Here is a 144,179-nt window from a genome sequence, read left to right on the forward strand (position 1 = left end):
TCTTCAATTTCCTGAAAAATGTGTACGCCTAAAGCGGTGTTAGAACTGTCGGTGGCAATGGAAAAATTTCTAGTAAGATCTGGATGTGATAAAAGTGGTGCATTAAACAAAGCTTCTTTCAGGTTCATAAATTCAGAATGTGCTTGCCTATCCCAGGACCAAATAGTGTTTTTACCCGTCAATTGACATAATCTAGGGGTGTCTAAAGCAGAGTAATGAATAAATTTACGAAAAAAGTTAATTAAACCCAAAAAGCTGCGTAGTTGTTTCTTCGTCGTAGGAACAGTAATGTCACATAAATCTTGAAGTTTTTTCCGGGTCAGGCGCAATGCCTTCTGCTGAAATCACATGTCCATGAAATTTTATAGAAGTTTTGCCAAAGTGCGATTTACTGAGATTAACTGTGAGTCCTTGTGCACGAAAAGTTTGCAACAGTTGTTCAAGAATCAGTTTGTGTTCAGACCAGGTAGCTTCTGCAATAAGAATGTCGTCTACATAAGTTGTGATTCTGTCTTTAAATGCAAAAGTGTGTATCGGATGTCGTCAAAAGTAATAACATTTTCGCGAACAAGATTCTGCGTGTCAAAAGCATTGCTTGTGTTGCTGGAAGATGCAACCTGTACTGTATCTAGTCAAATTCTATCTCACGTGCTATTATTTTCGGGAGGATGCTGTGGCATTTCCACTATTTGTACTGTTCTTTCTTCCTGACGTATTACGTTCGGGATGATATCTACTGTCTGGTTCATTCATGATAATTTGTTGTTGCAGATGATTTTGCTGCTGGTAAGGCCGACTGTTATTAATCGTACGCTGAAAATTGTACACATTACTTTTACGTCTGTCATGATAGTCATTTCTATACGGTGCATTGCGATAGGAATTGAAATGGTGTGTTTTCTGTACGTACTGATTCCCTTGTTGCTGTGCGTTACTATTTGTTGGAGCTGACGCTATACGTGTAGGCGACGAAACATTAAAGCTTGGTTGACCTTGTACATTACATTGTTGGTTAGGTATGCTAACCGGCTGGTTTTGATGCTGTTGTTGAGAAAAACCTCTATTGTTACCAAAATGTGTCTGCAATTGCTGAAAATTTTGTACATACTGATGATTAAAATTTTATCTGATATCAAAATTACGCTGGTAGTTCTGGAGTGCCTAATGAAAATTGTCACTTTCGGTAAAAGTTGTCATATCTGATATTCTTTACTCATTCCTAATTCTAGATAGATCGATAGTTGAAGACCTGTATTGATAGATATAAAGGATAGTAGAAGAGAAGGCAGCAGTGCAGAAAACTAAAGATGAAATAGGACTACTACGGCTCGAGGCCCTGTGCACGCTACGGAACATATTCATTAAAGCGTAATGAATCCCCTGGGGTCAATTACGCGCTGCAAATAAATTTTAGTTTCTGCGTTACAGGTAATGCCGGTGAAAATTCAAAAGCAGGTTGTTGTATCCAATCCAGTGCTAGTTTCTGCATTACAGGCCTAGCTGGTGAAAGTACAAAAATAAATTGTCGTATCCAGTTCAAAGCGTGTACCTGTGCTCTGTCATTTTTAAATACCTTAGATTTTTTTACGGATGAAAATTGCTTATAATCAACGTTACCGTCTCTGAATGTGTGAACTGGTTCACGATTGCATGATAATCTGTTTATCTGTGACTGTTCGGAATCTAAGTCACGTACACTCTGTAAATTACCTAAATTACATTGGCTGTGTGAGTGTGACAAATGTTCGGAATGTGGCGTATGCTGTGACGTGTTAGTGACTGAAACACTTTTCATTTCTGTCACTTTAAAACGTTCGTCAATATGGCTGATCTGTTGTTCAAATTTCTTATAGACTTCCGTATCCAGAGTGCGTGAAAGTTCTGCTGACATTAAATTAAACTCGTCGCGTATCTGTGTTGCGTCTTCTGAACATTGTTCAGTGACTGCACTAATTTCATCTCTAAGTGATTCTGTTGTGGCTGCATGTGTATTATTTAATTCTTGTGCAAATCTAATTACTTCACTACTGTTCGTAGCACAAGTCTTAGTATCCTCACGTAATTGTTCTTTAGTATCATGACGTTGCACGGTAACAGCTGTAATCTGTTCACTAAGTTGTTTGTTCTGTTCATTAAGGTTGTCGTGTTTTTCGTTCGACTGTTTGAAACTTTCATTAAATTGTTTGCACGATTCATTAAGTTGTTTAAAATTGTCGTCTTGTTCTTTCTTAAACTGTAGCAATACTGCCATAATTTGATCCAAGCCAAAATTAGCGACTCTATTCTCTGTGCCGTGTGATGGTGTATCTGTATGTGTCACGTTTTGTGTAACCATTTGGTTATTCTGTGATTCCTGAAAATGTTTGCTAACCGGATGTGCACTGTTGGTCACTACACCGGAATTAAATAAATCTGACGTATTCTGATTACACAGTTCATTTTCGTTAGAAAAATTTGTCTGTTCGTTACGTAAATTTTGCAAACCGGGTGTATCAAACTGGGCACCGTTCATTGTATCGGAACATGCCGCGTCATCAATTGTTACATTTACGGTGGACATAGTTGAATTTGTTTGCTCATCATTAGCATTAAAATCATTATTAGTGATCGGTACGCACTGATTATCTGTAATTAGAGGATTATCACTATTACACTGAGTGTCATAAATATTATCGGTCAAGCTATTCGAGTCGGCTATTTCACTCATTGCACATCGCGATGTACTGTTAACAGTTTTTCGCGGCATTTTTCACAAATCAGAATTAAGCACAAAATGAAACAAAGACAAAGCAAAAATGGAACAAAAACAATTACAACAAAGAGCAATAAATTGCCGATGATCTGTGAAAGAAAGAGTGTCAAATTAGTAAATGCGTTGCGCCAGATGCAAACTACATTTAAGTAAATAAGAGCAGATATATGACTACTTCTCAGAAATCCACAAAGAAATACGATCCTGGCCGGATGTCGCCAAGTGTAACCTCCCCGCAAAATTTATTAAATTGAAATTAAAAATAATTATTATGGATAGCGATTCTCATTTTTGTGTGACCTCAGAACAAAATTGGTTCCCATTTATAATCTCCGTGCACAAATGCATTCACATTTAATGTACCCACAAAATTCTTTTCTCATTTAATGTAAGCTCGAAACAGAAAAATTCCTAAACCTCATAATAAAAAATAAATTCAGTAACCTGGTAAAATTTGGATGACAGCGGTGCTGCGTCGTGGCCCTGTAAGATCATTCTGAATAAAAAGCAAAAATTCTTACCTCAATAAAAAAAACGGCGAATATATCTGCTCTTACCTAAAAATTTTTTCGGCACAGCTCCGTGCAATGCTGGCTTATACATTTGTGATTTGTGAAAGAAAGCAACTGATTTTTTTGAAATGAAAGCTTTTTAAAAAAAAATTACTTTATATCACCAAAATTATTATTAGGACATTTTTAAAACATTTGGATGACAGTTCAGATACATTACTAGATGCGCGACGCTGCTTCTTTACCTTATACAATAATACTCCATCTCCAGATTCCCGACCAGAGCAGACTGCAGACAAGCGCAGACAACCTCAGACTAGCGACTAGCAACAACTAACTGCTACAGTTGCATGGTTCGTACTGCAATGAACACTGCTCTCTGGTCAGCGATTCTCATATCGTAGACAGCGCATACCTCTTACAAGGAAAATAACTAGGTGCCATCATTAGAAACGAAATAAGATTGTGATGTACACTTCAGTCTCTACTGTTGAATCTATAAATTAAAGGAGGAATGACTGAAAAATTTGACCAGGTGCTAGTACTAAGGGTTCCGTAGAAACATAATTATAAACAGAGTGGTCGAAAAATCCCCATTACAGACTTCTAGGACTTGTAGAGGGAGTGAGTACATCGTATTTTGAATAGAAACCCAGGTCCGGAAACGTCATCCAACGAGACTACAGAGCGCCAAAGTTATAGGCGCGGACGTCTGGAAATGTACGTATACACGGGGTGATTCCGTGATGATGTTACACACTTTCTAGAATGATGAAGAACGATAAATGTATTAATTTGAAGTAAGGATTCCTGTACCGGAAACGAACGAGTCTAAAGTTATAAACAAAAAACGTTCTGATACCTCTGACAGTTGAATACATGTACCGGTTCTTGTGTTGCGAAAAGTGTAGGGTTGGTAACTTTCAGTGGTGATAGTGTGGACAAAAACGAGAAAAAATGTCCAATAAACGTGGGCTCTAAAGTGCGTACCTTAACAGCTATGAACACTTGCTCAGTAGAGGAGATGTGTTTCACATTACCGAAGATGAACGAATGGCCTTAGCTAATCAGGTATGCAATTTAGCGCCCACGTTTATTGGACATTTTTTTCTCGTTTTTTTCCACACTACCACCACTGAAAGTTACCAACCCTAACTAAAAATGGTTCAAATGGCTCTGAGCACTATGGGACTCAACATCTTAGGTCATAAGTCCCCTAGAACTTAGAACTACTTAAACCTAACTAACCTAAGGACATCACATACACCCATGCCCGAGGCAGGATTCGAATCTGCGACCGTAGCAGTCCCGCGGTTCCGGACTGCAGCGCCAGAACCGCACGGCCACCGCGGCCGGAACCAACCCTAACTCTTCGCAACACAAGAACCGGTACATGTATTCAACTGTAAGAGGTATCAGAACGGTTTTCGTTTATAACTTTCGACCCTTTCCTTTCCGGTACAGGGATCCTTACTTCAAATTAATACATTTATCGTTCTTCATCATCCTAGAAAGTCTGTAACATCATCACGGAATCACCCCGTGTGTACGTATATTTACAGACGCCCGCGCCTGTAACTTTGACGCTCTGTAGTCTCGTTGGATGACGTTTCCGGACCTGGGTTCCTATTCAAAATACGATGTACTTACTCGCTTCTACAAGTCCTCGAAGTCTGTAAAGGGAATTTCCAACCACCCCGTATATAGACAGATCATCCGTTCCTGGAATCGAGGATACTGACGATTTTTGCCTGTTATCGACAATGGTACTGTCAAGATATCGATCCCAAGGATTCGAAGACATTCAAGAATGTTTTATTTTCGAGTCTGAAGTAGGATAAGAAATGATAAAAAATATCTTTGTTATTGTGATATAATTACAGACTAATAATCCTCTGATTTTTTTTCCTTTACTTGTGCTGAGACACCTTTCTTCTTGTCACATTTCATGATTAAGTCATTAGGAAGTACTCTGTAGGTTTCGTTGAGTGAGTTTGCGAGTACCAAGACGTGTGACATAAATGGCCGTATCTTTTGATTGTACTGACTTAGAAGCTTCACTTTTTTACATCGCCAAGGGACCATAGACCTCAACATACGACATAAATTTCAACTTCATACATATAACCGTTCCTGGAAAAAGTGTTTTGAACAGTTGGGGCGACAGACAGACGGCCAACAAAATGATCCTACGAGGTTTCCGTTTTCACGGACTGAGATACGGGAACCTAAAAATACGCAGTTGGCAGGCTATGCCCGTTCTCTCGTGTTCTATCCGTTGTAGCCGCTTTTTCATGGATGCGGACCTCTAATAAGAACGTTCAGGAGTACGACTACAGTTTTGGTTAAAAGAATATAGGTGGTAAGATTCGCTGATGACTCTGTTGTCCTCACTGAAAGTCAGGATTGCAGAACTTCTTTAACGTAGTAAGTTGTCTAATGAACGCACGCAACGGATTGAGAGTAAACCGAAGAAAAACTTAAGTAATGAAGGGTAGCAGAAATGAGATTAAAGATCAAGTTATCATGAAATTTGGAGACCACGAAATAGAAGACGTTAAATGATTGTGCTACGTTGGAAGTAAAATTATTCATGACGGACGAAGCAAGGGGGAAATGAGAATTAGATAAGTACAGGCAAAATAATTCTACTGGTGTCAACATAGGCCTTGTTGTTGTGGTCTTCAGTCCTGAAACTGGTTTGATGCAGCACTCCATGCTACTCTATCCTGTGCAAGCTTCTTCATCTCCCAGTACCTACTGCAATCTACATCCTTCTGAATCTGCTTAGTGTATTCATCTCTTGGTCTCCCTCTACGATTTTTACCCTCCACGCTGCCCTCCAATACTAAATTGGTGATCCCTTGATGCCTCAGAACATGTCCTACCAATCGATCCCGTCTTCTGGTCAAGTTGTGCCACAAACTTCTCCCCAATCCTGTTCAATACTTCCTCATTAGTTATGTGATCTACCCATCTAATCTTCAGCATTCTTCTGTAGCACCACGTTTCGAATGCTTCTATTCTCTTCTTGTCCAAACTGTTTATCGTCCATGTTTCACTTCCATACATGGCTACACTCCATACAAATACTTTCAGAAATGACTTCCTGGCACTTAAATCTATACTCGATGTTAACAAATGTCTCTTCTTCAGAAAAGCATTCCTTGCCATTGCCAGTCTACATTTTATATCCTCTCTACTTCGATCATCATCAGTTATTTTGCTCCCTAAATAGCAAAACTCCTTTACTACTTTAAGTGTCTCATTTCCTAATCTAATTCCCTCACCATCACCCGACTTAATTCGACTACATTCCATTACCCTCGTTTTGCTTTTGTTGATGTTCATCTTATATCCTCCTTTCAAGACACTGTCCATTCCATTCAACTGCTCTTCCAAGTCCTTTGCTGTCTCTGACAGAATTACAATGTCATCGGCGAACCTCAAAGTTTTTATTTCTTCTCCATGGATTTTAATACCTACTCCGAATTTTTCTTTCGTTTCCTTTACTGCTTGCTCAATATACAGATTGAACAACATCGGGGAGAGACTACAACCCTGTCTTACTCCCTTCCCAACCACTGCTTCCCTTTCATGTCCCTCGACTCTTATAACTGCCATCTGGTTTCTGTACAAATTGTAAATAGCCTTTCGCTCCCTGTATTTTACCCCTGCCACCTTCAGAATTTGAAAGAGAGTATTCCAGTCAACATTGTCAAAAGCTTTCTGTAAGTCTACAAATGCTAGAAACGTAGGTTTGCCTTTCCTTAATCTTTCTTCTAAGATAAGTCGTAAGGTCAGTATTGCCTCACGTGTTCCAGTGTTTCTACGGAATCCAAACTGATCTCCCCCGAGGTTGGCTTCTACTAGTTTTTCCATTCGTCTGTAAAGAATTCGTGTTAGTATTTTGCAGCTGTGACTTATTAAACTGATAGTTCGGTAATTTTCACATCTGTCAACACCTGCTTTCTTTGGGATTGGAATTATTATATTCTTCTTGAAGTCTGAGGGTATTTCGCCTGTTTCATACATCTTGCTCACCAGATGGTAGAGTTTTGTCAGGACTGGCTCTCCCAAGGCCGTCAGTAGTTCCAATGGAATGTTGTCTACTCCGGGGGCGTTGTTTCGACTCAGGTCTTTCAGTGCTCTGTCAAACTCTTCACGCAGTATCGTATCTCCCATTTCATCTTCATCTACATCCTCTTCCATTTCCATAATATTGTCCTCAAGTACATCGCCCTTGTATAGACCCTCTATATACTCCTTCCACCTTTCTGCTTTCCCTTCTTTGCTTAGAACTGGGTTTCCAACTGAGCTCTTGATATTCATACAAGTCGTTCTCTTATCTCCAAAGGTCTCTTTAATTTTCCTGTAGGCAGTATGTATCTTACCCCTAATGAGATAAGCCTCTACATCCTTGTCTCTAGCCATCCCTGCTTAGCCATTTTGCACTTCCCGTCGATCTCATTTTTGAGATGTTTGTATTCCTTTTTGCCTGCTTCATTTACTGCATTTTTATATTTTCTCCTTTCATCAATTAAATTCAATATTTCTTCTGTTACCCAAGGATTTCTACTAGCCCTCGTCTTTTTACCTACTTGATCCTCTGCTGCCTTCACTACATCCGTCAAAGCTACCCATTCTTCTTCTACTGTATTTCTTTCCTCCATTCCTGTCAATTGCTCCCTTATGCTCTCCCTGAAACTCTGTACAACCTCTGGTTCTTTCAGTTTATCCAGGTCCCATCTCCTTAAATTCCCACCTTTTTGCAGTTTCTTCAGTTTTAATCTACAGGTCATAACCAATAGATTGTGGTCAGAGTCCACATATGCCCCTGGAAATGTTGCATGGGGGCTTAATTAAATAAAAGATTGAAAATGATTTTTCTTTTTAGTAGCTGTTTGTCCGATTACGTAAGTCTCGTAAACGGTTGGCCCTGACTAGAATTATTACGCTATCTGACTGCAAAGAACAATGTAAGAAAATTTTCGTAAACACAGTTAATTAATTAAGTCCCCAGCAACTATAAAACCTACAACACCAATAAGCACAAGAGTAACTGTTCTGTATGTGGGAGTGTGACTCAACGTCCACATCTGGCACGGTTCTTCTCCAACAAGACAAGAATTTTTAAATACCAATTATACTGACGTGACAAAAGAAAATTAGAAAAACTATAATTACGCAAGAAAACCAGAATTCACTCTAATACAAGAACACAAGCCAGATGCTTTGTTGACTGAACCTGTAGTGACACATTATTTCAGATACACAAATAATAAAAGAACATTGTGGTTTTTACCTTCATATATATTGACGAAATGCACTCATTACAAATAACATCTGCTATCTCTCCCATCAAATAACTGCATAAAACATGGAACAACACTCTTTACTACAACATCTCACTCCGACTTCACGACAAGCAGTGCCCACTAGCACATCTCGGTACGACTGACTACAACGAGCTCTCAACAAGCACTGACTGCTATGAGTTCTTAACACACACTGCCACGAGCTCTCGACAACCACAGACTGCTACGAACTCTTAACACACACTGTGGAGGCGGCTTAATAGTACTCTTTGGCGCAATCTCTGGCGCAGTGGCACAGTGCAGCCACCTTTCATATGCCCCTCCTCCACAGGCCAGAATTTGATGGTATTTTTGCCAGCATTGGTGGTGAAAATACCACCAAATTCGTCCACAAAAATACAGACAAAAACAAAAGATAATATTAATACCTAAATATCACATAATTAGTTAAAAATTTTGGCTTTGCACTGACCTTTTACTAACCTAATATATGAAATACAGTAAGCAATACAACTTCTTTTCATGCATGTGGCTTTACATAATAGTTTACACAATATACAAAAAATCAGTTTATACAAATGTTCACATAAAATGTTTTCAATGATTAGTTTATACAAAAAAAGGACACCAACAGGTAACATCTTTTCAGTAAAAGCAGTCCATCAGTGGCACCCAGTAAAGTTTAGCAGGTACACCCAGCAACAAGTCACATTAATTCAGTAGAAGCAGTTCATCAGTGGCACCCAGCAATGTTGAGTAGGTGCAGACAGCAACAAGTGACTTCATTTCAGTAGAAGCAATCCATCAGTTGCACCCAGCAAAGTTTAGCAGGTACACCCAGCAACAAGTGACATTATTTCAGTAGAAGCAGTTCCATCTGTGGCACCCAGTAAAGTTGCAGAGGTACACACAGCAACAAGTCACATTAGTTCAGTAGAAGCAGTTCATCAGTGGCACCCAGCAATGTTGAGTTGGTGCAGACAGCAACAAGTGACATCATTTCAGTAGAAGCAGTTCCATCTGTGGCACCCAGTAAAGTTGCACAGGTACACACAGCAACAAGTCACATTAGTTCAGTAGAAGCAGTTCATCAGAGGCACCCAGCAATGTTGAGTAGGTGCAGACAGCAACAAGTGACTTCATTTCAGTAAAAACAGCTCATCAGTTGCACCCAGCAATGTTGAGTAGGTGCAGACAGCAACAAGTGACTTCATTTCAGTAGAAGCAGTCAATCAGTTGCACCCAGCAATGTTGAGCAGGTGCAAACAGCAAAAAGTCACATCTCTCAGCAGAAGCAGTTCCATAAAACTTACTAGCACTGATCACACTGTTCATCAGAGTTTATGAGCACAAATTAAACATGTCCTAGTGGCACCAATCATGTAGAAAGGGTACAGGTAACAGTCCATAATTTTTTTTACAATCACTGATCACACAGTTCATCAGCAGAAATTAAACACGACCAAATGTCACACATCATGTTGAAAAAGTGCAGGTAACAGTTCAGAATATTTATCTTCACTAATCAGACAGTTCAGGCATGAACAATAGTTTGAATGCACATACAAATGCTTTTACAGTAACATACAAATCATAACAAACACACAAATGATATCAGATAATTGTCCTATTAACTATTACAATACACAAATACCAGTAAACCTATAATATTCATGGGTGTCAGTGCAAGCCACTACAAACAAATAAAATAATATTTAGGAGATAGGTGGGTAGGATTAGGAAAGGAAAACACACAAAACACACTCACTCATCTTTCATTCACATTAAGTGCTACTGTGTAATTGAATAGTGTTAATTGTGTAAATGCAATTCTGTCAAAATCTGATGTTCATCATGTGTATCAAGTAGTAGTGGCAGCAATGTATAACAGTCAATAATAGTTAGGTCAACGTCATAGTCATCATGTCAAGACCAATGTTTGCCAAGCCAGATCAAATGTACTGTTGTTGAACATCTGTCAGTGAGCCACGATATGCAATTACTTCCTCTCTTCAAAAAAAGTATATACTGCTTAGTGATTTAACAAAGTGTGTGTATAGACTATCTTCCTTCTATTTTAGTGTTCTAGTCTGCTATTTTCATCCTCCTTGTTCCATAAGACCAACAAAAAAAATATGCTCCTCACTTACTTTACCTCTTATACACCAAAACTCCAATAATCATCAGCTTCACACAATCTCAATAATACCTCAATAATACCTCTTCAATACGTCTTATCATCAATATCATTTACCTTACCTCTTGTCCACAAAAACTCCAATAATCATCAACTTCATATAATCTCTATACCTCAATAATACGTCGATAAAATGTGAACCTTATTGCCAATATCATCTCACTTCCAACACAACTCTTTCCTCTAGTCAGTCTCCTCGAACAAGTACAGATAAAATCCTAGTGCAAACCTCATCATCCCATACAATCCGAAGACACATTGTCAACACACAACCTCTGTGTAATCCATCTGACCCAAATTTTCTACTCATTATAAATTATAAGATACATTTTGGTTCCTTGTCCATCATTAAATAAAAGAAATGCATACCTGACCTCTAACAGACTTAGTTCGAATAACTCTCAGTAATTAAGTACGATTACGGAGTGTGAATGATCATAATATTTCACAGTGTGTACACCACTTCAAGAATCATAGCAGAAGCAAACATGTGGAGTATTTTTTGTGTCAAGTGTCACTTCCTATTTCAATTGCTCACGAAAATGCAGTGTAATACTGGCAATGGTCTAAACCTAGTTTTGGTCTGTCATGTCGTTAGCTTCCTTCCTATTAGCATAAATTTATACAGCTTCCATAAAACCTCAGCTCATGTGACTTCAATGACTTTCTTGTACTAATGTCGTTCGTCGAATTATAGCAGTTCATTTTCTTATCTTAAAATATAAGGCACTGAGCGTAAGCAAAACAAGCAATAGCGAGTAAATATACCAGTAAAGAACAGAATGTCAACAAGTGGATGCAGCACAATTCCTACAACGAGGCTCTGCCAAGCGAACAATCTATAATTAATACCATACTGTAACCTAAACTCTATGTTTGTACACAGTATATCAGCATTTCTATATACCAAATTAAAGAGCAGTTATGGCAACAAAACAGAAATGTGTAAATATGTAATCCATACAAAAAGCAGCAAACATATATCTTACGTAATAAACAGGTCATTAGCATCATATCAGCATAAGCAAATAAATGTTCATAAGTCATCTTAATAAGTAAACATGAAGGCGCAAGCAGATAAATCACAAAGTATAACCTACATACATAACCACAGTCAGCACAATTAATCAGATGACAATTATAATTTAAATAAATAAGCACAGCAGGCACATAATTAAAAAAAAATATGACATCAATGAAAAAGCAGTGCAGCCAAGCGATGCATAATATATACAAATAACAACCCTGTTCATTAATCAATAATTGTCAAAATCAGTAAATGTACGCAAGCACGCCGCTTCACAAGTAAATTCATAGAACATGAAATTAGCACAAAGTATGAATCACGTAATCGCGAGCAGCAAATTACGTCTAAAGTACGTACCTAAGTGGAAATATGTTACCTGAAAAATGAACTCAATTAACAGTTACCTTTTTTAGTTTATTAGTTTCTTCTTCGAAATTACATTCTTCCTGAAAATTTCTCGATAGCAAGTCGTCTTAACGTCGGACACGCACAGAATTTACCTGAAGGTCTTAAATACTTTATACACCGTATCCTGCAAAATACTGAATGTTAATAACACAATTCAACAAGTCCTTATAGCTTTATACTGAATTTAGTCGGAGAAATTAGACTGTGTGTTTGTTTACGGCTGTCAGTGCATTCGCACTGAGCGCTCGATCAGCTGTAGGCGCGTGACGTAGGAAGTCATTGTTTGCGGTCAACGACTGCCTTGTGCGGCGCGCAGACTTCACTGTTGCTTTGAGTATGTGCCGCCGCCAAAACACAGCGCGGTATCCTTGTACTCTCGGCATGTTTACATCTAGCTGTTGGTTTCTCAAAAGTATGTCATTCCACAAAAATTTTAACGTTTGATATATGATGTATTCCTTTAGAGCGTCGAGATTTAAGAGTTTCTACTTCAACAGTGTTATCATGAATAATTTTGCGAATTCTATATGGACCGTTATAAAGCAGAAAAAATTTGCGACACAAGCCTTTTCCTTTATGAGACAAACGGTGGGACTTAATTAATACCTTTTGACCAACTGACAAGATTTTTGAACGACCAGGACGTCTAGCTGATTTCTCTCTTCTAGCAGCCGCAGATGCAATATTTTGTAGAGCCAGGTTAACAACTTCAGAATGCCGCAGTTTCCGTGAAGGCGGAAAAGGAACGATTTCAGAAATGCGATTTGTTGGTACCTTATTTTTTAATATCAATAGAGGCGGTAAAGAAGTTGAGTCATTAGGAAGTTCATTCAGAATGTTTTGAAAAATATGAAGGTACTGATCCCAAGTTCTGTGATTCTGATGACAATAAAGACGGCACAATTTATTGATTTCCTTCATCCATCTCTCTGAAGCGTTAGATTGAGAGTGAAAAAGTGAGATGAAGATTGGTTTAATTTTACGACGCTGTAGAGTACGAAGCCACATTTTAGAACGAAACTGTGATCCATTATCTGATATAACCTTATCAACATGACCAACTTCTTTAAGAAAATGTTTGAGGAAAGCATTAGATACTGAACGAGCTGTTGCTTTGCGTAAAGGTGTAAAACACACATATTTGATGTCAGTTCCACTGCTACGAAAATGTACGCAAAACCATTAGTAGATCGAACCACTGGACCGAACAAATCGACTGCAGCCATCTCCTTTAATTTCGCTGGAATGACAGGAAACAACGGTGCTCTGTGAGAAATCGTTGGAGGCTTAGCCATTTGACATAATTTGCATTTGGCAAGAAGAGATCGAATACGTTTTTCCATATTACTGAAGTAACAATTTTCCCGTAATTTATGAAAGCATTTTCTGGGACCAAAGTGCGCATAACTGAAATGTGTGTACCAAACCAATTTATTGACCCACTCATCAGGAATACAAACTAACCAAACGGAGTTGTCGACCGATTATTTTCGTTTACAAAGAATGTCAATGCGAACTGAATAGCATCTAGTTTCTCTGGATCAGGAAGAATACCTTCAGTCGCAATAATGTGACCGAGAAATTTCACCTGAGAACGACCAAATTCAGATTTTTCCAAGTTTACTGTAATGCCAACTTTTGCAAAGATACGCAATAATGAATCCAAAATTTTGTTGTGCTCACTCCAAGAACGTTTAGCAATAAGAATGTCGTCAACATATGAAATAAATTTGTCACGAATATAAACAGGTAAAATTTCGTTTAAGCTAAGAATGAATGCTGCTGAAGGTACAGTAAGTCCAATCGGTAATTTCCAAAGTCACTTTTGGGTAAAACAGTCATATCCGGTTATTGTTCACTTACTCACTAGATAGATTGATAGTCGAAGAGTTGGTTTGACAGATGCAAAGAATAGTAAAAGAGTAGGCAGCGGTACAGAAAACTAAAAGAGAAATAGCACCACTACAGCTCGGGGCCCTATGCTCGCTACGGCACATATTCACTTAGAGTAGTGAATCCCCTGAGGACATTAATAAGTTCAAACAGTAATTTTCGAAATCTCATTTAGGTAAATAGTCAAATCCGGTTATTGTTTATCTACTGTCTAGATAGATTGATAGTCGAAGAGTTGGTTTGACAGATGCAAAGAATAGTAAAAGAGTAGGCAGCGGTACAGAAAACTAAAAGAGAAATAGCACCACTACAGCTCGGGGCCCTATGCTCGCTACGGCACATATTCACTTAGAGTAGTGAATCCCCTGAGGACTTTAATAGCTGCACATAATTTCTAGTTTGTGACCTTGTGGCACATCTGGCGGAAGTGCGTACGTAAATTGATCTAGCCATGAACATGGATGTATGTCGTTCTTAGAATTGCGGAAGATATTAAATTTCCGGACAGTCAAAAAGTGTTTATAATCAAAGTTTTCGCCTCGTGGCGACAAAGACCTACCGCGTCGGTCCCAGTCCGAATGTCGATTATTGTAAAGTTCGCGTGCCTGGCGCTCTCTTGTTGCTTCTCGTAAATGAAATAAATTACTTTCTTCATACCCCTCTGCTATCTGTGATTCTAAGTTTCTTCTACTGTCTTTTCCTACAATTTCGCCTTCTATTTGTTTGACTTGCTTTTTTAAAGCCTCAAATTCCCTTTTCACGCGTTCATTAAATTTTCCCTGATTTTCAACATGTTTATTTATGTTCTGATACTCTTCGGTTTCTGCAAATGGTAATGGAGCTGTATCATCCGAATCTCTGTCCCCATGTAAACTAAGATTTGTCAGTTTATCTGAAATTTCCTCAACTCTTTCCGATGAGTCACTTAATTGTTCTTTCACTTTATTTACGTCTTCTGTAAATGTCGCAACTCGGGTTTCGGTGTTGTCACTTTTGGTAGTTAACTGTTCACACTGTTGCGTTAAGTTATTTATTCTGTCATTCGGTACGGATTCCTCGATTCCTTCAATTATTTCTTCCTTATCTTTTGCACGTTGTAAATTTAACTCTGAAAATTTCTGTACTATCACGCGATCTTTTCCTTCCCGTTCTCTGTCCTGTTCCTCTTGTCTGATTTCAGTTGAAATTAAGCTATTATTGTGAGCCTTCAAAATCGGTTGTACTTCTTCTCTAATTTCTTTATTTGATTCGTCATTCGTGTATTTGAAAAATGTCCCTGTTCGTGAGCCTAACTGAGTTTCCAGTGTTCCCCTATCAGTTTCTAATTCAGATCGTAACTGTGATCCCACTGCTTTCATCTCGGTTTTAATTGTTCCTATTTCTGTTTCAATTGTTCCTATTTTTGAGCATAACCGTGTTGTCATTGCTTTCATCTCAGTTCTAATTGTTCCTATTTCTGTTTTAATTGTTCCCATCTCAGTTTTAATTGTTCCTATCTCTGTTTTAAATTCAGATCGAAACTGCTCCATTGTTCCCATTTGTGTTTTTAACTCAGATCCCAAATTTAATATTGCACTCATCAACTGCTCCGTACTAACTTGTTCCAAATTCTTTTCGCCCCTAACATTTCCTACAAAACCAGTTTCCTTCGTCATAGCTGTAAAGCTATCTGTGTTCGATACTATTCCAGAATCTTCTATCGTTAATCTCGGATTCTGTGAATTTTCTGATTGAGAAAAATTTTGAAATGGTTCCGGACTATTTTCCCGACTTATTACATTGTTTTCCACTTCATTATTCATCACACTGTTTTCCTCTGTTGGCGAGTTCGCCATGTTAACAATTTCGTCATTCTCACTATTCATCATTTTTGCCTTTTTCATTGATCGCGTAATCATTTACAAAATATACAAAAGATTCGTCACTGTACGAAAATTACACACAATAACTCTTTATCTCCAACAGTACTATTCACACGAGATGTTTCCTTCAAACACGATTAACGAACAATTGAAATAATTGCACTGGATTTTCAAACGCGTATACAAGACAACAACAAAAAATAAATTTGAAAAATACCATTAGAAGAATGCCAATTACCAAACCTACACATGCAAAATAGACTACAATCACTAAACTCAAAATTACTACAACAATACTACAGTCTACTACTTTTCACAATCAGAAGAATCCAAGGGACGATCCTGGCAGGATCGCCACGTGCATGGGGGCTTAATTAAATAAAAGATTGAAAATGATTTTTCTTTTTAGTAGCTGTTTGTCCGATTACGTAAGTCTCGTAAACGGTTGGCCCTGACTAGAATTATTACGCTATCTGACTGCAAAGAACAATGTAAGAAAATTTTCGTAAACACAGTTAATTAATTAAGTCCCCAGCAACTATAAAACCTACAACACCAATAAGCACAAGAGTAACTGTTCTGTATGTGGGAGTGTGACTCAACGTCCACATCTGGCACGGTTCTTCTCCAACAAGACAAGAATTTTTAAATACCAATTATACTGACGTGACAAAAGAAAATTAGAAAAACTATAATTACGCAAGAAAACCAGAATTCACTCTAATACAAGAACACAAGCCAGATGCTTTGTTGACTGAACCTGTAGTGACACATTATTTCAGATACACAAATAATAAAAGAACATTGTGGTTTTTACCTTCATATATATTGACGAAATGCACTCATTACAAATAACATCTGCTATCTCTCCAATCAAATAACTGCATAAAACATGGAACAACACTCTTTACTACAACATCTCACTCCGACTTCACGACAAGCAGTGCCCACTAGCACATCTCGGTACGACTGACTACAACGAGCTCTCAACAAGCACTGACTGCTATGAGTTCTTAACACACACTGCCACGAGCTCTCGACAACCACAGACTGCTACGAACTCTTAACACACACTGTGGAGGCGGCTTAATAGTACTCTTTGGCGCAATCTCTGGCGCAGTGGCACAGTGCAGCCACCTTTCAATGTCTTACAATTTAAAACCTGGTTCCTAAATCTCTGTCTTACCATTATATAATCTATCTGATACCTTTTAGTATCTCCAGGGTTCTTCCATGTATACAACCTTCTTTCATGATTCTTAAACCAAGTGTTAGCTATGATTATGTTGTGCTCTGTGCAAAATTCTACCAGGCGGCTTCCTCTTTCATTTCTTAGCCCCAATCCATATTCACCGACTATGTTTCCTTCTCTCCCTTTTCCTACACTCGAATTCCAGTCACCCATGACTATTAAATTTTCGTCTCCCTTCACAATCTGAATAATTTCTTTTATTTCATCATACATTTCTTCAATTTCTTCGTCATCTGCAGAGCTAGTTGGCATATCAACTTGTACTACTGTAGTAGGTGTGGGCTTCGTATCTATCTTGGCCACAATAATGCGTTCACTATGCTGTTTGTAGTAGCTTACCCGCATTCCTATTTTTCTGTTCATTATTAAACCTACTCCTGCGTTACCCCTATTTGATTTTGTGTTTATAACCCTGTAGTCACCTGATCAGAAGTCTTGTTCCTCCTGCCACCGAACTTCACTAATTCCCACTATATCTAACTTCAACCTATCCATTTCCCTTTTTAAATTTTCTAACCTACCTGCCCGATTAAGGGATCTGACATTCCACGCTCCGATCCGTAGAACGCCAGTTTTCTTTCTCCTGATAACGACATCCTCCTGAGTAGTCCCCGCCCGGAGATCCGAATGGGGGACTATTTTACCTCCGGAATATTTTACCCAAGAGGACGCCATCATCATTTAATCATACAGTAAAGCTGCATGCCCTCGGGAAAAATTATGGCTGTAGTTTCCCCTTGCTCTCAGCCGTTCGCAGTACCAGCACAGCAAGGCCGTTTTGGTTACTGTTACAAGGCCAGATCAGTCAATCATCCAGACTGTTGCCCCTGCAACTACTGAAAAGGCTGCTGCCCCTCTTCAGGAACCACACGTTTGTCTGGCCTCTCAACAGATACCCCTCCGTTGTGGTTGCACCTACGGTACGGCTATCTATATCGCTGAGGCACGCAAGCCTCCCCACCAACGGCAAGGAGAAGATGAAATATGGAGCATAGCGTATTAGGGAAGTGAATCAGGCACTCTGGAAAAACCGAAAAGGTTCAAAAATGGCTCTGAGCACTATGGGACTCAACTGCTGAGGTCATTAGTCCCCTAGAACTTAGAACTAATTAAACCTAACTAACCTAAGGACATCACAAACATCCATGCCCGAGGCAGGATTCGAACCTGCGACCGTAGCGGTCTTGCGGTTCCAGGCTGTAGCGCCTTTAACCGCACGGCCACTTCGGCCGGCAAACCGAAAAGGATGAGACTCGAAGAATTTAGATTTATGCTGGACAAGCATGTAAAAAACAGAGTGGACTAGTAAGGTAAGAAAGTAGGAGAATCCCAACAGAATAGTCGGCGAAAGATACCTATGCAAAACATTGACAAGAAAGGGGTGGGGGCAGGATGATGGACTTGTGTCACAACAGGGAATAATTTTCATGGAACTTGAAGGAGCTGTAGACAGCAAGACCTCTGGAAGAAGGCAGATTGGAATGCATCCAACAGATAATTGAGGACGTAGGTTGCAAGTGGTACTCTGAGATGAAGAAGTTGGAACAGGAGAGGAATTTGTGGCAGGACGCATCAAATATAATGTCTCTAAAAAGTTACAGTTAATGGGAAAATGTTTTAATGACAATTGATTAATACTTTTAGTTGTTATTTAACTTTTTAAGTTTGTCGTGGATGAAGTTCATTACTAGAAATTGCGGCTGATGTAATTTCTTTGGGTTCGAGCCCATATACCTAACGTGTCGTTTACTAATTTGCCACAGGGTTATTTCATTGAGTCTTGTAATGAATTATTGCAGTTAACAATACTTTCCGTCTTAGCTAGCATGAGAGCTTGATTTTAAAATCAGGGGGTAACACACATATGTGGCTAGTCCTAACAACTACGTCGTATACAGACATTATAACACAAAATTCCCTGTGAAATCTCTCACCGAAATTAAATAGCAAACAGTGATTGTTTGGATTAACCTCAGTTCTCATTTAGTTGGTCTCATACTATTTAACTGAGGGAATAGTAGTAATGGCTCTTCGTTACGCATAGCCCAGCAAGCAACACAAAAAATTATTTAAAATCCACCTACTTGGAAAAAAACCATAAAATTTTGGCTGCGCCAGATGCGCCTAGTCCCGTGAAGGTAAGTATTAGCATTAGTTGCGGTGATATGAGCGTTGCTAGAAAGAAAAAGGTTAATTCAATTTTGCCGCTTAATGGCGGCGATCTGCTCGATCAGGCGCTGCTAGATTGTTTTGCCGTCGGCCTGCTATAAACGCTGAAATAATGCTGCTGAAGTTATGTATTGACACAAGGTACACAAAACTGCGGAATAAAGGCATGGAATAATGAGTTTTTAACAATTGGGTACTTTAACAGTTAACTGATTGCACATACGGTTACAGACACGCTAACGCTGTTTTCACATTTACGAGAACAAAAGAACTAGCAAGACGACGAACAAGAGAAGCGGAAAGTCATTGTTTAACAAGACAACGGGAGCATACATCCTCCTCTTTATATAGAAAAATCTTAGACAATAATCCTCACTAATACAATTACGGTAGTATATCTATTGGATACATATCGTCTGTGATTCAGTACAAAGATTTACAAAATTAAGTATTTTTTTGGTTAACAGGTTTGTCCTTACTTCTACATGACGTGTTCTGCTAATTGCATGCAATCTCACATAAATTTCGTCGAACTGCATTTTATGATTGGTTGGTTGGTTGTTTTGGGGAAGGAGACCAGACAGCGTAGTCATCGGTCTCATCGGATTATGGAAGGAAGTCGGCCGTGCCCTTTCAGAGGAACCATCCCGGCATTTGCCTGGAATGATTTAGGGAAATCACGGAAAACCTAAATCAGGATGACCGGACGCGGGAGTGAACCGTCGTCCTCCCGAATGCGAGTCCAGTGTCTAACCACTGCGCCACCTCGCTCGGTCTGCATTTTATGACAACAGATGGGGATGCCATTATAGTTAAACACAAGAGCAACAAGTCCCCAGTAAGACCTCATGTATCTGGCAATGTATTGCAGAAACTTGTCCTTCTCTTTCAAAAATTTTAATTATTGTATTTCCAGATAATTTCTAAAGTTTCGTGAATTAAAATTAATTCCAGTAGTCAGATAATTCCCTACCACTGTTCTCTAGCAAATTTAATTCCCTACCACTGTTCTCTGGCAAATTCGGGGCAAAGAAACAAATAAAATAAAAAGTTTTATGGAAAATATGTAGTTCTTCCTTACTACTCTTCTGAGGCCTGTTACCTGTGTTCTATACCGAATCGCGTCAGAAGATTGTAACGACAGAATCATCAGAACGGAAAATGTTACTAATGGCGCTACTACACTATCAGATTTTCTTTGGCAAAGAAATTTGATCACATATTCTCCATATTTCTTTGACAAAGATCTTTGATGTGGCTCAAATGGTTAAAATGGCTCTGAGCACTATGGGACTTAACATCTGAGGTCATCAGTCCCCTAGAACTTAGAACTACTTAAACCTAACTAACCTAAAGACATCACACACATCCATGCCCGAGGCAGGATTCGAACCTGCGACCGTAGCAGTCGCGCGGTTCCGGACTGAAGCGCCTAGAACCGCTCGGCCACCACGTCCAGCTCTTTGACGTGGCCCAAAACGGATTTTACACTATGATCAAATATTACGTCATAGTTTCCACACTGCGCATCTACATCTACATCTACATCTACATCGATACTCCGCAAGCCACCCAACGGTGTGTGGCGGAGGGCACTTTACGTGCCACTGTCATTACCTCCCTTTCCTGTTCCAGTCGCGTATGGTTCGCGGGAAGAACGACTGTCTGAAAGCCTCCGTGCGCGCTCTAATCTCTCTAATTTTACATTCGTGATCTCCTCGGGAAGTATAAGTAGGGGGAAGCAATATATTCGATATCTCATCCAGAAACGCACCCTCTCGAAACCTGGACAGCAAGCTACACCGCGATGCAGAGCGCCTCTCTTGCAGAGTCTGCCACTTGAGTTTATTAAACATCTCCGTAACGCTATCACGGTTACCAAATAACCCAGTGACGAAACGCGCCGCTCTTCTTTGGATCTTCTCTATCTCCTCCGTCAACCCGACCTGGTACGGATCCCACACTGATGAGCAATACTCAAGTATAGGTCGAACGAGTGTTTTGTAAGCCACCTCCTTCGTCGATGGACTACATTTTCTAAGCACTCTCCCAATGAATCTCAACCTGGTACCCGCCTTACCAACAATTAGTTTTATATGATCATTCCACTTCAAATCGCTCCGTACGCATACTCCCAGATATTTTACAGAAGTAACTGCTACCAGTGTTTGTTCCGCTATCATATAATCATACAATAAGGGATCCTTCTTTCTATGTATTCGCAATACATTACATTTGTCTATGTTAAGGGTCAGTTGCCACTCCCTGCACCAAGTGCCTATCCGCTGCAGATCTTCCTGTATTTCGCTACAATTTTCTAATGCAGCAACTTCTCTGTATACTACAGCATCATCCGCGAAAAGCCGCATGGAACTTCCGACACTATCTACTAAGTCATTTATATATATTGTGAAAAGCAATGGTCCCATAACACTCCCCTGTGGCACGCCAGAGGTTACTTTAACGTCTGTAGACGTCTCTCCATTGATAACAACATGCTGTGTTCTGTTTGCTAAAAACTCTTCAATCCAGCCACACAGCTGGTCTGATATTCCGTAGGCTCTTACTTTGTTTATCAGGCGACAGTGCGGAACTGTATCGAACGCCTTCCGGAAGTCAAGAAAAATAGCATCTACCTGGGAGCCTGTATCTAATATTTTCTGGGTCTCATGAACAAATAAGGCGAGTTGGGTCTCACACGATCGCTGTATCCGGAATCCATGTTGATTCCTACATAGTAGATTCTGGGTTTCCAGAAATGACATGATACGCGAGCAAAAAACATGTTCTAAAATTCTACAAGAGATCGACGTAAGAGATATAGGTCTATAGTTTTGCACATCTGCTCGACGACCCTTCTTGAAGACTGGGACTATCTGTGCTCTTTTCCAATCATTTGGAACCCTCCGTTCCTCTAGAGACTTGCGGTACACGGCTGTTAGAAGGGGGGCAAGTTCTTTCGCGTACTCTGTGTAGAATCGAATTGGTATCCCGTCAGGTCCAGTGGACTTTCCTCTATTGAGTGATTCCAGTTGCTTTTCTATTCCTTGGACACTTATTTCGATGTCAGCCATTTTTTCGTTTGTGCGAGGATTTAGAGAAGGAACTGCAGTGCGGTCTTCCTCTGTGAAACAGCTTTGGAAAAAGGTGTTTAGTATTTCAGCTTTACGCGTGTCATCCTCTGTTTCAATGCCATCATCATCCCGTAGTGTCTGGATATGCTGTTTCGAGCCACTTACTGATTTAACGTAAGACCAGAACTTCCTAGGATTTTCTGTCAAGTCGGTACATAGAATTTTACTTTCGAATTCAATGAACGCTTCACGCATAGCCCTCCTTACGCTAACTTTGACATCGTTTAGCTTCTGTTTGTCTGAGAGGTTTTGGCTGCGTTTAAACTTGGAGTGGAGCTCTCTTTGCTTTCGCAGTAGTTTCCTAACTTTGTTGTTGTACCACGGTGGGTTTTTCCCGTCCCTCACAGTTTTACTCGGCACGTACCTGTCTAAAACGCATTTTACGATTGCCTTGAACTTTTTCCATAAACACTCAACATTGTCAGTGTCTGAACAGAAATTTTCGTTTTGATCTGTTAGGTAGTCTGAAATCTGCCTTCTATTACTCTTGCTAAACAGATAAACCTTCCTCCCTTTTTTTATATTCCTATTAACTTCCATATTCAGGGATGCTGCAACGGCCTTATGATCACTGATTCCCTGTTCTGTACATACAGAGTCGAAAAGTTCGGGTCTGTTTGTTATCAGTAGGTCCAATATGTTATCTCCACGAGTCGGTTCTCTGTTTAATTGCTCGAGGTAATTTTCGGATAGTGCACTCAGTATAATGTCACTCGATGCATGCGCCAACATCACGTGTGTTCACAGAATTTGTCGCTATGGTTATATTTATAAACACTACGTTAAACGGCAAACAGTTGGAGCGATGCTAACGCTACAAACGGTTACATTTCTCCATTCAGTTAACAGAAGACGAACGCTTTCCTTCATCAAATCGAAGGCGAGACGCTAGATTTCATCAAAGAAAATTTGACGATAGGCTAACTTCGATAAAGTTGCTTATTACACTACCAAATTTTATTTGACAAAGGAACTTTTTCAAAGAAAGCTTGACAGTATAATCTCGGCCTAGAAACCAGCTGAAAATGAAGTGTGTACAGAGATCAAAACCCTTAAGCACCATTGGTATACTTTGTTGCCTATCAAAAAGGTTTGTACAACTTTTTACGACACAAGTAAGCCGATGGTATGTCACATAAATCAGTTATTAGGTCCTGATTGAAGCTGTTGCGGAACGTCATAGAAAAAGAACTTCGTTTGACATGGTAGTAATTTCAGCGCAAAATCTATTTGAGCTTTTACCCAGTGCAAGGTCATTCTGCCGGCTACACAGATTTCCAGAGATAAAACGGATGAGTGACTTTGACGCATGACGTAATACGCTTATCGTTACGTGCTTAGATCGCCGGGACCGGCACGAATGTTCGCAGTCTCCGCAGACCCGTGTAGCTAGTTGCACAGCAGCGCCAGTAAGTCAGTCCACATAGCAATGGGCATCGAGAAATACAAGGGACGCGTAGCCCTGGTTACTGGCGCCAGCGCAGGCATCGGTGCTGCCATAGTTCAGGCGCTGCTGAAGCATGGACTCACCGTCGTGGGAATGGCCAGGAGGGTCGAAAAAGTTAAGGTAAGGGCTCTCCGGCACTGTCAAATATTCGAGTTAACACTGATGTTATCAGGAAAGCGATTAGATCGCAATGTAGCTCAAGGCGCCATGCTGAGGTCACCGCTAATTCATAACATGTAACGGGCATTCGGGAAGAGAGGACGAATCTGAATTTTGCGTCATTTGGTCGTATGACGGTTAGTAACCGTGGTTTTTTTACGTTTTTGTTATCTGTGATCCTACCCATTAGTATCCTGATAGCTTTTGCGTTATGAGCATTGTTGTTAGATGTTTATTTTCATCATGGAGCAAGTGACAACTGAGCAAAGCATCCAAATGATAAAAGGTTGTTTCACAAAACAATGAAAGTCCCACAGCAAACGTTCGCGAATTGCTTGTGACACTCGGATGTAAGGCTGATCCAACCGTATCATCAGTTCTGAAATTGAACAAGAAGTTTGAGACCACGGGTTCTGTTTCAAATGTTGAGAAAAGAAGACGATCGCGTTCTCTTCGAAAACAAGAAAATATTGATGTCGTGCCTGAAAATGTGACCGTAAGCCCCAGAAAATCGGTTCGCCGACGAGCTCAACAATTGGATTTATCACCAAGTTCACTGCCTGACATCTTTTCAGAAAATCTTAAAATGCTTGCGTACAAGATTCAACTTACACAAGAGTTGAAGCCTACAGATCATGGAAAGAGACATCGATTTGCTCAATGGTTCTTGGCTCGACAAACGGAGAACGAGAAAGTCACAAAAGGAATAATTTTTTCAGATGAAGCGCGCTTCCACCTCAGTGGATACGTTAATAAGCGGAACTGCAGAATTTGGGTTAACGAAAATCGGCGAGTGACTTTGGGAGATGAGACGCATCCACAACGCACGAATGTGTGGTGTGGATTCTGGGTAGGAAAAGTGATCGGCCCATAGTTTTTTTGAAAATGAGGGAGCTGCTGTCGCTGTGAACGGTGATCGTTAACGAAACATGTTTTCTTATTGATGAAAATTACGAGTTTTGGTTTCAACAAGATGGTGCGACGTGTCATACATCCCGTGAAACGATTGCTCTGCTGAATGAAAAGTTTCCTCAAAAAATTATCTGTATGTGTGGCAACCAGGAATGGCCTGCCAGATCACGCTATCTTACAACTTGTGACTTTTGTGGGGATTTGTGAAATCAAAAGTGTATGTGAACAAACCACAAAAAATACACCAATTGATGGATGAAATTAAAAGGGCTGTTAAAGGCACCCCACCAGATATCTGTGAGAGCATCATCGAGAACTTCAATGAATGTACTGCTCGTTTCCGCGCGGCCTTGGATTATCATATGGAGGTAATAATTTTTCATACTTAAATCGGAGAAGGTACTTAATGTGTTTGTAAAGATACATTACAGTTTCCATAAATTTTGTATGTTGTATAACACTTTAATATCCGTCCCTACTTCCCGGACACCCTCTAGTAACACAATACTTTGCTTCTTTAGTAGCAAAAAATAGCTGCAAGAACTAGTAATTTCAGAACAGAAATGAGACAAACGGCGCTATGATTGTAGGCTGAAGTGTAATAAAAGCACATAGCGAGTATGTGAAGTGCAAGCGTCTGGTCAGTAAGGGTGCTAACTACCTTTCATAATATTTGGTACAGAGTACAACTATCGATATTTTAAGCTCGGCATACTTTGCACGCGCCAGTTGGCGACGATCGGACCTGACAGAATCGAAGTTCGCGCGCACCCTGTAATCTTTGCCAAACGATTTTACATAAACTATTCAGCAATAATGTTTGATTTTTGCCTTGCTTGTAGCGTTAAATGTCAGCTTCGTAGCGAAGTGCCCATCGCCTTGCTAATGCTCATACTTTTTGTGATATACACATTTTAGTAAAACACTATGCAAAATTCGAAAAGTTTGCCGTGAAAAATAGGTGTCGCTATAATTTTTTGTTTGGTGCGTATTACACCATACGTTGCTGCGTATGACATGGAAGGAGGTCTCTATCTGTCTCCGATCTCCAGAAACGAATCCTATGTAGCACCTTCACTCCCGATCTCATGCCCGCGGGAAGGAAATATTCACAGCATCCCTCATAACTCCTAGATATCGTAACGAGATTTTGGCGAATGGTAGCACACAAGGAGAAGAATATTTTGGCAATTCGCAAACACACGGAACATTCTTATCAGTGGCGATGTACCAGAAGCTACACCTCCTATTTGATTTTTTGCACTCCAATGACTATAATTTTTTAAGAGTTATCGTCAGTTGGCGAAACAAAGAGTTTCCTAGTATGAAAATAAACATGAAATTTCTTCCCTTATGTCGCCGCAAACCGACACACTGAGGTTTCTCGTGCTCTCTGGACGTCCGTTACTTGTTTAATGTGACACACTCAGAATACTGTTGCAATGGCTGCTGCAAAAATGAATTTGTGCAAATTATACTGTGTTTTGGCAAAGGAAGTACAATTAAACTTGTCAACAAGAGAAATGTGGCCGTTACTCATAAATGGTGATGCTGCTTCGAATGACAAAAGGTTAACAATTCACACAAGATAAACCGTCAGTTCTGTTCGAATTTTGGTTGAAACCCGTAACCCATCGTATTTTTAACACTGAGCGACTATAATGCAAACTTACGAAAGGATTTTATTCCTCTTCTGCATCTGAGTAGAGCCCTCATTTGAGTAGAGCCATCATTTTAATACTACTCAGATGCAGAAGAGGAATAAAATCATTTCGTAAGTTTCTATTAGAGTAGCTCAGCGTTAAAAATACGATGGGTTATGGGTTTCAACCAAAATTCGAACAGAACTGACGGTTTATCTTTGTATGAATTGTTAACCTTTTGTCATTCGAAGCAGCGTCACCATTTATGAGTAACGGCCACATTTATCTAGTTGACAGGTTTAATTGTACTTCCTTTGCAAAACACAGTATAATTTGCACAAATTCATTTTTGCAGCAGCTGTTGCAACAGTATTCTGAAAGAGTGTGTCACATTAAACAAGTAACTGACGGCCAGAGAGCTTAATAGCTTACGAAAAACCTCAGTGTGTCGATTTGCGGTGACATAAAAGAATAAATTTCATGCTTACGGTCATAGTACGGAACTCTTATTTCACTAGCTGTCGATAACTCTTATAAAACTACAGTCATTGGAATGAAAAAAAAAAATAGAAAGTACAACTTCTCATGTCACGTCATAGATAAGGTAGTTCAGTGTGTTTATCAACTGGAAAATACTTCCCTCCTTGTGTGCCATCATTCGCCAAAATCTCGCTTCCATATCTCGAGCAGCTTAGGAGATATGAGGGATGCGAATATTTCATTTTCGCGGGCGTGAGGTCGGGAATGAATGCGCTACAAAGGATCGATTTTATCGAGATTGGAGACAGAGACCTCCTTCCAAGTCTAAGCAAAAATTCAACATTTTAGCTAAATTTCATACGCAGCAACATATGGTGTAATACGCACCAAAAGCAAATTCATAGCGACACCTATTTTTTATTGCAAACTTTTCGAATTTTGCGTGGTATCTTACCGAAATGTGTGTATCACAATAAGTATGAGCGTAGCGAGAGGATGGGCACTTCGCCACGAAGCTGACATATAACGCTACAAGTAAGGCAAAAATCAAATATTTTCACCGAATGGTTGTTGTAAAATCGTTTGAGAAAGCTTGCAGCGTGCGCGCGCTGCGGTTCTGTCAGGGCAGAGCGTCGCCAATCGGCGCGTGGGAAGTGGAAATAAAATTTAAATGTCGTGTGACTAGGGCCTCCCGTCAGGTAGACAGTTCGCCGGGTGCAAGCCTTCCGATTCGACGCCACTTCGGTGACTTGCGCGTCGATGGGGATGAAATGATGATGATTAGGACAACACAACACCCAGTCCCTGAGCGGAGAAAACATCTGACGCAGCCGGGAATAGAACCCGGGCCCTCGTTTTTTTTAATCTCATTTTGTTCGTTTCAGTTCGTTGCAACTGCTCGGGGCGGACGTCGCAAGACGCAGCTAACCCTCTGACCGAACACGCTGAGCTACCGTGCCGGCTGGCCCTCAGAACTGACATTGTGTCGCGCTGACCACTCAGCTACCGAGGACGGACGGAAGTGGAAATGAGGGTACAGCAATGTTGGCGGGAGGCCCCATCCCGGGAAGTTCGGCCGCCCAAGTTCAAGTCTTATTTCAGTCGACGCCACATTGGGCGACTTGCGTGCCGGTGATATGAATGACATGATGATGAGGACAATACAACACCCAGTCCACAAGCAGAGAAAATCTCCAACCTAGCCGGGGATAGAACTCGGGCCTGCTGCATGGGAAACAAGCACGTTAACAACAAGCACGTTAACACCCAGCTAAGCATGCGGACGCGTGCGAAGTGTGTGTATGCGTCGCAATATCTGCAGGACCAGCGCGACTTATGCGGAACGTGCGCGTCGCTCTGTGTCATGCGTCTCAATTGGCGCTTAGCCTTAGAGAGAGTTTTGGGAACAGCAACGTCGATTTTATGTCTTCAGGCATTGTCGTGTGTCGGGAATGTGGAGTGGGAATACCTATGTTGCGAGATTAGTGTAGTGCGCATGTTGCCAACATCAAACTGGGATTGCTATGTGAGCTTTGTATATAACGCTGTTTGTTCAAATTTTGCACTAAGGCGGATACTTTGATATTACATGCATTTGCTCGTCTTTTACAGACTTATTTACTGGTAACAGAAAAGGTAATTTTTGGTGCTACTGGTGCAAATCGAAAGTTGCTTTTAATAGATAAGTACCACAAAGGTCAAATCACGGTTATCTCACTCGTAAGACGAGCTACTTCAATCAATGTTCATCTATAGATAAACTTTATTTATAACAGTCTGAGTCATTTCCCTTGGATTACGCACATCTCGAAGCCATTATACGTTTTTACAACAGTTACAACGTGAAACCGTACAGTTTGACGGAGAGAGTGGTGATGTAAGATTAATATTTATGACTCGATAAGGACGCCAAAGGTTATAAAAATTATACAGGAAATTAAAACTGGTAGATTTTCGTCCTTAAGCGTATAAGATTCATATATTGCTAATTTCGCGGATGTCGTAACTCCAAATCGAAGTTTTTTTGGACACTTCCACTTTGTAGTTTTAGAAAGCTATTTCAAAACGGCCGCTGCAGCATTATTTGTGGAAGAAGAGATTAAGAAAAAAGGTAAAGTGCAGTACAAAGTCTAAAAAGTAGTGGTATCCATCCCTTACTTTCTAAAACAAGTAACTAATTAACTGTTCTCTAGACTCATGGAATGAAGGCTTTCACGGCAGGTGTTGTCATCACTTAACACTTCCGGGCTGAGATGCCGTGGTCCATTCATAAGTTCCCGGCGGGGTCAGGGATTTACTCTGCCTCGTGATGACTGGGTGTTGTGTGATGTCCTTAGGTTAGTTAGGTTTAAGTAGTTCTAAGTTCTAGGGGACTGATGACCATAGATGTTAAGTCCCATAGTGCTCAGAGCTATTTGAACCATTCCATTCATAAGACTCTACCCTGACGTTTCACCTTCCGCAGTCGAAGGCGAAACGTCAGTGGAGAGTCTTATGTATGGACCAAAAAATGGTTCAAATGGCTCTGAGCACTATGGGACTTAACAGCTGTGGTCAGCAGTCCCCTAGAACTTAGAACTACTTAAACCTAACTAACCTAAGGACATCACACACATCCATGCCCGAGGCAGGATTCGAACCTGCGACCGTTGCACACGGCATCTCAACCCGGAGGTGTTAAGTGATGTTCTCTAAATTTTTTTATGTTATTTCGGGTATTTCGAAAACATTCATTCGATGTCACACGGTTTTAGGTAGAGATGATATGAAATGCAGATTGGTAATAGCAAGTGGATAAATTTTCTGTTAAATACAAATATAAGGAGCAATGAAAAAGTTTCCGTTCGAAGGACGTACACTCCAGAACTGGTATGCTAACCAGGGAAAATAGCCGTGAGCATTGAGGCAATAATCTCACCGACGCACCAGGTTGCAGATACCCGCTCCTCCAACAAGAATCGTCGAACCTTCAAGGCCATTTTTAAGGGACCAAAGGCGTCCTAATCGCATGAGGTGATATCAAGACTACAGGGCCTGTGCTGGAGTGTCTCCCACTTGAGTTAGCATAACATAAGATATGGGTATGGGTACGTGCATTATTACGAACCAGAACCACTTTTTGTCCCGCACAATTCCAGAACGGTGTTTTTCGAGAGACTTGCTGCCCCATACACATCCTTCATTCTCCAATGGATGTCTACCAGTGTTGCTCTTCGGCAGTCAAGAAAAGAATAACAGCACTTTGGTCTTGTTTGGATGCATTTGGTAATAACGTCGTCATAGTTCACGTTTCTGCATTTACCTCACGAACATCAGAAAAGCATGAATGCCACACTAGTCCCTTGCCTACATATAGGTGCTTATATACCCGCATCGGACTCGCCCTACCATAAGCACAGGCTGCTGCAACGCGCTCAAACGAAACTTTTCTATCGTCCCTCGTACGATGATCAGCCAAAACAGTGACCACTTTCCACTGCGATGTTCGATACAGCCTAGTGGCGTTGCGGGCACGCGACGTGTAACAAAAGTATGTAAGCGGAGCAGACACGGACGGGGGATCACTCTGGAGAAGATGTGGGCTTCAAATGGGAAAATCCTTTGAGATAAGGGACTATGACAAAGGACAGATTATTATTACGCACAAGTTGTGAACGAGTGTCTTGTAAACGGCGAAGGTGGTCTAGTGTGCTACTGTCGTGACAACTACGGAAAGAGGTAGAATCACAGTGAAACTACCAATAGACGCTAAATGGTTGGACTTCCACGACTCTTCACAGAACGTGGTGTCCAGACGCTTGTCTACCCTGTGAAGTAGGATAGACGATCTGTAGCTTCTCTGCTTGTGCACGCACAAGTGTTTCGGAGCGCTCCATTCATCGTACCTAGATCATGGAGCTCCGCAGCTGACCACCCGTGGTTACACATGATGGCTCAATGACTTCCGTCAGTTACGATTTCAGTGGGCACGGGACCACCGCGATTCGGCCGTCGATCAATGGAAACGTGTCTGCTCTTCGGGTTATAAGCTCCCGTCTCCTTGGAGATTATATGGGTTAATTAATGATTGCTATGTTACAATCCTCATGTTGTAGTTGACAATGTATATCGATACTTCGTTCATTGTTAAATGCAATGGTGTGGTACTAACTGATGGAGACGCATTAAGAATTGGTAAAATTTAATTTATTTCCTTTATCACACTGCACAAACATAAACACACTACTATTCCAACTGTGTGCCACTACTATTAAACTTAGAGATAAATCCTTCGCTACGCAACCGCCTTTGGCTCACGCAGCCTACACCTTCCACAGCCTCTCAACAACTGCCTCTGCTTGCGACTCTCTGCGCCACTGGGAATTGTCGCCCTCCAAAGAACAACCACTTACAGATGCTACACACCAGTACCCTCACAGGGTGAATCAGAATTTTGCTACACTAGGTCGATGGTCGCCTCAAAAAATGGCTCTGAGCACTATGGGACTTAACTTCTAAGGTCATCAGTCCCCTAGAACTTAGACCTACTTAAACCTACCTAACCTAAGGACATCACACACATCCATGCCCGAGGCAGGATTCGAACCTGCGACCGTAGCGGTCGCGCGGTTCCAGACTGTAGCGCCTAGAACCGCTCGGCCACTCCGGCCGGCGATGGTCGCCTCCACAAACGCCGTCACCGAGGTGAACCCCGGCTCGAAAGACGCAGCGCGCCACGGGCGCACGCTGGTAGGAGCAGTATTATGCCGTGGGAGACATTCTCCTGCACTTGCATTGGACCGGTGGTAGTAATCTAATACACGCTGACAGCTGCGAACCACCTACATCCCTTCAGAGCACTATGGGACTTAACATCTGGGGTCATCAGTCTCCTAGACCTCAGAACTACTTAAACCTAACTAACCTAAGGACATCACACACATCCATGCCCGAGGCAGTATTCGAACCTGCGACAGTAGCGGTTGCGCGGTTCCAGACTGAAGCGCCTAGAACCGCTCGCCCACACGGGTCGGCTTCCCCGATGTCGATGTCATCTTTCAGCAGTATAATGGTCCGCGTCTCGGAACCAGAACCGTGCTATAATTTTTTGAGGAGCGCTATAGGGAACTCACGTTGATGTCTCGGCGACCAAATTCGCCTGATGTAAATCCTATGGAAACCATCTGGGTTGCTATCGGGCGCCATAACAGTGCACGCAAATCAATGGCCCGTTTTTTACGCGGATTACTGTTACATACCTCCACAAACCTACCAACAAACTGTCCGATCCTTGATACGCAGAGTGTGGTATTTTGTGATTCTTGAGTTTCTTCCGGCGTATTTGATAATCAAAATATCCACGGGTGTACTGCCGGTCTACAGTGTCCAACGGGCACAATATTTCGGCGATCATACATGTCGCTATCATCAGGTGAACTGACGGACTGAGCTCCTGTGAACGTGCCGGCACGGAGATCCGTACGCTATGGCTGCTCAGAGGGAACTGGGTTCGGTCGCGGCGGCGGCCGATTTAAATACCCTCCGCCCGCGGAGCGCTCACTCCGCTGTCCGCGCCCCGCGCCACGGTCGCGCGGTGGAACAGATTGCGACGGTGTCTGAGACGACGTCGGTGTGATGGCTCTGTCCACCGTGGTCGTCACAACTATACGTTTGCTCGATTTACTCTTGATTAACCCAATCGCTGGTTCCCAAGCCTTGCTAAGATTATAGCCACAGTCACGGTTTATGAGGTCGTCATTGGTGCGAATTTCGATGGCCTCTCTAACAACGCTGTCCCAGTATCTCGACGTCTGTACCAGAATCCTCGTGCGTTCATACTCCATAGCTATGGAGTACGAACGCATAGCTAGATGCGTGATAGATGAGAGCGGTCATAGTTACACTATTGAGGAATGTTTAGTGACAAGCGAGGGCGAGCACGAACGACAGCACACAGGGTTGACAATAAGACAGATTATGGGGCATTCCAGGAAAGGTTTAATATGGCTGCACCACGAAAGCCAACATTTTTGGATCGGGAAAGACGTGCTATTGCTGTTTTCAGTGTTAAAGACAGGCCGCGGAGTCTGCACTAAACCGAACAATCTCCTAAGAAGTGGACACACAAAGGTGCTTCAGAGTATACCGAGGACAACGATGCGAGATCACGTGAATAAAGACGTAAAGGTCAGACCCTTTCGACCGACGTTCGTGAACGTGTTATCGGATACAGATCGAAATAAGAGAGTTTTAGCATGCTGTGCGTTTTTAACTCAATTTACAAATTCATTGAACCGTGCCAATGCCATGTTTTCAGATGAATGTGCCACTTATCGCAGCTCAGCACCAGAAATATCGTCATTTGGGCCAAAGAGAATCCTCATTACACAGTCGAGTAAGAAGGGAAACAGCCTCACATAATGGTATTGGCAGCGATGACATCAAAACATCTGCTTGTACCGTATTATTTTGAATTATAGTTCCCGATATCGTACTCTGAGATTTTAAACAGATGTCGTATGGCAGGTTGATTGTATAGTAGCAAGACAGAGATTTCGGAACCAGATTTTCAAAATGTGAGACATTTCCAGAGGAAGACGCGGACTCAGATCATAATTTTCATGTTGTAAATGTAAATGTCGTGTGACTAGGGCCTTCCGTCGGGTATACCGTTCGCCGGGTGCAAGTCTTTCGATTTGACGCAACTTCGCGACTTGCGCGTTGATGGGGATGAAATGATAATGATTAGGACAACACAACACCCACTCCTTTTGCGGAGAAAAATCTCCGACCCAGCCGGGAATCGAACCCGGGCCCTGAGGATTGACATTCAGTCACACTGACCACTCAGCTACCGGGGGCGTGTAGATTAAAACTGAAGAATCCGAAGAAAAAGTTAGTAAAGTAAGGAGATGAGACCTACATAAGTTGAAAGAAACAGAACTAGGCGTTGTTGAGAGTTTCAAAGATAGTATTAAAAACTATTTCCTGAAACAGGAGAGAGAAATACAGTGGAAGACGAATGGGAGCTTTTACAGATGAAACAGTGGAAGTGGCAGCGGTTCGAATAGGTAAAACGACATCGAGTAGTAGAAAAAACCAGATATCACAGAAGATATTGAATTTAATTTGTTAAAGGAGAAGTATACAAAAATGCAACAAATGCAACAAATGAAACAGGTAAAAGAGAACACAAACCTCTAAAAGATGAGATTGACAGAAAGTGCAAAATGGCTAAACAGGAATGGCTAAGGATAAATGTGAGAGTATAGAAGCATGTATGACGAAGGGAAAGATAGATACCACCTATAGGAAAACTAAATAGCCCTTAGATTACAGGGAAGAAGCTGTATGAAAACCAAGAGCTCAGTACTAAGAAAAGAAAGGAAAAGCGAAAGACGGAAGGAACATGTAGAGGGGCTGTAGAAGGGAAATGAACTTGGAGGCAATATTATAGGAAGCGAAGAGAAAACAAATGAAGACGAGAAGGAACATTTGATACTGCGGGAAGAATTTGACAGAGCTCTGTAAGACCTAAGTCGAAACAAAGCCCCGGAAGTAGACGACATTCCATCAGAACTACTAATAGCCTTGGAGAGCCAGTCGTCGTAGAACTATTACACCTGACGTCCAAGATATGTGAGACACAGCAAGTACTCCAAGACTTGAAGAAGGACGTAGTAATTCCAATTTCAAAGAAAGAAGGTGTTGACACGTGTGAAAAATTACCGAACTATTAGTTTAATAAGCGATGGTTGCAAAATATTGACACGAATTATTTACAGAAGAATGGTAAAACTGGTAGAAGCTCAGCTTGGGGAAGATGAGTTTGGATTCTGGAGAAATATTGGAACACACGAAGCAATACCGACCGTACGACATTGTTTACAAGATAGGTTAAAGAAAACCAACCTACGTTTATAGGTTTTGTAGACTTAAGAGAAACCTTTCGACAATGTTGACTGGAATACACTCTTTGAAATTGTGAAGGTATCAAGGGCAAAATATAGTAATTTGGTAATTGTGCATAGGAAAATGGAGCGGGCTGCAAATAATGGTGTAGGCAGTGAAACAATTAGTGAATAGGGAAGCATTATCGATCGATCGGTCGGCAACAGCTCGTCTCAGGAATCCGAAATGACAGGACACAATCTTGCCAATACTGTAGATTCGGGTTTTGGGTCCTCACCGTTTTCTCAAATAAGTCAAGACACATTTTCTGCTTGTCAAAATATGAATGTTGCCGGTGCAAATTCACTACCGAAAAGCACTGAGGAACATGTTTCAGACACCAGTGCATTGTTATTACAATTAATACAACAAATGGGACAAACACAGCAAAAGCTCCAAAAGTTAGACATAATGGAACAAAATCTTCAAAAGTTAGACACAATGGAACAACACCAGAGACAAATACAGCAACAGTTAGACGCAATGGAACAAAATCTTCACACCACGCTTGAACAAACACGTGAAGATTTAACTACTGAGTTACATAAAATAGAATCGAAATGTCAAAAAGTCTGTAATGACGTAAAAACACAAATTTGTGAGCATTTCCAACCTATTTTTTCGCGGCATGAAAATGCATTACAGAATCACGAAGCAGCCATAAAAGAACTGCAAACTATTGTTCATGAAAATCATGAGACCTTGCAAGCTAAAATTGACTCAGTTGCATCTACCGATTCGGTTATGCAACTTGCAAAGACTCAGGAAAACTTAAAGGACACAGTAGATACTCTGAAAATTGGTTCAGAAAGACATATGGAGGAAATTAGTTCATTATCAAAGAAAGTAGTTGAACTTTCGTATCAGCTAAATAATTTATCTAAGAAGGTAGATGATAATCTGAATGACACGAAATCGGTAGTCTTTAATGACACAGAAGAGTGCGAACAAATTAGGAGATTCAAACAAAATCAGAATCAAATTAATACGCAACACCAAAGAGAAATCCGGAAAGTACAAGATCAGCTGACACAGGTAATACAAGAATTACGTATTTCAGAGGACACTCGCGCTCCAATACGGGAAGAGGGACATAGAAATACGGAGCAGCCACAAAATAATAACACAGCGCATTTCGGAAATTATGAAAGAAATTGGCAAGGTGCAACGAATTTTGAAATGGAACCGCCGAAACGACGTAACAATGACCGATATGCGACTCGCCGACATGATGATTTTGACTATAAGCTGTTCATTACTACACGTAAATTTAAAACATTTAAGAATTCTGGCAACGACATTCATCCTCAAGCGTGGCTCCATCAATTCTCTCATTGTTTTCCTCCCAACTGGTCATTAGAGCACAGATTAGAATTTATGTGTGTCTATTTAGAGAATGAACCAGCTGTAAGAATGCGATCGGTCATTCACGATTGCCACAGTGAAGGAGAATTTTATCATGCCTTCCTCTCAGCATACTGGTCTCAAGCTACACAAGACCGAGTAAAACATAGCATCATAATGATGAAACATTTCGAACAATCTGAATTTTCCAGTCTTGTGAAATATTTTGAAGACATGTTGCACAAGAATCAGTACCTGTCAAACCCATACAGCCCCTCAGAACTCATCCGCATTTGCTTAATCAAATTACCTGAACATTTACAACATGTTATTTTGGCAGGACGTTGCAAAGACGACATCGAAGCTTTTCAGGGACTCTTACAAGAATTAGAAATTGACACTGACAATCGCGGAACGCGAAAACAGGAACACAACAATTACAGGTCACATCCGTCACAATTCCGCGATAACAGAAATAATAAATGGACACGACAAGGCTATTCTCACAACACAAATCGTGGCCAAAACAGACACCACCCATATGACAACCACTGGCAGAGTAATAGTTACAGAGAAAGATCGCATTTCCGTAGTAATGAATATAACAGAGACAATCATAGAAACAGACAATATGGCAACCAGAAGTATTATTATCACGGGAGACAGAATAACTTCAGACGCAACGGTCGACCGTGCAGTGATAATTCAGGGAGAAATTCTCCATCACGTGACCGACAAGAAAGAAACTATGGAATCTACCGACATGACGACAGACGATATGATCGTAACGACAGACCTGAATTGCATCAGAACTGGCGGGATTTAAACAGGGCAGGGCCCTCTCGACAAGGTGAATTAGTAAACGTTAGGTCTCCTAATCCCAGTAACGACGCGCGCCAACAAAGAAACAGACAATGACTCGAACCGCAGGCAGCCACGTGCGCCCGCTGGCTTGAGAAAAATAACATAGACGCTAACCTTCAGAAAAATTCCAGTGTTCCTTATCGACGTATACCGCATGATAATTGCGTTCAGGTTGAAACTCTGCGTACTAGGAAGAGTAAAGGATTGCACCACATTTCACATGTAAAACCGTTTATTGAAAAATTATCTGCTTTTTAACTTTGTCTTTGCCATATAACTTTTCACTTTACATTACTAGTATGCATTGTCAGACTTAGAAACTGTTACTATGCAACAATGTTTGAAGTTAAATATCCAGTCAAGAACCAAGAGAACTTATTTAAAGAGAAATTACGAATGCATTGTTATAGTGAACAGACGACACAGTGTTATTGTGTGTGTACATTCTTGCTTGTTAATTGGACGATTACATAACGACTACAAGGCTTACATACTTAGAACATATACTGGTACTGCTAATGAGATTTTAATGCAACATTTTGGTTTACCTGAAAATACATTCTGGATTTAAAGTACTTTCAGTGAGATACCAGATGACGCAGTGGTTAGTTTATGTGACAGCTAGACGATTTTATCACGACGCTACTAATGAGTGACAATTTACAATGTTGCTTCTGCAGTGTTTCTGTTTTATATCTGCACAGTTTTTCTGAAATATTCTGGAAAGTAAAACATGTTTTAGTAGTAACTTTTGTGGTATAGCTACAATGAGATAGCCTTTTCCATAGCACAACAATACGTTACATTATAGTACTTTCTTGATCATGGTAAGGTACGTAATAACTACGATATCTATACGCAAAGCATTTCACTTTCGTTTATGATGAGGTAAGTACATTGACTTCAGCAGAACTTTGCTTACAGAGGACGGTAGCAATGACACTTCCACAGAATTATCTTACAGCAAGATGCACATTTAGCGCTACAGGACACGCATTTGAGTGATTAATTTTGTACTTAAACCATTTATTTTTCAAGATTTTTCAATTACAAAGAAAGTTTTCCGTGATACATTTCATTCCATTGCTGTAATCTGTAACACCTGAGGGTATAATTACATTAATCCTTATGGGGGTACACATTTACTTTGTGTACCATGTGTGTGGCAAACACAAGGAGCCCTAGCTAATATGGAATTTGCTTATACAACTTTACACATCGGTACCATATTTCTCTAACACAAAATTACACAGCTATCTGATTATTTAACAGAGAAGCAAACATTTTTTTTACTATGTCAGTGACACATGTTTATGCAATTACAGAGTTGGATTACTTCACACTTACGAAATTCTATATTGTCTGTACTTTGTGAACTGTTCATATTTTTTCAGAACCATTGTGATACTATGAGAGCTTTGAATGATGTATTTGGTATGAGATCATGATTTTTAAAGTACATTTGAGGTAGATGACACTATTGAAATGAGCAGAGAATTTTCTTTAGGTTTTGAAATTACTGCAGAAAGCTACGACATTTTTGAGATTAGACTGAAATGTTATGATATTATTACGACGACAATGTGTATTATGCTTTTGAGGTATGTTCATGATCAATGAGATGATGCTATATGAGGAATCTGATTATGCTATGTATTTATTACGATGAAATATTGAAGAAGTGTCGACGAATATGTATATGTGTAATAAGGTAAGGAATAATAAGTAGTGGTTAGGGACTCTGACTTGTGAAAAAGGATGTTGGAAACCAAGAATCGAACTTTAAGAATTATGAAATGTGTCTAAATGCATGAATGTATCACAATGTCGACGAATATTTTTTGGACACTGTTATATTTATAGGATTTTGTTTCTACAGATTTGCAACGCAAATTCTCGAATTGTGAAATTTTTATATGAGACTGTCACTGTAGTGCAAACTGGTGTTGTAAATATTTCGGTAAGAAAGTTAAGTGACCACCTGCACGTAATGCGTCGTGGGCACCCAGCTGCGCAAGTCGCCCGGAAAAAAGCATTAGTGTGTGTCTTTCAGAGGCACAGGTGGAGAAAAAAAAGAGGCCATTATCCTCGCTATTAACATTCCTTTGTAGAAAGCATCGCAAATACGACACACTCAAACTTGAAAACATATGATTACACTGTGGAGCTCTTAATTTATGATATTTACTGAAATGCCTAATGAAATGATGAGAAACATTTTACATTTATTGTCTTTCTAGTTGAGAGATTCTTTTGCCTTTGGAGATGCCATTTGCCTAGTGAATGACGTTTCATGCATTACCTCTATATCGGCTATATATATTTGCTCATTTCGTTTAATATCTAGTTTCTAGCTGCACTGCAGCATTGGTTATTATAAAATTTAATAGATGTACTAATATCACTATTTTCTGTCTACAGACCCAGGAAAGAATACATTTATGATGTACTTTCTTAGAAAAGAGAGCACAAATAGACATTTCCCTTCACAGGAAAGCATAAACAATTTTTCAAACGATTTGGTAACTTGTCTGCTACAGTAACTTATCGTGATGCATCACTCTAGTATTAAGATGTGACATAGGTATTAGACATGGCCATTTTTAGTGTCATATATTTTCTGATTGAGTTTTGTCATGTTTAGATATAAGTTATTGCATTTGCTGCTGCTGTTTGCCAGGCATAGTGCTACTAAATTTCACTTTGTATTACTCTGTTAAGCTAGTTTTACTACTGATTTATTTTTCTTGTTGCTGCACCTTGGCTCATATTAGTTGTAATGTTGCATTGCTTGGTAATTTAGATTTACTGCAGCTTGCTTTGACAATTTCCATTTTTTTCATTGCTGTTTGTATTAATTGTTTTATGCTGCTGCATTGCCTCGTCCCTTAGTTTAGCATCTGAGCTCAGTAGATTTAAGAGGGGGTAGACTATATAAGAGAATGAGTTGCGATGAATTGGAAGAAATGCATTGAGAAGTTTTACGAAAAAAGTACAGATAGCAGGTATAAATAGCACTTTTTGAAATAATGAAGAATGAAGGGAGATCTCCAAGAAGTAAAGAAAGTTTTGTTTGCAAGATACTGCAGTAAAACAAACCATGTCCTTTCCCTTTCTGTTATTCCGCTATGTGTTTGTGTACTCTTGTATATTTGTGTTCTTCTTGTCTTTATGTGTTTATCTGATGAGAGTTACATTGTAGAATTTTTCTGATAATATGTTATTTACTTTGAAAAGATGTTTAGACATTATTTCTTCTGTTTTGTTGCTCATATGTGAAGGTAATGTTTCAAAAGTTATTCTGATCTTTATGTATTTACTTATGTCATAATTCCTGTAACACTGATGTATATGTTTATTTCTATTCTTTTGTAAAGCCCCTACTACTACAAATGTTATCTGTATTATTATGTTTTTAATGATGTATTTCGTACCTTTGTTATTGTATTTTTATGTTATAAAATTGTAATTGATACCAGTTCATCAAATTATTAACTTGTAAGTTCCATTTCACTGCACACGTTTCTGTTGGTCATAGTACATGGACAATATGTGAGAAGTAGGGACTGTTAGTGTTTGCACGTGTGTTAATAATTCAGCAAGGGACTAGATAACAGAGTTGCTGGTTCTAAGGACAGTTCCAAAAACTTTGTGAGTGCACAAGTGGTGGTTATGGACTTGCTATATTATCCACAAGACTCTTCAATGGTGATTGTGCACCTGCACAGTCACAACAGATGGCTGCTGGCCATCTCTACAAGGACTACAGTGGGTCTACACCTTTGATGACCCACCAGTACTATTATTTCTACAAGGACTGCAGTGGGTCTGCACCTCTGGTGGCCCACCAATACCGTAATCTCTAACAAGACTACAGTGGTCTGTTCTGTGATGACCTACCTACCAATATTCTTCAAAACTTCGACTGACTCTGCTGTGGGTTTGCTCTGTTGTGACCCATTACCTGTCAGCATGTCAAGAGTCAGCATTGTCTTTCTGTTGGAAGGACAACACTACTTCTGCAAGACTGCATGGAAATCCACTACTTCCATGTGCATTTTCTTTTACTGCTCAGACTTTGAGAAAAACACTGCAATTTTACTGTGATGAATGATCAGGACTGTCTTTATGGACTGTGAGAAAAATTTTAGCTTTTGACCAACATTGTATTAATAAGTGTGTGCATTTGATATCTTTCTTACTGTAATTATGAAAATTTTTTTCAAATCTGTATTGGCCAGTGCCCAAAACAATTTGTAAAATTTTTTGTGGGGAGCATGGGGGTTATGTAAGTAGGCTGTTTATGTTTTCTTATTGGCAACGTTACGTAGCGCTCTGTATGAAAATCACTGGCTGTGCTGTGTGAAGTCAGTGGCTGATTGGTATTGTTGTAATACTCGCCATTGTAGTGTTGGGCAGCTGGATGTGAACAGCGCGTAGCGTTGAACAGTTGGAGGTGAGCCGCCAGCAGTGGTGTATGTGGGGAGAGAAATGGCGGAGTTTTGAAATTTGTAAGACTGGATGTCATGAACTGCTATGTATATTATGATTTTTCAACACTATTAAGGTAAATACATTGTTTGTTCTCTATTAAAATCTTTCATTTGCTAACTATACCTATCAGTAGTTAGTGCCTTCCGTAGTTTGAATCTTTTATTTAGCTGGCAGTAGTGGCGCTCGCTGTATTGCAGTAGTTCGAGTAACGAAGATTTTTGTGAGGTAAGTGATTTGTGAAAGGTATAGGTTAATGTTACTCAGGGCCACTCTTTTGTAGGGATTATTGAAAGTCAGATTGCGTTGCGCTAAAAATATTGTGTGTCGGTTTAAGCGCAGTCATGTATAATTATTCTAAGGGGACGTTTCAATCTCTAAGATAATAAAACAACTTGACCACTTTCTTTGCTGCCGTGTCATTTAGGATGTACAGCCACATCACTGTCAACTGAAAAAATAGATTAAAATGGAGTGGCTTATGTTGCCCACAGATATTGGCAGCGTCTCAATAACATATGCCGTGATATATGCCATGCCACGTTAATCTGTTTTATTAGTTGACGATGATGTGGATATACATCTTAGGAAGCCACTGCTGCGAGGAAAATAGGCACTTTTTGTCATTTTTATTGGTTTTGTTTATTTTTTATATTGGACTCTCTTAGAGGTTTATTTACAGTAATTCTGCAGATAAAGCCTTGACCTTCGAAATTCATAACTTCTAATGTTTATACGGTGTAAATAGGTGGCTGATCTGACATTTTAAAATTGATTTTTACAGCCAAGACCTCATATCCGTTATGGATAAAATCATACCCACGTTGGAGCCGACAGATTTTTTAAATGAAGTCAGGCTCAACTCACACCTAAAACAAATAGTATGAAGAGCTATGCGGCACAGTGGATAGCTACACATAACTATTCGTGCGGTCCACTCACTAAAGTGCTCACAAAAGAAGTCCAACAGGCAATGATGATTACGGCTCAGTAATAACACTCACACATTTCTTGTGAATTCTGTAAAGACCATACAGCAGACAAAGTTTCAAAACCGTCTTGCACCAAATTCGAGCGGCGTTCTTCTCGAGCATGTAAAAGTGATATTCAGCTTCGGCAACTGCTTATTGTATCCACGCCCCACATGACTGATAGTTCGTTTTCTTGTTTGGCCATCGCCCAGTTAGCTGTGGAAAACTGGCTGAAACTCTGCTCATGCGCATAGCTGTGAAGGAAGCACGGTAAGAGCGAGCTTGACCCCCGTTGGGACGTGAAAAAGATGGTTGCTTAGGTACATAGGCAGAGAGATTGTACCGCGCTTTAGATTTCATATTGAAGCTCCGTATGGGTCAGAAATGGTATATACATCTTGTACAGAAACCATACGGCAGTTATAAAAGTCGAAGGGCTTGAAAGGGAAGCAGTGGTTGAGAAGGAGCAGGACAGGGTTGTAGTCTGTCCCTGATGTTATTCAATCTCTACACTGAGTAAATAGTAAAGGAAGCCAAGGAACAATTTGAGAAGGATTTAAGGTACAGGAAGAAGAAATAATGCATCTGAGGTTTGCCTATGACATAATTATGTCAGAGACAGCAGAGGACATGTAAATGAAGATGAATGGAACGGTTAGTTTCTTCAAAGGAGGATATAAAATAACATTAACAAAAGCAAAACAAGAGTAATTGAACGTAATCGAATTACATCGTGCGATGTTGAGAGAATTAGATAAGAAAATGGGACACTAAAGATAGTAGGTAATTTTAGTAATTTGGGCAATAAAATAGGGGACGATGGCCAAAGTAGAAGAGATGAAAAAAATTTAATGGCAATGGCAAGAAAAGCGTTTCTGGAGAACAGATCGCGTAACCTATGAAGAGGTCGTGAACAGAATAGGGGAGAAAGAAAATTTCTGGCGTAACTACAGGAAAAGAAGGGATCGGTTGATAGGACGTATTCTGAGACGTCAAGGAGACGTCAGTGTAGCATTGGAGGGAAGTGTGGGGGGATAAAAGTTGGAGAGGGAGACCAAGATACGAGTTGGTTCACAATCGCCGATTGAAGTGGATGGAGGCTGGAGTAGTTATTCAGAAATGAAGAGACTTGCACAGCATAGGGTAGGTGGAGAGGTGCCTCAAACTAGTCTTCGGACTGAAGACCGCAACAACAACATGAACAACTTTAGAATGAATCCCAGTGTCACAGCCAGTCTTTCTCAACAGTTACTTCTTCTCTCAATTTCGTATTCTTGTTTTTTTTCGATATTCCGACCCATAAATGATACAAACCATTCAGAATCTTTTGCAACGATGCAGATGAGTTTACTGATGGTAATTACAGGAATTTCCTCTGACGTTTCCCCCACAAACTGGTTTCCAGGCTGCCATCGGCGATGGAGTAAATCCTTGTTCCTTCAGTGGCGGCCTTATCTTGTTTCCATTCTCTTCCTGAAATATGTGTACAGCATCATCATGACTGCGATCGTGGATGTAATATCCGGAAGTACGACAGAGTACGTCGAATTGGTTGTCACAGCCCTAACTGCTGGCTTTATCCTTCCCCTGCTGGTTCCGTGAAATGTTTCGCTCCGTGTCAATGAAGGGACGAAAGAGGCGTCTCACGAAATATCCTGTTTCGCGAAACAATTATTGTAAACGCACATCTGGACAAGACGTGGTCAGTTGCAGGGAATGCATACCTTGTTGCTTTATCTGCACGACCTATAAGGATCACGGAAAAAGCGCTTCTAAAAAATCTTACATAATCATGAGTACGTTCGCAATCTCATACAGAGCAAAACTTGAGTAACTAGACTGCTTTTATTTTTTCTTTTCTCGTATACAGTAATGTATTTGTGCCTCGCAATAGGAGCTGGCACTCAAGGACGCGCCAGGTAAGCTGCACGCGATCGCGGGGGATGTGAGTGACGAGTCCAGCATCCTGGCAGCCTTCAAGTGGGTCAAGGACAACCTGGGTGGCGTCGACATCCTCATCAACAACGCTGGTGTATTCCCGAATACTAGTCTTACAGGTATGAGCAGCATTTTTGGAGTATCGTGTGTCATTTATTTAAAAGTACATGCAAAATCAACCAATTTGAAACTAATGATGTACTCATCATCTACACACTTTACAATCCACCTTACAGTGCATTGTGGAGGGTACCTTGAACCACTGCTAGTCATTCGCTTTCCTGTTCCATTCAGAAGTGGATCAAGGGAGAAATAACTGTCTATATGCTTCCCTACAAGCCATGATATCACTTATTTTGTCGTCGACATCCTTCCGCGAGATATATGCTGGTGGCCATAGGATCGTTCTGCAGCCTGTCGCAAATGTTAGTTCTGTCAACTTTCCTAGTAATACGGTGCCAGTTTATGGCCCAAATGACATAAGCTCTCCTTGGGGCGCACGTTGATAGAGGTGCCAGAGGGGTCCAAGTGCAAGATCTGTATGTGAGGTATATCACAGTTAATAGCGAAAACTGACACAGTGAAAGTATATTATAAGAGAAGCAGGAATTTTCCAGTAAACACTGGTCTGAAAATGAGCCATTCAAGAGATAATGTGGTTCCGAGGTGCTGCCTACTTCAGTATCAAATAGTGTCCCACTTAGCATAAATGCATTTGAAATGTAAACTTCCAGATTATGTTCCCAGCAAACTGGGCTCAAATTTGCCCTACGTAGGTGACTTTAAAACTTGGAGTCTCTCGAATGTTGATCTTTAGCCTATGAACTACCTCTTTGGAGAATTTTGTGACGTACAAGATTCCGCAGAGGCCACTGCTTGTCAAAAGAATGTAGATCTCCAATGAAATGGTCGACTAGCTTCCACGAATTGTCTTTAATGTCGCCATCACTCAGTGACAGTGGAAGAGAGTGTTTCTCGGTTCCTCTGTCTCGGACACGGAGTGTGACGAATTACCTCAAGCCACACTTTCACTGGACACGAACTCTATGTACAAACCAGCGCTCCTGCCTTATGGGGAACTGGTTGGAGTAGCCTGCAAACCATTAATCGTGTCTGTCAGTATAGCTGTTACCTGTTGAGAGGTTTGACAAACAACACGCTAATTTACAACTGACTTCACTTAATTAACTGTTCTCTTCTTTTTGTGTCATTACTTAATCCTGTCCTAGCATATTTTGTTGTTTTGACAAGTGAAAATGTCTATTAATACATGCAGTACATTACATACATTGATTATAGCATTGTGTACTAACAATAATATAAAATACGTTGGTCCAGGCGCAGTCATTGATTAAAGTTAAGAGATCAGTATAACTGTGAAAATCTGATGAAAGAAATAAAACACTGAACCCTGTGGTTACTGCCTTGTTAATATTCGGTGAATAGACAAACTAACTTTTAACGACTTGTTGGAATTATTTCACTCTTTGATTAAGTCAAAAGACACAGTTATACCAAAATATATTCCTGTTCCGTGACATACCTTAGGACAGGCAACTGTAGAAGGATAGGAAAGTACTTCCTTGGTTTCAATTGTGCATAAACATACTTTTTTCGCCTCTTTGACGGGTGTATGAACTGCTTATCAGTTTACTTAACATCTTAAAAATTGTATTTTATAATGCATTCAAATCTACTGCACACATTTTAACGTATCGGCTGACTGTAGTCAATAGTCAGATGAAATAACTGATGACTGACGACAGACTCATGTAGAACGAGGTCTTTTTCAAGTAACTGATGTTTAACTTTCCTGCAGGGTAAGTTACGTAGGAGATTTACTGTGCCAACCAGCTCCGAAGACATCTTCAAAGAATGATTCATTTATTTTGTTTTACAAAATTGGATTTTTTGTTTTTGTTACAAGTTTTCCAGAGCTGGAACTGCTCATATGTCACTCGCAGGCATGTCAGGGCTTTGAGCCTGAAGCTATTTTTAAGTCGGGATATCAACGCTGACACGAAAAAATCCTAGACCATATGAATGCGTACCAGTCATAGCTACTATCACAACTGGATTTGCATCTTAGTAAAAAGCTGTATGAAGAAAATCAGAAACTTATTCCGGCCAAAAGTTATCATTGCTATGAAGTTTTAAAAAGTTTGCTGTGCGGGTAATACGTTTAATCTTGTCGTGAATGATTTCTTCAACATTTTGAGAACAGTTCAAGAAGTTTCAAATTTCTTTTCTGCATCTACGGGGAAATTTGAAGACGCACACATGACCGTAAAACCTCTTAGCGATACCTATTGAGAAAGCTGAATAAATGCCTTGGAGCAGTGATGAATACAGACGCTTTCTTCCAGGGGGAAGGGGGGAGGGGGAGGACCAGATGGCAGATTTCACGAATGGTGTTGCAAATGTTTGTCAATTTCTTGCAGGATATACGCAGTAAAGATAAGCACACGAAACATTTCTTGTTTATAATTCAAAATTATTCATTTAATGGCAAAATCTCGAGGTCTCCGTTATTGCAAAAGAACGTGTCTTGAAAATACACTGCGACCCACACTTCTCTTGTTAACTGAAAATTTCATTTAAAATCAGAAACACTATCCCTGCTGAAGACAATCCGCGTTCTCGCTTATTTGAATATGATGCGCTCGAATGTGGTTCTTTCACCAACCTGCTTTAAGTGAGCACATCTCAGAATTTCTGTACAATGATAGAGGAGTGACAACTAATACCTTACCAGAACCAAAATATATGAAAATTAAACATGAATTGTTATATTGTTACGAGGGTGGCTACAAAATCACATGAATTATACGTACAAACATCTTTTGGTAGACCATGTTTCTTTCCAGAAACATCATTTACAAGAGACTGTGTAGGTGTCTGTAAGTTTTCTCTGCATAGAAAACCGAGATATATTAAATCATACAGACACCGATTAATTGCACCAAAGATATATAAATTCGTATTACGCCGTATTAATGTAATTTAAAGAGCGACTGAAAAATTAAAAACGACATACCTTCATACTTTTTTACAGTGCCTCCAAGGTTACTAAATAATAAGGTTGGGCAGTAAGCGCTCTGCTCTGCCATTGGCTGGCCTAGTGACGTCAGCGTGGAAGCAAGCGCTCACAAGCAGACGACACGGCATGCGCGTTTACGTCAAGTTTTTGGCGGAAGATTTTGTTTATACCAGAAATGAGATGTCTAAACTGCTTTTCTGCTGCTAAAATATTACAGTTAAAACTGATGAGTTATATTCTTTCGCAGCTTATGCCTCACACATCGGTAAAATGTCAGATCACAACCACACCGACACACACTTGAAATTCGAAACCTCGGCTCAAATAAATCAGAAACTATTAATTTAATCGCATTGAAATGAATTTACTTAAGAGCTCGAAGTTGCACACACTTGTTTGTAAGAAAGCCGCTATAGTATTCATCAAAGTACCTTTATCTGTGTCTCAAAAAAAACTGTCATCTGTACATGTGCTCTTATTATGATGTTTCTTATTTGGTGACAGCTTTTCCAGAGTTTCCAGAGATTTCTTATGTAGTTCTCGTTTCTTATACCGTTTGGTTCTGTCTTCTGTTGCGGGTGACACATTGACAGTCGCACTACTGCACGGCAAATTGCGCGAAGGAACTGCATCTGGCTTGAGCATTCTTTTTCGGGGCAAATTAAGCAATTCAGACTGTAAATCCCTTAAGTAATCTGTTTCTGCGAAATGGCGAGAACATATTCTTGTATGCGCAACATTTACACTGTCTTTCCCTCAACATTTCGACAACCATAGTTTTTGTAATGTTTCATTACGCGGGAAACTGTGATACATTACGTCAGTTCCCTCTGTGCTCCAGTTGTAGGAAAAACAGTCCGTTACAGCAAAGCCTGGCATTGTAAAAATTAATTTTCACTCACTTGTAGATTCTCCAATAAGAATTTCACAGGACGAACCATAAACTATAGAGCTGCTGAACACAATGTTGATTCCGCTGTCCACTATCGCTAACTATTTCAGTTCCGAATCAAATATCAATTACAGCAAAAACCGTTAACACTCCCGAATTCCGAATGTTTCCGCTGTTGACTGAGTACCTCAGAAGAAAGAACTCAGTCAAAATACTCCTTCAAACACAAAACAACGCAAGAAAAACAATCACACACAATTTGAAATGTGTACTGTTTGGCACAGCTGCTTCCACCGTGACGTCATGCGCACAACTGAGAAAACACGTTGCTTTCTGCGCATAGCTTTCTGCGCCCCCCTGGAGCGCCTCTGTTGTTTTAATGCAAGCAACAACGCTCTTCTGTTCTCGTCCATCGTGGTGTACGGAGTAATATTTTTCGCTATGTGTCTATCAGTTAAAAAGTGGACAGCTCGTGAAAGAAAAGTATTTTTATTTCTACGACCTTCAAGTACACTTGTTCCCCTCTGTACACACCATGAAGCATTGCAGCAAATCTTCGGATGCGCGGGAATAATCCTCAAGAAGACGACAGCCGCATCGTCATCGACACTATCGTACTACGAGAGAGAAAATGTATTATCATTAATAGGAAGAGAACTGTGAAGACTAATCATTTCTAATTCATGTTGCAGAAGATTGAAAGCAGTATCTGTCAATCCTGCATGGTGTTGTGTAAAAGAAAAAACTTTGCCCATTAATAGGAGCTGCTAAGCACTGTATTACCATCATACCTTTCTCTCTCGCCAAAATTAATGGTATTTTTATACAAGACAGAAAAATAACCTCATATCCATACAAATGCCTGAAAAATTAGTTAATGAGTGGGGAGATAACGGAATAAGCGACTTGCATCGTCAAATATCGGAAAGGAGATTAGATGATGATCCCCAAGTGTACTAATCATGGTGTAAATTATAACAAACAGCTAGCATCGCTCTCAGTCAATACAACTGCAGAGTACCTCACATACATAAACCTGAAGACGAAATCCATAATACATATTTACCCAAATGGAATGTGAACAAGTAATCAACACACAAAAAATCCAGGACGATGTAGCTTCAGTGTATCTACGTCAATACCAAAAGACAATGTGTTTATTTTTTACAAGTCAGCACGTTCACGGCAGGAAGCGAAGAAAGTTTTTCACAGCGGCAGTCGGAAGACGAGAGAGTGTCTGTACACTCAACCACGCCCATCTAGCTAACGAAATTAGGCGCGTTAAGCAGTGCGATCTCCGGGAGGGGATTGCCAAGGGGGAAGTGACTATGAGAAAAAGACGCAATACTGAACATAAGGGTAACATTCTACGAGCCGCGGCGTGGAATATCGGAAGCTTGAACCTGGTAGGGAATCTAGAAAATCTGAAAAGGGAAATACTAGGGCTATAACCGGGCAAAGTGAGTGTCAATGAAGTGGAATCGAAAGAAGACAGTGATTTCTGACATGACGAATAGAGGTAATATCAACAGCAGCATAAAATGTGTCAATGGAAGTAGGATTCGTTTATAAATATGAAGGCAGAGGAGAGAATGAATTATAGTGAACAGTTCAGTGATAGAACTATTCTCATCAGAATCGACAGCAAACCAACACCGACAACAACAGTTCAGTTACACATGCGGGTGTCGCAACCAGAAGACGAAAAGATAGAGAAAGGATCCCAGGATATTGAATGAGTATTTCAGAACGTGAAGGAACATGAATTCCTAATAATCATGGTGGATTCGAGTGTAGTTGTGGGATAAGGAGTAGAAGAAAGGGTCATGGCAGAATATGGGCTTGGCAGTAGGAATGAGAGAGCAGAAAGATTGAGTTCTGCAATAAATTTCAGCTAGTAATGGAGAATACTATGTTCAAGAATCACAAGAGGAGGAGGTACACCTGGACAAAATCCGAAGATACGGAAAGATTCCAGCTCGATTACATCATGGTCGAACAGTGATTCTGAAAAGATATATACAATCATAATTTCTGATATCACTGGGGGAAGTGTCAACCAAACGACTATTCAGATTGGTGTACATCATCTATGACACTGGCGACATACCACAAGACTTTCGAAAAAAACATCATGCACACAATTCCGAAGACAACAAGAGCTGATGCGTAGGAGAACTATCACACAATCAGCTTTTCAGCTCATGAAAACAAGTTGCTGACGAGCATAATATACAGAAGAACGAAACGAAAATTGAGGATCTGTTAGACAATGACCAGTTTGGCTTTAGGAAAGGTAAAGGCATCTTGAACGCAGTTCTGACGTTGCACTTGACAATGGAAGCAAGACTAAAGAAAAATCGAGACACGGTCGTAGGATTTGTCGACCAGGACAGAGCGTACGGTAATTTAAAATGATGCAAGCTGACCGAAAGTCTGGGAAAAATTGGAGTAAGCTATAGGGACAGACAGGTAATATACAATATGTACAAGAACCAAGAGGGAGCAGTGGGATTGGAAGACGAAGAAAGGGGATCTTGTATTAAAAAGAATCTATATACAGAAGAAGCAATGACGGAAATAAAAGTAACGATCAAGAGTGAATGACATTGCTATCCTCAGTGAAAGTGAAGAAGAATTATTGGATATGTTGAATGGAATGAACAGTCTAATGAGTACATAATGTGGATTGAAAGTAAACTGAAGAATGACGAAAGTAATGAGAAGTATCAGCAATGAGAATAGCGAGAAACTGAACATAAAAAATGTTGGTCACGAATTAGAGAAAGTTAAGAAATTCTGATATGCAGCAAAATAACCTGTAACGGACGAAGTAAGGGCGTAAAATCTAGAATAGCACAGGCAAAAAGGGCATTCCTGGCCTAAAAAGTCTGCTAGTATTAGTCATAGGCCTTAATTCGAAGTAGAAATCTCTGGGAAGGTACGTTTGGGACACAATAATGTATGTAGTGAATCATGGACTATAGACAGTGGGAAAACTGGAAAAGAAGAGAATCGGAGGATTTAATATGTGGTGCTACAGAAGAACGTTGAAAATTATGTTGACTGATGAAGTATCGAATGAGGAGGTCTCTGCAAACTCGGCGATGAAAGGGACATATGGAAAACAGTGACAACAAGAAGAGGAAAATAGAGACTGGACTACATATAACTTGTAATTGAGGATGTACTTTGCAAGCGCATTCTGAGATGAAGAGGTTGGAACAAGAGAGAAATTCGTGGTAGGCTGAATGAAACCCGTCAGAAGACTGACGGGAGAAAAAGACGAAAAAAAGTACGATTGTTAGGTTAGAGATACGCAATGCAATTCCCAAGCACAGATAAAACTACTCTAGCAGACGGAACCGTTCATTATAGGCTCTTTGAGACGTACATGTGTTTATCGACTCGCAAATGAATACATGACGTGAAAGTTGTCGGCAGCAGAAGATTTTCAGCGTCAATGGGGAAAAAACATGTTGGACTTGTGTCGGAGCTGTTATGTCGCAGATCTACTATAACTTCACTCGCAGTGAGCTCAGATACCATAACTAACGTGTGAGCGACAAGTTATACTGCAATGAGGCATGAAGCCTCCTTTCATTACAGTTGCCTGTACTGTGATCAGTAAAACACCACTATATAAAAACAGCTGTCCCTGTAGGACAAATATGAAAATAGAAATTATCATCGTGCAACTATAAGACCACACAACTAACGTCTTTTTTACATTGTGACGATGTTGTAGATTCAACTATTTGCAATGAGAGAGCTATGCACGCATAGTTGCATTTTATTGAACAACAATTTCACACTGCATTGGACAGCATTTTCACTACCTTGTATAGTCTGACGCATTTACAACTGCACTAATCGTTAGTAGAGATTATCTTAGAGGCAACCACAGCTATTGTAATTAATTTATTTAATCACTGGTTTTATAGCCTACAAACCACTTCATCAGGTTAGATACATTAAACCATGAAATCAAAGATGCAACATGGATGGAACCCAACATACAAGGTAGTGTGTGTCTTAGAGGCACCTGATGCCACCTTAGGAGACACTGTTCCTCGCTACTTCCATCTGTTGTCGCAGCCATCTGTGGGACGTACAGTGAGGTGAAAAAAGCCATGGTATGTATTCAAATATCGTGTCAGACATCCTTTTGCCTGATGTAGTGCAGCAGCTCGACGTGACAGGGACACATTGTAAATCACGCATTGGAGAAGTATGTGCCGAAAAAGCGGGTTACGGACGGAAAAGACCCACCGTGGTTTAACAGCGCAATTCGGAGAATGCTCAAGAAGCAAAGACAGTTGCACTCGCGGTACAAGAAAGATCGTGAGAATGAGGACAGCCAAAGTTAGTAGAGACTCGTGCCGCTGTAAAAAGAGCGATGCGAAAAGCATACAACCACTACCACCGTCATACCTTAGCAAAAGATCTTGCTGAAAACCGAAGGAAATTCTGGCCTTACGTAAAATCGGTAAGCGGGTCGAAGGCTTCCATCCAGTCACTCACTGATCAGTCTGGCCTGGCAACGGAAGACAGCAAAACGAGACCTCAAATTTTAAATTTAGCATTTGAGAAATCTTTCACGCAGGAGGATCGTACAAGCATACCGCCGTTTGAGTCTCGTACAGATTCCCGTATGGAGGACATAGTGATAGACATCCCTGGGGTTGTGAAGCAGCTGAATGGGTTGAAAATAAATAAATCGCCAGGTCCTGATGGGATTCCAATTCGGTTTTACAGAGAGTACTCTACTGTATTGGCTCCTTACTTAGCTTTCATTTATCGCGAATCTCCTGCCCAACGTAAAGTCCCGAGCAACTGGAAAAAGCACAGGTGACGCCTGTATATAAGAAGGGTAGATGGACGGTTCCTCAAAATTACGGACCAATATCCTTAACATCGGTTTGTTGCAGGATTCTCGAACATATTCTCAGTTCGAATATAATGAATTTCCTTGAGACAGAGAAGTTGCTGTCCATGCATCAGCACGGCTTTAGAAAGCATCGCTCCGGCGAAACGCAACTCGCCCTTTTTTCACATGATATCTTGCGAACCATGGATGAAGGGTATCAGACGGATGCCATATTTCTTGACTTCCGGAAAGCGTTTGACTCGGTTTCCCACTGCAGACTCCTAACTAAGGTACGAGCATATGGGATTGATTCCCAAATATGTGAGTGGCTCGAAGACTTCTTAAATAATAGAACCCAGTACGTTGTCCTCGATGGTGAGTGTTTATCGGAGGTGAGGGTATCATCTGGAGTGCCCCAGGGAAGTGTGGTAGGTCCGCTGTTGTTTTCTATCTACATAAATGATCTTTTGGATAGGGTGGATAGCAATGTGCGGCTGTTTGCTGATGATGTTGTGGTGTACGGGAAGGTGTCGTCGTTGAGTGCCTGTAGGAGGATACAAGATGACTTGGACAGGATTTGTGACTGGTGTAAAGAATGGCAGGTAACTCTAAATATGGATAAATGTGAATTAATGCAGATGAATAGGAAAAAGAATCCCGTAATGTTTGAATACGACATTAGTAGTGTAACGCTTGACACAGTCAAGTCGATTAAATATTTGGGCGTAACACTGCAGAGCGATATGAAGTGGGACAAGCACGTAATGTCAATTGTGGGGAAGGCGGATAGTCATCTTCGGTTCATTGGTAGAATTTTGGGAAGAAGTTTTTCATCTGTAAAGGAGACCGCTTATAAAACACTAGTACGACCTATTCTTGAGTACTTCTCGAACGTTTGGGATCCCTATCAGGTCGGATTGAGGGAGGAAATAGAAGCAATTCAGAGGTGGGCTGCTAGATTAGTTACTGGTAGGTTTGATCATCACGCGAGTGTTGCGGAAATGCTTCAGGAACTCGGGTGGGAGTCTCTCGAGGAAAGGAGGCGTTCTCTTCGTGAATCGCTACTGAGGAAATTTAGAGAACCAACATTTGAGGCTGACTGCAGTACAATTTTCTTGCCGCCAACTTACATTTCGCGGAAAGACCACAAAGATAAGAGAGATTAGGGCTCGCACAGAGGCATATAGGCAGTCATTTTTCCCTTGTTCTGTTTGGGAGTGGAACAGGGAGATAAGATGCTAGTTGTGGTACGAGGTACCCTCCGCCACCCACCGTATGGTGGATTGCGGAGTATGTATGTAGATGTAGACCCAGCAAGTCGCTGGAAGCCCCCTGCAGGAATATTGAACTATGCTGTGTCAATAGCAGATCACAAATGCGAACGTTTTGCCGATGCAGGATTTTGTGCAGGAACTGTCCTCTCGTTTATACCCCATAAATGTTCGATGGGATTCATGTCGACCCACCTGAGTAGCCAAATAATTCGCTAGAATTGTCCAGAATACACTTCAAACCAAATGCGAACAGTTGTGGCGCATTGTCATCCATAAAAATTCCGTGGTTCGGGAACATGAAGTACATGAACGGCTGCAAATGGTCTCAGCTGTCTCAGTTGAGCCAGAGGACGCTTTCTACGAGGTGCAACAATAAAGTAATGAAACTGATGTAAAAAGAAAAGTTGGTTACCGTTTTAGTCAAGGTTAGTGTTGTCTCCTTCAGCGTAGTTGCACACACTTTTTCCAGCGCTTCTGCCATTGATGATAACATTTCTGGAACTTATCTTCTGTAATATCCTCCAAGACCCTCCTCACAGCTTTTTGGACATCGTGTGTTGTTTGAAAATGGTGTCCCTTGACTCTTGGAAATAGAAAAAAGTCGCACGGAGTGATATCTGGTGAATAAGGTGGCTGTGGTAGTACTGAAATTTGTTTTGAGGTTAAAAATTGCTGTACGGACAGAGCAGTATGGGATGGCACATTATCGTGATGAAGAATCCAATTATCAGCATTGTTGGCACGGATACGAAGAATTCTTTTACGAAGTCTTTCTAAGATTTCTTTGTAGTAATATTGCTTAACTGTTTGCACAGGAGGCACCCACTCTTTTGAACAATTCCCTTGGAATCAAAGAAGCACACAAGCATGCATTTCACTTTAGACTTTGACATGCGACCTTTTTTTTGGTCTGGGTGATCCCTTTGAGCACCATTGCAAAATTTGGCGTTTTGTCTCTGGATCGTACTGAAAACACCAACTTTCATCACCAGTGATAACACAGCTCAACAATTCTGGATTGATTTCCGTTTGCTCTAACAGATCGGATGCCACATTTTTTCGTGTTCCTCGCTGTTGTGGTGTGAGATTTTTGGGGACCATTTCTGCACAAATCTTTCTCATACCAAGATCTTCAGTTATTATTAGACGAACCGTTTCTCGATTGTTGTTCAGTTCTTCTGCAATCATTTTCACGCATAATCTTCTATCAGGTCGTACGAGTTCACGCACTCTGGCCAAGTTGACAACCGACCGTGAGGTTGATGGTTGTCCACTGCGGTCTTCATCTTCAATATTCGTTCTGCGTTCACTAAACATTTTATGCCAACGAAAAACTTGAGCTCTTGACATAACCTCCTCTCCAAAAGCCTTCTGAAGCTTACTATAAGTTGTCGTCGTGTTTTCACCCAATTTAACGCAAAAAGAAATGGCACACCGTTGCGCAATATTATGCGGTTCCATTTCCATGACGAGAGACACAAACACGTGTTAATTTATTACAGCACAACTCAGACTGAGCAGTTGCATCGATGTGCCACTTGGACTAGAAGCAGCTTATAGACCAAGGTCAAAGATATTGTGCCTACGCAAGCCTGCAGGGTTGCCACATCTTGGAAAGAGAATCAGTCTCATTACTTTATTGGCGCACCTCGTATTCCATGTAAACAGAGCTCACATCAACATGGAGTCACTGCCAGCTTGCACAGACCCTAGTTGACAACTTGGGTCCATGGCTTCGTGGAGTCTGCGCCACACTCGAACCCTGTCATCAGCTCTTACCAAATGAAATCGGAATTCACCTAATCAGGCCGCAGTTTTCCAGTCTTCTAGGGTCCAATCTATATGATCACGAGCCCAGGAGAGGTGCTGCAGGCAACGTGTTGCTGGCAAAGGCAGTCGCGTCGGCCGTCTACTGCCTTAGCCCATTAACACGAAATTTCGCCATACTGTTGTAAAGCCCACTTTACACAGGAACAACACTGGCGACCAGAACTGGCTGGGACAGTGGGATTACACAAGAAGACAGAAATGGGTTCCAGTGAAACTTTTCTAGTGATAGACAGTACTACGGTCGCAGGTTCGAATCCTGCCTTGGGCATGGATGTGTGTGATGTCCTTAGGTTAGTTAGGTTTAATTAGTTTTAAGTTCTAGGCGGCTGATGACCTCAGAAGTTAAGTCGCATAGTGCTCAGAGCCATTTGAACCATCTGATAGACAGTAGCTGGTTTGTATACGGATGTAATAAGTGCGAGTCTGTCCGAGGATGTGTGAGAACATTCAGGAGACTGATGAAGATTATGAGGAAGCTGTTGATGAGGCTGTGAGTGAGAGGGTGAAACTGTACATTGTGCTAGTGAAGCGCTTCAAGAAACATAAACCAATAATAGGTCGTGCTGGATTAAAGACTTGGTGCATCATAGAGATCAGCTGAGAACTTCGTCTACAGTATTTCGGGAAGATTCCGAGCAGGATTCTCTAGAATACAAGAGAATTATGAGAATGAGTATGGGACAATTTAAAAAACTGTGTAATTTAATTGAATATAAAATATCGAAAGCAGGTATGGGAATGAGAAATGCCATTCCTGCCCGTCCAAAACTAGAGGCCTGATGAATTATCGTTAGTGGGCACAGCAACCAATGGAAGAACGAATGACGCGAATGTATTCCGATTGTTCTCGCTTTAGTCAGCATAAGACAATACTACATAAAATTTTTCGAATAAACACTTTACAGAAGTCATCGTATACCTCCTAATATCATGTCAGACTTACTTTAACCCGGCTTAGTGCATTAACTCGACGAGGCATGGACTCAACAAGCCGTTCGAAGTCCGCTGCAGGAAAACTGAGCCATGCTGCCTCTATAGCCGTGCATAATTGCGAAAGCGTTGCCTGTGTATGATTTTGTGCACAAAATTAGTGCTCCATTATGTCTCATAAATGTCTGATGTGTTTCTTGTCGGACGATCTGGGTGACCAAATGATTCTCTCGAATTGTCCAGAATGTTCTTCAGACTAATCACGAACAATTGTGGGTCGGTGACATGGAGCATTACCATCCACAAATAATTCCACCGTTGTATCGGAATGTGAAGTCCATAAATGGCTCGAAATGGCCTCCTTGTAGCCGAACATATCCATTTCCAGTGAATGATCGGTTCAGTTGAACCAGAGGACTCAGCCTATTCCACATAAACGCAGCCCAATCCATTACAGAGCCACAACCAGCGTGCATGTTGCCTGGTTGACAACTTGGCTTCGTGGAGTCTTCGCCACATTCTAGCCCTACCATCAGCTCTTACTAACTGAAATCGGGACTGATCTGACCAAGCCACAGTTCTCCAGTCGTCTGGAGTCTAACCCATATGGTTACCAGTCCAGGTGAGGCGCTGCAGGCGATGTTGTGGTGTTAGCAAAGAAACTAGTGTCGGTCTTTTGCTGCCTTCACTCCTTTAAGCGTTCAGAGTCTGTTAATTTCCGTTGTGCGACCATAATAAGGTCGAACACTTTTCAGATGAATCACATGGATACAAATGGCAGCTCCGTCAATGCACTGCCCTTGTATGCCATGTGTACGCGGTACTACCGCAATTCGTGTGTGTGTTTATCAGTATTCCATGATATTAGTCACCTCAGTCTCTTTTGAGTGATGACGCTTTTCCTTTGCCACCGAACTTAATGAAACAATATTTGATATTTCGCGAGCGTAAATTCATAAGTCACTTTTCCATTCTCGCAGAATGGTGGAAAACGAATTTGGTATAGTTGCAGCAAGATTTATTGTCTTTGGAAAAGAAATCCAAGTTGAGTTAGAAACAATACATTTGACTGTACAATATACTCCCCAAACTGGTTACGAACAACGTCACCAACAACCTATGTTGAAAGAGAATTGTTTGAAAATGATGACACTGACACCAGTTTGTTTCACCCCAACAAGCGGCGTTCCACTGGAACAGAACTTCCGTCACTGATAGCGGCTGGCTCCATAAACACACAGTGCAAAATTGCTTGGGAAACGAGGAAGGAACTGGCTGAGTACTTCAGTGGTGAACGACGAATGTCTTGGTAGATGAATGCTGCTGGCATGTAATAAGTGGCACAGCAGTTGTACTTAGGCCCTAAGTAGTTATCGACAAACTCTGTAAAATAAACTGTTCTGAACATCTTACTAGTGTTATTGTGCAGTGGATAACAAAGTTTGTTTAGACTGTAAGAGGTCCATGACCAAGGAATTTATTGCTAGCGCACTCGAGCAGATGTAACTTCGATGGATTGCTCCCTGCGATATGTAAGCTACAATAGAATCGCAAACCAGAGAGCAGGCAGTCGTAGTAGTAGAGTAGTAGCAAGGTTACTAAATAATAAGGTTGGGCAGTAAGCGCTCTGCTCTGCCATTGGCTGGCCTAGTGACGTCAGCGTGGAAGCTAGCGCTCACAAGCAGACGACACGGCATGCGCGTTTACGTCAAGTTTTTGGCGGAAGATTTTGTTTATACCAGAAATGAGATGTCTAAACTGCTTTTCTGCTGCTAAAATATTACAGTTAAAACTGATGAGTTATATTCTTTCGCAGCTTATGCCTCACACATCGGTAAAATGTCAGATCACAACCACACCGACACACACTTGAAATTCGAAACCTCGGCTCAAATAAATCAGAAACTATTAATTTAATCGCATTGAAATGAATTTACTTAAGAGCTCGAAGTTGCACACACTTGTTTGTAAGAAAGCCGCTATAGTATTCATCAAAGTAACTTTATCTGTGTCTCAAAAAAAAACTGTCATCTGTACATGTGCTCTTATTATGATGTTTCTTATTTGGTGACAGCTTTTCCAGAGTTTCCAGAGATTTCTTATGTAGTTCTCGTTTCTTATACCGTTTGGTTCTGTCTTCTGTTGCGGGTGACACATTGACAGTCGCACTACTGCACGGCAAATTGCGCGAAGGAACTGCATCTGGCTTGAGCATTCTTTTTCGGGGCAAATTAAGCAATTCAGACTGTAAATCCCTTAAGTAATCTGTTTCTGCGAAATGGCGAGAACATATTCTTGTATGCGCAACATTTACACTGTCTTTCCCTCAACATTTCGACAACCATAGTTTTTGTAATGTTTCATTACGCGGGAAACTGTGATACATTACGTCAGTTCCCTCTGTGCTCCAGTTGTAGGAAAAACAGTCCGTTACAGCAAAGCCTGGCATTGTAAAAATTAATTTTCACTCACTTGTAGATTCTCCAATAAGAATTTCACAGGACGAACCATAAACTATAGAGCTGCTGAACACAATGTTGATTCCGCTGTCCACTATCGCTAACTATTTCAGTTCCGAATCAAATATCAATTACAGCAAAAACCGTTAACACTCCCGAATTCCGAATGTTTCCGCTGTTGACTGAGTACCTCAGAAGAAAGAACTCAGTCAAAATACTCCTTCAAACACAAAACAACGCAAGAAAAACAATCACACACAATTTGAAATGTGTACTGTTTGGCACAGCTGCTTCCACCGTGACGTCATGCGCACAACTGAGAAAACACGTTGCTTTCTGCGCATAGCTTTCTGCGCCCCCCTGAGTACTAGTAGTAGCTCGCAGTCGGGCGATGGGGCCAGGTCGCTTATAGAGAGCAGTTGTCGAGTCGTATAGTTCACAGAGAGCACGTGTGTCCTGGAGTTCGGACAATGCAGTCCAGTGTTGTATCTCGAGAAGAAAGTAGAGTTATGGAATTAGCAAGGCCGGTCGTGGAGAACGATAGCGGTGCCTGAGCGATGTAGTATAAGGTAAAAGCAAAAATTATTGTTCTTTATTGCCTCGCGCATATGTTAATTGCTACAACTGATTTTTGTACTATTGTATCAAAGTCTCATGTAAATATTTTCAAAAAATCTTTCAATGTCAATCTTTCTTATAAAGATAACTGTTGACAGTCATTCATCTGAATTTAAAGTTTTTACTAATTTCTCCTATCCATAGTCATGCCAGTTATCGTAATGAAAATTAGTTGTTTTTCATACGTAACAAAATGAAGTGGCCAGCATTGCACTGTGCTCTGCCAGAAAAATTTCTTATAGAAGCAGATGTATACGCGTTATCCGGCGACATCATTGAGGTAAGAATTTTCAGTTTATTCAGAATAATTTTTCAGGGCCATGACGCAGCACTGCTGACGTGCAGTTTAGTTTCACAGTCAATTATTGAAACGTTAGATTACGAGATTTCTTTGGAAAAGTTATATATGAGTCACATTTTTTTGGGAGGTTAATCACTTTTTTTATTGGGAGGTTACGGAATTTATCTGTTGAGAGGTTACAAGATGTTAACAGCTGATTACACTGAAAACGCTGCAAAATATTTTAAGACGCAATGGCTTCGTAGTCATAGTCGTTTGATGTAGCCTAGTATCTTATTAAAACAAATACTCTGAAGAGTGTTCGCTTTTGAAGTAATTGTTATTATACTTTTCTCCTTGTGTTTATAAATACATTTGTTGCTTTCTTTTCCATTTTAATACATAATAGAAATTATATGACCTTAGGACTAGAAGGTGACAATTGATTGAATATCTATTTACTAATTTACCTGGGCTCACGATTGTCATTTGACACACACAAGGATTAAAAACAAAATTCGATGCTGATCTCATCGTGATGACTACATCTCTCATTGAGATGGCCAGCTGCAGTGAACCATGGTAGCTTCGGTACGCAGATGTCAGTGCCCGCTCCGCTTGTCTTGAGTAACTCACTTTCAAGAGTTCAGCTCTATATGTGGCCTTTGTAGCCTTTATCGGGCTCTCAAAAAACCCACGTCGGGAACTGAGACCGCTAGTTCCACTAAGTCACTCTTTAAATTCATCACAGAACTCTCCTTCTTTGCCTTGTTGGCATAATCACAATGACAAATGTTCCATAGTTTACATAAATTTCTAAAAATATACTTATATTGTTCACACTCCATTTTACACAAGCAGTCTGTTTTGACTGCGCTTCTCCATATACTGAAGACATTTTGCAACGAAAGTATAACACGCACAACGGTAGTGCGTAGTGTTCTACTGACAGTCAGAACCTTTTAGGACACGTCCAGTAATGGCTGCCATCAGATAATGTGACCGTGTTACTGGATCTTTGACGTCTACTAATCTCAAAACTGCTTGAGTTTGCTGGTCGCGAGCAGACTACTCCACGGCGATGCCGAAATACCTCTACACATGGAGGCAGTGGAGGGATAATTACTTGCTCCCAGTGTGGCTAGTACTACTGGCTGCCATTACTGTCCCTGTGTGCAGGGGGCTTAACGTCTTGTACGTTCGTCGTACGTGCCACATTGATTTCTGCAGTTGTTTCACGCAGTGTTGCTTTTCTGTTAGCACCGACAATCCTATGGAAACGCCGGTGCTCTCGGCCGTTAAGTGAAGATCGTCGTCCAGTGAGTTGTCGATGATGAGAAGTAATGCTTGAAATTTTGTCTTCTCGGCACATTCTTGGTCCTGTAGATCTCGGAATATTGAACTCACTCCATTCCGCGTTCAAAGTCTGTTAATTCACATAGTGTGGCCATAATCACGTCGGAAAACTTTTCACTTGAATGACCTGAGTACAAGTGACGACTCTGCCAATATATCTCGTGTACATGATACTACCGCCAAATATCTCACGAGGTAAGCATCATTTCTTTCTGTGGGGAAAGTTGAAGGATATTTGCTGTCGTGATCCACCGACAATGCCTGATAACATGCGTCAGCGAATTGTGAATGCATGAGCGAACATTACGGAAGGCGAACTACTCTCTGTTGAGAGGAATGTAGTTACACGTATTGCCAAATGCAGTGAAGTTGACGGACATCATTTTGAGCATTTATTGCAATAATGTGGTATTTACAGGTAACCAGGCTGTAACAGCATGAAGTCTCAGAAATGATAAGCTCACAAAGGTACACATATCACATTGGAACAACCTAAAAAAAAATGTACAAACGTACCTACGTTCTGTATTTTAATTTAAAAAACCTACCTGTTACCAACTGTTCGTCTAAAATCGTGAGCCATATGTTTGTGACTATTACAGCGCCATCTATCACAAAGCGATAACTAAAACATTCATATTTCTTACGTACTACACGAATATGTAATAAAAATAGGGGTTCGTATATAAAAAAACGCAGTTGATATCCGTTTGAGCTATGGCAGCGCCATCCAGCGGGCCAACCACAGCGCCATTTGGTTTCCCCCTTCAAGCTAGACAAGCTTCGTTCTTTGTAGTTTTCTCGTTTGACGCTTATTTCGTGAGATATTTGGCCAGGTCACGATTTATGGACCACCCTGTATGTGTAAATATCCTGCGGTGCTCAATCACACTGGTCGATGGACATCTCGATCCTGGCTTCTTAATTGTGCTGCACTCTGCAAGCCATCCTACGAAGTGAGGTGAAGAGAACGTTGGGCATCACTACCATCTGCCCGACTTGATGTTCCATTCTCAGATGGTGCACAAAAAGAACAAACGTCTGTGAGCCTCTGTATCATTGAAATTTCTCCCCATAGACGGTTCACAGAGATTATGTGGCAGGAAGTAATACGTTGTTTGACCCTTCTTTGAACCCATACTCTCTGAATATTAATAGTAAGTTTGTCTTTTAGCGTCCGCCACAGCAGTTGTATGAGTTAGTTGACATCGCATTTAATCTAGTACAGTAAAATTTCTTTTTATTCTTGTGACCAGGTGGCAAAACGGAAGACTGGAAGAGTATCCTGGACGTGAACGTGCTGGGTCTGAGCATCTGCACCAGAGAGGCTGTGCAGGACATGCTGAGCAGGGGCGTCGGGGACGGCTTCATCATCCATGTCAACAGGTGAGCTTGTGGCAGGCCCTATGCCAGAAATGTATTCTTAATCTTATTCAGTTACGTATTTATGTTGTTTCTGTAGCTTGCAGTCTAACATACATAGTTTTGGCACAGATTTTCGATCGTGAGAAAAACGTCTGAAGGAGTTTCTCACGCTTAGTGAACACCAGTTGCATCGGGTGCAAAAAAGCAGAAGAGATCATTGTCGATGCTAAAATGTTTTCTCACGGATAAGTGTTACGTAAAGCCCTAACATACAATCTCGTAAACATTCAGCACACTTTTTACAGGCAAAAATGCCTTCAGACATTAGAAAAAAACTGAGCAAGCTCATCTACGCAAAATTATTTAGCTTTTTAAGCCGACAAACGTTAATGAAGTTTAAAATACACTGAAGTGACAAATATCATAAGACTGAAACTTCCTGGCAGATTAAAACTGTGTGCTGGACCGAGACTCGAGCTCGGGACCTTTGCCTTTCGCGGGCAAGTGCTCTACCGACTGAGCTAGCCAAGCACGACTCACGCCCCGTCCTCACAGCCTTACTTCTGCCAGTACCTCGTCTCCTACCTTCCAAAATTAACAGAAGCTCTCCTGCGAGAGCCCAGGAGAGGCGCTCCAGGCAATGTGCTGTTAGTGTTGCTTGTCTGTTAGCGCTGACAACTCCATGCAAACACCACTGCTAAGGTTGTCAGCCACTGCGTTGTCCGTAGTGAGAAGTAATGCCTGAAATTTGGTATTCTCGGCACACTCTTGCCATTATGCGTATTGCTATCTCATGACTGTTCTCACCTGAGTGTATAATACGGCCGACGACGTGTACGCTAAGTAAAAAAAGCCAAACCTACCCAATACCAGCCGAGATAAGCTATATAAATCTTGCTCAGATATTGTAACTCAGTCTTTTATCGTGCAATTTAAGGTAGATGTGTGCTGTTATACTCAGAATGATAGCGATCAACGCTACATTGAATCTCAATGTAGACAAGTGTAATGTGCTGCGAATACATAGAAAGAGAGATGCCTTATCATTTAGCTATAATATAGCAGGTCAGCAACTGGAAGCAGTTAATTCCATAAATTATCTGGGAGTACGCATTAGGAGTGATTTAAAATGGAATCATCATATAAAGTTGATCGTCGGTAAAGCAGATGCCAGACAGATTCATTGGAAGAATCCTAAGGAAATACAATCCAAAAACAAAGGAAGTAGGTTACAGTACGCTTGTTCGCCCGCTGCTTGAATACTGCTCAGCAGTGTGGGATCCGTACCAGATAGGGTTGATAGAAGAGATAGAGAAGATCCAGCGGGCAGCAGCGCGCTTCGTTACAGGATCATTTAGTAATAGCGAAAGCGTTACGGAGATGGTAGATAAACTCGAGTGGAAGACTCTGCAGGAGAGACGCTCAGTAGCTCGGTACGGGCTTTTGTTGAAGTTTCGAGAACATACCTTCACCGAGGAGTCAAGCAGTATATTGCTCCCTCCTACGTATATCTCGCGAAGAGACCATGAGGATAAAATCAGAGAGATTAGAGCCCACACACAGGCATACGACAATCCTTCTTTCCACGAACAATACGAGACTGGAATAGAAGGGAGAACCGATAGAGGAACTCATGGTACCCTCCGCCACACACCGTCAGGTGGCTTGCGTAGTATGGATGTAAAGAACTTAATTCAGGACTAAGGTGATTATTTCGGTGCAAATTGCTTTCACTCGAGCTACTAAGTCTTTCAAACAACTTCTGTGACTTTGTGTAACTGCCAGAGAGCCGGGTGGTGCCTCAGTTGTAAGTGCTAATGTACTAGAGTATAAAAATGTCAGGTCAGTTTTGTGTGAATCCTTGCTCAGGACGATATCGCAAAATCTAGCAGGTCATAGTAAAGACACCTCTCACATGTTCTCCAATCACTGGACCAAATCAAAGACCACTCTCTCACGTTCTCCGATCACTGGACCAAATCAAAGTTTACAACAATAATTATAACAATGCTGTGTATAAACTATTCACAGCCTTCTTGGCACATTTACAGCCAGTTACTTCTGATGAAGGTGATGGAGATATTGATCGAAAGCTTACCTTTCCACTCTAATTTGATGCAGCAAGAAAACAGAAAATATCTTAAACATGATGTCGTCACAAGAAACTTTGTTCCTGTAATGACGCTGTGTCGGAATTATTCCCATGGACACAATAAACCATCAGTAAGCGAAGCTGATACGTTATCGGTACATGAGCATCCAAAGAATGTTGCCAGGTGGAGTGCAAAAGCATCTCTCAGAAAGTGTAACCAACATTGATTATTAAGTTCAAGTAATTTGTTCCTGCCAGTGGTATGAATTAATTAGCTTATTAGCATTGCCTAGAACGGGCTAAAAGTAATTCAGTAAATCATCACCACTGATTTATACACTGGCTCTAGATAACGAAAAGTTAGAAATTGTAGTGAGAGAGGAATAACAAAAAATAGGGAAAACGATTGGGAAGATGAATGATAAAGTAGCACCTTACGGAATACGCAGCAAAATAGCATTGTGCATTTGACGGGTATATTATTATTTGAGATTAATAATCCAGGACTGGGCTCAGGTACTGATTTCACACGCACCTATGATGTTGCAGATTATTTCTAATGTTGCAACCTGTTTCCTAATTTTCAGTGTTGTGGGACACGCACCACCGTCTTTAGATGTTATGGCGATGTATTCCGCCAGCAAGCACGCTGTCAAAGTGCTACTCGAAGGGCTGAGGAAAGACCTGGTCGCCAAGGGCAGCAAGATACGAGTTGGGGTAAGTTATCCATTGTATGGCAGTCATGCCTAGCAGACCAGAAGCTTTATGTTTTTAAGTAAGTGTCAGATGATTATCAGTACTGTTTTAAATCTGTGTTTTTTGTTTTGTTGTGTGTGTGTGTGTGTGTGTGTGTGTGTGTGTGTGTTCCCGACACAGCTGATCTTGCAAATTATCTGAGAACTTGCATTCCAGTAGCTCTTTGTAGTGTATCTAGCAGCGTATCCTACTTCTCATAAATGAAGAAAAAAGACGAATTCAACAATTAAAAAACCTATAGGTCAAATAGAGCGTACATAATTGAAGTATAATACACATCACGCATGATCAATAAAAAGAGGGAATACCAGTAGAATAATCAGTGCTTGAACATAGACTATCTGGTACACGTACAAACTAGTACAAATCAATTAACATCAAAGCGGATTTACGTAACCCCCAGCGCAGAGCGTTACTTGTGATTTCCGTATGCTCCATGCGTTGTGAAAGCCATTTGTCTTACAAAGCTGGTCTTTGGATGGCTTTGGGTCTGAACTCTGCGAGCAACAACACTGATATAGTGAGCATTCCAAACATGTTATATGAGATCAAGTCATGAAATTAAGGTTCATATATATTGTAATGAATTAATAGCTACATTCTTCCAGAAGGCAGAATGGTTTTATAAGTGTCAAAAAACATGTAAGGGGAGCAGTGCTTGCGAAGCGAGTCAGGCTAGTTTGTAGCCCATCCATATTGTTATTCTCTCTGTACATTGAGCATGCGGTAAAAGAAACCCAGGAGAGGTTTGGAACGGGAATTGCAACTCAGCAAAAATAAATCACAACTTGAAGGTTTGCTGATTGGATTTTGATTTTGAAAGAAAAGGCAGTTTAACAGACTGGGTAGTGTCTTGAAAAGAGAGTTGTAGGATGCACATCAACAAAACTAAAACAAGGTTAATAGAATATAGCCGAACTAAATCAGGCGATGCTGAGCGAATTAGACTAGGAAACGAAGATTAGGTATGCTACTTAGCGATCAAATTAACTGATGATAGTTGAAACAGGGAGCATATAAAATGCAGACTGGCAATACCAGGAAACGTGTTGCTCAAGAGCACTTTATAAGAAACTGCGTAAATTTAAGTGTTAGGAAGTCTTTTCTGAAGGTATACCGACAGAAAAAATGGCTACACCAAGAAGGAGTTGTGCGACATACACGGAAGTTGGTAGGTGCGTTTCTAAGTCTGAAAGATGACGTCACTTCACATATCACACCAGTCACGTAAGAGTGGCGCTAGTAAAGAACCCTGTAAAGGTCTCGAGCGTTAATTACCTTTGAGGATGGACGTGGTGAGTCGGAGTTAGTCAAGAATACCTGTAAGACGACAAAGACACCGTTATCAACGTGTAACCTCCCAACAGATAAATTCCGTAACCTCGCAATAAAAAGGTGACTAACCTGTCAATAAAAATGACTCATATATAACCTTTCAGAAGAAATCTCGTAATGTAACCTTTCAGTAATTAACTGACTTTGAATATAAACTGGTAAATCTGGACGTCAGCAGTGCTGCGTCATGGCCCTGAAAAATCATTCTGAATAAACTGAAAAATCTTACCTCAATGATGTCGCCGGAAAACGCGTATATATCTGCTCCTGTAAGAAATTTTTCTGGCACAGCCCAGTGCAATGCTGGCCACTAGATTTTGTTATATATGAAAAACAACTGATATTCTTTACGATAATCGGCATGACTATGGATAGGAGAAATTAGTGTTTTTGTTGTTGTTGTTGTTGTGGTCTTCAGTCCTGAGACTGGTTTGATGCAGCTCTCCATGCTACTCTAGCCTGTGCAAGCTTCTTCATCTCCCAGTACCTACTGCAACCTACATCCTTCTGAATCTGCTTAGTGTAATCATCTCTTGGTCTCCCTCCACGATTTTTATTCCCCCCAGGGGGTCCACAACTCTTTCGTGGATACGTGCGTGGCGAGCACGGGGCCCCGAGCCATTGCAGCCTTCTTTCTCTCCCGGGCTGCATTTCCTTTCCCTTCCCCTCCTTTCCCCTCCATACCCCTTTCCCCTCGCCCTCTCCTCTCCCTCTATTGGTGTCCTTGCTTATGTTGGCCCCCGCTATCCTCCTGGTTCTGTTGGTTTTACACTCCGGCTTTGTTGCGTAATCATCTCCTCCTTTTGGCATTCCTTGGTCCCCCTCTGGGGTTTGACCTCCATTCCAAAATTTCTCTTCCGTAGTGTGAGCCATTTGGGGAAGAGCACCTTACCTAGTGTCTCCGATGTGTGCCCTACTAGTACATTCCACCTTTTCTTTTACGTCGTTGTCTGATGCTAGGGTGCATAGCCAGCACGGTAGCCAGCCCGTGTGGTGGGGTCGCTATGTACCCTTTTGGTTGAGCCCCCTGAACACACAGGGATCACACTTCTGATACCTGAGCTGTGACCTCCTCATGCATGCCTTGGAGTGGTTGCTCGTCATCCTGGAGCATCGGAACTCCCGGCAATGGCCGCCGTGCCAGACGGCCCTTGCTGTGGCTGGGTGGCGCCCGTGAGGAGAGCCCCTGATCGGAGTGGGTGGTATCAGGGCGGACGCTATGCAGATGAAACGCATACGGGTCCAAAACTCTGGCCGCTCTTCTGCGGCCGTCTCTCTGCGTGGTACTGATTCCTCAAGTGCTGCTTCTCTTGCCCCTTCGGCCTTCCCTTCCGTGGCTACCCCCTGGGAGGAGGGTCAGGCCCGTCGTCTAGGGGCAAAACCTTTCCCCCGTTATCTAGTTTGCACCAGGACTGATGGAGATACTTTCACCAGTGTCAAAACTTTATTCTTTGTGGAACACATTGAAGACAAGTTCGGCGAAGTGGACTCCCTGAGCAAGATGCGGTCGGGTTCGTTACTGATAAAAACTGCTTCGGCTGCACAATCTGCGGCCCTTCGTGCCTGTACCCATCTTGGCACAATTCCCGTGTCCATTACCCCTCACCAGTCTCTAAATATGGTACAAGGTGTGATTTTTCACAGAGACCTCATCCTTCAAACTGATGAGGAACTTCGGGACAATCTCGAATGGCGGGGTGTTCACTTTGTTCGGCGTGTTCAGAAGGGTCCTAAAGATAATCGTATTGATACTGGTGCCTTTATCCTGGCCTTTGAAGGGGATACCCTTCCTGAGAAAGTTAAGATTATGGTCTATCGCTGTGATGTGAAGCCGTACATCCCACCTCCTATGCGGTGTTTTAAGTGCTTGCGTTTTGGCCACATGTCTTCTCACTGTACCCAGTACCCTCTCTGTGGTGACTGTGGACGTCCACTCCATGAGGGGAGTCCCTGTGTTCCCCCTCCTGTATGTGTAAATTGGCATGGTAGTCATTCTCCACGTTCAGCAGATTGCCCAGTCTATAAGAAAGAAAAAAAGATACAGGAGTATAAGTCTCTTGATCGTTTAAGCTACACAGAGGCCCATAAGAAATATGCACGATTGCACCCTGTGTCCATGACATCTAGTTACGCCTTGATTACCTCTTCATCCCTTCCTCCCCCTTCCTTACCCCCATCCCGGACCCCTCTCCTTCCCCCCTCCCCTGCGGCTCCCACCCCTTCTCCTCTGGGCGCCGCTCCCCCTCCCCAGCCGGAGAAGTGTCCCACTCCTTAGGCGTCTGCCGGTCAAGGGCGCCTCTCCCGGGATGCCCCTTCCCGGCACCTTCCAGGTCAAAGGTCTGCTGCAGCGCGGCGACCGCGAGAGCCACGGTCTATCGGCTTCCAGGTCGCCCGGTCTCTTTCTGTTCCTGATCTTGCTGCAGCTGGCTCCATTATGCCACACAGCCCTCCTCGATCTCAGCCTGAAAAGAAGAAGAAACATAAGTCCCGGGACAAAGAGCCTCTGGTGTCACCGGAGGTCCCTTCCCCGGCTTCACAACCGGATTCTGACCTGTCGTTTATGGATGTCGCCCCCTCCTTGTCGGTGACGGGTGGGGACCCGGCGGTATGACTGGATTTAGCGTGTTCAGCCCTCATTTAAACCATCGTTCTGTGGTTCTCCAATGGAATTGTAATGGCTACTATCGTCACCTTCCGGAATTGAAATCCCTTCTTTCGTCCTACTCAGCAGCTTGTGTGGTTCTCCAGGAATCTCATTTTACTGATGCTCACTCACCGACCCTCCGTGGGTTCCGTGTTTTCTGTCGAAATCGGGTCGGACCCTTGCGGGCTTCTGGTGGCGTTTGTACGTTGGTCCGTACAGACATTGCTAGCACGTGGATTCCTCTCCAAACTACATTGGAAGCGGTTGCTGTTAGGGTCCACTTAGACTCTGCAGTCACAGTATACAATCTTTATCTCCCTCCTGACAGGACTCTTACACCTGCTGCCTTAACCACCCTTCTTCAGCAACTTCCTCCTCCCTTCCTCCTCCTTGGGGATTTTAATGCTCATCATCCTTTGTGGGGCAGTGCCTTTCCATCTAGACGAGGTCTTCTTATAGACCAATTTATTGCAGACCACGACCTGTGCCTTCTTAATGATGGCTCCCCTACTCATTTCAGTGCTGGTCATGGTACCTTTTCTGCCATTGATCTTTCTCTTTCTTCTCCCTCTCTCCTCCCTTCATTACACTGGTCGCCACACGACGACCTTTGTGATAGTGACTATTTCCCGTTGATTATCACGCTCCCTTCCCGCTCCCCGATGGACAGGTTACCTCGTTGGTCTTTCCACCGCGCCGATTGGCCTCTATATACTGCACAGGTCGAGTTTTCTCCCTCTTTGTCGGGTTGTATTGATGACGTCCTACGTGACGTGTCTGACGCGATTGTTCGCGCTGCTAACCTTGCTGTCCCGCGCTCATCTGGACAATTTCGTCGTCGGCAAGTCCCGTGGTGGAGTACGGCCATTGCCATTGCCATCCGTGATCGCCGTCGAGCTTTGCAACACTTTAAGAGGCACCCATCTGTAGCCAGCCTTTCTACCTTTAAGCGCCTTCGCGCTAAAGCCCGTTATTTAATCAAACAGAGCAAGCGGATATGTTGGGAACGATTCGTTTCTTCCCTTGGTTCCACTGTCCCTCTGTCACGGGTATGGGCTACACTTCGCTCTCTCCAAGGTTGCCATCGGCAGTCCACCCTCCCAGGCCTTCACCTCCCAGATGGCATTTGTACGGACCCATTAGTTCTCGCAGAACATCTTGCGACCCATTTTGCAGTGGCATCAGCGTCGGCCTCCTATCCAGCTGCTTTCCTTCATCAAAAACAGCAGGCTGAAGCTGTCACCTTATGTTTCACCACTTGTGAGTCAGAATCTTACAACGAACATTTCACTGAATGGGAATTTCTTTCTGCTCTATCTTCTTCTCATGATACGGCCCCTGGCCCAGATTCCATTCATAACCAGCTGCTTCAACATCTCAGTGCTCCACAACGGCACCATCTTCTTCGGGTGTTTAACCGTATCTGGCTCCAGGGTGACTTCCCTTCTCAGTGGAGGGATAGCATTGTGGTTCCTGTCCTTAAGCCTGGTCAGAACCCCCTATCTGTTGACAGCTATCGGCCAATTAGTTTGACCAATGTTGGTTGTAAGTTACTTGAACGGCTGGTAGCCCGTCGGCTCACTTGGGTCCTCGAATCTCAGGATCTATTGTCCCCTTACCAGTGTGGCTTTCGAGAGGGACGATCTCCAATCGATCATTTGCTTCGCTTGGAATCCGCAGTTCGGCAGGCTTTTTCCCAGCGCCGCCATTTGGTGGCAGTGTTTTTTGACCTTCGCAAGGCCTATGACACGGCCTGGCGCCATCACATCTTACTAACCCTTCATCAGTGGGGTCTTCGGGGCCCACTCCCGATTTTTATCCGCCAGTTCCTGATCCATCGGTCATTCAGAGTTCGAGTTGGTACTGCTTTTAGTTCTCCACGGACCCAGGAGACGGGCATCCCACAGGGTTCTGTCTTGAGTGTCCTTCTTTTCCTCATTGCTATCGATGGACTTGTGGCCTCTGTCGGTCCCTTGGTCGCCCCTGCCCTGTATGTGGATGATTTCTGCATTTGGGTTAGTTCCTCCTCGATGCCATCTGCAGAACGGCAGCTCCAGGTGGCTATACGGCGTGCCTCTGCATGGACCCTCTCCCACGGGTTTCAATTCTCTCCTTTAAAATCGCGGGTGGTCCACTTCTGTCGCCGTACTACGGTCCACCCTGATCCAAAGCTCTATCTCGCTGCACAAAGATTGCCTGTGGTTCCACAGTTTCGTTTCCTAGGTCTTCTTTTCGACAACAAGCTCACTTGGCTGCCCCATATCAGACTCCTGAAGGTAGGATGTTTCCGTAAACTCAATGTCCTTCGCTTCCTTGCCCACTCCTCCTGGGGTGCGGACCGTTCCCTCCTCCTCCGTCTTTATCGTGCTCTAGTTCTGTCACGTTTGGACTATGGTTGTCAAGTTTATGGTTCAGCTGCTCCTTCCACGCTGCACGTGCTGGATCCAGTCCACCATCGTGGTATCCGTTTGGCCACCGGTGCCTTCCCTACTAGCCCTGTTGATAGTCTCCTGGTTGAAGCTGGGATCCCCCCCCTTTCTGTTCGGCGGTCCCAGCTTCTGGTGTCTTATGCCCTTACTATCCGTTCTTCTCCCGCTCATCCTTCCTATTCTATCCTATTCCCAGACCATGGACGTCGCCCGCCTGACTCCCGCCCTCGGGCGGGTTTACCGGTTGGGCTGCGCCTAGCGTCTCTTACCCGTGATTTTCGGCTTCCTTCTTTGTCCTGTCTTCCTCGCTCCCTCCCCTCCACCCCTCCTTGGTTAGTTCCTCGGCCTCGAATTCGGATGGATCTCCGCCGCGGTCCGAAAGATTCCATCCCCCCGGTGGTGTTCCGTTCCTTTTTCCGCCAAATTTTATGGGAGTTTCGGGATGCTGTTGTTTTTTACACTGATGGCTCTAAATCTGCTGATCATGTTGGGTATGCCTTCACGTCCTTTGTTGGAACGGAAAATCATCTACTGCCACCCTCATGTGGGGTGTTTACTGCGGAATTGATGGCAATTTCCCGGGCCCTTACCTTTATTAAACAATCCCAACACAACCGCGTTTTGTTATGTACGGACTCGATGAGTGGCCTTCTTGCTATTGACCGGTGTTTTTCGCGCCATCCCTTGGTCTCTGCCATCCATGACCATCTCGCTGATCTTCACCGTGCTGCTTGTTCCATTGACTTCCTATGGGTCCCGGGCCATGTGGGTATCCCGGGTAATGAGCTCGCTGATCGTTTGGCTGGGGGAGCAGTTACTTACCCCCCGTTTTCTGTAACCCCTCCTGCAGCGGATTTACGGCTTCACATCAAATCCCACTTTGCACAGTCATGGGCCAATTCTTGGGAGGCTACTCCACTGTCTAATAAACTTCGTGCCATTAAGGTGAATACAGGCCCATGGCGTTCTTCCTTTAGCCTCTCCCGCAAGGACTCGACCACACTGTGTCGTCTCCGCATTGGCCATACCAGGCTGACCCATGGTTTCCTTTTGCGTGATGAGCCACCCCCGCTATGTGGTTGTGGAGCCTTCCAGTCAGTGGCCCACATTTTGGTTGAATGCCCCCTTCTTTTGGCTCTGCGTGCTAAGTACAGACTCCCCCACACTTTACCTTTGATGTTGGCTGACGATTCCCGGATGGTCTCTCTGGTTCTAGGTTTCCTCCGGGAGAGTGGTTTTTATTCTCAGTTTTAAAGTTTTTAATCTCCCTCTGGTGTTGGGGCAGGGCGGTGAGTGTTTGGGTGTCTCCCACTGTAGGCAGTGTTCAGAGATTCCCGATTCACCTCCCTGACCGGAATCCTCTTCTCTTTCCCTTTTACTCTGTTTTTACCCCTTCTTTTTAAGGCTTGGTTAGTTTTTCTATTCCCATACGTACTTTCTGCATTATAGCAGTTGTACCTTTTAAGTCACAGGTGGTCTTGCCTATGCTGTTTCAGCATAGTGTTGGGTTCGTTCTCTTGCCAACTTCCCTCATTTGTTTTTACTAATGACAACGTGACTGCCCTTTTACGTTTCCCCTTTATCCGTTTTATTTTTCTGACTATACTGAGATGTCCCGTTAGCAGAATGGAGTCTATTTGAAACAAGGGACTGATGACCTTGCTGTTTGGTCCCTTTAACCTCAAACAACCAACCAACCATCCAATGGAATTGTAATGGCTACTATCGTCACCTTCCGGAATTGAAATCCCTTCTTTCGTCCTACTCAGCAGCTTGTGTGGTTCTCCAGGAATCTCATTTTACTGATGCTCACTCACCGACCCTCCGTGGGTTCCGTGTTTTCTGTCGAAATCGGGTCGGACCCTTGCGGGCTTCTGGTGGCGTTTGTACGTTGGTCCGTACAGACATTGCTAGCACGTGGATTCCTCTCCAAACTACATTGGAAGCGGTTGCTGTTAGGGTCCACTTAGACTCTGCAGTCACAGTATACAATCTTTATCTCCCTCCTGACAGGACTCTTACACCTGCTGCCTTAACCACCCTTCTTCAGCAACTTCCTCCTCCCTTCCTCCTCCTTGGGGATTTTAATGCTCATCATCCTTTGTGGGGCAGTGCCTTTCCATCTAGACGAGGTCTTCTTATAGACCAATTTATTGCAGACCACGACCTGTGCCTTCTTAATGATGGCTCCCCTACTCATTTCAGTGCTGGTCATGGTACCTTTTCTGCCATTGATCTTTCTCTTTCTTCTCCCTCTCTCCTCCCTTCATTACACTGGTCGCCACACGACGACCTTTGTGATAGTGACTATTTCCCGTTGATTATCACGCTCCCTTCCCGCTCCCCGATGGACAGGTTACCTCGTTGGTCTTTCCACCGCGCCGATTGGCCTCTATATACTGCACAGGTCGAGTTTTCTCCCTCTTTGTCGGGTTGTATTGATGACGTCCTACGTGACGTGTCTGACGCGATTGTTCGCGCTGCTAACCTTGCTGTCCCGCGCTCATCTGGACAATTTCGTCGTCGGCAAGTCCCGTGGTGGAGTACGGCCATTGCCATTGCCATCCGTGATCGCCGTCGAGCTTTGCAACACTTTAAGAGGCACCCATCTGTAGCCAGCCTTTCTACCTTTAAGCGCCTTCGCGCTAAAGCCCGTTATTTAATCAAACAGAGCAAGCGGATATGTTGGGAACGATTCGTTTCTTCCCTTGGTTCCACTGTCCCTCTGTCACGGGTATGGGCTACACTTCGCTCTCTCCAAGGTTGCCATCGGCAGTCCACCCTCCCAGGCCTTCACCTCCCAGATGGCATTTGTACGGACCCATTAGTTCTCGCAGAACATCTTGCGACCCATTTTGCAGTGGCATCAGCGTCGGCCTCCTATCCAGCTGCTTTCCTTCATCAAAAACAGCAGGCTGAAGCTGTCACCTTATGTTTCACCACTTGTGAGTCAGAATCTTACAACGAACATTTCACTGAATGGGAATTTCTTTCTGCTCTATCTTCTTCTCATGATACGGCCCCTGGCCCAGATTCCATTCATAACCAGCTGCTTCAACATCTCAGTGCTCCACAACGGCACCATCTTCTTCGGGTGTTTAACCGTATCTGGCTCCAGGGTGACTTCCCTTCTCAGTGGAGGGATAGCATTGTGGTTCCTGTCCTTAAGCCTGGTCAGAACCCCCTATCTGTTGACAGCTATCGGCCAATTAGTTTGACCAATGTTGGTTGTAAGTTACTTGAACGGCTGGTAGCCCGTCGGCTCACTTGGGTCCTCGAATCTCAGGATCTATTGTCCCCTTACCAGTGTGGCTTTCGAGAGGGACGATCTCCAATCGATCATTTGCTTCGCTTGGAATCCGCAGTTCGGCAGGCTTTTTCCCAGCGCCGCCATTTGATTGCAGTGTTTTTTGACCTTCGCAAGGCCTATGACACGGCCTGGCGCCATCACATCTTACTAACCCTTCATCAGTGGGGTCTTCGGGGCCCACTCCCGATTTTTATCCGCCAGTTCCTGATCCATCGGTCATTCAGAGTTCGAGTTGGTACTGCTTTTAGTTCTCCACGGACCCAGGAGACGGGCATCCCACAGGGTTCTGTCTTGAGTGTCCTTCTTTTCCTCATTGCTATCGATGGACTTATGGCCTCTGTCGGTCCCTTGGTTGCCCCTGCCCTGTATGTGGATGATTTCTGCATTTGGGTTAGTTCCTCCTCGATGCCATCTGCAGAACGGCAGCTCCAGGTGGCTATACGGCGTGCCTCTGCATGGACCCTCTCACACGGGTTTCAATTCTCTCCTTTAAAATCGCGGGTGGTCCACTTCTGTCGCCATACTACGGTCCACCCTGATCCAGAGCTCTATCTCGCTGCACAAAGATTGCCTGTGGTTCCACAGTTTCGTTTCCTAGGTCTTCTTTTCGACAACAAGCTCACTTGGCTGCTCCATATCAGACTCCTGAAGGTAGGTTGTTTCCGCAAACTCAATGTCCTTCGCTTCCTTGCCCACTCCTCCTGGGGTGCGGACCGTTCCCTCCTCCTCCATCTTTATCGTGCTCTAGTTCTGTCACGTTTGGACTATGGTTGTCAAGTTTATGGTTCAGCTGCTCCTTCCATGCTGCACGTGCTGGATCCAGTCCACCATCGTGGTATCCGTTTGGCCACCGGTGCCTTCCCTACTAGCCCTGTTGATAGTCTCCTGGTTGAAGCTGGGATCCCCCCCCTTTCTGTTCGGCGGTCCCAGCTTCTGGTGTCTTATGCCCTTACTATCCGTTCTTCTCCCGCTCATCCTTCCTATTCTATCCTATTCCCAGACCATGGACGTCGCCCGCCTGACTCCCGCCCTCGGGCGGGTTTACCGGTTGGGCTGCGCCTTGTGTCTCTTAACCGTGATTTTCGGCTTCCTTCTTTGTCCTGTCTTCCTCGCTCCCTCCCCTCCACCCCTCCTTGGTTAGTTCCTCGGCCTCGAATTCGGATGGATCTCCGCCGCGGTCCGAAAGATTCCATCCCCCCGGTGGTGTTCCGTTCCTTTTTCCGCCAAATTTTAAGGGAGTTTCGGGATGCTGTTGTTTTTTACACTGATGGCTCTAAATCTGCTGATCATGTTGGGTATGCCTTCACGTCCTTTGTTGGAACGGAAAATCATCTACTGCCACCCTCATGTGGGGTGTTTACTGCGGAATTGATGGCAATTTCCCGGGCCCTTACCTTTATTAAACAATCCCAACACAACCGCGTTTTGTTATGTACGGACTCGATGAGTGGCCTTCTTGCTATTGACCAGTGTTTTTCGCGCCATCCCTTGGTCTCTGCCATCCATGACCATCTCGCTGATCTTCACCGTGCTGCTTGTTCCATTGACTTCCTATGGGTCCCGGGCCATGTGGGTATCCCCGGTAATGAGCTTGAAACACGTATGTAACGCAGCAGCGATGGCGAGGCATTGTAGCATCTGTGACCAGAGAGTATGCGCTTGACCGCGCGAGTGTTGCGAGCGGTTCTCAGTCTGTCAGTAGTCGTTGCGAGTCGGCCAGTCAGTCGTTGCGAGTCGGTCAGTTAGTCGTTGCGAGTCTGTAGCTCTGTCTAGTTGAGAGCAGTACTCTGTCAGTAGTCGTCGCGTGCAGTACGCTGATAGTCGTCATGGAGAGCGGTCGGTCAGTAGTAGAAGCCCAGTGCGGTTGTGTGATGTAGGCGGTCGGCAACACTGGTCAAGATAGTGAATAAGGTATACTGTTAATTAATGTAATCATTAGATCATGAAAAATTTTATTTATTGTAATTATTCTCCAAGAAGTCCCCCAATAATAATTTTTATTTCAAAAGCATTTTTTCAAAAATTTAATTTTTTATTGAACTAAAGATTTCGTTGCACTTCCCATTTCACTCCACTTCTTTTAAAGAAAATTTTCAGTAAAATCACAAAAAAAAGGAATATTATCATTTGCAATGCAGTTCCTCCAAGCCGTGCAAAAAGATAAGAGCAGAAATGTGACATGCATTTATTCTGAGGTAAGACTTTAACTCTGATTGTTTTACACAGGGCCAAAGACCGATATTTCGGTTTAATTGAATTTTCTTGTCACTGAATGGACTTTAATTTTTTGGTGAAGAATTTATATTGGAGTCAGATTGCGTATTTCACATTTTTGTTGCCATTGTCAGTACATTTCATTGTGGGCAGGTTACGCTTAGCGCAATGTCCATTAGGATTCATAATTAAATATTGTCATATTTCTTTCTTTCAAATTTTTGTGGGGAGGTTACACTCGGCTCCCATTTGTATTAAGTATTGTCATTTTCCCTTTTAAAAATTACGGTGGGGAGGTTACACTTGGCGACACCCAGTCCAGGATCGAATTTCGTTGAGAGTCTTTTGAACAACAGTCAGATATCTGCTCTTATTTGCTTAAGTATAATTAGGATTTGGCGCTACGCTTTTACTAATTTTGTGACTTTCTCTCTACAGGTCAACGGCAATTCGTTGCTCTGTTGTATTTGTGTGTTGTTTTTGCATTTGTGCTTATTGTTTTGTGAATATTTGTGACTGTTGTAAAAATGCCGCGAAAGACTATGAATATTGTATCGCGAGGTATTATGAATGAAATTACCGACGCAAACAATTTTACCGATAGGACATGTGACACGCAGTGTAATGATGACAATCCTGCGTTCACTATCAATCAGTGCATTCCAACCACTAGTGATGATTTTTACCTTGATAATGAACAAACGAACTCAATTGTCTCGTCTGTTAATTTGACGACAATTGATGACGCAGAACGCTCTATTGTAATGAGCGCTGCCGAGCTTAGCACACCCGATTTAGAAAATCCAAGTAATGAACAGACAAATTTGTCTAATGTAAATGGACAGTGTTCTGAAAGTACGACGGATCCATTTAATTCCGAAATAATGACCGACAGTGTACGTTCGACTGACAAATCTTTTTGCAAATTACGGAATGACCAAATGGTCATACAAAGCGCAACAATTCCATGTACACGAGCAAACAGCACAAATAATAGAGTAGGGAAAGTTACATTGGATCAAATTGCGGCAGTAGTACAACTAATGACTGAAGTACTGAGAAACGAGCGCAAACAACGTGAATTAATTAATGAAAGAAATAAACAATCGAATGAAGATCAAGACGACATTAATAGAAAAATCAAACAACTTAGTGAACGGAATGAACAGGTTAATGAACAGCTTGATGCCATTGCCGCGCATTATTGTGATAATAGAGGACAATTACGTGTGGATACTAAGACTTGTGCTAATAACAGTAATGAAGAAGTTGGCACTGTTGCACAAGAATCAAGTAGCACACGTGTAGACACAACAGAATCACATAAATACAAGACTAATGCAGTCACTGAACAATGTTCAGCGAACGAAACACAGATACATGAAATTAATGCAGTCACTGAAGAATGTCCTAAAAACGAAGTACAGATTCGCGACGAAATTAATTTAGAGTCAGTGGAAGTTTCACACACTCCGAATACGGAAGTTGATGAGAAATTTGCTCGACAGATCAACCAAATTGACGAAAGTGTTACAGTAACAGAGTTGAAAACTAATTCAGTCACCAATACGTCACAGAATCCACTACTTTGCGAACATTTGTCAGACTTACGCAGTGCGTATAATGTGAGCAATTTACAGAGACTACGAGACGTAAAATCCGAAAAGCCACGCGACTTAAAATCTGAAAAGCTACGCAACTTGAAATCCGAAATGACACAGACGAACAGATTCACACACAAACCTGAACGTGTTATCAAACTGAGTGACGAGAACGTAGATTTCGAGCAGTTTGCATTTGTAAGAAAATATAAGGAATTTAATAATGACAGCGTACAGGTACACGCTTTGCACTGTATACGACAATTTTTCTTTGTACATTCACCGCTATTACCTGTAATGCAGAAACTAGCTTTGAACCAGAGGCGACAATTTGTTATTATATTTTCATCAGCATTGCCTGTAATGAGGAAACTTGAATTAGCACGGATACAACAATTTGCCTTTGAAATTTTACCGCTATTGCCTGCAACGCAAAAGCTAAAATTTATTTGCAGTGCGTAAAGGACCTCAGGGGATTCATTACGCTTTAATGAATATGTGCCGTAGCGAGCATAGGGCCCCGAGCTGTAGTAGCGCTGTTTCATCTTTAGTTTTCTGCACTGCTGCCTTCTCTTCTACTATCCTATATATCTATCAAAATTGCTCTTTAACTATTGCTCTACGTAGTATTAAGAAACGAGTAAAGAAAACCCGATAAGACAAATTTTTACCAAATGTGACAATTTTCATTAGGCACTCCAGAATCACGAGAATTTTTAATAACGGATAAAATCGTAATCATCAGTATGTGTAAAATTAACAGCAAACGCATTTTTTGGTAACAATAGATGTTTTTCACCACAACAGCATGAAAGTAAGCCGCTTAGCATACCTAACCAACAATGCAGTCTACAAGGTCAACCAAACTTTAATGTTTCGCCGCGTGCACGTATAGTCCCAGCTCCAACAAATAGTAACGCATGGCAGCAAAGAAATAACTTCGTACAGATAACACACTATTCCAACTCGTATCGCAATGCGCCGTATAGAAATTACTATCATGACAGACGTAAAAAAAATAACGAGCACAATTTTCAGCGTACATTTAATAACAGTCGATCTTATGAGCAGCAACAACATCAGCAACAACATATTATGATGAATGAAACAGACAATAGGTGTCATCTATAGCGTAACACGTCAGTAAGAAATAACAGAACAGTTCATATAGTGGATAAGCCACAACATTCTCCCGTAAATAATAGCACGTACGACAGAATTTGACCAGACACAGTACAGATTGCATATTACAGTAACGCAAACATTACTTTTGACACGCAGAATTTTGTTCACGAGAATGTTATTTGAAACATGCTTTGTTGAATGCTCCACTTTTATCGCACCCAGATCTTACCAGAAATTTTTCCATTGCGACTGACAGTTCCAACACCGCTTTAGGCGTACACATTTTCCAGGAAATTGAAGAAGATGGCTCTACAGTAATTAAAAACATCGCATTTGCAAGCCGCAATCTGTCACCTGCTGAACGAAATTACTCCGTTACAGAACTTGAAACATTATGTGTTGTATGGGCTTTCACGAGATTTCGGCATTTTCTTTACGGCAGACATACCACAGTTTACACAGATCACAGAGCGATACAATTTTTACTTTCAGCTAAATTCACTCACGATAGATTAAGTAGATGGAAACTATATTTACAAGAATTTAATTTTACAATAGTTCACATTCCCGGTACACAAAATGTTATAGCAGACGCACTATCGCGTTCTCTCAGCAACAATCAGCAAGACGTAGCAACCAACTTCTGCAAAACAAATTTCAGTGTCATGTACATTCAGCAAGTTGCATTTGAAAACTTTATTTCATCGTCATTACAGGACATAGCAAAGGAGCAAAATAAAGACAATGTGTGGAAAGAAATTAAACACCTTTGGCAAGATAGGAAAAATGTTACGATTAGGAACCACTACACTGTACGCAATGACATTTTGTTTCGCCGCTCTCATCCTGACAGCAACAATTGGTTATTATGCATACCTGACGAACTGGTTAACAAATTAATTTGGTACACTCATTTAAGTTACGCACATTACGGAGCACGAAAATGTTTTCTTATACTGAGACAGAACTGTTATTTTTCTAACATGGAGAAACGTATACGACGAGTTTTAGCGTCTTGTAAAATTTGCCAGAAAGCTAAATCAGACACCACTTTGCATATTCCTCCATTATATCCCATTATACCTGTTAAATTAAGACATATGGCCGCTGTAGATATTTTTGGTCCGATTCCCAGAACTAACAGAGGTTTTTGCTACATCTTTGTCGCTGTTGAGCTCACTTCAAAATTTGTTACTTTCACTCCGTTACGCAAAGCTACTGCTAAAACTGTTTCGAAAGCATTTGTAAAACATTTTCTATTTCATGTAGGGCATGTGATGAAAGTAATTTCTGACAATGGATCTCAATTTCGTAGTACCGTATGGACACGCATGTTACGAGCCAGAAACATTTCTCCGATTTATATATCCAAGTACCACGCTTCTTCGAACCCTTGTGAAAGATTAATGAAAGAAATTGGTAAGCTGTGCCGAATATACTGCCACAAAAGACATATTGATTGGGATACATATATACTCTCATTCCAAGATGTAATTAATTCCATTCCAAATGAATCCACTATGCTATCTCCGTCTGTTATACTGAAAAATGCTGAACCACCTAACAAAATTAAAGAATTAATAACATTTCCTACATCTCGTCGATTACGACACCACGAAATAATTGACATTGCGCTGAACAACATCAAACGTGCCGCAGAGCGCCGGAGAAGACAGCAAAAACAGGTTTGTACACGCCGCGACTTTCACGTTGGACAGAAGATATTAATACGTACACACTATTTATCCAGCAAATTAAAAGGTAAGTGCAGTAAATTTGAACTTCTATACGCAGGTCCATATCGGATTCGCAGCATCCGTCACCCCAGTGTTGTACACGTCGAAACTTTGAGAACCAGAAAATCGAAAGGCAATCACCATATCTCAAACATTAAACCGTTTATTGAGTGAAACCACTGTATGATTCAACATACTATGATGCCATTTACTAATGCAATTATTTCACCTGACTAATTACTGATGATTATCGTATTTTTTCTTGGCAAGTGCCCGACAAGGTAAGGTTAGCAGATCGCTTTTCTTGTCGTTACACATCAGACCGTGCATACTTTTCCAGACGAACTTACGTATTTTATGACTAATTATGCAATGTTAGCTAATGACATGTTAATTTCATTACATTTTTTTTCATTAAAGTCTTTAATTCTCGCCTCGATTAACTAGACTACATACAAGCTGAACACAACGAACGTCACATTTGTCTTTTTATGTACGATTGTATTCCAGTTTTGTTTGTATGCACTGTGAAATAGTTAAGATATAACACACACCAGTTGACTCTGACATTTTTTTTTTGCATTATGACATCTCAACATCGTGACTGTTTTACATTTTTTGCTGCTGCATTGTGATATTCTCTGTACATTTTCGCATCTGAACACTGTCAATGTCTTCGACATATTACGTTTTCTGTCATGTTATGCTGTATGGTTAATTATGTCACCATAAACCAGTCATTATTTAGTGGGTATAGGATTTAAATGCAAGACATTAATCTTTGTTCATCAATTTCAGAAAGAAATGATGCGTGTAAGAAATAAATTCAAATGAAATGGGAATTTCACCTACGGAATAAACGAAAGAAGATGCAATAACTTTATGAGGAAGAGTAAATGGATCAGGATTAACAAACATTAACAAGAATATACTATACTCATCATAGAATAGCAGTCTTAACTAATTTTTTCTTTCAGAATACAAGGTGATTGATGCAGGCTGTCAGACGGAACTACACATCTTAGTTTTAGTGATGAAATATGCTAGAGATAAGGAATAATTGTATAATGAGTAATGAAGTGATTTTTTGCAGATGATAATGAATACTGATGAATAATGATGAGGGAAATGGTATTATGAATAATGAAGTTTTTCTTTACAGGTGATGATAATATTGAAGTTATGATAATATGGATAATGAAGTGATGGATAATGAAGTTTTCTTTACAGATGAGGATAATGTTGAAGTTATGTATTTAGACTACGTAGTTATTTAAGTATTTGTTGCAGTTTGCTTTGACAGCAGGTGTTACATTGCATAGTAGGATGACGGAAAGTTTTGGAAAGGACAGCTATGGAACACATTTTTATACACATTTCACTACCTGTTAATTCGAAGTTCACCACTTTTCAGCATAGTGTGCATTTCTTCTTTCAGGTCAATAATCCTTTCTGTATTTTTTCCAGGAGAAGCTTTTCATGATACTTACTAAACCTGTTACTTATTATACCTGTTCTAGTACATGCATTTTTATTTTTTACCCATTTGTGTTTATCATTTATGAATGTGATCACATATACTGCCTTGTTGCATAACCTTGCTACAGCTGACTCATGACGAATGACGTTACCTATCCTCATTTGCAGCAATAGGTCAAAAGCAAATTGTGCTATGCCTCAGCAATTAATTATCGATCTCAACGCAATGCATTGCTAACAAAAAAAATGTATTACCAGTCCCAAATAGTGATACCAGTTTGAGAAAATTCTGAATAATACTGATTAGCTCTGAATAGTATGTCACTTGAGTAATGACTTCTTAATGAGACAAAAAAGTATATATTTAAAATAATGCTTTGTCACTAGTTAATAACTGCCACTGTTTATTGTAATGAGACTACTTATAATGCCTATGATTACTAATGCTATGACTAATTAACTGATTTTAATAATGACTTTGTAATGATCTGAATACTACTGAAGGAGAAACACTGTTTATTGTAATGAGACTACTTATAATGCCTGTGATTATTAATGCTATGACTGTAATTAGCTGATTTTTAATAATGACTTCGTAATAATCTGAATAATACTGAATGATGATTCTATTGAATACTTGCTGGCCACTGAGTGCCAATAATTGTCACTTGAAGAATTGTTATTAATTATGCCATTAATTAGCCCTTTTTTTCCCATGTTGAGTTTTCATGTTTTGGTTAATGGCCAATGAGTGCCAATAATTTGTATCACTCAATGTATTATGTTAATGCTAGGCCAATAATTGACTCTCCTTTTCAACTAAGACTTCTGATAAACATTATTCTGTCATAGTAAATATACTTTGTAACTGGCCAAGGACCGCCACTGTTTATTGTAATACGATTACCCATGATGCCAGCTAGTGATTCTTAATAGATTGGAATGACACATAATTAATTAACTATGGTACTGTTTAAAAATGCTTTGTAATTAGGAGAAGACTAATAATTCTTACTATTGGAATGACAAATGATTAATTAACGACAAATGATTAATTAACTGTAATTAGACAAATGATTAACGACAAATGATTAATTAACTGTAATTAGGAGAAGGTTAATGATTCTTAATTACACTCTGTAACTGAAAAGAATGCGATTATTTAATAATGCTTTGTAACCAGGAAAAGAAGGCTACTGATTCCATGTAAACCAATTAATGAACATTTTTCTGTAATACTACATACTTGGTACAGAAATGTTCAATAACTGGGCTACGAATGCCACAAACTAATTAAGTCTCTAATTGTCAATATTATGTGACTTGATGTCCTTCACCTCATAAGCTGACTACCCTGAATTATTGCAATGTCCATTTGTCCTGTTTATCCTAGTGATCATGGAGCACTATATTTGGTTTTGCACTAATTCTACGTTGGTGTGCCTTGTAAGAGCGTGGTGTTGACACGACATGCTGTCCACCACCGTGAGCGATGAAGAAATTATTATGGTCCCACTGTTTGGTGTACGTAATGTACTGCCAAAATGAAAACATGGAACATTACTACGACAGTTCAGTGTCTTGGCTACACTGATAAATTCTGATGGGAAAAGAACTTCAAGTTGTGTCACTTGGTGTTGTACTTCTGTGGAAAGATATGGACTTTCAGAACAGCTGTGTGCAATCTAAAGTGCTACAACCATGATGCAATCCTTCCCTTTCCTATCCTAATTCTTGTCACATAAGGAAAATAATTTTTTTTTTTTTTGGTTAACATCATTTATGTTCATAGGTTATACATTTTTCGATTTGTTGAACTCCAGTGCGAGTACACTTATGGCACTGGTCGACATGATGTTTTGTCATTATGTTTATTTGTTGTGAAAATGCTAAAGACATTTTTTCAGTGCATGTGCACTTTGGACATGATTTTTTTTTGCCATTATGTTTATTTATTGCGAAAATGCTAAAGACATTTTTCGATTTGTTCTGAAGTACAGTATATGTACACTCTTGTCTTTTATATTGTATATACATTTTTTATTTTTAAAGATATGTTCTGAACTACAGTGCATGTGCACTTATGTTAGGTTAATATGTTTTCTATTGAACTTCAGTGCCTGTGCACTTTTCTCATTTTTCAATATGTTTTCTACTATTCTGTATATTCAATACTTTAATGCGAATGCACTTATGTCATTTGTTACTAATTGTACATACATTTCATCAATTACTGATATGTTCTCAACTGCAGTGCATGTGCACTCATGTCACTTGTCAACATAATATTTTTTGCCAGTCTGTTTATTTGTTCTGAATATGCCAATGAATTTTTTCAGTGCCTCTGCACTTTGTTTTCTGTCAAATAATTTGTATATACATTTTTTCTGATTTGCTACTATGTTTTGTCTTATATATTTTGTACTTAGTGCGTGTGCACAACATTTAAATATTCTGTAAGCTGTAGGATTTTGTTAATTAAAGAAAAATTTTGCCGCGATTGGCAAGTCCAAATGACTCACCATCGCTGCCAAATTTTTGCCCCCCCCAGTGGAGGGTTATGAAACACGTATGTAACGCAGCAGCGATGGCGAGGCATTGTAGCATCTGTGACCAGAGAGTATGCGCTTGACCGCGCGAGTGTTGCGAGCGGTTCTCAGTCTGTCAGTAGTCGTTGCGAGTCGGCCAGTCAGTCGTTGCGAGTCGGCCAGTCAGTCGTTGCGAGTCGGTCAGTTAGTCGTTGCGAGTCTGTAGCTCTGTCTAGTTGAGAGCAGTACTCTGTCAGTAGTCGTCGCGTGCAGTACGCTGATAGTCGTCATGGAGAGCGGTCGGTCAGTAGTAGCAGCCCAGTGCGGTTGTGTGATGTAGGCGGTCGGCAACACTGGTCAAGATAGTGAATAAGGTATACTGTTAATTAATGTAATCATTAGATCATGAAAAATTTTATTTATTGTAATTATTCTCCAAGAAGTCCCCCAATAATAATTTGTATTTCAAAAGCATTTTTTCAAAAATTTAATTTTTTATTGAACTAAAGATTTCGTTGCACTTCCCATTTCACTCCACTTCTTTTAAAGAAAATTTTCAGTAAAATCACAAAAAAAAAAGGAATATTATCATTTGCAATGCAGTTCCTCCAAGCCGTGCAAGAAGATAAGAGCAGAAATGTGACATGCATTTATTCTGAGGTAAGACTTTAACTCTGATTGTTTTACACAGGGCCAAAGACCGATATTTCGGTTTAATTGAATTTTCTTGTCACTGAATGGACTTTAATTTTTTGGTGAAGAATTTATATTGGAGTCAGATTGCGTATTTCACATTTTTGTTGCCATTGTCAGTACATTTCATTGTGGGCAGGTTACGCTTAGCGCAATGTCCATTAGGATTCATAATTAAATATTGTCATATTTCTTTCTTTCAAATTTTTGTGGGGAGGTTACACTCGGCTCCCATTTGTATTAAGTATTGTCATTTTCCCTTTTAAAAATTACGGTGGGGAGGTTACAAGCTCGCTAATCGTTTGGCTGGGGGAGCAGTTACTTACCCCCCGTTTTCTGTAACCCCTCCTGCAGCGGATTTACGGCTTCACATCAAATCTCACTTTGCACAGTCATGGGCCAATTCTTGGGAGGCTACTCCACTGTCTAATAAACTTCGTGCCATTAAGGTGAATCCAGGCCCATGGCGTTCTTCCTTTAGCCTCTCCCGCAAGGACTCGACCACACTGTGTCGTCTCCGCATTGGCCATACCAGGCTGACCCATGGTTTCCTTTTGCGTGATGAGCCACCCCCACTATGTGGTTGTGGAGCCTTCCAGTCAGTGGCCCACATTTTGGTTGAATGCCCCCTTCTTTTGGCTCTGCGTGCTAAGTACAGACTCCCCCACACTTTACCTTTGATGTTGGCTGACGATTCCCGGATGGTCTCTCTGGTTCTAGGTTTCCTCCGGGAGAGTGGTTTTTATTCTCAGTTTTAAAGTTTTTAATCTCCCTCTGGTGTTGGGGCAGGGCGGTGAGTGTTTGGGTGTCTCCCACTGTAGGCAGTGTTCAGAGATTCCCGATTCACCTCCCTGACCGGAATCCTCTTTTCTTTCCCTTTTACTCTGTTTTTACCCCTTCTTTTTAAGGCTTGGTTAGTTTTTCTATTCCCATACGTACTTTCTGCATTATAGCAGTTGTACCTTTTAACTCACAGGTGGTCTTGCCTATGCTGCTTCAGCATAGTGTTGGGTTCGTTCTCTTGCCAACTTCCCTCATTTGTTTTTACTAATGACAACGTGACTGCCCTTTTACGTTTCCCCTTTATCCGTTTTATTTTTCTGACTATACTGAGATGTCCCGTTAGCAGAATGGAGTCTATTTGAAACGAGGGACTGATGACCTTGCTGTTTGGTCCCTTTAACCTCAAACAACCAACCAACCAACGATTTTTATTCGCCACGCTGCCCTCCAGTACTAAATTGGTGATCCGTTGATACCTCAGAACTTGTCCTACCAACCGATCCCTTCTTCTAGTAAAGTTGTGCCACAAACTCTTCTTCTCCCCAATTCTATTTCATACCTCCTCATTAGTTATGTGATCTACCCATCTAATCTTCAGCATTCTTCTGTAGCACCACATTTCGAAAGCTTCTATTCTCATCTTGTCCAAACTATTTATCGTCCATGTTTCACTTCCATAATGGCTACACTCCATACAAATACTTTCAGAAACGACTTCCTGACACTTAAATCTATACTCGATGTTAACAAATTTCTCTTCTTCAGAAACGCTTTCCTTGCCATTGCCAGTCTACATTTTATATCCTCTCTACTTCGACCATCATCAGTTATTTTGCTCCCCAAATAGCAAAACTCCTTTACTACTTTAAGTGTCTCATTTCCGAATCTAATTCCCTCAGCATCACCGAGAAATTAGTAAAAACTTTAAATTCTGATGAATTAATGTCAAAAGTTATCTTTATAAGAAAAATTATTATTGAAAGATTTTTTGAAAACATTTACATGGGACTTTGATATAACAATAGTACACAAATCAGTTGTAGCAATTAACATACGCGCGCGGCAATAAAGAAAAACAATATTTTGCTTTTACCTTTTACTACATTGCTCAGGCACCGCCATCGTTCTCCACGACCGACCTTGGTCATTCCGTAACTCTACTGCTCTTCTCGAGCTACAAAACACCACTACTGGACTGCATTGTCCGAACTCCAGGACCCAAGTACATACAACTCGACAACTGCTCTTTACGAGCTACCTGACCCAACCGCCCGACTGCGAGCTACTACTACTACTACTACTACTACTACTGCTGCTGCTGCTGCTGCTGCCGACACTGCTCTCTGGTCTGCGATTCTGTTGTAGCTTACATATCGCAGGCAGCGCGTGAGTGCGCTAGCAATAAATTCCTTACTCATGGACCTCTTACAAACGCCGCACTGAATTTGAAAGAGGCCGTGTAACAGATTTTACGAGAGGCTGCGATATTGCAGTAAGACTTCGTAGGAATGTAGCCGCTGTAAACGACTGCTGACAGCGGTGATCATGAGAATGTACGATCGCAAGAAGAACGGGCTCCAGACAGTCAGTCACCTGATGGCTTACTCCAAGGACAGCTCCGACCCAGACGCCCTGCGCCCAAATCACGGTCATTTGCGACTTCAGTGGTGCCGAGCGAAAGCTCACTGGAGGGAAGGGTGGAGGTCTGTTGTGTTTCCTGGTGAATGTTGGTTCTGCCTCGGTGCCAAAGATGGCCATGTTTTGGTTAGAACGAGGCCAGTTCCGTGCAACCAAACTGTCTGCGTGTTAGGTCCATTGGACCAATACCAGGTGTTACCTGGGGTGCGATGGGCATGACAGCAGGAGCACTCACCTGGTTATGCGACGCATCGTAAGTGCAAAATTGTGCGTCAGTATGGTGATTCGATCTGTTGTGCTGTCATTCATAAACAGCATTCCTCAGGATGGTTTCTAGCAAGGCAGCGCTCGACCACGTACCGCTCTTGCAACCCAACACGCTGTACAGAGTTTCGACATGTTGCCTTGACCTGCTCGATCACCTGATCCATCTCCAGTCAAGCGCATAGGGGATATCATTGGTCGACAACTCCAGCGTCATCCACAAACTGCATTAACCGTCCCTGTATTGACCGACCAACAGCAACAGGCATCTGACTACTGTACAGTACAAAGTGTGCACTTTTGCATGGTTACATTGGATATTATGAAGATTACATGGGTTACTAATGTACCAGCATTTCACATTCGCAATGGCTTTTCTCATACACTACTGGCCATTACAATTGCTACACCAAGAAGAAATGCATATGATAAATGGGTATTCATTGGACAAATATATTATACTAGAACTGACATGTGATTACATTTTCACGCAATTTGGGAGCATAGATCATGAGAAATCAGTACCCACAACAACCATCTCTGGCCGTAATAACGGCCGTGATACACCTGGACATTGAGTCAACCCAAACAGAGCTTGGATGGCGTGTACAGGTACAGCTGCCCATGCAGCTTCAACACAATACCACAGTTCATCAAGACTAGTGACTAGCGTATTGCGACGAGCCAGTTGCGCGCCACCATTGACCAGATGTTTTCAGTTGGTGAGAGATCTGGAGAATGTGCTGGCCAGAGCAGCAGTTGAACATTTTCTGTATCCAGAAAGGCCCGTACAGGACCTGCAACATGCCGTCGTGCATTATCCTGCTGAAATGTAGTGTTTCTCAGGGATCGAATGAGGGGTAGAGCCACGGGTCGTAACACATCTGAAATGTAACGTCCACTGTCCAAAGCGCCATCAATGCGAACAAGAGGTGACCGAGACGTGTAACCAATGGTACTCCATACCATCATGCTGGATGATACGCCAGTATGGCGATGACGAATACACGCTTCCAATGTGCGTTCACCGCGATGTCGCCAAACACCGATGGTACCATCATGATGCTGTAAACAGAACCTGGATTCATCCGAAAAAAATGTCGTTTTGCCATTCGTGCACCCAGGTTCGTCGTTGAGTATACCATCAAGGGTAACCGCAGCCATGGTCTCAGAGTTGATAGTCCATGCTGCTGCAAACGTCGTCGAACTGTTCGTGCAGATGGTTGTTGTCTTGCAAACGTCCCCATCCGCTGACTCAGGGATCGAGACGTGGCTGCTCGATCCGTTACAGCCATGCGGATAAGATGCCTGTCATCTCGACTGCTAGTGATACGAAGTCGTTGGGATCCAGCACGGCGTTCCGTATTACCTTCCTGAACCCACCGATTCCATATTCTGCTAACAGTCATTGGATCTCGACCAACGCGATACGATAAACTGCAATCGCGATAGGCTACCTTTATCAAAGTCGGAAAAATGATGGTACGCATTTCTCCTCCTTGCATGAGGCATCACAACAACATTTCACCAGGCAACGCCGGTCAACTGCTGTTTGTGTATGAGGAATCGGTTGGAAACATTCCTCATGTCAGCGCTGATGACCATGCTGTTTAGCGCCCGAAAACCTACACACACACACACACACACACACACACACACACACACACACACAGCACGTTGTAGGTGTCGCCACCGGCGCCAACCTTGCGTGAATGCTCTGAACAGCTAATCATTTGCATATCACAGCATCTTTTTCCTGTCGGTTAAAATTCGCGTCTGTAGCACTTCATCTTCGTGGTGTAGCAATTTTAATGACCAGTAGTGTACTTACATTAATCTGTGATCTTGGCATGTTAATCATTTAAATATATTACTAGGCAAATGTATTCCCAAAATTTCATTACTCCGCATTAACTATTTTATACTGTTGCCATATTTTTTCCCGTCAGCGAATTTCTATTGAGCGTAGCCTTTAACGGATGTGACACGTGGTTGATAGTTCAAACAAGAGGAAAACAGAAGCTTTTGAAATTTGGTACTGGATGCGTGAATCGAAAATATAATGGAGAAGTACGGAATCGACCTGGGGAACAAAAAAATTTATGGGACAACTTGATTAAAAGGACGCATCCTGAGGCATGAAAGTGTCGACACTTTCGTAATGGGAGGGAGCCAGCGGAGTAACAACTGTTAAAGAAGACCAAGGCCTGAATACAATATGCACATTCAAATGACTGTCGACTGCAGTAATTATTTAGAGAAGAAACTTTCCCAGGGCCTGCCAGATAGCTGCTAATCCTGGGAAGGGGAGTTGCGTTGGTCCCGAATCGAAAACGACTGGTGGAAGAACGACTAGTATTGGTGCGCCAGAGAACCTTTATGTAGTTTTTAGGTGGTTTCCCACATGCCACAAGGTGAATACTGGACTGATGCACAAGCCCCACTTCCGTTACACAATTTACAAATACTTAGAAAACTTTAGTTCACTTTCACAAGAATAACACAGCCCACAGAAATTTGAAGTACATGTATTCCCTCTGAGAGTAATGGGGTGTTTACAGGAAGGGCATCCAACCACCCCATGAATTTAACCATGCGACATCCGTTCATAACATTGCAGGTCCTCTGCCGATGTGGAACGATAGATCAATAAAAGATATAATCTTTCACAGAACAGATTTAGAAAATTTCTGTTCTCCGTCACTAGAGTAATACAGCCGACAGTTGGAGTAAATTTATTCCCTCTGACGGGTAGTGGCGTGGTGACAGGAAGGGCCCCGTGCTTCCCATTAAAAATAACTGTGCTGAATTCGTTCATAACCATTCAGACCATGTGCCGATGCCGGACAAAGCTTAGTAAAAAGTATAATCGTTCACAGGACAGATTTAGAAAACTTTTGCTCAGTTTCACATGGGTAACACAGCCTGCAGACAGTCGAAGAAAATGTACTCCCTCTGAGGAGTAATGAGGTGGTGACAGGTAGGACATCTGGCCACCCATTAAAATTAACTATGCCAGATCTGTACATAATCACGCCGACCTAGGACAGGGGCTCAGTAAAAGGAATAACCTTTCACATGACGGAGTTAGAAAACTTTTGCTCACTTCGATATGAGTATCATAGCCCACAGACAATTGGAGTACATACATTCCCTCCATGGGTAATGGTATGTTGACAGGAAGGGTATCCAGCCACTCCTTAAATTCAACCATGCCAAATCCGTTTATAACCATGCAGACCTTGGGCTGATGTGAGTAAACAGGATAATCTTTCACAGAACAGAGTTAGAAAACTTTTGCTCACTCTCACACGGGTAACACAATCCACGAACATTTGGAGTACATGTTTTACCTCGATTGGTAATGGGATGGTGTCACGAAGAGAATTCAGTCACCCATGGGATGGTGTCAGGAGGGGAATTCAGTCACCCATTAAAATTAACCATGCCACATCTGTTCATAATCATGCTGACTTTGTGGCGATGTGGGACGAAGTATCAATAAAAAGTATAATCTTCCTCAGGACAGATTTAGAAAACATTTGTTCTCTTTCACAAGAGTAATACAGCCCGCCGACAATTGGAGTAAATGTATTCCCTCTGATGCGTAATGGTGTTGGGGCAGGAAGGGCATTGGACCACCTATTAAAATTAACCGTGCTGAACCCGTTCATAGCCATGCCGGCCTTGCGGCGGTATTGGGCAACGGCTCAGTAAAAAGGCTAATCTTTCACGGGACAGATTCAGAAAACTTTTACGCACTTTCACATGAGTAAAACAGCCCACAGACAGAGTACAAGTATTCCCTTTGATGGGTAATGGTGTGGTGACAGGAAGGACATTGCCCCGCCTCTTAAAATTAACCATGCAAATCCGTTGGTAACCATGCTGACGTGACAATGCAGTACAGTGTCTCAATTAAAAAAAAATCAAATGGCTCTGAGCACTATGGGACTTAACATCTGAGGTCATCAGTCCCCTAGAACTTAGAACTACTTAAACCTAACTAATCTAAGGACATCACACGCATCCATGCCCGAGGCAGGATTCGAACCTGCGATCGTAGCAGTCTCGCGGTTCCGGAGTGAAGCCACCGCGGCCGGCTAGTGTCTCAATAAGAGTAAAATCTTTCACAGGACACACTTGTCATGAAGAACTACAACAAACCAGTCTACAGGCAGAAGGCCGCAACAACAACAACAACAATAATAATAATAATAATAATAATAACAGCAACAGCAACGACAGCAACATTCTTTGCTCTGTGTGTTCGAGCATTGTTCCCCTGTTGAATTAGACTGTTACATGTTAAACAAACACGAGTACTTCGAAAAGTGCTAAGGAATTCTTGTCAGCAGAGTAACACATTGAAATTCCATCATGAAGCTGAGTAAATGTGTACGTGGAATGAAAATTCACCATTGCACTGGGAATCAATGTTTCGTTTGACGGTATTAATTTCACCCATTTCTGACGAATGATCAGACATTACACTTCGATTAAAGTTCGAGTCAGGCTACTTTGCAACCAAATCTATGACTCAGTCCTGAAGAACGAGGCAGATTAGGGCAGAATTCACTGTGTACGATGAGATTACAGTTGGAGTCAAGAATATGGCGGTACGAGTTTAGGATTGTTCGTGCACCTACGTCACGCATTCTCCGACAGACAATGAGCGTTCAGTGGAGTTCTGAGCCCCCTTCTCTGAATATCGTATCCAATGCGAGCATTAAAGTGATCGTGGCGTTATTTAGTGAATTTTTATTCCATTTGTTGCAAGTTGTCATCGCTGATGATGGTGGTAAGCGACAAATTGTACATACGCAAGCGAGAGACATAATTTGCAGCATATACACTTTCTTCAAGAGCAAAGCACGTGGATGGGCGTTCCGAAAATGTCGCTTGGAACAGGCGACACGACAATCCTTGTCCATGCCACGAACAGCGTGAACCGCCGTCGTTCTTAAATCGGACAACAATTGGAACAGAGTTCTGTCTTGAATTGGGAAAGAATGAGGAAGGAGCCATTCCATTATTTGCCTAATTGTGATGTAGTGAATCCACAGAAACCTAAATCTGTGTCGCCAACTAGGTTTTTAAACTGACATGCTCCAGAATATGAAATGCTCCCGAGTGTCACCTCGCTTGTTGAATCATCCGTGATGAGACTGGCCCTCTGTTGACTTGCAGTCCACTCGGCACATTGTAGGGAGTCTACTGCTTTCTTCTATGATTCGTCCCACATCACCTCGCATACATCTCATCTCCGTACACTATAGTCGATGAGGTTTCCAATTCAATTGCTCCAGTGATGAGTAACTATTGCCACCATCCACAAAGTGACTATATCTGATAGCTTTTCCAATTCCACATGTTACGTGTCTCCAGTATACCAATTGCTTTATCTGCAGATCAGGCAGCTACTGAGACATTGACACCTTCTCATCAGTTGGTTTCACATACGTCTTCCCACACTTTCAGAACACCAAGTGCCATCCTTGTTTCAAACATGTTGTAGAGTTGCTGGCTTGCATATGATAGTTTTACGCAGAACTGACATAGTGATCACATAATTCACGCCGTTGTTAATGTCTTTACGTATACGTGAGTTAACGTTTTTGACATTTTTTTTTCAAAATAAATATCCACGTGAGTGTAGTCCAGTTTTTATTCGTAAAAATAGAGTTGTGTAAAAATGATTTTACACATGTAATACTGTATTTATTATCAGAAGAAAACCCGTCGTAAATATCTGTGAAGAAAGTGTGGCAGAACTGTCGCAACACAGACAGTTCTGAATGCGGAGGTAGCCAAGGCCGTAGCAGTTGTTCACAGGGCGTATTGCAATTATGGCTGTCATAACTTTTGTCACAGTCGTATCCTATGAGATACAGAGCCAGTGACAACTGGCAGCTACACTCGTGACTTCCCGAAGTCGGTGCCTCGCCCCAGTAAGACCTATGTGGAATCCTGTAAGCTATGGCCGAAGCCTAGCCCCGTAGGTGCACAATGGCTCTGAGCACTTTGGGACTTAACTGCTGTGGTCATCAGTCCCCTAAAACTTAGAGCTACTTAAGCCTAACTAACCTAAGGACAACACACACATCCATGCCCGAGGGAGGATTCGAACCTGCGACCGTAGCGGTCGCGCGGTTCCAGACTGTAGCGCCTAGAACCGCTCGGCCACTTCGGCCGGCTAACCCCGAAGGATACGGACACAAAACAATTAATGACATTTAGTTGCTAGTAGGCATTGATTTACATCAATGCGGAAGTTGAAAATTTGTGTCGGACTGGGATGTGAACCCGGGTCTTCTGCTCACTAGGCAGATGCTCTGACCACTTTTTTATTTGTTCGTCATTGATCGTTGTGTTTGGTCGTTGCGGACGTCGCAAGACATCCTGTTCAAGTTCGGTGGGTGATCGTTCCACTCAGTTTTTTATTAGAGGCCAACCGGCTCTCTGACCGAACACGCTGAGCTACCGTGCCGGCTATCACTAAGCCATCCGGACACAGTGATCTTCGCAACTGCATGGACTACCCTACACGCCTCCCGCCAGGCCAAAATTCTCAACTTATCCAGACACTACTGACGTAGTGTCCTTCCCCATTATACTCATTAACCACTGCGTTTCACCGATTCCTGCAAGAGTTCGAGGGTGGTGTGCATCTGCACCTGAAGGTAACATTGGCCAGCCTCGCCTTAATTACATTTATGTTGTCTGCTCTTTCAGACATGTCCGAAAGAATACGGTTGAGCACTTCATACTCTGTCAGTATTAAACGTTTGTGCAAGAACCATAGAGTGCGTCTGAGCATTGTCAGAGTTATATATCTCTTTTAGATTTGTGTATGGTACAAACAATCCGTTACTTTTTCTTAATATAAGTAATCTTTGTTTAACTGTGTGCAGCTGGTTTTTTCCTGCTTTCGGAGACCATAAATCTGTTTGTTACTTGATCTAGGTAAATGGAATGGGGCGTACCTGTTATGTACCAAGTTGTAAGGTAAATTACAAGACGAACACGGAAAACGGAAATAAAACAGATTCATTTAAGAATGACTTAAGTGTGTTGTTCTACATTATTTTTTAAAACTCAAAAACGGCTGCTATACATGTAAAGTACTTGTAGCCAGTGGTGATGAATTCAATGCAAGTGGGGTAAACAGCAGCGTTAATTCATATTTGTTCCATCTGTGTTGTTGACAGGTAACATCTGTTTCAAACACTACTATTTGATGACATTGAAAATTTGTTCCTAAGCATAGCCAAGTCACGGAGAAATGTTGAAATAGCTTTTGGAATGACTGTACTCGCTTTTCTGAGATACGTGCTTGTGGCAAAGATGTGAACGAAATCGCTTTAAAAAATGTCACATTTTGCGAAATTTTTCATATACAGTAATATAATAAGGATCAACCGACATGTAAACAATAGCGGACGGAAATTACTAAAATTTTCCAAATAAAATCAGATTCTTCTTTACTGATTAGTCTTTTCCTTAATAGTTTTCCCTCGTGAATGTATGTTCTTCTGTACAACGAGAATCAAAAGCTGTATTTTTTTTTTTACATTAGATCAAGATCTAAGGCTGCAAAGATCGAAAACAAAGCGAGAAATCGCCTTGAAGGTAATTTTCATTTAAAGCAATATTTCCGAAGAGTTTTTATTTCCCCTTTTCAGTTCTTTTACGGTGTAATGTAATATACGTGAAGTGCACCGTGTATGACGGTTTAAACGTCTGCAGCATAGTTTCATACTGGAAGTCGCACCGTGAACTGTAATTGCTATACCGCTTGTGCCTGTCAACAGAACTCAGGCTCTGACGTCACTAGAAGAGTCGTACACCTCCTTCCACGTAAGTTGCAGCACAGTCCATGAGCACAACACAGGCGAGTCTGAAGTTACGGCGCTGTCGTCGCAGTAAACTTGGCCGTCGTAGCACTGAATATCAAATCAAGTACCTTTCAGCCATCTAATTTTCAAACTGTTATTTTATTGGGCTATCAATTTCGGTGATTAACTAGCTATCTTAAGGCCTCTTACCGACGTATAAGAAGATTCCAACCTCGGTTCCGGTCAAAACAGGGGCCAGCATTCAAAGATCGGCGCCGCGCGGGATTAGCCGAGCAGTAGCCGGCACGGTAGCTCAGAGTGTTCGGTCAGAGAGCCGGTTGGCCTCTGTAATAAAAAACTGAGTGGAAGGATCAGCCACCGAACTTGATCAGGATGTCTTGCGACGTCCGCAACGTCCAAACACAACGATCAATAACGAACAAAATGCAAAAAAAAGGGAAGAAAAAGCAGTCTAAGGCGCTGCAGTCATGGACTGTGCGGCTGGGCTCGGCGGAGGTTAGAGTCCTCCCTCGGGCATCCTTAGGATAATTATCCTTAGGATAATTTAGGTTAAGTAGTGAGTAAGCTTAGGGACTGATGACCTCAGCAGTTAAGTCCCATAAGATTTCACACACATTTGAACATTTTTTTCAAAGATCGGCACTGTAGATTTCTGCTTGATACAGCGACCACTTCAAACATCATGAGTCAGCAGATGATGACTGAAATCATCGCTATATCAAGCGGAAGTCTATAGATACGAGTCTTTGAATGCTGGCCCCTATTCTGGCCGTAATCGAGGTTGGTATCTCCCAACACGTCGGCAAGGGGCCTGAAAAAAAATGGAAATGGCGTCGTTGGAAGGGAGGCCCTATTCGAGGAAGTTCGGCCGCCGAGGGCAAGTATAATTTGCGCGCTGATGATGAGGCTGAAATGATAACACAACATGCAGTCCACGAGCGGAGAAAATCTCCAACCCGGCCGGGACTCGAACCCGGGGCCGTTTGCATGGGAGGCGAGCCCGTTACCACCTAGCTAAGTAGGCGAACAAGGGGCCTGAAGATAGCTAGTAAATCACCTATATTGATAGCCCAATAAAATAACAGTTCGGAAATTATCCAGCTGAAAGGTGTTTGATTTGACATTCTGTACTGAAAAGCCGAGTCCTCCAACCCTCTCTGAAAAGATGGACATACAGAGTCCCGTAGCACTGGTTACAAAAACCAGACAAATCCATATCCGCGTTCAGAACCACGTGCCCTATGTGTCCCATGTGTGCTATCCATGTTACTCTCTGTGACTGATTGGATTTGAGAAATGGCGGAAGGGGCATGCTGTTGAAATCAGCGCCTCCCTGTCAGGTATGTGATGGCTACCATAAAAAACCTGACAGAAAAAGTGAATGTAAATCAAAAACATCTTCGAATAGTTCACAGAGAGTAGTTCCCAAAACACGATTGAATACTAAATTACTCATAAATTAAATTTTTTTTCGCACCCTGAAATTATACCCACTAACAGTGGCGTAGTGAGACAATATATTGATTGGTTTATCTGTGTTCTGTATATAAGATTGGGCATATGTGTGTGTGTGTGTGTGTGTGTGTGTGTGTGTGTGTGTGTAGCGCGTGTGTGCGTGGCTTTCTCTCTCTCTCTCTCTCTCTCTCTCTCTCCCTCCCCCTCCCTCTCTCTCTCTCTCTCTCTCTCTCTCTCTCTCTCTGTGTGTGTGTGTGTGTGTGTGTGTGTGTGTGTGTGAAAGAGAGACAGAGAGAGAGGAAATTCAAATTTTCAGAATTTGAATTCTGTGACTGTACTTACTTTTTGTGGAACACGTCTTCTTACAGGAAGTTTCTCCAGGATTAGTTCAAACTGAAGGTGTGTCAAACGCAATGGCTGTTATTCCAAAAGATTTGGCTGACAAATTCAAGGATATGCCAGCCCTGGAATCAGGAGACATAGCGGAAGCCGTTGTTTACATGTTGTCCCAGCATCCTCGCGTTCAGGTGCGTTACATGCAATATAGAATCAGTAAGCTGAAAATTTGTATTCATACTACGTGTAGATTGATAACTTTGCCTAATGTTAAGAATTTCTTACATAAAATACTTTAACAGTTCAGATGGCAATATTTTAACAATTATTGGTGACTGGTTTTAGCTGAACAATCAGTCATCTTCCGATCAATTAATAAATTAGTGCAGTGTCTATCACAGAACAGGATGAATAACACATGGTCATCAACAGATCTTTACTAAAATAATTTCAGATTTCGTCCATCTTTTCCTAATAATCTCGGGTGGTGAGATGTTTATAGGATAACTATCTAGTGTTAAGGAATCCAGGAGCACAAATCCAGGCACTTCTGTGAATTTCCATAAAGATTACCATGGATTTATGACGCGCAGATAGGAGGCGTTGTAGGAAAAGCTGAGGTATGATCGGGTAGCTTAGGAGAAAGGTAGATAACAATGACTGTTTTTATTGTTGGGGCTTCAAATTTATTTCAGTGATAGATAAACAAGGCATGAACAACAAATTTGAATTACGAGGACTTATTTTGATGGTCTATATTACATCTAACATAACTCAGCGCTGTGCAATATACGGTTAAACATACACAGGTACTCTGAGGAGCGCAAACAGGCGATGTTCCATTTTCTGTCTGAGGCATGAGACCACCGATACTTACACAAGTCATCTTCGATCCAACTTGTGCGAGCCTCATGGCCACACTTTATAAACATTTTACCCAACATCTGATTTTCTTGTTGACGAGAAGGTCTCTTTGCTAAGAAGACAAGGTGTTTCATTCCCATCTTCAGAACAGCTGCTTGCCTTACTCTTCTGACCCTTTTTTACGGTATAGACCCGGAGTCCAGAATTTCTTTTAACCCGGCGGGAAGAGGCTTTGCTTGCACTGAGTTCAGTTTTGCTGGGAGGCTGTGACCACGGCGCATTTTCCTCTTCACCCGGTTGGTCATGGTCCGTCGTAATGAGGAACTGGCCTTACACTCTGCGGTGAAACACTGAATTAGGACTGTGTTTGTACATCAGTCGACGGACCAGAATGTGGAGAAGAAGCAGTAACTGACTCTATCGTATTCTGCGAATCTACCATTATTCATTCTGTTGTATCTGATGGTGCATATTCCTCCTTGCCAAATGCATTTGCATTAAGCAGGAAAATACCCGTCTCTTTAAATCCAAATAGGTCGTTTTGCATTGTTGCTGTTCTACTATACGCAAGTCCGAACAACTGAGCTATTTGATACTGGGTTACCAACGTTCCCATGTGGCTAATAAGCCATGTCTCAAGTTCCTGACCGTATAAAGCGCTTAATGGCCCCAGCTCAAATGAAAATATACCTCTTCAGTAATGGGTAGTTAATCAAATTATTAGTGACAAAATTAATCTCCAAACTGGCGCAAAATCATGTTAACTCGAGATATAATTATTAAACTGTCGGGTATAATTATTAAATTGTCGTTATTAAGACGTGTGCACACAACTAACACGCCGTTAAAAGCATGTACTTCATATATTACAAATATGAGCTGTATGTAACGAAGTCAAGGGGTAATGTATCAGGAAGTTCCAGTTTTACACCATTGCTACTACCCGTTGTACCCCAGCTCTACCTTATCTGCAAAATTCCTTCTGCATAAGAAAGAAGGTGAAGAATCGTTTAACATGGCATGCGTTCATAAAGCCTGTTAAAAAGTATTACTCATTATATTACTTGTAATACGATGGTATAAGTCCATTTCTGAGTACAAAACATCACAAAATAAGGTAAACAACCACAAAAATCTAACAAATTATTTTGCTCAACAACAATGCGTCTGACGCTACCAAGCCTCATGGCGGTAATGAAATTGCTGGCTGTCTTCATGTTCTAAGGTCAAAAAAAGAATGTTATCAAGTACGTGGGTTCCTAGTTTTACCACCATGCCCGACTATACCCTAACTTCTCCTACGGGAGTACTTTCTTATAGCGGCACCAGGTGTTCCGCATCACGTGCTTACTGGTAGATCTGTCACTTTCCTTCGCCCTGTGTTACGCAACAGATTGAACCGGTAGCAAACTCCAGGAAACTAAAAACATTCAGCAACTTTCAAGGTTGTTTACCAGACGCTGTCGTAATGTAATATTAACTGATATCAACTACAGACAGGGATCATCAAATACGTAGGCGGCACATATGTGACTGTCACTGAGGGAACTGTGGAGTTTATTCCGTTGGCCTAAGGGACTGACTTTCCCCGCTCAAGCATGCAAAACACTTAGCTATAAACCAAGCAATAGTGTTCCTAGTTGAAGGTGTGTGAAGAATTACAGTATCTGCTGGATGTAATGAACATGCTAATGAGTACAGAATATGGATTGAGAGCAAATCCGCCCGGGTTCCCGGGTTCGATTCCCGGCGGGGTCAGGGATTTTCTGTGCCTCGTGATGACTGGGTGTTGTGTGATGTCCTTAGGTTAGTTAGGTTTATGTACTTCTAAGTTCTAGGGGGCTGATGACCATAGCTGTTAAGTCCCATAGTGCTCAGAGCCATTTGAACCATTTGAGAGCAAATCGAAGAAAGACGAGAGTAATGAGAAGTTGCAGAAACGAGAACAGCGAGAAACTTAACATCAGGATTGGTGATCACGAAGTAAACAAAATTAATTAAATCTACTACTTAGGCAGCAAGATAACCCATGATGAGCGGAACAAGGAGGATATAAAAAGCAGACTGGCACTGGCAAAGAGGACATTCCTGGCCAAGAGAAGTCTACCAGTGTCAAACATAGGACTTAATTTGAGGAAGAAATTTCTGAAAATGTACATTTGGAGCACAGAATTCTGTAGTAGCTAAAGACGGACTGTAGGAAATCGAGAACAGAAGAGAATCGTAGCATTTGAAATGTGGTACTACGGAAGAATGTTGAAAATTAGGTAGACTGGTAAGGTAAGAAATGAGGTTCTCTACAGAATTGGAGAGGAAAGGAATATATGGAAAACACCGACAAGAGGAAGGGACAGGATAATAGGACATCTGTTAAGACATCAGGGAATAACTTCCATGGTACTAGAGGGAGTCGTAGAGAGTGAAACCTGTAGAGGATGACTGGGATACATCATTCAACAAATAATTGAAATAATTGAGGACGTATGTTGCAAGGGCTAGTCAAGAAGAGGTTGGCACAGGAAAGAAATTCGTCACAGGGGGCATCGATCCAGATCCAGTCAGAAGACTAAAAAAAAAAAGTTTGTGGTAGTAGACTAGTAGAACACTGGCGCGTTTCCCGACTCACCATCGTCACACCGCTTCACCGTCTGCTCACGCGACGACACTTCGATTAACTGAGTTGATAGACGTTCCCTCTCAATGGCAGCCAGAGAAAGTTGGTAATAGGAAAACCACCATTGATGTTGGAACCACACATCATACACACACTGTGCAGCGAAAAGGAGTATGCTTTCCTAGAAGCTGTATCGTGGTAATCTCTAACTTTGTAAAAATTTAGAAAGGTACCGTTTTCCCCCATTCAGTTTTTGCGGGGCGTAACTAAAAGAACGACAGTTTGGTAACGTTGTATGAATCTGTGAGTGTAATTTATGAATCTATGAGTACAATTATGAAATCTGAATATTTTTCAGAGCCTGCAAAACGTGAAGTTTTATTGCCAAACTGAAATTAAGACACAGTAGGAATTAATGAAGTCAAATGACTGGAGAATACAGAATTTGGATTAGAGCATTGTACGACAACATCAACGGCTGGTGTAATAGTGTTAGATGACAGAGTAGGACATTTCGACTAGGTGACACCACTACTCTTCTGAAGTTCGAAAGAAAGGTAATGCACACCTCTATTGTCCAAGTTTGCATGTTCACGCTACCAGCTGATGATGACGAAACAGAGGGGAAGTTTTAGGAAATGGAGAAATTAATAAATTGTGTTAAGATCAATAAGACTCTAATAATGTGGAGAGGCAGCAATAATACAATAGATAAGGGAATAGAAGACAGAAATACCAACGAAGCTAGAGTGAATGGATCACAGAACAAACTTGGTCATTGCGCTCTCCTCCCCCTCCCTCGTTTCAGAAGTATAGTTATGGAGCTTCTGGTCCACGGTATATGTACTTACAAAGGCACATGCCCCAGTTGTGCAAATGGAGGGGTGAGTTGGTTGGCTCCTTCGTAAGCCACGACTCTTTCTTACAAGGACGACAGTCAGTGATTCTACACTAAAACACACCCATATTTTGCCCTCACAATCGTATTTTCCAACTTCTTCTTAAGCCGCACTTATTTTCTTGGAAACAGGCCAGTCAGAGAGCTCCTTAGAGAACACATATAGACACATGTTTTGCTCTCCCAACTACAGTCCAATATTGTCCCACCCATTAAAAACGGAGCAGTATTATTGTTCTATGAGGGCATGCTGATGTAACTCCTCTGAATCTTTTATGTGAGAGCTGTTAAGACTTTTCAAATAAAGCAAACATTATTAATATTCTACACCTTTGTGCGTCATGTCTACGTATTTATTTCTCAAAAGAGTCACCATGGCGATGCACACATTTCTGCAAACGAGAGACCAGTTTGTTGGTACCATCACTGTAGAATGTTAGACTTCGTTGACAGAGCCACAATCTCACCTCTGCTCGCAGCGTTTAATCGCTATAAAAGTTAAGCCCTCGAAGGAGTTCTTTAAGTTTTGGAAACAGATAAAAATAGGATGAGACCAAGTCAGGACCTTATGGAGGATGATTGATGACAGTGAAACGAAGGCTTTGTATTGCTGCAGATGTCACAGCACTCGTGTGTGGTCTGGCGTTGTCATGATGAAGAAGGGGGTGCTCCATTGCTCCATGTGTGCACGAGCTCTTCGAATTCGAAACTCGATTGTAGTACGCTGTTTCTCACGCGCCAATGTAGTTACGTTACACAGCGCCATGTTGCACGCTACATCTCGGAGCCCTCTAGCGGCAGGGGGCTGAAAATACATACACATGAAGAATAAAGAAGCTGGATGTTAATAACTCTGGCTTTATTTAAAAATCTTTAAGAGTTTTCACACAAAAAATTAGGAGGTATTACTTCTCAGCACGCCCTCATTTAATAGTATTTAGTCCATTTGGCTCACTTCATTGATTCTACTGGTGTACGTTACAGGTTAAGGTATACGCTTGACAACGTCTGTCATTTGATCTTTGCAGCAAAGTAAGATAGCACTTTAAAAAAGTATGTATTTGTCAAAATACGTCATGATTTGTTCTTATTGATCCAGCTTACAGGTTAAGGTACACTATGCAACAACTTTTGTTCGATCTTTCTGCACACTTGATGCAAGGCACAAGTGAGCGTCAGGTTAGGTGTCACAATATTTTCGCATCTAAATTGTATTGTTTGTCACAAACTCACCTTAGTTTGGTTACAACTGATACGCTACATGCAAGAGTCCAGTGATCAGAGAACAGATTATGCGGTGATCAAAGCCTCCCTCCTCACTACTGGAGCCCATGAAAAGCTGGTGTACGTCCTGTGTACAACACTTCTTCTAGTCAAAAGTATTCAGGAATATTAATTTTGCTTTTTATTTCCTGTATATGAATATTAGTAAGATATTCCACGCGCTCTTGGTTGTACGTTGCCAATTCTTCGCTATATACCAGCGGAATCTGTGTATAGAACACTAAATTTACCACTTAAATAAAAGAGTGGTCATTAAATTAAGTTATTCCATTAGTTTTCAGCTTTGTTGCTAGATAAAAAATATCGAGATTTTTTTTAAAAAAAGAGGTGGAGCCCCTCCACGCCCACACGGGCATGATGGCCAACTCAAAAGGTCTACTGTCATCTCTGCAAAAGAGTTATTTTTCTCTAAAGTGAGGTGTCGCACGATGTGGGTATTGCGATGTTTTCGTACGTCTGGTTAAGGTTAACCATTAATACACGCTAATCGGGAGATCGATTGGGTCGAAAGTCTAGCGGCTTGAAGGGCAGAGGGAAAAAAGTGCTAAGGCAAGATCCAAGGGAATAAAACGAGCAGTAGCGGATGTCTTGTTGCCTGCGACAGGTCATGCAAGGGTATGCTTTGTTAGTTGAGGGTATCATGCATGTCCATGCCTTTGCCGTTGTGCGGTGCTGCTACTCGGCGGCTGCCGCTGGGTGCCGGTGTTGATCTCTCGGCCAGCATCAGCAAACCTGTAACAGTTTCATCATCGTTTTGTGTCCGATATGTCAAACGTCAGATGAACAGTTTAGTGTGATGTTGGCGATCTGTCTGTGCGTTAGTGGGCGAGCTCGTCGGTTTCCCTGCTTTAGACTTATCTAGTCAACGTTGCTGATATGCAGGGGCTTGCCGACGTTTCTCGCTTGTTGGTATATGTTAGCTTGCCATTCGTTGTGAAGACCCACGGTGCATGTGTAGCGTGGAGCGTTGCTAAGGATGCGTAGCACTTTGTTCTGTGTGATCTGCAGGCGGCACAGGCATGTAGGAGCTGCATATCCCCAGACGCGAGCTGCGTACGTCATCAGAGGTCTAATCAGTGTCATGTATATGGACCTCGACACCCTCCTATTCACTGTACTTTCCGTGTTGAGCATTGGGTAGATTTGTTTGAGCCTCGCGTGCACTCTGTTGGCAACGTATTCCATGTGGTCCCCCAATGTAAGTTTCCGGTCCAGCCAGACACAGATATCTGACTTTCTCTCGGAAACGTATTGAGCGTGTATGTAGGGTTATCTGTCTACAGTGTTCATGTTTGCGCAGTAGTTTCGGTCTACGTGTGAACAGAACTGCTTCGCACTTGTCAACGTTTACTTAAATGCACCATCGTTTCAACCAAGGATCGGTAGTTCTGAGCGTCGTCTGTATTCGTGAATTAATGTTCGACTGTTTCCAATCTTGCGCATGGATGACTGTGTCATCCGCGTAGATGGCTAACGTCGTGTTTTGTGTTACTGGGAAGTCGTTAATGAACAAGTTGAAGAAGATGGGCTCTAGGATGCTTTCCTGGGGAACTCCATCTTGGATACCGCGTTGTGTCGATTGCTTGCCATGCACGTCAGTGTTGAAACATATGTTCGTGAGATATGAGTTGTATGAGACGTGCAAGACCGTCGGGAAGACCAGCTTCGCTTAGTTTGTGTGTAAGGCCGTTGTGCCAAAGACGGCCGAAATATTTTTCGATGTCCAGGAACACGGCCCCTGTGGCTTTATTCATGTTGTAGCCGAGTGTTATTATGTTCGACTACGCGGAGGAGTTGTGTTGTTGAGTGGTGATTCCTAAAGACGAACTGCTCCGGTCTTAGGGTGTCATTGGCGACGCAGTGCCTAGTGATGCGTTTTAATATTACCTTCTCAACAATCTTGCTGAGCGAGCACGGCAGACTGATGGGTCGGTAATTTTGTTGGAGGGAGTGGTCTTTCCCTGGCTTCCTGAACATCAGGACCTTGACAGCCTTTCAATAGTCAGGGAAGTGTTGGTGTTTTAGGATGGCATTCGTTATGTGTGGCCGGCCGCTGTGGCCGAGCGGTTCTAGGTGCTTCAGTCCGGAACCGCGCTGCTGCTACGGTCGCAGGTTTGAATCTTGCCTCGGGCATGGATGTGTGTGCTGTCCTTAGGTTAATTGGATATAAGCAGTTCTAAGGCTAGGGGACTGATGACCTCAGATCTTAAGTCCCATAGTATTTAGAGCCGTTTGAGTCGTTATGTGTGCAAGGTATTCTACAGCTCTATCCGTGAACTCCCGAGGATATGGTTTTGAATGCCATCGGGCCCAGGGGCTTTCCTGGCATTCTAATTTTTGATAACCCATGTAATTTCTTTTGTAATAGTGCATCTAATCTCGTCGCGCATGGGCTGGGCTACAAGTCGTGTAACCTCGTCCGTTTCAAGTGTGAATACTCGATCTGAAGTAGCCAAGTTCGGCATGAAAGACGCTGCAAGTGTTGTGGTCATAAGCTCTGCCTTCTCCGTCGCGAAGCAAGCTGGGCTGTCTCGTTCTTGTATAGTGGGAATGTAATGTTTCTCCCTGGTGAAGTGTCTGGCTAGCCTCCACACGTCAGGACATGTGAGCCCTGCGAGTTCCTGTCCCCATTGTTCGTTTCGAAATGTCTGTACTTTTTTCCGTATTATACTGTGGAGTCTGTTGACGTGCAGTTTATAGAACGGGCGCCTGGTACGCTGCCAGTATCTCCTGAGGCGGTTCGTCATTGAGATAAGGCCCGGGATCTCCTGGGGCAGGGCCGTCTAGTGTTATGTTTAAGTTTTCCTAGCAAACATACGATTCAAGTACGTTTACTATATTAGAGGAAATAAAACATATCTGATAATAAATCTATATTTCAAATTCAGAGTAGGATGTAGGTTTATTATCAAATTTGTTGTATTTCCTCTAATATAGTAAACGTCCTTGAATCCTATGTTTGCTAGGAAAACTTTAACATACCACCACTTTAAATGGCATTTTTACAGTAAGTGCTAATATTTTGTATTTCACAAGTGTATCCAGATTTTTCCGTATACTGTGTTTGAACTACATGAAATTTATAGGCCTTGCTTGCATAACTGCAGTAGCGTGTTCTTTTTCCTTGCTGACTTGCATACATACATTTCTTAGCTCAATACCCTTCGTGCTACAAGCATGTGGCAAAGAGGGATGAGAGGGGAAGCTATAGTTTATAACTTCGGAATGGATGATGTGTTCGACCCTGTGAAAGCCAGTAAAGGTATTAAAAGTCAACAATCCGTATTTACAATGTGCTCTATTGTACTCCATGCAAATCACTTCTCTGTGTTGTAAACCGTCAAATAGCTTACAGAACATTTACAGCATTGTGGTTAACAGAGTCCTGCAATATGCCTATCGTGATAATGAGAGTACACGAAAGTTGATTGACGTTCAAGTGAACTTTCCAGAGAGTCCAGATTAAGAAAAGATTATAAACTATGTTCTGTTTCCCTATAGTTTTAATTATTTACTTTTAAATTATATGGTAATTGTTAAAAAAGACTCCAACGAGTACAAAATAAGTGTTGTATTAAATGTGGAGAAACCTAACTTTCTCCAACCAAGAGCTCCATCAAATACAGATAATGCTAAATCAAGATTAACCGCAAGAATTAATGTTATTCTGCAGGTCCTAAGAAAAAGAAGCAATGAATTAGAAATGCATAAACTGTTCCATAGTACAGAGATTACCCCTTTAAGTGCAGTTACTTTTTATGTGTGTACAAAAGAAAAGTAAGTATGGAACAGGTCAAAAAATTCAGAGTATTGTCGGAAAAAGAACAAGCCATCGTAGTTGCGCAAGCAAAGCTTATAAATTATTTTAAACAAGGTATACGGAAAACTCTGAACATATCTCAGGAATGCAGGATATAAGCACTTACAGTAAGAATACTGTGGAAAGTGGCCATATTTTGAAATACTCACAGAAAGCACTGGATCCAAGACATATACTACATTAGAGGATATATGACATGTGTTTATGAACATTCGTACGTTTCTGATTTGTTTAAAAAAGATGGTCACATGGTATCTTAATGTAGTGGTCTGAACACAGCGTATCTAACAACAGAAAAGTCATTTGCAGTGTTCAGATGTGATAGAATAACCAGATTTAACGGTTATTATTTGACGACAGTGTAGGGAAGAGTTGACAACAAACACCATAGAGAATGTGGAATGGCTTAATAATATTACTATGGATGAGATACAAAGCAAAATTAAGTCCTAAATTCTCTTAGCTACAAGAAGTGTTGCACAGTGGTATATGTGGCTTCCAGTATTGGGCGGGCGGAACCTCCCATCAACATACATGCTGCATGCACTTTGATCATCAGACTCTTGTAAGTGATGTTTCAGTTTTATCCAGACTAAGGCGACTTTATAACAAATAATACAGATACTTTAGATCTGAAAATAGCATTTTAGCAGTGTATTTGCGGGTTATGTGCACCGTACCTAGTGGGGTGCAAAGCTTGAACTACTGTAGTCGGCAAGTATAACTGAACGCATAAGTTACAGCCACAGTATCCATAAAGAGAGGCACATGTGTTTTTCGTGTTATAGAACAATAATAGAGCAATTTAGACTTTGAAACAACATTGTGAAACTTAACTTGAGGGTCTCTCTTCCCTTGCAGCAAAGTGGGTACAAAGATAGAAGTATGAAAATGAGAACATCCAGAATGGATTGCAGACCTCACATTGTAGATGGGACAAATTCTGACACACACACACACCAGATCGCTAAGCTCACTGAGGTCAAAACTCGAGGTCTGAAGTATCCATTGTCGCCTTGAAAGAATTGCAAGGATATTTTTCTAAACTTTTTGACGGCACAGCCAATCCCACATCTGTTTTCATGCTGTTTCCGAGGCCGTTTGCCTTTTCAGTTGAAAGCACCCCTGTGTGTTTGTAGATGCAACTGGCTGGTCTGCAGCGTAATTCCCATTTCATAGACAAATCCGTTTATGCTAAAATTCTGCAGTATGTCTACTTGTTTTCCTCAAGTACAGTTTCCACGTCTCCGTAATTAGATTGCAAAAGGGATACAATACTTCGATCACCATATGTGTGTGAGAGACCTTTTCTCGATTATGAATCTAAATAAGTCAGATTTACATCGCAACTTGAGTGCAAATCGTCTGCGTCTGCCTACAAGCCGACAGTTTGTACCAGATAAAAACTATATTTAGTATTCAGCATGCCAAAAATAATTAAATAACACTGAAAATTTGTTTTGTGTTTGAGAAACGTGAAATGCAAAACCAAGTCATTTGCAGTGTGACTGCTTTGCCATTAAAATACAGTGTGCTCACAGTTTTCCCCCTCCTAATGCCTAGACAGCGTGATGTGCTGGTGGGGGAAGTGTGCATCAAGGCTGAGCGCCATGGCACACACACCAGGACACAGCTAGTGAACCGAATTTTGACCACACCTGCTTCAGACGACGAAACCACTCTTCGTTGCAGTGCTGTTCGTAGGTTGTCACAATTCTAGTAGCAAAGAGGAAGGTGCATTGGAAGGAAAATTTCGGCGCACTAAAGAGATCGTCAAGACTCACAGCAGGTACTCATAGCCATCTAGTAAACATAAAGACCTGACAGCTGGTTCCTTAGCCACAATAATCTTCGACGCTACCAATCAAGTATTTACTTTTATTTTTAGTTGTAACAGGCTCCAAAAATTCTAGGTCACACGTCTTGTGTCATCGGGCATTGCTGTTTGTGACTATGCATCGTTTATACAGTGACTCGTCTGGAAGGTGAGTAATTTTCAATGGACAAAGGGCTACTATGGTCGTGCAATTGTTAATATGCTCAGTTATCAGAAAACATCTGGAGAGAAAAATGGTATAGTGAGTGGATTCCACTGATAAAAACATGAAACAAATATGATGGAAGTTACTTTAAAAAATTGGGACTGTCTTGTAAAAACTAGGGCTGTCTTTTAGTTTTAGGCTAATTGTGGTCTGTTACGGGTTCCAACTCCTTCTTGGGCTGCCAGGATCTCGTTTTCCTTTTGGTTTAAAGTTCCTATTCTATTGCACTCCAGATTTTCAACTGCCTACAAATATCTTCATTTCGTGTATTATATATTCTTTTTCATTCCTTCGCCACTCTAATAAATCTCATTTTTATTTCTTGTATTTGTTTTCCTTCCTATTTATTCAATACCGATGATTCACTTCCGATTCACTTCCATAAAATAGAGAGGGCAAATTTTTTAATAAAATTGCAGTCCTTTTTCTTCAGTTGTTTGAGCGTATAAAGGTATAAAACTTAATCATTTGCAAGACCTTAACACCATTCTCACTTCTTGTTGCAGGTGCACGATGTTATTGTGATGCCAACTGGCCAACCGATCTAAGATAAAGATACATCCTGTATCCATCTGTTAAAGATTTCATAGCACCAAATATTTCTTAGTGCTGGTGTGAGAACAATAATGCTATATTACTATTTATAATTGGAAATGTTTTATACAATAAATAGTTCCTTGTTAAATAGTGTGTCTCTGTGTGTTATTTTTTTATACCCAGCCAGACTTCCCACAAATAGGTACAAGTATTTCAGAATGTCCGTCTACATTACGCGAGTTTGTACATTGTATTTGATAACTTATGTCATTCAAAGTTGTTTCAAGGCAAGAGGACGTAGGTAATCGATGAGTTTCATGCATAGATCATGACATATTGGACTTCCATTCCCTCTGTGGCAAATTTTATAAGATGAGTGAAAGCTGCTTCATCAGTAGATCCAAAAAATGTTTATAGGACGACAGCCGAAATTTCTAAAACTGTCGGTTCAAGTTTTTAGTGATCTTTTAGGTCCACATTGATAAGCGCAGGCTAACACTTTGCAAGTGTTATTTAGTATAATGTGCCAAATATAGCTACTAATTTAGCTATAACTTCTGCACAAGTAGGTACAAGGCAGGAACTGAACAAACAGTCGATTTTTCTCTTTTCACGCATAAACACGTTATCAGACACTGAGTAGGCACTTCATATTTTTGTGTTCCATATGTTGTTGTTGTTATCTTTATGGTCTGAAGACTGGTTTGATGTAGCTTTTCACGTTAGACTAACGGAACAAGCTTGTTCATCTCTGTGTGGCTACTGAAACCTCGAATATTCGAACTTTCTTGAAGTATTTAAACCTCAGTTTCCCTTTTTTTACGACCGACATCTCCCTCCAGCTCCAAACTGACAGTTCCTTGATGCGTCACCATATCTTGTCAGTCGCACCCTTATTTTTACCCAAGTTCTATGAATTCCTTTTCTTCCCAGTTGTGTCAGTACTTATTCATTAGTTATCGGAGTCACCCGTTAATCGTACACTTGTCAATTCCTCCACACAAATACCTTCAGGAAAGACTTCCCGTTACTTGCCGCACTCAGTGTTAGCAAATTTCTGCTTCGTAGAAATGCCTTTCTTGCTTTTGCCAGTCCACATTTTATATTCGCTCTTCTTCTCACGCTGTCACTTATTTGCCACTCAAATAGCAAACATCATCTACTACTTTTAGTGTTTCAATTTCCTAATTAATTCTCTCAGTATAATCTGATTTAATTCGGTTACGTTCCATTAATCTTCGTTCATGTTTGTTGATATTCATTTTGTAACCACTCTTCACGCATCAACATTTCCTCCAAGTTCTTTGCTGTCTCTGACAGAATTACAGTGTCATTGGCTAACCTCGAAGTTTTTATTTCTTCTCCCTAAACTTTAATCCCCATTTCAAATTTCTCGTTGGTATCCTGAACTGCTCGCTCATAGTACAGATAGAGTGACACAAGGGCTACGCTCTAACTATGCCTCGCACCTTTGCCCAAGTTCTGCCTTACTATAATTTCGTCGAGTCTTAAAACCGCAGTCCGGTTTGTATACTAGTTTCAGAGAACCTTTCTAAAATAGGACCACCTGAAATCAGAGAAAATCAGTTACTGTTCAGACAATATAGTAAAATACTGTCGAATCCAACTCTTCCAAACGCTAGGGCCTGACCATATGGAAAATAGGTGAAGAGGTGTTGTCCTGCAATCCAGGAAAGTAATGGAAAAGATTGTGGAGTATACACAAAGTCAAGAATAGAAGCCTGGTTGACGATCCAAACATACTAGCAGAGAGCTTTAACCTTTCGGGAAGAGTATGGACTACCGTAAACCGCTTGCGGAGAGAAGTCAGAAGGTAGGAAGATTATGACGATACGGAAACTCTCGAACGTCCTTCAGTGCCAGCGTGAACTCAACCAATCGATGGACGACCTCACCGAGTGCACTCTGCATGGCTTTAACGGTGAACTTGAGGGCACACATTAACTCCGGACAATGCCATCGAGTGGCCTAAAAATAAGTCTTACTGTGTAAAATTTTGTGTTATGTAGTACTGACTCTGTGTTATTTTATGCTGTAATCTCTTTTAGTATTTGCCTTGTAAATGCCGAACTAATAAATAAAAAAAGATCATAGGACATCACGGAATAAATTCTGTGGTACTTGAGGGAATACGCTGAAGTGGATGAAAGAGATTGGAATATATCAAACAAATAATGGAAGATATTGTGTGTAAGTACTACTCCTAGTAAGGAGTTTGAGTTTGGTGGAGGGGAAAAGTACATGGCCGACCACATCAAACCAGTGATAAGACTGAAGCAAAAAGGAAAGCATATCTAAAGTATTCTGAAAAGAACGGAATTTTCGTGCGCCAATGTTTCTCGAGTAATGGGACAGGAAATCAAAAACGTCAGGTATTGCGTAAGCAGGGGTGCTAATGTAATTAAAAATAGGAGCAACAAGGATACAATGACAGCTCGTGTGACTGCAAATGCGTTATGGAAACTTATCTTTCTTTTACAAACAAATTTAAATTAGTGTATTACTAGATGACCCTGGAAGTCTGCCAAATAAAAATTAATTTGACAATTCATATAATTCTCTAGTATTGTTCTTCCGAATTCTAAATATGGACAAAAAATGCTGTAGTGAAATAAAAAGCTTTACGAACAATATGCAGTTCTGTCTTACAATTCACCAAGTACCTAAAATTTTACTTGTCTTCTTGACTGAATTGGGTCCAGGAACATAGGAACGATAGAACTACCAGAACGAAAAATGTAAGTAGTAACTAACTGAAAATAAAGAGCAGTGTAACAGAGATCACAAACTTTAACTACAATTAATACGAGGGGCATTCAATAAGTAATGCAACACATTTTTTCCTGAGATTAGCTTAGTTTTGTTCAAGATTCCAATACACCATATTATTCCCCACTCTTTTGGCTACAAAACCCTATTGTTCAACATTTTCTCCGTTCAGTGCGATGGCCTACGTCACCTTACTGGGAAAGCTGCGTGTCCGCGTTGTACCACTCTGCTGGTTGACGTCGGAGCCAATGTGTTGCTAGATCCGCAACCTCCCCATCGCCCTCTTACTGCTTTTCCAAACGGGTAGAAGTCGAAAAGTGCGAGATCCGGGCTGAAGAGTGGATAACGAAGCATAGTCCAATAGTTCTGTGAGCTGTTCTCGGGCGCGCAGACTTGCATGAGGCCTTGCGTTGTCATGGACACGGAGAAGTTAGTTTGCATTTTTGCGGCGACGAACACGCTGGAATCGTTTCTTCAATTTCCTGAGGGTCGCACAATACACTTCCGATTTGATCTTTGTATCATGAAGGAGGACATCAAATAGAACAACCCCTTCAGAGTTCCAGAAGACCGTCGCCATAACTTTACTTGCTGAGGGTCCGGCTTTGAAGTTTTCTTCAGAGGGGAGGTCGTTTGCCGCCACTCCTAGAACTACCGTTTTGTTTCTGGTTCGGAGTGATAACTGTCACTATCAGCCTCGTAACATGCAAGGGATTCTGCACAGATGGTACTTCGTTGTTCTTTACGGTCTTCTGTTAGGCCACGAGGCACCTAGCGGGCGCACGGCTTTGAGTACACACAGGAAATCGGACAGGTTTACGCGACATTTCTTCGATGATGACAGACGCCTCGCCCAACGAGTCATCGTGCTTTTGTTCACCGCCAGGTCTCTTTAGACATTCTTCAAGGACCTATGAGTACCTCCAATGCTCTTGTTTTCCACCAAAGCACATCAGCTCTCTGCTGAGAAAATACCTCCGTTTCAGACGCCATTTTGAAAGATACGTATATCGCCGCCACCTATCGGAACTTCATGGAACTACAGGGTCTCAAGCGACAATATTCCACGATGTCCTACAACAAATGCTGCATTTTTTCAACCGAAATTGGCCGATAAAAACATTTTTTTGCATTACTTATTGAACGGCCCTCGTACATCCCGTTACTTGTGAAAAACCTTTATATATCTCCTTAAAACCCAATTAACCCAATGATACATCGCATAAGTCATTTACTAGGTCGTGACTGAACTACTGTTCAGCGACATGGAAAAAGAACTTCTCTTGACACAAGAATAATTGCAACTCAAATATGTATAAGAGTTTGCAGGGTACAGGACTGTGCTGCTGGCTGCACAGAGTTCCAGAAACAGACGAACCATTCACCTTGTCGCGTGCCGTAACACGCTTATCGCTTATGGTTACTCTGACACATCGCCGATACCGACACAATGCTTCCGAGACAACCGGGCACGTGGCCTTGACATGTGACGTAATACCGCCATCGTTACATCGGCAAATCGCCGGTACTGTCAGAAATGTTTGCAGTCTCCGTGGACTCGTCTAACTGGTCCCACAACCGAGCCAATAAGCGGAGTTCGCAAAGTGATAGACATCGAGAAATACTAGGTACGCGTGACCCTAGTTACTGGCGCCAGTGCCGGCATCGGTGCTGCCGTAGTGCAGGTGCTGCTGAAGTATGGACGCATCGACGTGGAATGGCCAGGAGGGTTATGGTATTCCTGGCTGTGGCCGCCAGTATTTTATTTTGCTAGAAGCTCGCCTTGATGCAGCATGATGCACATGAAGTAGCGTGAGTGTGGTACAAGCAGCAGATGGTGCAGTATGTACCATTCCAGTGGGAGAGTCCTCCAATTGTACTGAACTTGCTTCTGATTGGTCGGCACATTCGGGTGTTAGGCGCCAAAACGTCCAACTTCTCTTGTTAATTATTTATATGCTTTTTATTGTACTTAACCCAGTTTTCAGTATGACAATATCTCATGGTTACCCTACGGGTCTAACATGTTTGTTTATTAAACTTCACTAGTTCTGAGAAACGTAAAAGTAATGATATTACAACCGAAGTGCTTTGGACACCTTCGGGACTCTTTGTCGCGCCTGGGAGACGAAGTACTTCGGCTGCGCTAGTCACTCTGTTTCGGGCGTTCTTCAGAGCCGGGCGTGTATCTCTGTTTTGGACGGACATGTCGTGCTCTATATCGGAAGTTGTCAGAAATGATACCGTACTATTAAGAAAGCTATGTCGAGTGTTGTAGAAGATAGTGTAAAAAGTGATATTTTGAAATATAAACAAACGTGATACATTAATGAGCGGTGTCCCCTACCATCATTGTCAGTTCTACAGATCTTTCCCTCTGTAGATACAAAGACTAACCTGGGCAAGTGGCATCCCACCAGCTTCAAGTTCGAGGTGACATCATAGCAGCCTCCGCCGAAGAAGAATCCACGACCGACGAGCTGTCTTTTGCGCTGGGGGACACAACTTTAGAAGACGACAGGTTGGTGGAAAGAACGGTTAGGGATTCTTATTAAATCTCTACAGATCTCTCCAGCTTCCAGATCTGACTCCCAACATGACACCGTATAAATTTATAGGGTCTAAAAAATTAAGGTAAGGACTCCTATTCGGGATAACACATCTGTTATAAAGAAAGCATTTAAATGCTCAGGGCACTATGCTGAGGCCAGTGCTAATTCTAATATCAGGAGCAAAATCTAGTAATCTCATGAGAGGATTGAGACGAACAGCACTGTGCTTGTCAGCTGAAGTATGGTAGATGCACACAGTGAATAGATGAAATGCAAACATTCGACCTACCACGTTTCATAATCTTCGGTGCAAAGTGCAGCTATCTAATTTTGTAGAAGCCGTAGCTATAGCTCTCTTATTTTACATGTTCACGGATTCTCGTGCGCGAGCAAAGCACAGCACATGTGTACTGTACATGTAGGCAATGACAAACAGGGATTGCTGCGTGACTTTCGTATAATGTTGCTCGTTTGTACTTTGCGCTAAGGTTGAAAATTTCAGATTACACGTATTTGCCCAGATTCCACCCGTTTTTGCTGTTGATAACAGCAATGACGAATAACTGTTGCTGCAAGGGATGCAAATCGAAGTACATCGAATGACAGAAAGTGACTTTTCAAAGGTAAGTCCACATAGATCTATCTTGGTTATCATCCTTGTAAGTGACTCGTTTTCGAGCAGTGTTCTCATGCAGATAAAGACTTGTATATGACAGTCTTATTCATTTCCACTGGCTCATATAGATCTCCAAGCTATTCGTATTTTAAATCAGTCACAGTGGGGAAGTGTACTATTATCAACTATGTGTGATTAATATTTAAGTTACCCCTACGGGTGAACAAATGTTAAAAAAGATTATCCTACAAAGTGATAACAAAGGTTTTCGTCCTTAAATGCTTAAGTCTGATAAATCGCAAATTTTCTGCATGCCATAGCTCCAAATCGAGTTTTTCGGGCGCTGCAACTTTGACATGCTACGAAGCAGTTTCGCAACGCCGCCACAGTATAATTTATTAAAACAAACATTCAGTAACACAATGATGTGCAATACAAAACTGAAAAAGTACCGGTATCCATGCCTTCTTTTTCTAAAACAAAACAAAAAATTACCGTTACCTCAGCTGTAACACTTGTCATCACGAAGAGAGATGCCCTTGCGTTTATTTCTATAAAGCTTTGAGCCACGTCCAATTCAGATATCGAATACACTTTATTAAGATGCACGTCAATGGCATATACAAAATCCATGATACGTTTCGACCATATCTGTCTGTGTTAACTGTGGAATGATATATGCAGGGCGCTTACGGATATACCTTATACCGTTACGTAGGTTGCTTGATTTGGGGGAGGGGACCAAAAAGCGAGGTCATCAGTCCCATCGGATTCAGGAAGGATGGGAAAGGAAGTCGGCAGCGCTCTTTGAAAGAGTAACCATCCTGGCATCTGCCTGAAGCGATTTTTTTTCTTGAGACCAGCTGGCATTCGATACATTTTGAAATTCATTCATTACGGCAAGCATGTTGTAAGTTACATGTACACTGTCTAGTCATAATGTGACCACTCGCCAAAAGCCTGAATGACCACATTTTGCAGCGTGCACCGCCGCGAGACGTGCAAGGAGAGAGTCAATGACTTTCTGTAAGATGCCGGCAGGAATATGGATCCAGGCCGACACCAGGGCCGTGACCAGCTGCTCTAGATTTCTCGGTTGAGGATCGATAACGCAAACAGCCCAAACAAAGTGGTTCCACAGATTGTCGACTGTGTTTTAACACGCGAGCTAGTGGTCAGGGGAGTATGGTAAATTCATCCTGGTGCTCTCCGAACCAGCATGTATGCTGCGAGCTGTGTGACACGTTGCATTGTGTTGCTGGTAGATGCCATCGTACCGAGGGAAATCAAAATGTCTATAGAGGTGGACGTGGTCCCCAAGGATAGATTCGTGTTGATCCAGTATGCCTTCTTCGATAACTGTGTCACCCAGGGAATGCCTCGAAAACATTCCTCTTCCGACGATTCTTGCAGGGTGCTTGCTTTCGGATGGTTCATGCCGTACATGCCAACGGCATGTCCAATGGAGCATAAAACATGATTCATCTGACGAAGTCACACGTCGCCAGTGAGTAGACGTCCAGTTGGGGAACTGGCGTGCAAATTCCAGACATTCATCGCCGATGAACAGCGGTCAGCATGGGTGCATGAACCAGATGCCTGATGCGGAGGCTCATACACAGAGATGTTCGCTGAACTCTGGCTGAGGAAACACTGTTGGTAGCCCCTTGGTTCATCTGGGTGATCAGATGCTCAACTGTCTTTCGCCCCTGTCATCTACGGCCCGTGGTGCACCACAGTTGCCTCAGTGCAGGATTTGCTTAGCAACAGTTCTCGACGCACGGTATATTTTAAATACCGTAACCACGACGGAATGTGAACAGTTTACAGACTTGGCCGTTTCGGAAATGGTTCCACATTTCGCCGGAAAGCGAATGGTCTTGCTCGTTTGGAAGTCAGATGAATTACTCCGTTTTCGCGTTTTGACAATGAGTACACTCTTTTCCGTGGCTGGGTGGCTGGCTGGCTGACTAACATGCCAACACAAGGCACGAGTGGATGCAAGATAAGCACTGGCATGCTGTGACTGCAGGACCTAAAAGATGTGAGAGGGGGAGGGGGTCACGGATTGTATGGACTGGGTAGACGGAATTCGTCTAAGTTGATGTAGGTCTGGGTAGGTCTGGTTACGTAGGACTGTGCACATTGACTCGGGAAGAAGGTCAGAACCTGGAAGTTGGGGCGGGCTGTGCGAAGATGGCTCACACTGACCCGAACAGAACTTCCCTGCCAAGACGCACCTGGCTGAGACCGCAGAACGGGCAGAGATACCGCCTCAGAAAGAGGTGGCGTCGCCACGGGCGCCTGAACGACTTGCGCCTGCTGATCAGCCTCCCCATTGGGAGGACGAGCAGCAATGTTTACGGAGCCCCCTGTGCGACAGCGGGCGACAGGTCGTGGTAGAGGCGTCCACCCCCACCGGCCGCTTCACAGTGGAGACGGAAGTAAGGACAGACGACTTCCGCAGAGCTCGCAGCTCCTCGCGCAGCTGTTGCAGCTGGCGATGGACAGCAACGAGCTCCGCCTGCATGGCGGCCCTCTCGGCCGCGAAAGCAGCATTGAAGGCGGCCAACGCCTCGTCCGTGGCGGCGGTGGGACGAGATCTGCCGTCCTTACGAGAGCGAGGAGGCGAAACGACCCTCCCAGCGTCAGGGACCGACGCAGGGCGTGGGGCGGCTTTCTGCCTGCAGAATCCTCGGAGGCAGCTGCAACTGCGGGAACTGGCAGTGTGAGCACCGCCGCAATTCACGCACTGGGCAGCTACGCCTCTGGGCTTAGTACAGTTGCGCGTGTCGCGTGCCTGGGCGCACCTCTAACACGGTACTGGTTCGTGCAAGCTACCGCAACATGACCCATGCGCTGACACTTAAGCACTGGTAGCCGGGCGGTTCTAGGCGTTTCAGTCTGGAACCGCGCGACCGCTAAGGTCGCAGGTTCGAATCCTGTCTCGGGCATGGATGTGTGTGATGTCCTTAGGTTAGTTAGGTTTAAGTAGTTCTAAGTCCTAGGAGACTGGTGACCTCAGATATTTAGTCCCAAAGTGCTCAGAGCCATTTGAACTATTTTTGAAGCACTGGGGCAACATGCGCTTCCTCGATTGCCGCCTGCGGCCGCGACCGTCCCCGATGGCTTCCAACAGGAACGCAAGGGCGGCAGCGAGCCGACCTCCTCTTCCACGTCCGGGTATTTCGACTGGCGAAGTGCTAAACACTTACACGATCGACGATAACGAAGTGAGCCGCAGCGAGTCGAGCAGCATTTTCACTCACTTTTCCGTGTCTCCCAGACACACTTTATATACCTTCCGTTGCTAGTGCTGCCACCTGCCGTCTGTGAGCGGTTATTTCACGTTGTCGTCGAACATAGGTGGTGGTCACAGTAATCTGACTGGACCGTGTAATATACACCACTGGCCATTAAAATTGCTACACCAAGAAGAAATGTAGATGTTAAACGGGTATTCATTTGACAAATATATTATACTAGAACTGACATGTGATTACATTTTCACGCAATTTGGGTGCATAGATCCTGAGAAATCAGTACCCACAACAACCACCTCTGGCCGTAATAACAGCCTTGATACGCCTGGGCATTGAGTCAAACGGAGCTTGGATGGCGTGTACAGGTACAGCTGCCCATGCAGCTTCAACATGATACCACAGTTCATCAAGAGTAGTGACTGGCGTATTGTGACGAGCCAGTTGCTCGGCCACCATTGACCAGACGTTTTCAGTTGGGGAGACATCTGGAGAATGTGCTGGCCAGGGCACCAGTCGAACATTTTCTGTATCCAGAAAGTCCCGTACAGGACCTGCAACATGCGGTCGTGCATTATCCTGCTGAAATGTAGGGTTTCGCGGGGATTGAGTGAAGGGTAGAACCACGGATCGTAACACATCTGAAATGTAACGTCCATTGTTCAAATTGCCGTCAATGCGAACAAGAGGTGAACGAGACGTGTAACCAATGGCATCCCATACCATCACGCCAGGTGATACGCCAGTATGGCGATGACGAATACACGCTTCCAATGTGCGTTCACCGAGATGTCGCCAAACACGGATGCGGCCATCATGATGACGTTTTGCCATTCATGTACCCAGGTTCGTCGTTGAGTACACAATCGCAGGCGCTCCTGTCGGTGATGCAACCATGATCTCCGATCTGCTAGTCCATGCTGCAGCATAAGTCGTCGAACTGTTCGTGCAGATGGTTGTTGTCTTGCAAACGTCCCCATCTGTTGAATCAGGGATCGAGACGTGGCTGCACGATCCGTTACAGCCATGCGAATAAGATGCCTGTCATCTCGACTGCTAGTGATACGAGGCTGTTGGGATCCAGCACGGCGTTCCGTATTACCCTCCTGAACCAACCGATTCCATATTCTGCTAACAGGCATTGAATCTCGACGGGCCGGCCGCGGTGGTCTAGCGGTTCTGGCGCTCCAGTCCGGAACCGCGGGACTGCTACGGCCGAAGGTTCGAATCCTGCCTCGGGCATGGGTGTGTGTGATGTCCTTAGGTTAGTTAGGTTTAAGTAGTTCTAAGTTCTAGGGGACTTATGACCTAAGATGTTGAGTCCCATAGTACTCAGAGCCATTTGATTTTTTTTGATCTCGACGAACGTGAGCAGCAATGTCGCGTTACGATAAACCGCAATCGCCATAGGCTACCTTTATCAAAGTCGGAAACGTGATGGTACGCATTTCTCCTCCTTACGCGAGGCATCATAACAACGTTTCACCAGGCAACGCCGGTCAACTTTTCTTTGTGTATGAGAAATCGGTTGGAAACTTTCCTCATGTCAGCACGTTGTAGGTGTCGCCACCGGCGCCAGCCTTGTGTGAATGCTCTGAAAAGCTAATCATTTGCATATAACAGTATCTGCTTCCTGTCGGTTAAATTTCGCGTCTGTAGCACGTCATCTTCGTGGTGTAGCAATTTTAAAGGCAGTAGTGTGTCACATTATAAAACAATCCGCAATTACTATAGTACGGAAAGTGGAATAAGAATAAACAAAGTTTATATTCGTTCATGAATACAACAACAGAGACAGCTTAGAGGTACTTTCAAACTGTAAGCGGTAGCAGCTATCGAACTTTGGGAAAGGGTGGAAGAAGCAGAGAAAGAAGTTGATAAAAGACATTGAATGAACATAGGGGAAAAGAAAGTGACGTGACTGACTGAGAAATGAAACAGGAAGAAACATTAATAGATGAGATCGCTTGCATTAGTGTTTGACAGAAGGGGAAACTAGCGATATGTGTGTATATTCGGAAAACACTATGAGGGCGACTGGAGGAAGTGCTTTGGCTTGTGCTTAAAAGCAAGACGGCATTTAACTGTGGGCAGATTATATTTTAGAGTGTTCCACACACAGATACCAGCAACAGAGGAATTTGCAAATGTTTTTGTTGTATGGCTTGGCACTCCTACGGTTATAGTTCAGTGAGATCTTCTGATTACGATGAGATGACAAGTACTTAATCCCTGCTGCGAGGTGCTACGGTGCATGGGCACTGAGGAGCCGACCAATTTGATATATTGTGTGGGGGTCACGTAACTTGTATCGCAGCAACCAACCGAACTGCGAATAAGAAGCACTGTCGTGGTTACTTAGAGGGTCGTTGCAGATGTAACGCATAAAGACATTCATGGTTAGTTCTAACCGTCCAGTGTTCTGTGCCGCTGTCGACTAGTCGCTATAGTGAAGTTTCGGTATGTAACGTGGCAAATTATTACAACTTCTCATCTTGTATCGAAAGAGAACCTGCCGTGGAGTCGAGAGGAAAACAGTTGACGGTGGCCACTGGGCCGAGCGAGCCGTGTACTTCTCTAACACTGCGTGCAGTACGTTACACACGCTCTCTATGAGTCTGAAGAAGCACTACCAAATATTAATCAATCTTTTTCATACTTAGTATACCAAATTCTGTTTATAATACAGCCGTACTGTTCATATTTGAAATCAGTAACTTCAATACTTTCGAAGACACAAATTTTTACCTAAAGCACATAATAACCGTGCTAGCGTTGTGAAACGGAGTTAGGGACTGTAATGTATTTATCTATAGTATCAACTGAAACTACAACCAAGATGCTAGTTTCATATAATCTAATTTTCTGGAATTTTCTTTAGTTTCATTACCACAGATTTTTGACGTAGTTAAAAGTACTTTGGAAAATTATTATTTCATCGTGTTTTGATTATGTTAGTGTTCTGGAGAGACTGAGAGTGAATGGAGAACATACGTAAAGTGAGACTGTGATATTTTATTAAAATTATTTAAATGTATGCATGAGAAAGTTGTTGTGCAATAGGGGAATTTATGACGTGTGTTCGAGTGAGATTGATTTTGTAAAAGGCAGCCAGAAGGTGAATTGAGTATTAAATTTATTAGTAATTTATTTTTCGGAAAGGAATCGTACTTTTTCATTAAATTATATTTATTTTCGTAATTACGGGATTTCTAGTCTAAATTACTTGTGGCAATCTGATTGGCTGGCATTAGAAATACCGCGAGTATAGAAGTGCTCGACATGATCTGGTTGGCTGCTGAACATACTAGCCAGTAGGAATTCAGCATTTCCTTGGCGTTTGAGTAGGGCTTTGTGCCTCATATCTATTTAGTCGAGATAGTCGCTCGGGAGCAGTCTTCTGCTAAATACGTCTGTTAAATAGTGCTGATCAGATTTTACCAAAATGAAGAAATCCGCGCGTTTGATCGATTCTCGTATCGCTGACGAAAAGAGATTGTAGTCTAGAGTATTTTGTGAAAGTTTGAGCTTTGTGAGTGACTTATTTTAGCAGATATTCCCTTGTGAACATTTCACGTCGTCCACAAAATCCGCGTGGCGTGTTTCGTGCAGATTACGAGATATTATGGCAAGCACTTCTTTACAAGAAGCCCACTGAACAACTGTGTTAACTCGTAAGTGCCGGCCGGGGTGGCCGAGCGGTTGTAGGCGCTACAGTCTGGAACCGCGCGACCGCTGCGGTCGCACGTTCGAATCCTGCCTCGGGCATAGATGTGTGTGATGTCCTTGGGTTAGTTAGGTTTAATAGTTCTAAGTGACTGATGACCTCAGAAGTTAAGTCCCATAGTGCTCAGAGCCATTTGAACCCTTTTTGAACTCGTAAGTAGTCATGGGTCAGTGACTGTTTAGGACTTTTGAAATATGGGGTCGAACGAAATATCATTGGCTGTTTTCGGGTGTGAACTTGGAACAGACATACTAACATTGCACGATATATGTTGGGGTATTAATTACGGACTAGATAGCCATTTTCGTGTTTTAAAGACAATAAACCAACTTAAACGAAATTTTAGACATTTTTTCAAACGAGTCATGCAAGAATCACGAACGCTCGATAGTTTACTACTGCCCACGGACTGGTGTTCTGTGGCTTTTGCATGGTAGATATTTAGCTGAATTTTCGTCAACGCTGCTTTTGTCGGCTAAACTAGTATCCACCATCGTAGAGTGAAGGAGCAGACAACTTGAAACCTACCCAGGTAGGTGGACTGATGACTTAAAGGATAGTGAGAGATCAATCTGCCCAGCCACAGGTAGAGCGAGTGTTTCGAGAAGTTTACGTTTCCCCACTGGGGCGCCTCAGCGTCCATCATCGCATCCTTGATACACGGCAACGTTACCTCCATACTGCGGCACTACATTGCAACAGTTCTAATCAGTTCTACAACTAATGCGCCCGTCTTCATATAGTACAATAATAATGCGCAACATATAGCGCAACTTCTCTTAGGTTGTTCAACAAAGACGTGGAACAGTATTGTGCGAAAGTCAGTCTCGTTCGAAATGTTGGACGCTCAAGGCACTGCTGGCGTGGTTATTGCTCTACTTTGGTGCAAACAGTATAGACAAAGATTCAGTTGCTTAAGAAATGAATGACTGGATGAGGTCACGACACTCGGCAATGACTAAACTAACTAATAATATAATTAAAAAGAAAATAAAGAAGGAGGATGAATAACGGTGCGTCAAAAATTCGCTCAAAAATTCCTGTTGCGAGAAATGCAGTTTCTGTAGTGTCGTCCAAAGAGTGAGGTCACAGGCTGCAGTTGGTACCTCACGATGGCACCACAAGCTAAAGACAGTCGTTGCCAGACCCAGCCACGCATGAAAGTAGACGGGAAGGGCACACCCCTCAAGAGATTCCATACGTCGCCGCTGCCAGAAGACTACTTACGTTAGAGAGCACTGCCGCCCGCCCCCACTCTGTGGTCGTCAATGAAGACTAGAGCGTTAATATAGCTCAGATGCGCCAGCGCTTCTGTTATAAGTCAGATGTGTGTCCGAAGTTAAAAGTTAAACTGATAAGTGTCTGTCCTTCAGAATTATATCAAGTATATACAGTATTTTTGTACTCGGCATCAGTAATAAAATGTAACGACCTGGCCTATTTCTGGCCACTACGCCTCAGGAATGATGAGAGAAATGGTGCGGGAGAGGGCTGATCTACGCCGGGGCGCACAGTGAGACAGTTGTAGCATTAATTGTTTATTTCCAGCAGTAAAGCACACCACGACGGTCGTCCTCCAGACCGCCCAGCCCGCGTTCCAGCACAGCCGCCTGTGCAATGCACTCACGACGAAAGCGCCTGTACGTCCTCTGCCCGAGTCATGGCTGGATGCTGTAGTGGCGCCGTGTGGTCTGCGAGCAACCGAAGAAGCGGACGCGGACCGTTCAGGGCCTCCGCAGTTTGGTCGGCTGTGCTCCCAGGTGCTTTCTCGTGGTCGCCATGTTCTACCGGCCCAACTTTTCATTGACTTCATTCCATTATACAGCGGATGGTCGTCCATATTCGCAACTGCTAATACGTTTCATGTATTTCATACCGGCTGTAGTCACCGCAGTGCCGGTTCCTCTGGACATTCGTGCATGTCTGAAGGAACACTGCATCATACTTCCCAACTACAAAGGCACTGGAATATCGTATAACTGAAATGTGTTTTGAAACCTACATTTCTTGGGTTGTGCAGGTGAAGTGGAGTCTAGGGCCAATATACGACTTGATGAATGTGGAAACCAGCCGAAATCATCCTGGATTTGGCCGGTGCAAACATCTTTTAGCAGCCTAGGACTGAACAGAGGCAGTCGTCGTCTCTCCAGTTTCTGCTGTGCGACGTGTCGACGGAAATGCAGAATTCGTAGATCTGTGACCGCACGTGGTGCTATGTTGCATTCCTAGTCATTGATAGGGTCCCAATCCTGGTGAGAACATTTTTAAGATCTTGAAATTTCACTGTCTTTCCACAAGCCGCTAGTGCACAAAATGGTAATTTCTTTCTTCGACTGATATGTTTGGTATTGAAGATATGTAGATGTACAGACCTACAGTATACCATGGTCGTATTCTTTAGTGTACCACGTGACAGAGCTGTCGTGTAAAACTGAATGCAGAATCAGCAACCCGTCATGTGTTTTCTTTTTCCACTGGCAACTGGTAAACTGCAGTTTTGATTTCGTTGCGCATTAGGGGGAGAGAACGTCCGTACGAGAAATGACGACAGGGGGTTGGTACATACACTGCTGCCATGTTTATTGTGTTGGGCATCGGCGACGGAATCCGTGCGCAAGGGTGTTAGACCGGCTCCTTTCTGTTCTTCGACAAGGAATGAACGAGAATGGGACAGAATAAAACTGACGTCATTACTTAGGCCCCGTCCTGTAAAGGTTCCTGTCCGTCCTGACTACAGATAAGCCCCGAAATCGCAGTCGCACCAAGGAATCGCCATAATTTCCAGTGAACAGAGTAACAACTAAGAAAACCCAAGATATATATGAGGGTGGTTTGATAAATCTGGCAAAAAGGTAAGAAAAAAAATTTATTTCGTAAACAACTCACCTGACTTTTCGGCATAGTCCCTTCTGAGGACTATACACGTGTACCAGAGATCTCTACCTTGCCAATCCCGTGGGAAAAATAATTTCTGTCAAACTCTGCAATATACGAGTACTCGTTGACTGTAACTATCACTTCCTCATTTGTTCCCAGCAAGCAAAAGTTTCAAATTAAGGAACAGGGAAAAGTCACTTGGGGCTAAGTCTGGTGAAAGTTTCAAATGATCCAACTATGAAGCATAATAGGTTCCAGTTATGGTTCCGCCTCAATCCACGCAATCTGTGTCGTTTATTCCTTAGGAACTCCAAAAAATAGTGGCCATCACCTTACCAGCAGACAAAATGGTCTTTGCCTCCTCCAGTACACTTTCACGAGACTTTGTCAACTGTTTTGATTGCCGTTTTGACTGTGGTGTTAATGATGGATCCAGGTTACAATAGCAGTCACAAATCGGCGCAAAATGTCTTGCAGACTGCGATTAAACATCGCCACACATTGTGTTGAAATGCTGTGTCGGATGCGATTTTTGTCGTCTAAGAGGGCAGCTTCTTCATAGCCAGTTCTCTGTGCAATATACATAGTGTTAAAATAAAGTGTCTGATACTTTCAGAGGTGGCAGTACCAATCGAAACAAAAAAAACGAGTCCACCAAACACGGGTCCAGAAATGTATACTTTCTGCGAGAAACAAAATGCATCCCTCTTTACTATGGCATAAGGAATGATGTACCCTTTGCAGTGTACTTGGTTGTTGTTGTACCCGCTGGCACGCGTCTAGGACGTGATCCTGTAGTGTGCGCACATCGTTGATCGGCATGGTGTAGAAACCAAAACGTCTAGGTTGGTTGGTTGGTTTGGGGAAGGAGACCAGACAGCGTGGTCATCGGTCTCATCGGATTAGGGAAGGATGGGGAAGGAAGTCGGCCGTGCCCTTTCAGAGGAACCATCCCGGTATTTGCCTGGACTGATTTAGGGAAATCACGGAAAACCTAAATCAGGATGGCCAGACGCGGGATTGAACCGTCGTCCTTCCGAATGCGAGTCCAGTGTCTAACCACTGCGCCACCTCGCTCGGTGTAAACGTCTAGGGGATTGAGGTATGGGGAACGAGGAGTTCAAGATGTGCCCCCTCCCCCTCCATCCAGACCAATCCAACAAACCTTAAATGCCTGCATCAGATGTTGGCGCACATTGCGATGAAAGTGTACTGGTGCGCCAACGTGCATGAACCACATTTCTATTCGTTGCTGCAACTGCACATCCTCCAGAAAGGTAGGCAGTACATTAATGAGAAAGTCTAAATAATGCCCCCCCCCCCAGTTAACTTTCGTGGTAATACGTATGGCTTTATTAATCTATCGCCAAGTACACCAACCCAAAGGTTGATTGAGAATCGGTGTTCATGCCCTCTTCCCCGAATTGCTTGCGGATTTACATCTGCCCATACATGCTGGTTATGGAAATTCACAACACCGTCTGTTGTGAACCCTGCCTCATTGGTAAATAAAATCGTGAATATGAACGGTGTATCTTCAGCACGCTTCTGCAACAGCCATTGACAGAAATGGCATTTGCCATGATGATCCTGTGGCCTTAGGGCTTGAACGTGCTGTACATGATATTGGCAGAGCAATTGTTTAGGAGGTAACCCCTCCAGATAAGAAAGTGAGACACACCTTCTGCTGTTGCTAATCGTCGCATACTAGCCCCGGAAGTTTCTTTCGCGAAACGTAGCGCACGCTCTTCAAAGTCAGGAGTGTGGACTGTCCGGGGCCCTCTACTGTCAGTCTTCCGAATACCAAAGGTACCTGTGTCCCTCAAACGCTGGAAAAGTCTGCCGAACACCTTATCAGAGGTCACTCTGCTCTATGGATGTTTTTCAGTGTAGAGGGCACGGGCTCGCATGCTACATCCATTTGTTAAGCCATAGCAGAATATCATATCCGCCGTTCCACTTGTCGAGCAGTAGGCTTCCATTGCCAGAAAGTGGTGTAAAAGAGAAAATGTAAATGTACTACACCATTTGTATGTACAAACATCGTAAAAAAAGTAAACAAGTTAGTGAATCCCCATTTGGAAGAAGACAAAACATCATGACACATTCTCAGGTTTGATAGTACTGTACAATAAGGCACACAAACATGACGAAAACTAACGTGGCCTACAATACGCCTTGAACCACACAACTGACTGCAGACCACCTAATGGTAGGTAGAGTATTGTGAGTAAGACATCATAATACCCTGCCGACACATTTGACGGAGCGCCAATGTTACAATTGTGCTAATAGCCGCAACCAAGCGTCGCACAGTCCTTCCTATGAACACCTGTTTATCTCGGAAAGTATGCGTTTCAGGACGCAGGTTTATTGGACTTGTTTTTCTTGTTTCGATGAGAACTAACACCTCTCAAAGTATTCGGCTCTTTTTTTTGAACAACCTGTATAATGAACTCGCTCAGTTGGGATGCATAAACCTCACGAACTTCTATTCGGCCGGCGGTCTGGCTTTACCACATCGTGGATTTTGACAATGGTTTCTTTTGTGGTGACCTCAGTTGGACGGCCGGAGCGCGCTTTGTCTTCGGTGTTTGTCCGACCACGTTTAAATTCATTAATCCGAAAGTAAATGGTCTTGAATGATGGGCAGAGTCTGCGTCAACTTCTTCTAGTTCTGTTTTAATTTGTGCGTCAGTCCAATCCTTCAAATGAAAATGTTTAATAAAAGGACGAAACTCTGTTTTCAGCATTTTTAATCCCAGCCGACACTCTGATCAATTCACACGCCTGTCAATATGGAACTGTGTGCTATGCATTGTTGAAGTTCTTTATACGATCCTTGGAATACTTTTTCAATGAACTGTATGCTGTGAATTGTTGAAATTCTTTATACGAGTCTTGGAATATTCGCGCTTTTTAACCACGAAGGCACAACAAAAATCTTCCATTCTTTCGTTGAAATTTACCAGACTTTTATTAAACCACCCTCATATAAACTAATTGCTAAAGGTGCAGTACTTCCTGTCTCGACTGGCGACGTTCCGTCTCAGTTTATTAGAGTCACAGACACTCGTTTGTAGAAATTCAAGAGAATTCTGTAATGAATAAAAACGATTGTACTCAGATTCCATGAGGGTACAAGTGCCACCTGCGCAGGATTCAGACTCAAGCGACACAACACGCCGCGTGGGGCTTCGAGCTGAAACGGGGTCAGAGAAGCCACATTTCTCTATAAGACGTATCACAGTTATTAATGGCCCCTTAGGGCGTCAAGCAGAGGTGGGCGCCCACGTGCAAGATTTGTATACAGTGCATATCGCATTTACTGGCGAAACCGGGTGAAAGTGTAAGAGGCCAAAGGGAGAAGAGGCCACACCAAATCATAAGTCGATTGTGTGGAGAAATTTTCTCGAGCAGGCCCTGGGCACAGGCGCATTTTTTTGCTCGTATCAGTCGTTATTCGACGCGCCAAAATGGTCCTGGATGCATATGTCGAGCACAGCCTGTAAATTGATCCCTCTAACTCCTCAGTCTGGGGTCATCTCAACATCGAAGTGCACAGCACTCCCGCTGATACGGTTGAACATCTGTAGCAACAAACTGTACCGTGCTTTTAGTATTAGCACAGGCGTGACATCGCCGCTACATTACACGGTCGGTGCGGATACTTCACGGGCCGACAGTGGCTCGATAAATTGTTGGACAACAGCGCTCTGCGAGGAAAATGATCTCGCCGTGCTAGTCAGTCTACGGAAAGCAGAGAGTGTGAACCCATACAGAGAAGGACACGGAAGGAACTCAGCACGCGGCTGACGCAGACAGCTAAGGGCTAAGCACTCGGCGTCAACACACGTCACGAAGGAGGATCGCGGTGGTTGAACTACGCACAAGCTCTTGCCTGCCAGGCCTCCTGCCCCTCCGTCAGCGAGTCTGCCCATGCCACGGTTCGCGTGCGCCCTCCATGGCAGGTTCCCTCACTACCTGGCTGTGCTACTTTAAGCTGTCGGCACACACAACGTGCATTCAAATGTTGGGCGTGCAGAGTCTCTGACGTAACGGCGCGAAAAAAGCACGATGGGGAGTATTTCCGAACGTGCAGAGCAATATCTAGCATGACATATATTCTGAACGTGTGTTTCAACGTTGACCAGTGAAATGGAAGAACATCATCTAAGTGATATCCACGCCATCTCTCTACAGTGCAGAGTTGCGAGACGCTATATTGCACTTAATTTGAAAGCCGTATGTATGCGAATATACGCCATTTCTAAATATCAGCAAATTGAGCATCTCTCGAAAATTCATCCCTAGCTGGATGATTTGTTGTAGTGAAATGATGTGAAACGTCATTTTGGTGGTTAAAGTGTTATTGTAACATGCGTATTATGAAAGTATGACGCTTCAAGACAACGGCACACTAAGCATCCATAATAAATGCAGTGTTCTTCATATGGTTGCTTATAATTGAAAGTCAGTTAGTAACATATCTACGATTAAAGCTTTCAGTAGACGGTAAGATGCAAAATATGGACACTGAACGTCATTTTTTAAAGGAACTCACCGCAATTTGACTGTTTTATTGTTTATTTAAGTACAACCCAGTTACAGCTTTTTATGCCGTTTCAAGCCTTTGATTTTATGTCTTTAAGATATATTGCAGGACACTTAACATGTCAAACTCAAACATTTTATGTGTCCTGCAATAAATGTTAAATACATAAAATCATATACTTTAAAATGACATAAAAGGCCAAAATCTAGGTTGTACTTAAATAAACAACAAAACAGTCAAATGGCGGTTTGTTCCGTTAAAAATATTGTATGACTTGCTCAGCAACATCAAGAACTGTTTATTGAACACCTAGGTCGGTGTAGCGCGATTTGTAACTTCGCCGTATGATGTATGGCTGTTTCGAGCCTCACTAGATCCAAAAATTTTTATTATTCGGCTTCACTTTTTCTAATAGGTTCCAATACTGTCTTATTAGTTTAATAAAAGTGTATCATTTGATGTCCGATATTATGTAAGTATAGGTACGCCACTTTTGATGAAAGAATTTGTTAATTGACTTAACTTACAAGACAGCTTGCAGTACTCGCTGTAATATATTTTGCACTTTCTTGTTTTAAGTTTCTTATTTCACATCTTGTGAAGATTTTGCTGCTGAATAGGACCAGTGATAAGGTAAGAATTTGTATCGCACTATTTGTAATGGAACTTTTGTAAGCCAATGCCCTTATTGACTGGACATGGTAGTATCCTTTTTGCCTTATAGCATGTCCATAGATATAGAAGTTTTTGTTTATGTATACCGTAAACAGATTACCATAACTAGCACATGGACGACAGAGCAAATGTGCATTTTAATAGAGCTAATGTAGAAATTTTAAGTCCGTCGACTTCATAAACATATTCATGTGCGAGCCAGATACAGCCGACAACTGCCGCTGGAGCGCGCTGCGATCGTGTGTGTCCCGTTGAGAACACGTACCGTAAACACAAGTCGCGTCATTTCTAAGCATGCAGCAGCACGTTGAACTTGGAACGCTCAACGTTCGACAACATGGTCTGTGTGCAGACGGCTTTAGACTGTGGCGCTATGGACACCATCTTATCTGTTTCCATTGCATGTTCGCTGGAGGAGGGGAATACTAAAGTGTTATTAAAGGGTCCTACCCATGTGCCAACCGACCGAGAAATTGGACGTGTGTAGTCGTCCACCTCTAGGTGGTGTTGGTAGGGCCACTCGAAAAACAGCCAATTGCCCGGCCACTCCACCCAACAAATTGTGCCGTGTGTAAGACTGTTGTGTCAACCTTCCGACAGTATTGTCGTGCCAACCTCCCGACAGACTTCCTGGAAAATTTAAAGACTGCAAATGTTTATGGGACACGTCGTGCGCGAACAGCGATACAGATGCAAGAAATAAAGAACTTACGTCATTTTTTTAACGAATCCTAAACGGTTTCGTGTGGCACATATAGATAATTTATGTATTTAGGTTTTATTTCCGATACTCATAGGAAATGGCATCCAGAAACCGAAATATCGACATTCGATGGACGTTAATTCATAAAATATACTTGCTTCGTTGTTATCAGTGTTAAAAAATCCATCCTATCTATATACGACCTCTCTGTTACGAAAAGTAAAATGTGGCAATTATTTTGCTAAATGTTTCATTTCTTTTGTATCGGTTGTTCTACTTATTAGATGATGTGCGCCACCACCATGTGTAGTCTTTCAGCTTCGAATCTGAAATGAGTCCTTAAACTTACACGTCGTTGTTTATGCTAGACACACAAATAAATTAATAATGTTTACATGAACGTCTTTCGTTTTATTTATTTTTCTTACCAGGAAGTATTTCCCCAGTTAAATATAAATCACACTGTAGGCTTCAGGAACCATTTTAGTTAATAGCAGTGGGGGATATAATAGCACTGAATTTGAAGCGCTTGACTTCTGGTCACTAGATATCATAATGTAGCTAAGAACCTCTCCTCGCAGCTTACAGCCTCTCTCATGGATGTATTCTTTTTCGTTAAGAGCGGTTTGATGACGTCCAGCAGCTCCGAAAAGCGTGATTCATCTGTTTGTTGGTAACTACGAAAATTACCGGGTTCCAGCTTCTTAAGTAAGAGAACGTGGATGAATTTATTTCCTTACATTAGCCACTTCTTTGTCCACAGATTTCTCTCGGAGATTTTTGGCCTTGTTGCCTCTAAAACAACCAAGGCAAAACCCTGTTTTTTTTCTTTGTAAAATCAAGCCGTATCTCGTAGAAAATAAACTCAATGAACTTAAGATTAGCAGCACATAACCATAGGGTGGTGCTGCAATCGTCGAGTGCAGTCGGTCATAATATATGTAGCTCGCCACGAAATTGGTCGGTCGGTCGGTGGGCAGATAAATTACATTTACGAGATTATTCGAGGATGTTTGAATGAGGATTGCAGGACGTGTGCAGTACTGCCTCCAAATGCGAGACCGACACTTGGGATTCCTTCTTTATCAGGTAAAAGTGTTCAGTAAACATGCAATATGCAACGTACTGTTATGGTATCCTGTTTCTTTTAAGGAAGGCATTAGGTGAATTTTGAGTCCAGTTACACGGGAACTTAATCGAAAAGTGTATATTTCAAATGCATTCCTACTAACTAGAATAATATTTGACGACAAAGCCAGTGGCGGCTCGTAACAACAGATTTGCAATTACCTAGCAAACATTTTGTTTGCAGACACAAGTTTACTCGAACGTGTTTGCTTATGTGTCGGTTTTCAGAATTAATTGTGGCACACCGTCTGTTGTGACTGACAGTCCGCAATTTTTCACAACACAACTTTTGTTGATGAAAGTTCATAAGGTTGATGACTGAACATACAAACGAAAGGTAACAATAACGAAAAAAGTCTCCTACTTGCGGCAAACAAAAGTTCACTTCTTATTTTCCATAAAGGTTCTTGGTAACACACTCACAAACTAGTAACAGTCCAATTCTGAGACGAAGACGTAATCTTCGACGGTTGCAGTACACGAGGTCGGCATCCGGTGTGAACTGAACTTCGGGCCTGGTTCTAGCCCCTAAATAGCTGCCTCCAGCCAATCAGATTTCGGCATAGTGGTACTTCTGATACTTCCTGCAGGCCGTGGCTCGAGCGCCCCTGCAGGAAGTAGTGCTCGAAATGTCTGTTTCCATTATCTTGCATGTAAATAGCCGGTGTTTACCATGGTACTTTTGGGTACGCCTTTGGGCATAGACAATCTGGTCCACTGTGGTGTTTTATGGGTTGCCGACCCTCAGGGGCTACCTTGGCTCCGGTATAACACCGCCTAAACAAATTTTGCGCCTGGGTGCCTCTTTCATCCTCCTCAGGTTGGCGCACCAAACGTCCGGTTGTGTTGCTCGTGTCTTAAACTGGCAGTGGGTACATGTCTGCAGTTCTGGTACACATTCAAATCCCCACGCCACAGTACTGTAGCATGCTGCCACGAGGCGATGCCATATTCCATCGATAAAGTAAAGACCAATGTGGTCACTTTTTATGTTGAGTCTTTTATAAGTGTGCTACAGTAGTGTGGCGTGGAGATTTGAATGTGTGCCAGGACTACAGGCACGTACCTGCAGAGAAACACACAAAAATTAATTACCGTACATAAAAGTTTTTTAATCTAGACCGCCTCCGCAGTCGAATGGTTTTGGTTCGGAAAGACCCTGGTTCGATTCCTGGTACATCCTCAGATTTTTTAATCTCATATAGGGAAGTCTGGTACGGAGTCCAATCAGCATTTCTTAGGTCAGATGAGGAACTGCTTGAGTAAGGATGTAGCGGCAACATGAGGATTGATCTACCGGCGATAATGGCTGGAGGGATATGCTGATCACATGTCCCACAATCATAGATCGCTTTTCGTACTGCCTTACAGGCAAAAGTCGGGCAGTCGGAACTAGCCTAAGGCCTAATCTGTGAGTGCTGTTTACTTTTCTTATTTTTCGAATTTATAATTAAAACTTCATGGCTAACCGCCACAGAAATGATGTCAATAAAAAAGATGATGTGGATATGGGAATCATTAATTCGTAGGTGATCGTTTTGGAGGGATTATGATGATGACATGTTTGTACTGCAGATGATGTTTGGAGGCTTGCGGACCTTTTCCAGGTTGACATGTTTATGGAATAAAATTAAAAGAAGGAAAGTGGAGGTGGAACATTGATGGCGGAGATCATGTAGAAAGTTAGGTATGAGAATTTGTTAGCTTTCGTTTCGAAAGTCTGATTCAACGGTCATGGGGATTAGTTGTGTTGCATGTAGGAGGGTATGAGTGGGAACAGACAATGGCATCAATAGCTGAGTCGGCATAATTCGATTCTTGAAAGATGCAGTGGGTGGGGCGCTGCTGCTTCGCGCGCCTATCTCAACCAGTAGGATAGTGTTTTTATTTTTACGTTTTCGTTTTTGTCTTTGTGGCAAGGCTCCTCAGCTAAAAGATGGAAACAGTGCTGCGAGCTGTCAGTGACCTTCTTAATGCGTCTTCACTACGATCTGGAGAAAAGTGATGGCAGTTATCGCTGAAACAACCGGTTTTCGGTTTCACCGGTTCTTTTCGTCCCCAGTTTAACTTGGCTCTGACATCTGCTCAAAATAACCCGTTTTTGAAATAATCGATTTTCGGTTTTTTATTGTTATTATTTCCAGTAACAAATGTGGACTTCGGACAAATACTGAAAAATTGTAACGAAAGTGAAGGAGTACTCGGAGGGTCGTTCCGAAAGTAATGGCTCCTATTTTTTGTGGTGACGTTGGATGTCCGCGCCAAATGTAGTGCTAATGCTTGAACCTTCCTCTTTCATTTGCAGGTAGTTTCCTTTTTTCTGCGGTATTCGGCACCAGCAGAGAAGTGTTCCGAAATGGAGTCAGATATGGGCGCGCGTATAAAACAGAGATTTGTGATTGAATTCTTCAATGCTGAAGAAATTGCGCCGATTAAAATCCATCGACGCTTACTGAAGGTGTCTGCAGACGATACAATAGACGTGAGGAATATGATGCTATAGGTACTGCATTTTCAAGGTGGTGAAAAGGGTGTGCGTGACAAGCTATGGCCCAGTCGACCCTGCACGCAATGAAGAGCGACTTCATCAATTCATCCGTGCTGATCAGCGGATAACGACCAGAGAATTGTGTGGAAAGCCGAATGTTGGCTGTAATACCTTGGAAACAATGATGGAACATGTTGGTTATTGCAAAGTCTGTGTGTGATGGGTCCCGCGGATGCTTACGAAAGAATGAAAATTTGTCGGGACCTGTTGGACCAATACGAAGCTGAAGGTGAAAATTTTCTGAATAGCATTGTCACCGGAGATGAGACGCGGTCTCATCACTATGAGCCGAAATCCAAATGACAGTCCACGGAATGGCGACATGCGAATTATCGGACAAAGTGACGTGAAAAGTCTTCTGGAGTAGGCAGGGGATGGTTGTTTTGCAAGTCTTGAAGCCTGAATTAGATTAGATTAGATTAGATTCAGTTTTCGTACCATAGACCCACAAAAATAAGATGATTCTCGTGGGTGTGGAACATGTAAGAAAGTATAACATAAAAACATAAAACATTTGAATATAATATTTACTACCCTGTTCATTTACCAGGAGATTGTCGAAGTTGGTGTATACAATGCGGTAAACAGGAACTGCTAATATATACAGAATTAACACACTGTCAGGATGAATCATTGTTATGCACTATTAATAAATTTATCATGCACAAAATACTTAATCTTGACTGTTGTGACCAAGTGCTGTCAAAACTGAAATGTAATAGATATTTTTACTTAAACTGGCTTAACAGTCTCTGTTAAGAAATTCATCTATGGAGTAGACGTAGTTTCCTATCAGAAAGTCTTTCAAACTCTGTTTAAACCATACTTTAGTTAAAACCAAGTTTTTAATGGTTACTGGCAATTTATTGAAAATGTGTGTTCCTGAATATTGGACCCCTTTTTGGACCAAGGTAAGTGATTTTCGGTCTTTATGAAGATTATTCTTATTCCTAGTATTGATACTATGTGTTGAGCTATTGGTTGGAAATGGAGATGTATTACTTGTAAAAAATTTCATTAAGGAATAAATATACTGAGAAGCGGTGGTTAGAACATAAAGTTCTTTGAACAGGTTTCTACATGATGTTCTTGAATTAACACCACAAATAATTCTTATCACACGTTTTTGCACCCTAAAAACTTTTGCTCAGTTTGATGAGTTGCCCCAGAATATGATCCCATATGACATAATGGAATGAAAGTAAGCAAAGTTTGCAATTTTTTTACATTTATACCTCCTGCATCTGACATCAATCTCACAGCAAAGACAGACTTTTTTAGCCACTTAAGAACTTCTGTGGTATGCCCTTCCCAACTGAATTTACAATCAAGTTGTAATCCCAGAAATTCAACACTGTCAACCTCTTCAATCTGCATGTTTTCGTATGCTATACACATGCTGGAAGAAAATCTCTTACAGGTTCTGAACTGCATATAGTGGGTCTTCTCAAAGTCTAATGACAGTGAACTAGCTTTAAACCACTTACTAATATCAGTGAAAATTTGATTAGCAGCTATTTCTAAATCTGTACTTGACTTGCAACAAAATAAACTTAGCATCTGGCAATGTAACAGATGAGAGGTCATTAACATACACAAGAAAAAGCAATGGACCCGGGATTGATCCTTGAGGTACACCACATGCAATTAATTCCGAGTCAGATGAACACCGACTGCTTGCTGCACAGGTATTTTGCAACGACACCCTTTGTTTCCTGTTAGATGAGACTCAAACCATTTTGCAATATTACCAGTGACATCATAATATTCTAATCTACTTGAATGCTGTGGTTCACACAGTCAAAGGCTTTTGACAGGTCACAGAAAATGCCAGTAGCCTCTAATTTATTATCTAATGAATTAAGTACATTCTCACTGTAAGTGTAAATAGCTTTCCCTATATCACATAACCCTTAAGAAATCCAAACTGTGACTTGGACAATATACTGTGACTACGAAGGCTTTCCCGGCGTAATAATTGATAATATTCTTCTCAGGTATGCAGCCGGATCATAACGTCTTCATGACACAATATTTCCGCGGTCCAACTGGCCGCCATCTTCAGGTGAGAGTGCTGCTCCACGATCTCGCCGGAACTGACTTCACAGCGCAAGCGGCAGCCCTTATATAGGCCGCAGAAGACCCACAACGCGTGCACGAGAAGGTGCCGTAGCTGCCCTCTAGCGCTGTAAACATACCGCGCCGCCAGTGGTGGAAAGAGGCGAAATCGAGATATCGCTGTCAAAAATAAAAGAAATTTTAAAAATTTTTATTCCGACGATTGAAACACAGACCGTCGTTTTTTAATGTCAGATAACACCGGGTCCCAAGTCTTACTTAAAAGATAACCCTTGTCTCTATTAATAAGATTGTCAGATAAACGAATCTCTATGGATTCTTTTAAAACACAGTCCCAATAGCGAGATGCAGGGGCAACCATTTGTGTCGCGTCATATAGTATTCTGTGTCCCTCGGTGAGACAGTGTTCCGCCACTGCGGATTTCTCTGGTTGAAGCAGCCGTGTGTGCCGCTGATGCTCAACACATCGGTCCTGAATGGTCCGGATTGTCTGACCAATATAAGCCTGCCCACAGTGGCAAGGGATCTTGTACACACCGGGCTTCCTCAAACCCAAGTCATCGTTAACAGAGCCAAGAAGCGCTCTAATCTTGGCTGGCGGACGAAAAATACTTTTCATATGATATCTTTTTAGAATTCTTCCTATCTTCGAGGAAATGCTCCCAGCAAAAGGCAGAAAAGCCACCGATTTGCAGGTATCTTCTGGTGGTTCAGGCGATGGTCCAAACTGGAAAGCACGACGGATCTGTTTATCTGTGTAGCCATTCTGCTTGAACACAACCTTAAGGTGGTCCAATTCTTGTGTCAAGCTTTCTCCATCTGAAATGGCATAAGCTCTCCTCGCCAACGTCCGCAGGACCCCCGTACGCTGGAACGATGGATGACAGCTAGAAGCATGCAGGTAACGGTCCGTGTGCGTAGGCATTCGATGAACACTGTGTCCCAGTGTCCCATCATCCTTTCTGTACACCAGAACATCCATAAAGGAAGCTTTCCATCACTTTCCACCTCCATGGTAAACTTGATGCTAGGATGCAGGGAATTAAAATGATCTAGGAGGCGGTCAAGAGCTTCTCTCCCATGAGGCCACACCATAAACGTATCGTCAACGTACCTCCAGAAACAGGTTGGTTTTAAGAACGCCGTCTTCAGCGCCATGTCCTCCAAATCTTCCATAAAAAGGTTGGCGACTATTGGGGACAATGGGCTCCCCATAGCCACTCCGTCAGTCTGTTCAAAATATTTGTCATTGAATAAAAAGTACGTCGACGTCAGCACGTGGCGACAAAGCCTGGTTGTTTCCTCATCCAGTTTCTCACCAATTAATTGCAAGGATTCTTCCAGTGGAACCCGGGTAAAAAGAGACACGACATCAAAGCTCACAAGCAAATCGCAGGGACTAAGAGACAAGGACTTCAATCTCTGAATAAACACCGTAGAATTGGGAATGTGATGTTCGCATTTACCGATGTGAGGGCCAAGAACAGATGCTAAATACTTGGCTAGATTGTAGACTTGAAACCCAGTGTTATCTGACATTAAAAAACAACGGTCTGTGTTTCAATCGTCGGAATTTTTAAAATTTCTTTTATTTTTGACAGCGATATCTCGATTTCGCCTCTTTCCACCACTGGCGGCGCGGTATGTTTACTGCGCTAGAGGGCAGCTACGGCACCTTCTCGCGTACGCGTTGTGGGTCTTCTGCGGCCTACATAGGGGCTGCCGCTTGCGCTGGGAAGTCAGTTCCGGCGAGATCATGGAGAAGCACTCTCACCTGAAGAAGGCGGCCAGTTGGACCGCGGAAATATTGTGTCATGAAGACGTTATGATCCGGCTGCATACCCGAGAAGAATATTATGGACAATATATTATTTGCAGTCAGATACTTAAGGAGACACTGGAACACAACCTTTTAAAATATTTTTGGGGAAGCTGGCAAAAGTGATATTGGTCACCCCTTCTTGTAAAGAGGCTTAACTTCAGCATATTTTAGCCAGTCTGGAAATGTTCCACTGATAAGAGATTGATTACACAAATAAATTAAGACAGAATTCAACTCGCATGAGCATTCTTTGATTACCTTTGTTGATATGTTATCATACCCAATGGAATAGTTAGAGTTCAAAGATTTTATGATGTATGCTGCTTCTTTGGGAGACATGAGTGTCATTTCCATTTTACTGAAGTTATATTTAAAAACTGGTCTCAGATACTCCATTGCACTGTTCACTGAACCTAATAACTCCAAGCTGTCAGTAACAGAAATGAAGTACTTGTTTAAGAGGTTTTCGACACTACATGTACTTATTACCGAAACCTCATTTATTTTTAGAGCTATCTGTTCCTCTTCCTTTTTGGCCCCACCTGTCTGCCTTCACTATATCTCGTACAGTTTTTATTTTGTTGCCTGATGTATTTATCTTTTTCTCATAATAAAGCTGCTTTGATTTCTGGATTACTTACTTCAATATTTCGCTGTATTGGATTACTTACTTCAATATTTTGCTGTATTCTTTGTAATACTTTACAATTATAACATCAGAGCTGTTCCTAGATAGTAGATACAGTCTCCTTTTCGTCCCAAATGATATATTTATTCCTTGTGTAATTCACAGTTTATTTTTTGACTTCTGTGTGATGTGAGTTACCTTTAGGGGAAAAAATTTTTCAAAAGTGGAGGTAACTTTATTAATTAATGCTTTGGATTTTCCATTTGAGTGAGAAGTATTGTAAACAGCTATCCAGTCCATGTCTTTAAGCAATTTAATGAAGTTCTCAATTTTTGACTTATTTGTTACCCTCCTTTACTCAGATTTAATAGATTTTTTTTATCCTGACAAGTTTCTACATTTAACACAAGATGCGGCATGGCATGATCAGATAGCCCATTTACTATTGATTTCGTGATATGACCTTTTTTCCCTAGATTTGTCTGCAAAGATATTATCAATATCAGTCTCAGAGCATTTACATATCCTAGTAGCAAAGTTCACAGTAGGAACTAAATTGAATGATAGTGTTACTGAATTCAGTAATTGTTCACTGACAGAGATTTTCAATAAATCCGCATTAAATCAACAGCAACCACTATTTCCTTGTTGTTTTTTTTTACCATGAGATCAGCAGAGCTTCCAGATTTTTTATGAAGAGATTAAAATTTCCTGTAGGTGATCTGTATATACCTACTATTATAAAGGACTTATTATGAAATACTACTTCTGTTGCAAAAGCTTCTAAGTGCTGCTCTGAGCAAAATTTATTAATATCAGTATTCTTGAAATCAAAACAGCTTCTGACAAATATGGCAACTCCTCCTTTCTCCAAATTTTCTCTACAGAGATAAGAAGCTAGCTTGAATCTTGTAAGATTTAAAATGATGTTCAAAGAGGCAGATTATATCAACCGGTTTGCTCAACTCTAATTCTTCAACGCAAATAAGCAACTAATTAAGCTTACCTCTTAGTCCTAAGATATTCTAGTGCAATAATGATAACTGATTTTGTGCACTGGCTGAATGATTACTGGATGAACCTAATTTTCCTGCCAGTTTTTGGGTATCTCTAGTTTCAATCATAGGCTGTCTGCATGAATTGTGTACATTAAAATTTGCTTTCTGGCTGCCTGTTTCATCAATGTGAATGTCACTTTCAGCCTGTCTTTGAACATCTTTTGTTTCTGCCCTCCCTACCCTAAAAAACTGCTGATCTGTCACTTGTAACCACTGGTACTTTACCACTTGTGACAGTGCCCCCCCCCCCACCCGCCCCTTAAGTTATTAGCTATTAGCCCATACAATGTTCCCTTCGCTTTCCTGTTGAGGTGAAGGCCATGCCTAGTGTAGTCCCACCTGCTGATAGAGTCAACAGGAACCACACTGATATGAGACCCCATATCTGATCCAAGCAGCCATTCCACCTCTAAATTAACTCTCCTAACAGAAAAGTTTAAATTAGGCCAGTCATGGCGCCTCAGAACAGACACAAGCACAACACCAGTATGTCTCGTTGCTGACGCTATCTTTACCAGGTCACTCTCAACTGAATAATTGGGATTCCTATCAACGCTGTTTATTGCCCCACCCACCATTACTACGGTGTCTTCCTTTGTGAAGTCTTTACAAAGTGACCCTACATCCTCTATCACCCAACCCAGACTTGCATTAGGTTTAAAAAAAAAAAAACTTGTGACCTGACCCTAGTTCATCCTGCAACAGTTGGCCAACATCTCTACCATGTGAACTACCTAACAACAAAACTTTCTTCTTCTTCACAGCCTTTCCTGACTTCTTACTTTTCAGACACTTGAAAGTTTGTTGTGTTATGTCTACTCCTTCATCTATTTGTGGCTCATCACTTTCCAACTGTGACAACAGATCAAACCTAGTTTCCACATTCACAACCACACTGTCTGAGAGAGTCCTATTTCTATTTCTTCTATAACTTGTTGTTACATCCCACCTCTCTTTCCCCTTCTCCCCACTTAAACTTTTCAGATGTTGTTTCGCTTTATCTAGTTCCGCCTGAAGGGCAGCAATCTTCTCCTGTTACACTATCTTCTTCCTATCTCTTCTGGAGAAACAGTCAGTTCAACACGCTGAAAGACGAGACCTACTGAGCTGAAACTTTCACCAGCAACATGATAACGCCAGGCCCACACCAGTTTTGCGACCACCCAAGTCATTGCACAATTAGGCTGGACTGTCTTACCACATCCACCA

General features: G+C 42.2%; 1 protein-coding gene across 1 annotated transcript; it reads left to right on the plus strand.

The window, feature by feature from the left end:
- The first annotated feature begins 23,833 nt into the window (after positions 1 to 23,833).
- On the plus strand, positions 23,834 to 111,996 carry LOC124712212 (farnesol dehydrogenase-like). The gene is made up of 7 exons (XM_047242507.1): positions 23,834 to 23,838; positions 23,926 to 24,091; positions 44,659 to 44,821; positions 63,508 to 63,637; positions 66,296 to 66,425; positions 99,926 to 100,084; positions 111,922 to 111,996. The coding sequence occupies exons 1-7, from the start codon at positions 23,834 to 23,836 to the stop codon at positions 111,961 to 111,963; spliced, it is 795 nt and encodes a 264-aa protein (XP_047098463.1). The 3' UTR covers positions 111,964 to 111,996.
- Positions 111,997 to 144,179: the final 32,183 nt, after the last annotated feature.

Source organism: Schistocerca piceifrons, chromosome 8 (genome assembly GCF_021461385.2).
Source record: "Schistocerca piceifrons isolate TAMUIC-IGC-003096 chromosome 8, iqSchPice1.1, whole genome shotgun sequence".
NCBI lineage: Eukaryota > Metazoa > Arthropoda > Insecta > Orthoptera > Acrididae > Schistocerca > Schistocerca piceifrons.

What these genes read in the sequence shown, in the direction of transcription:
- LOC124712212 (XM_047242507.1), top strand. An exon ending in GGAGGGTCGAAAAAGTTAAG is followed by an intron (nt 24,092 to 44,658) that starts GTAAGGGCTCTC and finishes GCCTCGCAATAG; the next exon opens with GAGCTGGCACTCAAGGACGC. An exon ending in TTCATCATCCATGTCAACAG is followed by an intron (nt 63,638 to 66,295) that starts GTGAGCTTGTGG and finishes CCTAATTTTCAG; the next exon opens with TGTTGTGGGACACGCACCAC.